Here is a 122,737-nt window from a genome sequence, read left to right as displayed (position 1 = left end):
TCCGAGGTCCTCAATGTTTTCTTCCTGCTGTATATTAGCTGTCTGTTGGTTATCAGTGTCCTTTGAATCCCACTTCTCCTTCAGAGCCTGTCCCTGGGTCTCATCATTCCAGGATTCTTCACAACCTTCTAAGACTGCAGGATGAGGTTCCCTTCCTGCAAGCTCATCGTTTTCACCCATCTCACAGAACTCTTGACCTACAACAAATCGTTCCTCAACCTCCCGTGTCTTATTGTTGAACCCAGACAACAATTCTGATCCAAGTTCAACATTTTGACATCTCTTTTCTGGAGAAGCCCATTGGTCATTTTCATTAAGCCACAAATCCTTTTGTACAAAACGGTGGCAGTCAAACTCTCCCTGAACCACAACACATCCTCCCCTAGTTTCTTCTTGTTCCAAAACACTCAGTAATTCTTTCGTTGATACATCCAGCCCCTCGGGTGAGTTCTCATCCAAACTGTAATCCATCCCTCTCTGGCCTTCTGCTGGAGCTTCTCTCACAGGTGACTTTTGCTTCATGGCATTACTCAGCTCTGCAGCAGCTAGTTGCTTTTCTCTTTCTGATGTCACCTCAGATTTCTTGTCTTCACCGCTTAAGTTTCTCAAACCCAATTCATTTTGGTCTGCGTGTAGGAGGTCCAGTCCTGAGCTCTCTTCAGGCTTTTCAACACCCTCTCCTGCCCAAATGGGACACGTCAGATTGCTTGCTTTGTCATCTCCCAACTTCTCATCTCTTGGCTTGGTTTCTGACACAGTATTGTCACAAAATGTGACATCACTGCTGTGAATGATGTAAACCTTAGCTAATTTGGACTCTCTGTCATCAACTTGGAATGGTGTTGTGGATTCCCCGGCATCATTTCCACAGCGAAGAGCATTTAGGGCAACAATATCCTTACTGGTCTCGCTAACAGTTGTATAGTCGTTGCTGCTGGGTCTCAACGTGCAATCCTTTGACTGTAATTCAGCTACAGATTCAATCAAAATATCTGTCTCAGCATGATTCTTGGAATTTAAATCCTGGAATTTGCAGTCAGCTATATGAGAGATGATGCCATCTGTGTAGTGGTTGTCTATGGGACACCCTCCACCATGTGGAAGCCCTTTCACTGGCTCACCATCTAAGTTTGAGAACAACTTATCAATTAATTGAGCACAGTCCTTGGCCTGAGGATCATCAGACAATAGTGTTGACTTGACTAACCCATTTTTGTCCTTTTCCTTGCTCTCATTGCAGAAAATACCAGAATCGTTTCTTTGTGCAGATTTTAGTCCTTTGATTAGAATATCTTTACCATCCTCTAAATGAGAGCTATCATTCTCAGAAGGATCCTGATATGGAATAATCTTTTCCTTGCACATCTCAATAACTTTTCTGTCTTCAGGCACCTGTATACTGTTTCTTATCAGGAGCTTGTCTCCAGGTTCTCCATCCTCTTCACTTTCAGTTTTTTCCTCTATGCCTGTCAGCGTTCCCCTATCACCTCCTCGACCGCTGTTTGGTCTGGATACACTTAATCCATCAATGGTCCTCCTGTTCATCCCTTCCCCCTCCAAGTCACTGTCTGAAAAATAGGCAGAATCTCGATGTGGAGTTTCATTTCCAAGAGCACGCCAAGGCCCGCCTCCTACTCCTCCCCTGTGAATGAATCACTGGGTGTGAGGCAGTCAGCTGAGCTGGAAGTCATCGGTGACAGGACGGAGTCAGTGGGGGTGATTAGTGAGATCTCAGAGGATGGGTCCCAGTCTGGAGTGGTTGGGGTTGCAGCAGGAATTGCTGCATTCTTGGCATTATGATTGTATTTTTCTTGGCTGATGTTAATGTGCTGCAGTAAAATTTCACTTTTTGTCTCTAAAAATGTTTCATCATGACACGAAACCACAGTTTTGGCGCTCTCTGGTTCACCTGTTGTGATGCTTTCTGAGTGCAATGCAGGAGCTTTATCTGCAAAGCAGTGCTCTTTCTCAAGATCACATGATGTCCTGTCAGTCTTTCCAAATGTTTGATCATCTCTCTCAGGGCTGCCAGCTTCAGCATCATCTTTAACTATCTCACCATTCCTTATAACAGCTCCATCACATTTGTTTTCATGCATTACCACAGTGTTGGATTCTTCACCACCTTCAGGGGACTCCATCAGTGAAGAATGTACTGAAAGATATCCATCTGCTTGCTCTCCTCTGGCAGGTAAAGCAGGTCCATCTGACCAGCCTTCTTCTTCTTTCTGGCATGCCAGTGTTTGGCTGTGTAATATGCCATTTTTGGGCATGATTTCTGAAAACACAATCTCACCAGATTGGCAGTGGGAAGCTGAGTTGTCAGCAACATTTCCTTGGCTGACCAAATTAAGAGGATGTTTATTTGATCCTATATGAAAGACTGGAATCTCAGGTTTCATTAAGACCTTTATTTCACTCTTTTTTGCACGTTTAGTCACTTGAGCATATAAGCCTCTGTCTGTGTGTCATCTTTGCCTTTGTTGGATGCTTGTATGGAACTCATTTTCTGAAATCTGATGGTCTGAGCTGAAGTTGGGTCTATGCATATTGATTCATATTCAGGGGTCAGCGGAGTGGAGAATGAGAAGGTTCTCCTTCCTTTCTGGTTGCAGCAGCATTTTGTCTTGATATGATTTCAGTCAGAAAGGTCTCTGCTGACTGGATTTCCTTCATGAACTCCTCCCTGGTCATCTCCGCTTTCCTTGGCTCTTTCAGACTCTGCTGTGGTTCAGACTCCTGCTTATCCACAGTGACCTCAGAGAGGAGGGACTGGGACCTTCGTATGCCCTTTGAATAGACTTCGTCAGGCTCATTATATGACGGGGCGCTGACGTAGGGCCGCTGTCTGGATCCGGCAGGGTACAGGTATTTTACAGAGTCACTTACAGATCCACCATCCAAATCTGCATCTACCCTGCCTGTGTCAATTTCGGTAAGAAAAAGATCCCTCTGGAAAGATTCATCATTGTTTTCATTTGCCTCCTCTGACGGCGCTATTGATCCGAGCTCAGTGATGAGTGACTGGGAGCGGCGCATCCCTCTGTTTGGCTGGATAAAGTTCCCCCATTTTTCTCCATCTCTTTTCTCCTCACTTGGCTCCCACAAGGTTCCCGACTTGGACTCATTAGATTCGGCCACACTTGATATCTCTGTTAAAAATAGATGCATGGGGGATTTCATGGCATTAGCCACTCGCTCTGCCTGAAGTTCAGCATCTTCTTTCCAAATGGCAGGCAGGATGGTGTCGAGACGGGACTGCGTCCTTCTCATTCCCCTGGAAAATAGCTCTGCCGCAGCTGGATCTGCATCTTCAGACAAGCTAGAATGAGCGACATTAGTTCCACAACTATGCCTCTCAGGAGACATGAAGGGATAGTCATCCTCATCGGAATACGTGGGACTGGACGATGATTGCCTTTCAATCTCTGTGTCGGGCTGGGAGTAGGGTACATTGCGGTAGATCGGTCGCAAGGGGTTTTCTCGACGCACAGGTGATTCAAAGTCTTTTCTACGTGAATGAGACATTTCTTTGGAGGTTTGCATTGTAGCCCCTTGGTTGGTCCCACTTGCTGTGTCACAGGATAACGAGTCTCTATTGGATTGCTGCATCTTACTGTGTTTTGAGTAGGTGTCATTTGTTTTATAGGTGGCGCAGGTTTTCTGAGGTTTGGAGTGGGGAGGGCACATTTGCGGTAGAGGGTAAATGGGATGGCTTGCTGGGGGCAAGGAGGGGGAGAGTGATGGGGATGGGGGAAGAGTCTGTCGGGATCGATGGAGTCCCAGATGATTAAAGGTTGAGGGTGGGCAGCTGCTCATATGATGGGGGTCTGTCTCAACTTTTCCCGACACGGTGTAGTGAGGCAGTCCTCTGTGATATCCTAATGGAGGGGCGGGGAGAGGCGGGAGTGAAGGTGGTTGGTTGATGACATGGACATAGAACAAGGTTTCGGAGGGAGGACTGGGGCTTCGGAATTTGTGCAGGATTTTGTATCTGCTTCACTACTTCTCTTCTTCTCCTCTTCATCATCATCACCTAAATCAACCACTGAGAAAACAGTCATTCTGCTCGATGTATCTCTGAATTCTGCCACACCAATGTTGGGCACCTGGAGCCGAACCTCACTTGATCGGACGGTCCGAATGCCCTTCCCACCTGTACCTCCACACCCTTCAGAGCAATAAGGGACACGTTCTTTTCCCAACATTCCACTGCGAATCTCCACCAACTCCATATCGCCAGGACAAACTGAATCTGAACAAAAAGATGTCTGTGCCTTCCCTTTAAGAGTTGGCGACTTATCCTGGGGAGTGTGCTCCTCTAACCTGATGTAATACTCACTGGCAAGAGAGGGGCTGCGTGCACTTATCACCGGCACCACAGTGGGAGTATCCAAGGACTGTCTGGTTATTGTTCACTGTTGGGATTTGCTGGGGAGGAGGAAGAGGTTTGTAGCCTCGTCGTGCATGGGCCTTCTCCCAAAAATACTCAAAGTTCAAGCCTTTGCTAGTTTCAGTAACTGTCAAAATGTCATCCAGCTCAGAAGAGGACGGAGTGATACAGTTTCCCACAGAGTCCAGTAGGGGATAAGAGTTGTCTCTGTCCTCTCTTCCACGCTCGATCTCTCTGTGCCGCTCATTTGCTGGCCTGGAAGGCAGGTGGACGGAGTAAGTCCCAACGTCTTTCAAATGACTCCTCGCTCTCCCCTCTCCTTCCTCTACCTTCTTTGTACACTTCATCCTCTTCATCTCTTCGCCAACACTCCCCCTTGCCATTGCCTGCTCAGCAGCCAAGAGGGAGGAGAGGAGAAGGAAGACGTCAGCGACAGAAGGACGTTGAGAGGAAGGGAGCCAGCAGGACTGCATGATCTCATACCTAAAGAGAAGAAAGGAGGGAGGACAGGAGGGACATAACTGTAGCATTATCCCTTCTCGTTAACATAACGATGGACTTCATGCATGTATTTCATGTACTTGAGAGAAGTTACTGACCAATAGTCTGCATGGGAGAGTTTGAGTCTCGGCTGAGCCAGTGTGATCCGTCTCTCTCTAATGACGAAAGTGAGCACCTCTTCATCACTCAGGTGTCTGTGGGGATGAGAGCCAAACTCAAACAGCTCCCAGATAACCACACCCAAGGACCTGCAAGAGGAAAACCATGGAAAGATCATGGTGTCATCTTCCATGCAAACAATAAGCACCAAACAAACAAACAATAATAATAATGAATTGTGCGACCATTATTTCTCTGAGATAAATTATTCTTCTTTTGTCATGTTCCCAGAATGCTCTTGTTGACACCAACACCACACCACACACACCACCACTTCTTAAATGTGTGTTTGTGTTTCTAAGCTACCAAATGTATATAATAGATATCACACAGCCCCCAAATTTTGCATAAAGACAGCTGATAGGTTCATTTTTGCCTCTAAGAATTATGGCTTTTTTTCAAGGAATACTGCTAAATTTAAGTACCTACTTTTGATTTTACCTAAATATTACCATACTACATTATGTTTTGTGCCATAAATTAGACCCATTTTCAGTCTTGCAGATGCACAAGATTCATCACTGAGTGCAGCCATCTTTATTTTTATTACTGGGGTTTCCTGTGATATCATTGAGAATTCTCTGACCATTACCTTACTCCCTGCACAGGGAACAGGTGAACACGGCAAAAACAAACAAACAAATAAAACAAAAAGCTCAAAAGGAATACTGTTTTCTTTCTCTAATACTAAAACAAATCATCTTAAAGGCGCAATTTTCCATCACATAGTGCAAGGTGTCAGGATGCTTGTATCTAATATTTTTAAAGAAATGCAATAATAATAATAATAATAACAATATAGTAAGTAAGTCCCTTCGGCTGCTCCCTTGTTTGCACTCGGAGTCGCCACAGCAAATCCAAGGTGGATCTGCATGTTGAATTGGCACAGGTTTTACGCCGGATGCCCTTCCTGACGCATCTCCACATTACATGGAGAAATGTGGCATGGGTGGGATTTGAACCCGGAACCTTCTGCACTGAAATCAAGCGTATTAACTACTTGGCCACCACCCCTGCAATATTAATAATAATAATAATAATAAATTTCTAAAATTAAAACAATTGTTTTTCACCTTTTAAAACATAATTTCTTTTAGATGGTCTCTTGCATTTTTAAAGAAAATCAGACTCTAAATTCAGATGTCATTATCAGTGAGCCCGTTTACATGTGTACTAAACACCTGTTCATTATCTGATCACTGGTTATTTGATTGTTCAAGTGGTCACGTAAACAGCAAAATGTGATATGCTTTATCGGATAACAACCTTTATCTGATTATGAGAAATCGGATTAATGCCTCTAGATTTCTCTCCAGTATTTAAATTTCTTTGGTACATGTATAGCATTTATCACATTTCCAGAGGTACAGTGGGACACACTGTTGTCTCGTTGGGGTTCATGACATCCTTCATCAGATCACAAAGTTCAGAGAGTCTGTTGTGCGTCCAAACAATTTGCCAGGATGCACAAGGGTGCTTGAATGTCCCTTGTGCGTTGTTTCAGTGTTCTAAAGAGCAAATTTCTTGGTGATCTATGCGGTTTATAGACATATACTGGATTTGAGCAGAGTTTGCCGTTGTCTAAAAGCATGACGTCATATTTCGTCACTCTTTGTGCACCAGGACATCAAACAACTCTGCTGCACCTCCTCGTTGAGAGAGAGAAAAGAGAGAGAGAGAGATAGAAAAGAGAGAGAGAGAGAGAGACCACTGTTTTTCTTCAAGACATGGGGCTGGCCTCCATGATGTTGCGCTGTCGGGCCTTTCTCCTTTTTCCGCTTTGAAAGAAATCCCTTTGACTGAATTGATTTACATCATGTCAACCAGGTTTTTCTGATTATTGCATTACTGAAGTGCGTGCAAATGCGTTGGATTAGATTATTACCATTATCTAATTACTCCCAGTTTTCGGATTATGATGATAATGTAAACGGGGCCAGCGGCAATTGTGCTAACCCTAACTAATTCTTTCTTTCTTTCTTTTCAAATTATTGTAAGATGTATATACTGTTTATGTGTCCATATATAGATCACATGTGTATGTACTCAGATTAAAACATACCACACATTGCTAGTCTTGGTTTGATCAGTAAACATAAGAGATCCTTTGTACTCCTCCAGGAGCTCAGGAGCGATCCAACGTAGTGGGATCCATAGCTTGTCTGGCGTGAGATAATAGTCCTCCTTCACATAAACATATGAACAATTATTTGCATACAACAGTGACTTTGCTTATGTACCATTTCAGACAATAGAAAAAAATAAGCATAATGTAAACTTAGGTTTAATAAAATAGCATATTTGTGCTTTTAAAGGCCTTAATGTTTCAGTTCTCAAAGGATAAATCCTCATACCTTATAATGGTTGTGTGAAAGGCCATAGTCTCCTATCCTAACAGTGAGGTCGGAGGTCAGCAGACAATTTCGTAATGCTAAATCACTGCAGAGAAGATAATGATCAGAGGGTCACAACCAAAATGACAAAAGCCTTCAAGGACAAAATCTGCTTTTTTAAAAATAACCTAACACATTAGTAATCAGGCATCTGAGTGTTCTGCTGTCCTTTGATGACTGTGTGTAGACACGTGGATGACTTGTGCCTTGAGATGATCCATTTTCTTTCTCTAAAATCCATCTAATTTCCACTCAACCACAAGCTGGGATGAGTGATGCAACAGACAAAAACTACACAATCCCCAGTTTTCTTCGATTACAGCCACAGAAGCCTCTAACTCCTTCAGAGTTGTTATGGGTGTCTTGGTTTTTGATAACCGCCCACTCCAGACATACAGTAACACACTGTTTGTACTTCTTAATAATTTATGTAATTACGTCCAAGACATATTCATTGACTTGGAAATGTTCATGTGTCCATCCTCTGATTTGTCTAAATAAAAATGTCCAAATACACATGAACCTAACGGGTGTGACTAGATTTCCAAAAGGAAATGGACATAACTACAGATATGACGATGTATCGAAAATGATAGTGGCTATGTGGTGTACTTTTTTTTCCAAAGACAAGTGATGTCTTAACAACAAACATGATGATATGCAAATGCCAGAAGATGATTACTATGTTGTGTATTACTGATAACATTTAGCATGTTGTGTGGGCCGCTGAAGAGGAGGTACTGCTGGCCCCCACCAGATGGCGCCCTGCCATGCGGGCACCTTTTTGCCCTGAAGAGGGCGCACTGGCGTGTTGGCCTCTTTTGGCACCACCAGGTGCGCACCGGTTAGGCTGTCAGCTGTTTTTCATCATCATCATCCACACCATAAAGCCTGAGAGAGACACCATAACTCTGCCGAGTTATCATCTTACCTCACAGGTAAACCACTCAGCCTTTTGTGCCGTACGCACATTCATTGTTACTGTGTATACTTGCAGCTTGTAGCTGGGTTTGTGGAAGTTTGGAGGAGCTGGCGTCTCCACTCCTCACTTCTTATTTACTAAGTATAACAATTGACACTGCACATTTTCAAGTTTTCCTATGCACTGTGGGAGTTACTGGACTTTTCCCGCAGGAGGATTACTGTGTTGCTGACTGTTTGCTGGGTGTACACACACCCACGTTAATCTGTTTTGCTCCTGCCAGCAGTACCGGTCCGGCAGCCTTGAACGGTGGCCACCTGGAGTTTCAGGTCTTGGCGGTTCTGGTGGATTGCGGACCTCCGGCTGGCGGTGGGACTAAGTGGGTCCCGGCTCTTCTCTGGATAGGCGTCTCCTACCCTCGGGCCTGCCCATGTGTCACCATTTAGTACTAAATTGGACTTTGCATATTTGAAACCTTGTTTGCACCTTTGCATAATAAATTGTGATTTATTCATATCCTATTGACCGCTCCTTTACGCCCCCTAACGTGGGTCCGTGCATTCACTTTCCCAACAGGATAACTCGGCCACGTCATGGATTCCGGGGGGCGTTTACCACCAGATGACCGATCGATGGAAGCGCAAGGTGCCGCAGAATCTACCGGGAGGATCGCTGGGTGAGCTGCAGCACATTTTGTCTAACCTTTCTGCTCAATTGGATTTGTTAACCGAGCAGAACGCTCTCACCGTGCAGGTAGACACGAGCGCGTCAGGTGCGGCTGCAGCCACTCTCCCTCCAGTAGATCTGCAGCCTAACAGAGGTAATCCAGCGGTCGTTCAGAGGTCTCCCCCCTCGTCGCACGAAGCTTACATTAGTCCCCCGGAACCGTATGGTGGTTGTGTTGAAACGTGCGCTGACTTTTGATGCAGTGCGTGCTCGTTTTTCACAACGGCCCGTTATGTATGCGTCGGAGTACAGCCGGGTGGCTTATGTGATTAATTTGCTTTGGGGCGAGGCACGCGCCTGGGCTACGGCGCTCTGGGAACAAGATTTACGGATCCTCTCGACTTACACTGGGTTCATAAGGGAATTTCGACAGGTGTTCAATCATCCCAATAGAGGCAAGTCTGCTTCAAATATGCTGCTGTCCAATGAGACAGGGATGCCGGAGTGCAGCTGGTTATGCAATCGACTTCCTCGTTGCGGCAGCGAGGTCCGGTTAGAATGTCCGGTTGGGTGTTTTACTGTGGCTCAAGCGAGCATGTGCAGAAGAACTGCCCCAAACAGTTTAAACTTAGAGACTGGGCTAAGGGTGAGCCATACAAACCACACGAGCGTTTCACGCAAATGTGCACGACTCCGGTCACAATTCTCTGTGGGGATTTAACCCTTACCGCTCCAGCACTGATTGACACAGGATCGGAAGGGAACCTACTGGACAGTAGGTGGGCTAAGGCTGTGGGGCTCCCTCTGGTGGCCATTCCTTCGCCATTGAAGGTGCGGGCACTAGATGGCACCCTACTACCAGAAATCACACATCAGACACGGCCTTTAACCTTGGTCATCTCTGGTAATCACAGGGAGGCGATTGTGTTTTTTGTAACACCTTCTACCTCCAGGGTTAGTTTGGGCTACCCATGGATGATAAAACACAATCCCCGGATTGATTGGCCGTCTGGGGTTGTGGCTCAGTGGAGCGAACCTGCCACCGGGAATGTTTAAGATCCTCGAGCCACCTGGCAATGAAGTAAAAGAGGAGGTCAGAGTTCCCCCCAATCTTACGGAGGTGCCGGCTGAGTATCATGACCTTGCTGACGTCTTCAGCAAGGATCTGGCCCTCATCCTGCCCCCACATTGACCGTATGATTGTGCCGTTGATTTGATTCCAGGTGCTGAGTATCCGTCCAGCAGGCTGTACATGTACAACCTCTCACGTCCTGAGCACAAATCAATGGAGACCTACATCCGGGACTCTTTAGCTGCCGCGCTAATCCGGAATTCTTCATCTCTGTTAGGTGCAGGTTTCTTTTTTGTGGGCAAGAAGGATGGCAGTCTCTGTCCATGCATTGATTATAGAGGGCTGAATGAGATTACGGTTCGCAACCGATACCCATTACCTCTCTTAGATTCAGTGTTCACGCCCCTGCATGGAGCCAAAATATTTACAAAGTTGGATTGGTAGTAGGAAGTAGTAGGAAGTAGGAATGCTTGCCATCTGGTTTGGATAAGGAAGGGAGACGAATGGAAGACGGAATTTAACACCCCCTTAGGGAACTTTGAGTACCTGGTCATGCTGTTCGGCCTCACCAACGCCCCCGCGATGTTCCAGGCTTTGGTTAACGACGTTCTGCGGGATTTCCTGCACCGATTCGTCTTTGTATACCTAGATGATATCCTCATCTTCTCCCAGGACTCTGAGTCTCATGTTAGGCATGTCCGTCATGTCCTTCAGCGGTTATTGGAGAACCAGCTGTTTGTGAAGGCCGAGAAGTGCGAGTTCCATCGCACCTCTCTGTCCTTCCTGGGGTTCATTATCTCCTCCAACTCCGTCGCAACTGATCCAGCTAAGGTAGCTGCGGTAAGAGACTGGCCCCAACCGGTAAACCGTAGGAAGCTTCAACAGTTCCTAGGGTTCGCCAATTTTTACAGGAGGTTTATTAAGGGCTACAGTCAGGTAGTTTAGCCCCCTTACAGCCCTGACCTCCACCAAAGTCCCCTTCACCTGGTCGGATCGGTGCGAAGCCGCGTTTAGGGAGTTGAAACACCGGTTCTCAACTGCGCCAGTTCTGGTGCAGCCCGATCCTAGCTGCCAGTTCATTGTTGAAGTGGATGCCTCTGACTCAGGGATAGACACCGTGTTGTCCCAGAGCAGGGAGTCCGATAGTGCTCTCCACCCTTGTGCTTACTTCTCCCGCAGGTTAACCCCCGCCGAACGGAACTATGACATTGGCAATCAGGAACTCCTGGCTGTGAAAGAGGCCCTTGACGAATGGACACATCTGTTGGAGAGAGCTGTGGTCCCATTGTGGTCCTTACTGACCACTGGAACCTGGAATACATTCAGACCGCTAGCGGCTGAACCCCATGCAAGCTTCGGTGGTCATTGTTTTTTTGGTCACTTTAATTTCAAGATCACCTACCGCCCCGGGACCAAGAATGTCAGGTCAGATGCCCTGTCCAGGGTGCACGAAGAGGAAACTAAAACTAGGCTGTTGGACCCACCTGACACCATTGTGCCAGAATCCACTATCGTCGCAACCCTGACGTGGAGGGAGCGTCAGGGAGGCCCTGACCCGACACCCGATCCGGGAGGTGACCACCCAACAGACTGTATGTGCCACCACATGCTCGGACTGCCGTGTTGGACTTCTGTCACGGTTCCAAGCTCTCCTGCATCCAGGGGGTGCGAAGGACTGTGGCAGTGGTTCGGCAGCAGTTCTGGTGGACGTCAGTCGAGAGCCGAACAAAGGACTATATCAAGGCTTGACCACCTGCGCCAGGGCAAGGCATCCCATCAGCCGTAGAAAGGGCTCTCCAGCCACTGCCTGTGCCTCGTCGCCCCTGGTCGCATATCGGACTGGACTTCGTCACGGGCTCCCTTCGTCCCAGGGGAAGGACTGTCATCCTGACGATAGTGGACCGGTCTCAAAGCAGCCCACTTCGTGGCCCCCCAAAGCTCCCGACAGCCCAGGAGACTGCAGACCTCCTGGTCTACCACGTCGTGTGTCTGCATGGTATCCCGACAGACATAGTGTCAGACCGTGGTTCTTAGTTCTCCTCGCAGGTCTGGAGGAGTTTCTGTAAGGAGCTGGGGGCCACGGTGAGCCTGTCATCCGGGTATCACCCTCAAACCAACGGTCAAGCAGAGCGGGCCAATCAAGACCTTGAACAAGCCTTAAGATGCGTAACATCTACGCACCCGACGGCCTGGAGTCAACATCTGGCCTGGATTGAGTATGCACACAGTAGTCAGGTGTCATCCTCAACGGCCTCTCCCCGTTCAAAGTCTGCTTGGGATATCAACCACCACTCTTTCCAGCTGTCGAGGGAGAGGTCGAGGTGCCCTCAGTCCAGGCCCACCTCAGGAGATGCCGTCGGGTGTGGAAGAAAGCCCGCTCTGCTCTCTTGAAGGCCCAGACGTGGGCTAAGGACCATGCGGACCGCCGACAAGCCCCAGCCCCAACATATCAGCCCAGGAAGGAGGTTTGGCTGTCCACAAAAAACATCCCTCTTCAGACGGACTCACTGAAACTGACCGACCGTTTCATCGGACCATTCAAGATCATCAAGGTGATCAGCCCAGCCGCGGTGAAACTCCAACTCCCGGCCTCTCTGCGGATTCACCCGGTCTTTCATGTGTCTCGAATCAAGCCCTATCACACATCGGACCTCTGTTCCCCTGGACTGGCGCCACCTCCTGCCCGGATCATCAATGGAGAACCGGCCTGGACGGTCAAGAAACTCCTGGATGTTCGTCAGAGGGGCCGGGGGTATCAATATCTGGTAGACTGGGAGGGGTATGGCCCAGAAGAGCGCTCCTGGGTGAAGAGGAGTTTCATTCTGGATCCCGCCCTCCTGGCGGATTCTACCGGGAGCACCCAGACAAGCGGGGCGGGTGCCAGGAGGCACCCCTTGAGGGGGGGGGGTCCTGTTGTGTGGGCCGCTGAAGAGGAGGTACTGCTGGCCCACCACCGATGGTGCCCTGCCATGCGGGCACCTTTTTGCCCTGAAGAGGGCGCACGAGCCTGTTGGCCTCTTTGGCACCACCAGGTGCGCACCGTTAGGCTGTCAGCTGTTTTTCATCATCATCATCCACACCATAAAAGCCCTGAGAGAGACACCATAACTCTGCCGAGTTATCAGCTTACCTCACAGGTAAACCAACTCAGCCTTTTGGGCCGTACGCACATTCATTGTTACTGAAGTCTTTGCAGTTGTGATTTGTATACTTGCAGCTTATAGCTGGGTTTGTTGGAAGTTTGGAGGAGCTGGCAATCTCCACTCCCACTTCTTATTTACTAAGTATAACAACTGGACACTGCACGTTTTCAAAGTTTTCCTATGCACTCTGGGAGTTATTGGACATTTCCCGCAGGAGGATTACTGTGTTTGCTGACTGTTGGCCTGTTTTTGCTCCTGCCAGCAGTACCGGTCCGACAGCCTTGAACGGTGGCCACCTGGGGTTTCAGGTCTTGGCGGTTCTGGTGGATTGCGGGACCTCCGGCTGGCGGTGGGACTACGTGGGTCCCAACTCTTCTCTGGATAGGCGTCTCCTACCCTCGGGCCAGCCCACGTGTCACCATTTATTACTAAATTGGACTTTGCATATTTGAAACCTTGTTTGCACCTTTGCATAATAAATTGTGATTTATTCATATCCTATTGACCGCTCATTTACGCCCCCTAACGTGGATCCGTGCATTCACTTTCCCAACATAACAGCTGTTTAGAAGGATAAGTATATACTCTTTTTGCACAGACTAGTTGATAGCATTTAGAAAAACACACCTGATATATTCAAATGTTGTATGCAAAAACATATGCTGTGTGAAAAGTGGGTTACTGTTTTTTTAAAATGCTGTGAGACAAGAAATTGAATTAAGGGTGAAAATTCAAGTAAAGAATAGAATATTATTTACTTAAATTTTCATTTAGGAATTACAGCCAATTCTACAGCTATCAGAACCTATTTTTTTTAAAGGAAAATTGAATTAAATCAAACGAACCAATGGAAAATTATGATGATTTGGGTTTTCATTTTCTTTTCTTTTAGTTTTTTAAAGACTGGATCAAAGAAAGCTCTGACAGAAGGCTGAATAGGAAGAAAAAAATAGAACAAGACCTGCACCTGCGAAGCCCTGTGTGTATGTGTAAATTTCCATTAACCAGAGTTGAACTCACAAGACCTGTGTACTTTCCAGGAAAGTGATCTCACCAAACCTGGATGCTTCTCAAAAAATGGTATCATCTACAGGTGTTTCTATTGGTGTAAGACTTGCGATATTTAGAAAAGACCACCCTTTGAGGAGGAGAACTTGCCCTCTTCACAGTATTTCAAATGAATGCAAACCAGTGTGATTCGAAGCTGTTCCAGTGTTCTTGATGACTGTGAATTTTGCTTCCTTTGCCTGCAAATAAAACTGTTGCTTTGAGACTTTGATCTTTTTCTGACTTTTCTGAACACCTTTAAGGAGATCTTTTTAAACAAGTGAGAACAGCTAAAATACTTAAGAGTCCCATCTGGTGATCAAGGACTCTGTCCACGACATTCATTAGCACCCCAGACCGGGACGGGTCACTATGTTTCCTCTTTTTAGGAGACACTTCCCAGCATGGCCAGAGGTAGTACTGAGTAGCACTCCAACACTCTGAGCAGCCATGAGACAACTCAGGAGTTTTATTGCACTGAATTATCTTTTTCCAGCACCTGCAGTGTTCAAGAAGTTAAAGATAAACTTGCAGCAACAGCTGAGTCCAACTAATACTGCGAGTAAGATGTGCTCATTAAGTTTGACTACATGAGAAAATGTTGAGGTAAAAAAAAGAGGTTTTATTTGAGCAAAGCATAAAGTAGTGACTATCCTAGTGTGACCACCAAAATTTATGCCTACCCTCATTTACAGTGCTCCTTGCCTCTAGTAATAAAATACTGCAATACATTGTTAGCAAAACAGCTGGGTTCTGTCATAGCCACACTGAGCGTCAGTGCACTACTTACTACTGCTGGCCGTGAAAATGGACTACATGTTGTGTGGGCCGCTGAAGAGGAGGTACTGCTGGCTCACCACCACCAGAGGGCGCCCTGCCTGGACGTGCGGGCTCCAGGCACCAGAGGGCGCTGCCGCCTTATGGGAGTAGCGTGGTGACAGCTGTCACCCATCACCAGACACAGCTGTTCCACTCAGCACAGAGGTATATCAGGAGGACGGCGTCTCCACCTCAGTGCCGAGATATCGCCTAAGACTGAGGTAATATTCTCTGCATTTACATTCTGAACAACCAGCTAAACTTGTTAAACCTTTTCAGGACTGTTGACTACTGGTAGCTTCATTGCTTGGATAAGTACTCACCTTCCTGTGTACATTGACAAGAGGTGGAGGCGGCTTCTCCCCTCTCCGTTACTGGGTGCGGTCGCATCCACACCTGTGTGTTGTTGCTCTCTCCCGCCAGCAGTACCGGACGCGACGAGCGGAGGCAGTGGCCACCTGGGAATTCGGGACTTGGCGGTTCCAGTATTTCCAGGGTTCGGTGGCAGAGGAGATCTGGGTGGTTCCGGTTCGACTGAGACGGACGTCTCCTACCTTCGAGCCTGCCCACACGACACCAGCGGATTCGACCCCAAATTGTGATTGTTGTATTTATTGTGCTCGTTTCACAATAGTAAACCTTGTTATTCACCTTCCTCCATTGTCCGTTCATTGCGCCCCCTGTTGTGGGTCCGTGTTCCTACACTTTCACAACACTACATTTATATTGCGCTTTTCCATCTGCATCAGACGCTCAAAGCGCTTTACAATGATGCCTCACATTCACCCGATGTCAGTGTGCTGCCATACAAGGCACTCACTACACACCAGGAGCAACTAAGGGACTAAGGCCCTTACCCAAGGGCCCTTAGTAATTTTCCACTCAAGCTGGGATTTGAACCAAGGATCCTCTGGTCTCAAGCCCAACGCTTAACCACTAGACCATCACCTCCCAGTGCACGTAAATGTCTCGCTCATACTTGTAGCCACTATCACTTGGGATACGATTTTTGTACCTGTAACCGCATTTACTGCAAAAAAGTGAGCCTATCCATGAATGAAACCAGAGGGTGCGGCTTTGCTGACCTGTGGATGTAGTTGTTTTCGTGAAGATGCAAAGGCCTGAGTGATCTCAAAAGCCATTCGCTGTAGCGTCAGTAGATCGCTGGTTGGCAGGTCAGGTGTCATCCCATCTGCCTTTCTTTGGGCGCGCAGGTATCTCTTGAGGTCGCCCTAGTTATCACAAACACCAGCGTAGAGTGAGTGCCACAGAGGACTGATTTATGTGTGTGCCAAGTATTTGTACCTCTGTCATAAAACACTTATTATACGTTACACTGTAGCAGTGGTGGGCACAGTTCAGCTAAACAGCTAACTGCTAATTAGAAAAGCTAACTTTTTTGTTAGTGGAATAGCTTTTCAGCTAACTTTAAAAACCATCAAAGGACATTAGCTTCGACAAAAAACTTTTGTAAACCCCAAAATCATGTGTTTGTTCCTGTTGGAGCAAATACACTAACACACTGAGTAAAATCAACACATCGCACAAAGACAATAAGCATCACCTCAAGGACACAAATGCGTTAGATTATTAAAATTATTTCGTATGTGTTTCTTAATATTTCTTATTCATTGAATACCTTCTGTACTGTGAAAGCTGCATGTTTAATTTCATTTGTTTGTTTAATTATTTATTTACAGCTTGATCATCATCTGATGTTAGCATGCTAAACATTTTTGGGAAAACTCCACGTTTACGCTACAACATATTAAAATTTCAGCTTGTTAGGTCAATTTTTCAGGATTTTAAAGACAAAAAAAACATAAGGATAAATTCATAAAATAAAAGTTCATAGTTATCAGGAGCTTCATCTAAATATTTTAGTGGTTTGTTGTTATCATGCAACCAGTCTGCTCTGTCTAAGCCTGATCAGGTCAGATTTCAGAAGCTAAGCAGTGCAGGACCTGGTTAGTACTTGGATGGGAGACCTCTTTGGAACACCAGCGGCTGTGTGTGTTTCTCCAAGTGAAACAAGAATTATGTCAGGAAGGGCATCCCGGTGTAAAACTTGTGCCAAATATCAATGCTGATCTGTGTGTATACGCTGTGGCGACCCTGAACAAAAATGGGAGCAGCCGAAAGGACAACAACAAAATTGGTTTATTGTTATCACGATAACTTTTCAGTTAGCGGATTAGCAGTTAGCAAAGCTAAATTTTAGGGGTTATTATTCAATATTCCGAAGGCCCACTGGTAAACTCAACTCCACATCAGGCTAAATGTGGAGATGGTGTAATGCCTGACCGAGAAGCCCCTGAGCGGAGGAGGAGTGTGGAGGCAGACGCCCGGTGGAAGATTTGAGAACAGACAGATGTCGCTACTGTTTAGAACACTTTTTTTTCCTAGCACTGCTGTTAGCCTGCTAGCTAACTGGCCTTCTCTCGGGACCTTCAGAATAATGATCCATCCCCACCTTTAGGTTACGTTTTCCCAATTCTGTGCTGTAAGCAGAGAATATCTGTAAGTTCTGTCATCCTTTTTAGACCTTTTTCACTATACTGACTTAAAAATAGTGTGCTGACAGATCATGCAGTCTGCAGTGTCCTCAGGTTTGAATCTAGGCCTGAGTGACCTCTGCCGTGTCTTTACACTGTTTCACATCTGTCTTCACAATCAAAATAATAAACGTCTGAATAAGCCCCCTAAAAAAGCAGCATGCGATTAGCAATCAGCTGTGGCCTTTATGTTTGTTATTTGTGTGTCAAGAAAGTCAAGGGAATAAAATAAGAATTATTTAAAGGCATGAAGAACAACAGGGAGATGTCATAAACAGGGCAACCGGAGAAGGACTCCAGCGTCATATTGCTTCTCTCGCTCTGTTGCTGCATATGGGTGCTGTAAGTGCTTTGAGTTTTGGCTTGGTGTGGGACTGGTGTATGGGGTCAGTGAGTGTAATGTAGTTTCCACTGTCTTCACGTCACTAGCTACAGTGACAGCAAGCAAACAGAGACAAAAACGGTGGCGTGTCATTCATTTCAGAGATTAGATTAGATTAGATTAGATAGAACTTTGTTGATCCCTTGGGAAGACTCCCTCAGGGAAATTGAGGTTCCATCAGCCTTGTATAGCAGCACACAGGGTAAGAAGCACACAGAGTATCAAAGGTGAAAGTAAAAAAGAAAAACAGCAAATGTGGCAAACTGTTTTTAGGTTAGGTTTTTACTGCCAATATAAATATAAATACGACATACTGATCAATACTGGATGTGTGGACATTTTGCAGCGGTAAGAGACAACGGACGCTGTGCCACCAGCTAGGTGAAGCCAAAATAGATCAGATGTCTAACAAAACAAACAAGCAAAAAAGGACAATGGCCAAAATGCATAGGCGCAGGTGATTTCAATCTTTCTGGGATGTTTGATTAAAGGCTTCTTTTTTTTTCCTTAACATAGTGCCTTTGTTCTTTTTTTGTTGTTGTTGATAGTTTCCTGTTTACACCCACTACAAAACAGCATCTATGTGAAGTTTTATAGGATTGAAGTCTCCCAGTAGTGCTCTCACAATTTTTGTTGTTGCTGTTGTTGTTGTTTCTAGACCAGAAGTCTATTTTATGCAAATACTGAGCGACGCAACATGGCGACTACCAATCCAAGTGAATAAGTGGCGTAACGTCTGCTGGCTGCTCACTCAAACAAACTAGACCAAGATGGCGGAAAATATTCAGAAACAGCTTATTTCTGTATAAATCTAATATGTTCCTCATATATGTTGTAAAAGGTAGCGGGGAAAAAAAAGCACTTATAAATTTAACAATGCTGTTTAACACTTCTGAAGTAATTTATGAGACATCTTACAGAGATATTATGGTGCATGCCCCTGGAACGCCCATCAAGCGACTGTCAGGGCAGGTGATGGTTTGATACAAGAAGTAGTAGGAGACCAATGCAAACTCGCCGACATGGTTGGTTGTGGAGAATAAGTAGCTTTATCTGAAGACCAGGCAGTGGATTCGGTACACATGAAGTCAGACATACAGGCAGAGGTATCAGACTGGAAAGGCAGAGTCGTGGCCAAGAAACGGCAGGGTTCGTACCAACAGCATCAAGGAGTATAGCAGGCAGAGCAAAGGCAGAGTCAAAAAACAGGCGGAGTTCAGGGCTACGGTGAGACGGAGGAGGACGGAGTACACAAGCAAGGTCAAAATACTAGAGCAGAAACTGGACAAGACGAGAGGCCAGAAAGTGATCAAAGTCAACAATCGGGCAGTGAGCTGTGGAACTGTGAGGGTTTTAACGGGAGCAGACTAATCAGGTGGATGTGGACCCAGGTGTGTGGAAGGAGGTTGTGGTTTAGTGAATAAAAAAGAGGGAAGAAAGGCAAGAAAGTGCAGGAGGCAAAAGAAAACGGTGCAAAGCAAGATAAGTAGGTGACAGAAAAACTAACTGAATAACGTAAAGTTGTTCTATGCAAACAATAATGCGTGAGCGAAACCAAAAGGGGCAGAACTAAGAAATATGGTGACAAGTCTTAAAGAGAGAAAAATCAAGGAACTTTAAATTAAACCAAACTAGGATGAAACAGATACTGGCTGAGACAAGAGAATACAATAACTGACAAGGCAAAACGACTATGGATTAAACTGCAAATAACCAAACCCGGAGAATACAGAATAATGCAATAATAAACAAGATAACTGATGAACAGAAAATGCCATGAATAACAATGGAACATAATCTGATGAGCAACAGCAAAGTTAAAAAATAATAACGTGACTAAGCATATACAATAAATGTGATGAAACTCATGTTAAAAATAAAAACAAACTGACAGCACAAAACTAGAATGGAACTGAATCATGACAAAGAAATACAAAGTGACCAAAGAGACCAAGTGACAAAGCAAAATGGAACACAGAATAAAACACATGATGAAATAATCCACTAATAAACAAAGCAGGAGCTGAAGGCGAGGAAAAGAAGAAGGAATCAAAGCCTTGAACAGGGCCAAACATGACAGCGACAAAGCCAACTGGTTTTCATCAGCATTTGTAGCTAATGTGAGCGTAGCTTTACTCTCTTGTTCTGCACCTGTACTTCAGTTCCCATTGTCCATTGTGTCGTCTCCTCACATGTCCAAGGTTTCTCAGCTCACTTTCCTACATAGTTGTCCTACTTTTGCTGTACCACTGAGTCTCTCGTTCTTACTCTGTTCTGTTTTGTGACTCTATAGAATAGCGAAGTGTTGCACAGACTTGAGTAGAGTACTTTGACGCAGTGCTCTACGCTGAATGTCTGCATCCATTTCGCGGACCCCTTTACCCCTCTACTTTGGACCGGTGTGAGAGGGGTTTAACTCTTGCCCTAGTTCTTCAGTCACACGTGCCCCCTGACACCATCTTCTACACTCAACAAAATATAAACGCAACACTTTGTTTTGCTCCCATTTTGTATGAGATGAACTCAAAGATCTAAAACTTTTTCCACAGACCACAATATCACCATTTCCCTCAAATATTGTTCACAAACCAGTCTAAATCTGTGATAGTGAGCACTTCTCCTTTGCTGAGATAATCCATCCCACCTCACAGGTGTGCCATATCAAGATGCTGATTAGACACCATGATTAGTGCACAGGTGTGCCATAGACTGCCCACAATAAAAGGCCACTCTGAAAGGTGCAGTTTTGTTTTATTGGGGGGGATACCAGTCAGTATCTGGTGTGACCACCATTTGCCTCATGCAGTGCAACACATCTCCTAATATACGTATGTTCAATGTCACATATCTTCATTCTTTTAGCTTCCTCTTTACGTTCTCCCTTCTGGTGCTGCAAAGCACAATGTTGCCTGTGAAAACACCTGATGCACTGTGCCTTTTGATCCAAAGTCAGCCATAAAGCTTCAAAGACATCACATCATTGAGGTCAAAGCTGATGTTTTCCGTTTGCATAATTGTACTTATTCATGTGAAAAACGACTCATTTCTACTTACCAGCTGACAGAACTCCATAACCAGGAGGAAAGGGAGGCTCTCGCTGCACTGTCCCAGACACTGAAGGATGTTGGGATGTTTAAGGCTCCTAAAAGAAGATGGCAGGTAGTCACAATAAATAAAAAAAATCTGCAGGTATTCAGAGGTATTCTGTTATATTTATCTCACATACATGTGAAAACACAAACACTGAGTTGTTGACCTATTACAAATATACAGAGGGGTCATTCAGTAGGAATTTTCTTCCGTCAATCTTGCTAAAAATATTCAGTGGAATCAAACTGAATGTTACGGTCCCCGGGAAAGTGAAAGTAAAAATCTGCTCTCTAATTTCAGTTCCTTACAACGGTACTGTAAGAAGGTACTGTACAAAGGTACAGTGAGGAAACATTTCTTTAGGGTTAAGAGCAAAAACCACACAATTATGAGCCTTTTCATGCATTGTTGAATTAAATGTAATCAAAACTTGGAGTCAGTGAATAATTTAAAATCTAAATCTCCTCGCTAGTCTCTGTGCTGACTCTATGCTGAGACAAAGCAAGGGTCCTTCATCAGGGCCAAAGGTCACAACTGGAATTTCTCATCATTTTCAAGAAGAAATATTTGACTGGATCAAATAGAAACTTGGGTTCCCTGAGTAATATAGGCCCACATTCTGCTCTATAGCCTAGTTGTTCCTAGGACACAGAGAGGTGCCATTTAATTGAGTACAAGTGAAAATAGATTTAGAAAGACATTGGAATAGACATTTCAAAAACAGAAACATGGTATTGTTGGGTAATTTGAGTCTAAAAATCTGTTCTGTGACCTCAGTGGGTATGAGGACTGAGTAATGGTCACATTTTGTTGTTTTTTGTTTTTGAATTATTTATTTTCAGTATGCAGGTTGTGCATTTGGTAGTTTATGTGGTTAGCTGTCTTGACACTAATGCCCCCATCACACATAGCAAGAATGTGCAGAAACAAGCCCAACACAGCAAATATGGCCATAATCCGGATGCAGTCGGGAGGGAAAGAAGCGTGTAGACTGTGGGCGGATCCCATCCAGACTACCTCGACCACACCTGCACGATCGCATCGAAAGCGTATTTAGACGACAATTTAGATGACACAGACTGCTGTCAGATGACCATAAAAGGCGCTGAAGACTGCCCGATGTCCAAACGTCTGGATGGCAAACACGAGACTGGAGTGGGAGGCAGTGCTGTGTCCTTCCTTTGCACAGGACCTGATGGTACTGGACATTGGAGAACAACCAACGTATGGACCAGACTCACGCCATATGTGTCAAAGGCAGCACCAGTGCGGTCACTCACACAATCACATCTGCGCTCGTCCTCCACCTTCCCAGCACTACTGACCTCACATGCGTGCTAGAACAGATGCTGAATGATCACTCTGCTGTGTATGTGTTCATAACGGTTGAATGAGCCATTAAGCGTGTGCGCGGGGCACATGTGCATGCCGCTGCCAGCCACTGGACACCTTTGCTGAAAGTCTGCTGGCAGTGGGCCAAGCAGCCACACCATTCAGCAGACGCAGCCTTTTCAGTGAATTTTAATTACTTTTTCTTTTTTGCTCACTTCAGCAGCACAGCGCAACTCTGTACACCGTGATGTCGGTTGGATTATCACATGCGATTTATTTTTGCTGTGGTTGTTTGCAGCACACAGCAGCAGGGTGAGAGGCTTTTTTTTTTTTTTTGGATCCTACGCTGTGAAACAATCCTGGTTTCATGCTGGAGGTGAGTTTCATGTTTAATAATGTTGTCATGGCCTGGCGATACAGTTCCACGTCATACCTCCTACAGAGTTTAGATGTTGATCAAGTAATAATATGTATATTACAGCGGTGAGATCCATTCAGCTCTGACATGTGCAATGACACATTACTGTGCATGAGACCATGGGGAGGTGCAGTAGCACACGATACTTTCAGTTTGATTGTTCACACCCACTACACATGACGTATGTGTGCCACATACATGTTATTACATATTAACATTTCCTTTGCCCTCCCTGGCTGGAGTCCAGTGTAGGTGGACATCCCACAACATGCTGGCAGGCTCTGCTGTGACTGATCGATCTCAGAGCTCAATCAACCGCAATCAGATCATTTCAAATTATGATGCCATCAGAATATGTAGAATGAGATCAGATGATGCAGAAACTGCACATAGACCGCCGTCAGATGTGCGTCCCATCTTGATGGCGCCAACAGTGTTTTGAACATGACATGTGCAACACACTCGGGACAGCTGAGCAAATGGGACCAAATACGTAGATGCTCACAGACTGCCGTCCATTGGTCTTCAGACCGCACCTCAATACTTCCCAATTGTGGGCAGATGTGTCATTCTGACACCATTCGGCCTCAATTGGCATATGTGTGACGAGGTTATAAATAGGTACATTCAAATTTTTTCTTCTTTTATGCGTATTTAAGGCTGGGGCAGGCCAGGTCTGGGAGCATGCACTGGCATCCCCAAGCCCTTTTCCAGTTGCTGGGGTCCTCAGCACTAAGACACTTGCATGCTTGATTACACCCAGGAAAATACAGAACATGGCCAAAATGTTGTAGCTAATATTCCAACATAATTTAAGAAGCATATCCCATCTGAGTTTCCTTAAGTAATCATCTGTTTGAAACAAAGTCATTCAAGCAGTACCGGAGGAGCCTCCAAAACACAGAGTACCAAAGTCAGTCTAGCCTGGGGTAGGTCACCAGGTAGCATCCAAGTTTCACAACCGGACAGTAAAACAGGAAGCACTAGGACCCTACAGACATGGACCTCGATTCACCTGCAAAAGTACTGGCATCACCAAACGCCTCTATCCAGCAACCTCCAAACTCCAACAACCCTAAACACAGGAGTGTCACTGCTGCTATAAGTGAAGCTCTCTACAAGTTTGACACTTTCACTCCACCATGTGATTGAAGTCATTCAATTTAATTTATTTATACAGCAGCAAATCACAACATAAGCCACCCTAAGGTGCTACACACGCTACACCCTCTGAGCAAGCACATTGGCAACAGCAGAAACACTGCCTCAGGCATTTTTTTTTTAATTATAGGAAGAAACATCAAGCAGACCAGACTCAGTGGGGTGACCATCTGCTTTGGCCATGCCTAACAATAAAAAAATAAAACAAAAGCACAACATCAAGTTGTCAAACATGCAGAGACAGACATGTTTCAGTTAAGCCACTATAGAGTGAGCCAAAATGACCCACCAGTCACTGTATTAAAGGACATGTTAATAATTCAAGGCCATAATATGGCTACATGAGCCTGTTGTTTTTCCCACCTGTATGGTTCCGACTCTGCCAAAAACTTTCTCTGCTCCAGAGGGCTGGCACTGACACGCAGCTCCTTCACCACGGCCTGAGCGGAGCTACAGTCACACAACACCTCAGCCAGGATCACCTGGGAGAGAGACGGGATCACATCAGCAGTAAAAACATGATATGGATCAAGTACGCTTGAGCTGGTCGTGAATAACAGTTATTTCAAGTTTAAATATCTGTGCATGTGAGAGACTTATCACACCTTTCCAAACCACCCATTTCCTATCTCTTGAAGGTAGTTTAGAGCGTGCCTTTTGAAACAGTGGGACTTGGAATCTGTTATCAAAAAGAGAGAAACTTTTAAAAGATGGGGTCATATAGACGGTTACATCTGATGTTTTGTTAAGAAACATCTCACAGCAGGACAGGGTTATAAATTCACCTCCTGACACCTTACGCTCAGCAAAAACAAGACTTTTTAGGGATGACAGTGCTTACAGACACACTCAATATTTCCAGTAAAGCATCAATCAACAACATAGTGTTGTTGCCGACAGAGAGAGAGGGAAAAAATATGCTAAATTTTCAGGACACAAACCCCTCACTCCATCACTGAAAGCCCAAAATACCAGAATATTATAACTCTGCGGTTTCCACTTAAGGAAGTTCAGCGGGGAGCCTGAGGTTTGAGGGTGAGTCATTTAATGGCCTCACAGCTGACAACAAACCGTCTCAGAGGCTCCCAAAGCCAAAGCTGCGACACAGACAACAGCAGGAGAGTTGTTTCAGATGGAAAAACCAGCATTTACCTGCTCCGTCCTGCAGGGCGGGGCAGTTGGGGCGCTCTCTGACGGGCAGTGTATAGACCTCTGGGAGGGAGGGACATGAGGAAAGACTGTCCTCCTGGATGGGACTGGAGCCTCCAGAACAATCCTCCCCATCTGCATTGTCAAACTCCTGGAATGGCCGATGGGAAAATTAGGAAAATCAGATCACTGGGGTGAATTAATTTTTTTTTTTTAAAGAAGCTCAACTTGTGATGCTGTACTTAAAATTAGCATTCATCATCAAGGGCAAATAATGAGAAAGCAGCTTTTCTCATTACAAGGACACCCGGTCAAAGCAACATCGTTTTACATGTCATAAGGGGTTTAATGCCTTCACACCAGAGGCCCCCTCGTGATGGCGAGTGCTTACCCATGTGGAGCGCTCAGAGTGAGCTCTGTGATTCTGGCATATTTTCACATTATGGAATTGATATGGACTATCATATCAACTCTAAATTAAAGATACTGTTGGTTTGTATGAATACATTTTGAATTATACTACATTTCAAAGTCAGTGTAATTTGTGCAGTATTTTGAAACTAAAACAAAATAATGAAATATTCACTCATAATCCTAGGTTAATTAACAGCAGACTCTTTGCACATGAGTGTAGCTACAAGGTTAAGCCTTCTATAAGGGCTAAGGCTATGTCCTGGTGCATATCTCCAATTCCATGGTGTGAAGCTCCTGCTGGATGGGAAGTCAGTCTATCACATGTTACTACCCCAGCCAAGGCCAGTACCCATTTAGAGCTGGGTGGACTGACACACTGCAGATGCAGTGTCTTGTCCACGGACACAGGCAGGTAGGGTGACTGGGAATTGGACCCAGTCACTCAGCTTGTGATGCTGTCCTTAAATTTAGCATTCATCATCAAGGGCAAATAATGAGAAAGTGGCTTGTCTCATTACAAGGACACCCAGTCAAAACAGCACCATCAGACCATCACATCAGTGAGACCAGGAGCCCAACTCTGGTCTTACTCAGCTACCTGTTCTACTGCAGGTCTGAACCACTCATAAGTTTTGTTCATACCTAAAAAAAAACAAAAAACACTCAAAATATGAGAAAAGTGATGAATGCGGGAAGTTCTCTTAAATCGCTCATACAAACCATTTACAAACTCGTCTGCTAGTATGACTGGTTTTTACGTGAAGCCCTCTGTTTCTCACACAATATACATAATAATCCTCACACATACACATATTCTTCCTCACACATGCATCCACTCAGCAGCCACTTTATTAGGTACACCTGTTCAATTGCTTGTTAACACAAATTGTGAATCAGCCAATCATGCAATGCATTTAGGCATCTATACGTGGTGAAGTTCAAACCGAGCATCAGAATGGAAAAGAAAGGGGATTTAAGTGACTTTGAATGTTGCATGGTTGCTGGAGCCAGAAGGGCTGGACAGAGTATTTCAGAACCTACTGATCTATGGGGATTTTCACACACAACCATCTCTAGGGTTTACAGAGAATGGTCTGGAAAAGAGAAGATATCCAGTGAGCAGCAGTTATGTGGACAAAAAAGCCTCATTGATTGATGTCAGAGGTTAGAGGAGAATGGACAGACTGGTTGAATGGGTGACTGCGTGATGCCATCATGTCAATATGGACCAACATCTCTGAGGAATGTTTCCAGCACCTTGTTGAATCTATGACACAAAGAATTAAGGCAGTTCTGAAGGCAAAAGGGGGTCCAAACCTGGTACTAGCAAAGTGTACCTAATAAAGGGAGTGTATGTTCCTCAGGCATACATATATTCTTCCTCGCACACTGTTTCTCACGTGTACATATGTTCTTCAAACTTACAGTACATATGTGCTCCCTCATACACACAATGTATACGTGAGGATAAATAATATACTCGTGAGTGAGAATACATGTATGTGTGAGTGTTAAGCCCCTTTCACACCAGGCCAACATAGAGTTGCATAATGCGGCATATCGACTACGCTGAGCTTATGCAGCCCAACGTGGCAATACGCTGACAGAGACAAAGCGATGCAAAGAGGTCCACGAAATGGACGCAAAAATTAAACGTTTAATTTTTTGCAGACTTTCGGTGTAGAGCACCGGATACAGTGCTCAACATTTCGCTACTGTAAGTTATGCAACACTGTGTTACTGTACACCTTCGCAATTGTACACAACCGTACGCCAGTCCTGCAAAAAATCCTTTTAGGTTTTTTTTTTTATCAGTAAATACCTGTATTTCTAGATTTTATTCCTCCCGCTGGACTCTGCTGGCAGTGAAGCTTCAAAACCACAGAAGGCGGCGGGCAAAGCACGTCCATTATTAGAAGAAGTGAAACATCGACGTTCACACGCACACACACAATAATCCGCCAGGTTTAACCTCCTCACAGATGAACTGCCAGCGAGAGGACATGTCCACGTCCACTCTAACTCCTCACAGATGGATTGCGTGATTGTCGGTTGCACCTCCTAAAGTTCTTTCATGATTGTGGCACATTAAATAAAGTCAATTAACTGCTGAAAATAATGTATTCTGACTTTTTCCAATGTATCAAATCCATCTACCTGTCCAGGCAGTCTGAAAAAACAGCGTCATGGGGCCAAGCTTCTCCCCCCTGCGCGCATTCCTGCCAACCCCCCCCCCCCCGCACAACTTTGCAGCCATTCCTGCGTACTATACATACACAGCACAATGCAACTCTACGCAGCTCTGGTGTGAAAGGGGCTTTAGGCTGACCTGTGTTTCGTGCAGTCCCTCAAATTAGGCACTAAACAGTCTTACTAAACAGAAGCAAAGAGAAATGAAATAATCTCTTACATGTTGAAGACTTACATTGAATCCCACTCCTCCTCTCTTACAGCACAGGCAGGTGAGGAGCAGCAGAACAAAGGAGACAAGCCCCGAACAAGAGATGAGAATGACGACGTAGGGTGGAGGAGAGAGGGACGCCACCCTGGACTGAGACACTGGAAGGACGACATACAGAGGAAGAAAGGCTTTAATGCTGCCGCCGGCGGTTGTGCGTCTATCAGGGGACATATTGTTAGGTCTGAGTCAGTGAGAAAGAAAAGAGAACTGATTGATTCAGATTAAAATCTAGTCAAATAGATGTTTTTGTTTAGCGGGAAACCAGTGAGAGTTTTCATAGCGGCAGGTTTGGGACACAGTGGGAAACCCCAATGGACAGCTTGGATCTGGGATTTGGGAAAAGCACACAAACAGTTCAAGATAAATTTAAATAAAATTGCCTGGATCAGAAAAATAAATTGAGATTTGAATTGAAGAATTAAAGTTTGAAAGTGGGAGTGTATACCATTCCAGTCAGGAAAGAAGCATACGTAGGGAGGGGGGAGTATCAGAAATGGCATTCCACTCAGGAAACACAGTTAAGAAGCAGGGGAGGGGGGAAGCTGTCGCTTAGGTAAGAGGAGCGCTAAGTGGGAAGGGTTAAGAGAAGTATTCAAATCAGGAAGGTTGACTACTCAGGTGAGAGAGGGAGGAATCGGGACATTTGATATTTGTACCTCAAAGAAGTCGTTTGTGAGAAGTGAACCATCTGTAGAAAAACAGGGGCAGGGAGGGTGGTTAAATCCCCATCAACTATAGCTTTCAATTAGTGTAGCCAAAATCTTTAGCCCAAAAATGTCAAACATTTATGAGAAGATGACAAGAAGTACACCTGGAAACAGATGCAGTTGACCTCATGTGGGCAACATATGAAAGCCACAAATCTCTGATTAGTGACTTCACTTTTCTACATCATGAACATCATCACACTGTGTATTTCATAGAGATTCAACATTTCACTTATTCACAAGGTGGTGATTTCAAAGTAAACTTTTCGTTAGTATAAAAGGACTGAGAATACTAAAAAGATAAACGCAAAGCTACACTTCAAATGGTTGTATTATATCAGATGTATGGTAATTTTTCTCCTCCCATAATCTTCTAATGACGGCATCTTTGCCCCTCCTGTGGAAAAAACCTTGATTTCCTGCATTAGAAATTGAACAGGCCAATCACAGCCCAGCTCAAATGATGATTAGGACTAGTTACACCACTGCCTTTTTCAGGAATTTAATCAATAATTTGTGTGCAAAATGCTATAGAAAACAAATTGGTACTTATGAACAACAATGTATGGTGTATATGCTTTAAAATAACACTGATCTACATCTTTAAATTTAAATAACAACTGATCTATTTCCCAGAGTGCACAACAGAGAGAGGAGAACAGAATGTGCATTGGTAAAAGCTAAACAATTAATTATGGACTAAATATTGAGGTAAATGTGTAGTTTGTTATTAGGCTCAGTATATGTGTAAATATTTTGATAGATGAACCTAAACATTTAGATAAATGTATAATCAATATTTTAGTTAAATATGTAGTAAAACATTTCATTAATGTAAAATTTTTCATTAATGTGTAAGGACTCATTTCTCAAATGTTTAGTTAAATATTTACTTTAATAATTAACTAAACATTTAGCTAAATAATTTATTACTTAGCTCATTATTTAGATAATTTTCATTAGATCAACCTAAATATTTAGATGAATGTGTAACAAAACATTTAGTGAAATGCTTCTGAAAAAATTTTAATGAAATATTTAGTTAATATTTTTTGTAAATGTGTGGTATCTACGACTGATGTTTAGCTACATATTAACTTATAAAAAAATGACTAAACATTTAGCTAAATGTTTAGCTAAACATATAGACATAGCTACATACATTCATTTTAAATACAATTATTAAATTGTGTTTATTTCATTAAAAATGTTAGCATGAAGGAGTCTTTCTCACCAAAAAGTCAAGGAAAAGTGAGATACAAAATTGTTTTACTAATCAGTGAATCAACAGAAAATCAAAATTTAAATATCCAAATGTGCTGTATTGTGACAAAAATTAAATGCATGTATTTTTCACACACACACAAAAAATGTTTGGGTACAAACCTATTTTTAACAAATGTTTGAATAAATTTAATAACAATAATAATAATATGGTGTCATTAAATGTGAGTACATTTGAACATGTATTTGTTTACAAACAGAGCAGTGAGACAAATGCAGTTGTGTGAGATGTAGCACATGACGGAGAGCAATGCACCAAATTGTTGATGATCATAACTGCAAAGCCTGATTCTAGTGTTCGGTCTCCTAAAAACACTTTGCCACCCTAAAGTAGTGTGTCCACCCTTGATGCCCACCTCCTGTGCCCAGCTATTCTTTCTTTCATCTTTGCCCAGACAGATGTCCAGACAGACACTGCATATAAATAGGAAGCTGACACAGGGCCCGAGTGCCAACAGCTCCAATCAAAACAACACACACACACACACACACACACACACACACACACACACACACACACACACACACACACACACACACACACAGCACAATGACTGCACACAAACACACTGCCGTGCCAAACGTCACGCCACATTCAAGAACCTCCACCGGCAATCCGAGACTATTTATAGGCTCAGTGTGTCTCTGACCGTGTGGAGGAGGCGGCCTGATCGAAACGGACACACAAATATCTTCATGCACACAATAATCCGCGTTACGTTTCAGGCCCTTTCATAAGACCCCCCCCCCCCGCGCGTCCCCCGTCTCATCCTTTTCTCCGGAGCATCTCTGACAGCTTTTCAAAGCCTCCTCCTCCTGCTCACCTTCCCTCTGCGGGGCTCCGAGCGCTCTCTCCGGGCTGAAGTACGACACGATCCCCGCCAGCGCCACCATCACCCAGCAGTGTGGCCGCATCGTGGCGTCCGGAGCAGCATCCGAGCGACGGCCTCCTCCTCCTCCTCTCTCGCCCCCCCCCCCCTCTCTCTTTCTTTCTCACCCCCTCCGCGGTCCTCCTAATAATAAAGTGTCTCCTTCTCTTCCTTGTTATGCTCCCCTCCTCCTCCTCCTCGTGCTGCTGATCTAATCCGCTATTAAACGCGGCGCATGAGACGCTCCATTGTGCACCTCCTCCTCCTCCTCTCTGCACGCGCTTCGATCCGCATCACTGAAAACAACCGTCCGCTGTTTCTACGCGCACACATGCACGTGTGTTCCTCTCCTCCTCCCCCTGAGCCGGAGGACGTCTGTTTTTCTCCTCCAACAGTCTACGTCAGACGGCGCGCGCACTGCCATGGTGCGGCCCCAGAGTCGCGCCGCGCGCGCTCAAAAATAAAACCACATTATCCCTGTAATAGTCCCACGGGGAACGCGTGATACGTGCACATGGTGCGAAAGGCTGCCTTTCTATTGATCTCTTATTGGATTCTTTAATCTCCCGCGGCGTCACCTCAGCAGGTCAGTCATAAATGGACTTCTGGGTATTTACTATGAAATGACACACAAACCCTCGTTACGTTATTCCTGGGTGAGCGCTTAAAAACAAAACGAGCGGAAACCTTTTGTCACAGTTTCATAATAAGTCCAGTTTTAAAACAGTGGCAGCAATGTACAAATTTTGGCACCCGAAAACTTGTTTGAAAAATGATCTGTCTTATTAATCAATGGCTCAACAGTAAATCAAATTCTAAGTGTCCAAATGTATTCTAACAAAAATGAAATGCAGTTTGTTTGAGCATTCCTCCATCGGAGGTGACCATTGGGTTCTTGGTCACATCCCTGACTAAGGCCCTTCTCCCCAGATTGTTCAGTTTAGACAGGTGGCCAGCTCTGGGAAGAGTCCTGATGGATCTGAACTTCTTTCATTTACAGATAATGGAGGCCACTATGTTCATTGGGACCTTCAAATAAGCAGAAATTTTTCTGTACCCTTTGCCAGATTTGAGCCTCGAGACAATCCTGTCTCAGAGGTCTACAGACAATTCCTTTGACTTCATGTTTGGTTTGTGCTCTGACATGCACTAACAGTAGGACCTTATATGTAGACAGGTGTATGTCTTTCCACATCATGTCCAATCAACTCAATTTACCCCAGGTGTACTCCAATTAAGCTGTAGAAACATCTCAAGGATGATCAGTGGGAAAAGGATGCACCTGAACTCAATTCTGAGGTTCATGGCAAAGGCTGTGAATACTTACATGTGGTTTCTTAGTTTTTTGTTTTTAATAAATTTGCAAAATTCTTTTTCACATTGTCATTATGGGGTATTGTGTGTATAATTTTGAGGGAAAAAAATGAATTTCATTAATTTTGGAATAAGGCTGTAACAAAACAAAATGTGGAAAAAGTGAAGAGCTGTGAATATTTAGATGCGCTGTATATTACTAGAAGATATATCTGGAAAAAGACCCAAAGCTCAGTCTTAACTGATAGGAAATTGGTTTGGATGATCAGGAACAACCCCAGCCACCAAGGCATAAAACATTCTGGAGGAAAGTTTTTTGGCCAGATGAGATAAAAACAAAGCTGTTCGGCCACAATGATCAGAATTATGTTTGGAGCAATAAAGATGCAGCACTCAAACCCAAGAACACTGCCAGTGGAAGTGGTAAAATGCATAAAATGGATTTATCAATGAAGAAAAAGGACTCAGACATCTTCAGCAAAATCGCACAGATGAATCTTGGACAAAAAAGGGTATTCCAACAGGACAATGACCACACATACATATCAAAGCTGATTGTTGATGGTTCCTACAAGCATCTGGTCAAAATGAACCTGTATTGATTTCAGAAAAATCAAAGTGAATTAAATCTTGTTCCCCCACATTGTTTTTCCCTATTAAAGACTGATGCTATACAACCATTTTACTCCAGGAAGAAAAAGAAATAAGAAAGAAAGACGAAAAAAAAAAAAAAATCCAAAGAAATATTTAAATGCCAGTATTGCAGTGACATTCATGCCCATTAGTATTTGGACACTGACACAATTTTTGTTCATCTTGCCTTAATAACGATGAAATAAAACAATTAATGTGAGCTTGTAGTGAGGCTTAGTTTTAATTCTAGGGATTGGACAAAAATATTGAGATCCAAGTTTTGTTAATAAGGGGAGAAGACTAGTAAACTGTTGGCTCATCAGCGAGGACAAATATCAGCTTCCCAGCTGATCCCTCAAATTTCAGCTGGTGCAAGAGTAACATTGGATCCATTGGAAATTAATAAAACATTTATGGAATTTAAAAAGCTGCTGTACTCAACCAGTTGCTTTCATGGCCCTGCAGACCAGGGGCCTCAGGTATAAAGGTTACGTCCTCCAAAACGTTCAGATATATCAAAGGTGAAATGACTGTGGAAATGTGTGGTACCTCGTGCCAAGTACCACACATTTCTGCAGCTATTGTTCCTCTGGTGACATGGAGAGGTGGTGCTGTGAAATTGTTAACAGCGTGAAAAAAAGAAGTCATTAGAGTGATGTGCACATCAGAGACACACTTATGAACAATTAACACACCCACGTGTTTGCAGTTATGTGAGTGGATATAAAAGTGATGAAGAAAATGGTATTAACAATGGCTTTTCAGCAGCATAAATTTTCATTTCCTAAAATTTATTTTTTCAGGTATCTTCAAGATCGACATTATGTTCAAAGCTTATTTGTGGAATTTCCAGCCCTTCCTAACCCCTATGATTTTGAGATGTTTCTGAGGCCTCTCCCCTCAATGGAAAGGGCGACCGCTTCTATATATTTAAGTATTTCTAACCTTTCGGGTTCTACTGTGCTTAAAACTGTATGGGAGACAGATTTGGGAGCGTTGATCCCAGATGATGTTTTGGAGGGAGATCTTCAAGAGGGTAGACAGGTCTTAAATCTGTGCTAGGCAGTTTCATAGCTTAATTGCTTTTATATTTGTAGCAGTTGTCACTGGCTGTAAAAAAAATTGTCATTACAGAAGAGTTTAATTATATATATATATATATATATATATATATATATATATATATATATAAAACATTCACCATATAGCAATTACAGCCATTTATGCTGCCATTTTCAGAGCCAATAATAATATATCAGGATTATTTAAATGGAGATCACATTTAGTGTTTGTTCCCCCCTTTCTGTTGTATGGGCCGCCGAAGAGGAGGTACTGCTGGCCCACCACCACAAGATGGCGCCCTGCTTGAAGTGCGGGCTTCAAGCACGAGAGGGCGTCGGAGCGACCAGGAGTGACAGCTGTCACACATCATCCGTACCAGCTGTCACTCATCCACTACTCATCACCACCACCAGGACTGCAACTCCACCTCCCCGCCGAGAAATCAGCTACCATTCAGGTAATTTTCTCTGCTGACTCAAAACATTGAGTATTAATCTGAACTTCTTTGCAGCCGTTTTCCTGTGGTGTGTCCTTATCTGTGGGATTGGTGTGATCAGCGACGGCTTCGCCTCACACCCCAAACCAGATAAGTGGTTAAACAGGAGCTGCACGAGTGTGTGATTGGAGGTGCTCCCTCCTAACTAAACACTGACTGTGGGATTACTGAGTGTGCGACCTCACACTCATCTGGACTGTCTCTGTTTTCTGCCAGCAGTATCGGGTCTGACTGCTGAAGACAGGGGCCACCTGGGGCGCAGGGCTTGGCGGCTCCGGTGTTCTTCAGCTCCGTTGGTGGTGGAAGCTGTGTGGGAATCCGGCTCTTCTCTCGCCAGGCGTCTTCTATCGTCGAGCCTGCCCACACGTCACCTGGTGTATGATTGACAGTCCACCATATTGTTATTGTCTGTACGTCGTTGTGCGATTCACAACATTAAATTGTTACTTTTGGCTTATCCATTGTCTGTTCATTAACGCCCCCTGTTGTGGGTCCGTGTCACGACACTTTCACAACACTTTCTTCTTCTTTAAACAAGTTGGGTGATGAATATGTGAATATTTCGACATCACTGAATGCCTTGGGCTTCATTTCCAGCAAACATTAAGAAATATAAACTGTATGCATGGTAAATCTATCTAGACAGTTCTAAAAACTGAGCGGCCTTACTTATTTAGGGTCTGCTCCTGACCAAGGTGGAGTTCCTGCATCTGGAGTTGGTCCCTAGGGGCCCCAAGCCACACTTTTCAGGAATGTATGAACTTTTGACTCACTGGGTACAATGTTGAGAAATGTTTGTTTCTCAGGATGCAAAAGAGAAAAACATCATACTTTTTTCTGGGTCAGGCTCAAAACTTCTCAATCACCACTCATAAAACACCAATGCAGCTGTGAATGCTGCATCCTAATATACTCATGTACTGAAACATGAAAGACAAAAATGTGTAACACAGTGGACCTCAAAGAAGTCAAAAGGAGCAGTCTGACCGTGACTGTCAATAACATTTATGTGGGAAATTTATTTACAACAAAAAAACTATTTTGTTAACTGAAAAAAAGTTTCTGAAACAGTAAAAATTTGTACAATGCAATCTTTGTTTTCTATAAGATTCCACAGCATACATGTTTCCTAAAGGGCAATTTCTTTACTGAAATATTACTGATCAATCATCCTGCACTTTATTTATTTTTTTGACATTGACTTTTTTGCAGTTGAAGATAAAAAAACTTCACTTTTTGGTCACAAAGAAATGAGTCATGAATACGATGCTCGAGATCTACAAGCTTCCTGTGTTACAGGAGGCTATCGTGGCTCTTTGAACAGTGTTCCTCACGTGGCTCCGCCTCTACTTGTGCACGTTTCATTTTATGAGATAAATCCTGTGAGAACCAAGCTGATCACAGCATTTGTCCATGAACAGCTTATCACAGGTCACCTTTTTAATCATTTCTCAGAAAGTCACAGCTTCATGTGTAACAAGCCAGGATCGCTCACGATTTTAAGATTTCATCCCTCCAGCTCTCTCGATCCCGTCTTTGGCGCTTTCGGGCGAGTTCTGGAAAGAAAGTGTTGTTGTAGGGTCTGTCTCTGTCGTTCACTTCCCTCCCTGCCTCCTTTTCCTTGCCTTTGCCGCTCCTCTGGTCAAGCAGTGCCTGAGCTCGCCTTTTTTCTTCGGCCTCCCTCTGTAATCGCTCAGCGCGTAACCTCTCTATAGAGCTGTGAAGAAAAACAGAGCCCATCGTCATTCTTTTTATTTTGTCACATTTACACCACTGATGCCCCACTGGTCAATTACAAAAGTTACAGACAACAACTGCACACAAAATATCAAAGTTAGAGAAAAAGGTGGCAGAAAATTGAAAAAATGATGTGAGAAACATCTACAAGTAATTATTCTAAGATGTTAAACTGACAATCAACAGCCACATCTTCAAGTTTATACATACATAAAATTATCCTTAACTCAATAAATATCATGGTTGATACGTACTACCCAGTCAAGTCAGAGATGCTGTTACCTTTCTCCACTGCTACTCTTTTCACCTTTGTCTCTTCTTTCTTTCTTCTTGCTCTTGTGCTCCTTTCTGTCCTTTATACCCAGCGCTTTCTTCATATCCTTCAATGGGTCCAAACTGTCCTTCAACCTACGATCCTTCTCTCTCTCCTCTTCACTGATTCCCTTTTTTATTTCTTTGTCTTTCTTATCGTCTTTGTCGCTTTTCATGTACCACGGTGTGACCTCAGTCCCCGGTTGGGGTCCGAGAGAAACCAGTAATCCAATAGCACGTTCCTGCCTCTCCTGGGAAAGAAGAAGACAGATGAAAAAGACAGCGGTGCCAAAACGCTGTTTAAATCAGCAACAGATAAACAAATCACTTTCTGTGACCTACAGTGACACTTCTAGAAACAGATCTCATTCTAAGTATTTGATTACAGTCTCTTTTTCACACTGTACTGCAGTAGAGTTTATGTTTCCTGTGGTTGTACTTAACTAAATCTGTCTGCTTTTACTTTCTGACCACAAGAAACTGAAGGCCTCCATTGATTTAAAGCATCTGATGTAACAGCATGAGCAAAATGAATTCAGTTACATAATGCGCCTTGGCATGATGACTGAATGCTTTAAATGAAAACTCAACTATATCTGCAGCCTGAAGCTGGGAGATGGATAAATGAGTTCCATCAGGAACAGTTTAGTGTTTCTGAGCCCCACTCACTGTACATAACACTTCTGCCACTGCGAAAATCACTCAAAGTAGTATCATTTCAGATTGCTAATTACACACAAAACCAAAAAAACACACCCAGCACTAAGCTAATAGACATTTAAAAAAAAAAAAGAAAAAAAGAATGTTTTCACTGTCACATTAAAGTGTTTGAAAATGTCCGACTACATGTTTTACATGGTCGATAACTCTGACAGCAGTAGTCATAAAGCCTACACCTTTTCATCTTGCTTTTCTTTAAGATACTCGTCATTTCCCTTCTTCTCCGACGAGTCTTCCAAAGGAAACAGATTGAGATGTTCCAGAGCTCTGCCCTGTTCATCGTCATCACCATCCCTCTGCTCTGCAGATGACTGGAGAGCTTCTCGAGCTTTCTTTCTCAGATGCTCTGTGCGTGCCTGCAGAAACAGAAGGTACAATAACACAGGCAATTACACAAAAGGACCTCGGTGGACTTGGACTGTGGACCAGAGACTCTGTGGGTTTACACAGATATGTGTAAGTGAGCATTCGGGATGAATAATATTGGGAAAAGTTCATTTTGACAAATGGGATCTGATCATTTTTAGTGTAAACATAACTGCTTGAGATCTTCATGAGTGCAAAACTTTGAAAATTATACAAAATAGAAAACAGTGCTAATTTTGACCATGAAAAAGCAATATGGTTATTAGGAGAAATTTTGTCATGTTCCATTTCAGTAGTCACACTGCGCTTGTGCACTGACTGGCCAGGTATGCAGCAGGATGAGTAGGCCAGGTGACTGTTTAAAATGACAGGCCTTTCACTTTCACTTTATTTATTCAGTGTCTCCAAAGGAGCAACGAGCTGTACAGCAATGGGAATACAAAAAAAAAAAAACACAGAATAAAAGAAAGGAAAAAAAAAAAAAAAAAAAAAAAAGAAAGAAAGAAAAAAACAGACCCAAACATTCAGTACACAAGGGGGGCACAGTACAGACCTGGATCGGTGGAAAAAGAACCGAGTTACCTAACAAGATTTGCCATCAACCCTATGAATCTACTTCTCTCCTCCGATCAGCATTCAGAACAGAGATAGCCACAGGTACAAAGGAATGCTTATATCTGTTACTCCTCACTGTAGGAAACCTAAGCCTCACTCCAGATGGCAAAAAACAAAATTCACCATGGAGAGGGTGGGCCAGATCAGATAAAATTCTCTGAGCCTTCCTCCTCACCTGTCTAGAAAACAAGTCAGACAGTGAGGTCTGTTGGGCCCCCAAAAGCTTGCTGCACAATTCTACAATATTGTGAAGTGGCTTCCTTGCTTTAATGCTGAGATTTCCGTACCAGCACATCATTGAAAAATTAAAAACCGATTCAATACAAGATTTATAAAATAGGGTCATTATTGTCCTGTCCACTTGAAAATATGACAACTTACGAAGACAAAACAGATGCTGCTGCCCCTTCTTATACAGCAGGTCTGCATTGTCATTAAAGTTCAACTTGCTATCGATCAGCGTTCCCAAGTATTTATAGTTGTCCACATACTCCACCTGTTGGCCTTTAATTGTAGTGGCTTTGGGTCTGTTGTGAACTTTAAGAATACACATTTCTTCTGTGAACACCAACACAAAATGACAAATGGATCATAATAACATTAAACTGGACAAGACTTTTCTGTGCCCACAGGTTATTTTGTGCCACCACAGAGTGCAGGAAGCCTAAAGACTGGTTTTGACTTCAGACTGATGTGCACAGCTCTAACATGGACCATGGGGATGCGCACTTCTTGAGTTCTCTTCTGATATTGAGTCTCATCCTCATAGCTGTTACCATTTTAGACAGCTCAATGATCTCACCTTGGGGGTACCTGCAAGGGATTGTGGGCATATTTATCATCTTTAATCTTTCTTGATAATTTAACTTGGCCATTTACTACACGATGATACAATTGAAATGCACGTTTTGCCATGACTGCACAGAAATACAAGTCCTATTGCAAGATGTATGGAACAACTGCATCACAAGTGTGCGTATTGGTGAGATCAGACCGCAACGCAGGACTTCAAACATGTTCAGAATTTCTATGATGTGACTGCTGTCATATTTCCTGTATTACATAATAAAGTGCATTATGTGGCAATACACTGATGCTGTTCCAAGCAGAGAGACACAAAGGGCTGCACAGGTGTGCACACAGTCAGACAGATTTGCACTTGCAAAACAGGAGCACCCAAAAATAATGTTGCGCTCACCTGTGGTCTATCAAATTTCCATAAAGATTTTGTATGAAGAGGACATGCACGTTTCTGTTGTCAAAACTCCAAATAACAGTAGCCAAAAGAATGTTTTAAAATAAAAACTAAAGGTGCACTCCTGTAATGAACCAGACTTCCAAGATGTGCACAGAGCAGCTGTAGAGATGCAAAAATTGAAGCATCGTGTACCATGCGCAGAGGCACATACCATAATTACCTCTTTGGCGTAGGTAATTACAATGATTACACTGGGTTTCACCAGTGATGTCTGTTTGTTTCTATGTTAGCAGGACAACTCAAAAAGTCATGAAGAGCTTTCAGTGAAATTTGGTGAGGACATAGATAGTGTTCCAGGAAATAAAGTTTTTCAATTGTGGACGTGATGCTGATTATATTCTGGAACCGAGATCCAGAAGAATGTTTGGCACATAGCAACATTTAACTCAAAAAGTTGTGAAAGGATGTTGATGAAATTTGGTGAGCATATCGATAATGTTCTAGATTCTAATGTTCTAGAGAAGGATTTTATTTTGAAACTGATCAGAACATATTTTGGATCCAGAGGCTTTAAGCAATGTGTAGACTTGGTGGAGGTATGCCCTCTGTGGAGGTACGCAGAGGGCATACCTCCACAGAGGGCATACCTCCACCAAGTCTACACATTGCTTTGCCTGATCATAAAGATTCCAAAAAGGTATAGTTTGGACAATCTGTGACTGAATGTTATGGAGTTATGAGCTAGAAGCAGCAAGAATGGTGACAAAGGTCAGTTTCAGTTTGTACAGGGGTCAAAGTTAAAGTTGCTCCAATTTTGGTAAAAAATGATGCAAATTATTGGTTGACTTAATCGGGTTTTAAAAAGTAACAGTTTGCATCATGTGTCATGATTAGTTCATGTTACGGGGTAACATATGTCACATGTCATAGAATCCAATGCACACTGACCTTGTTTGACCTTTACTTTGGAGACCAAGCATTCAGCAGTCAAAACTATTCCATTTATTAATCCTATTCTAATTTGCATCACTTTTTTTTTTTTTTTTTTTTACCAAAATTACAGCCAACTCTTTACCTTTTGACCCCTATACAAACTGAAACTGACCATCACCATTCTTGTCATTTTTACCCCATAACAATTCAGTCACAGATATCCCAAACTATACCCTTTTGGAATCTTTATAATCAGACAAGTAACATGATGAAGTTTTCAATTTGATTAGAGCATTTTTAAATTTTGACCCCTGTGTAATTCTTCAACTGACCCCTACCTGGCCGCCTATTGAAAATTCAAGCGACTAGTCGGATTTTTTTTTTTTTAAGTGTAGTGTCTAAGCTGTATTTGTGCTGAATTTGATGCTTGTATCACCATTTGAAGGATTGTTTCAGTTATATGTTGCGTTAAGGCAACAGAGCATGAACCAGCTGCTGTCTGTTAGCTTAAATTTGTAAACCCCTGGCAATAATTATGGAATCACCGGCCCTCGGAGGATGTTCATTCAGTTGTTTAATTTTTGTAGAAAAAAAGCAGATCACAGACATGACACAAAACTAAAGTCATTTCAACTTTCTGGCTTTAAGAAACACTATAAGAAGCAAGGAAAAATAATTGTGGCAGTCAGTAACAGTTACTTTTTTAGACCAAGCAGAGGGAAAAAAATATGGACTCACTCAATTCTGAGGAAAAAATTATGGAATCACCATGTAAATTTTCATCCCCAAAACTAACACCTGTATCAAATCAGATCTGCTCGTTAGTCTGCATCTAAAAAGGAGTGATCACACCTTGGAGAGCTGTTGCACCAAGTGGACTGACATGAATCATGGCTCCAACACAAGAGATGTCAATTGAAACAAAGGAGAGGATTATCAAACTCTTAAAATAGGGTAAATCATCACGCAATGTTGCAAAAGATGGTAGACCAAGGAAGACATCAAAGCGTCAAGACAGAAAACTTAAAGCAATATGTCTCAAAAATCGAAAATGCACAACAAAACAAATGAGGAACGAATGGGAGGAAACTGGAGGCAACGTCTGTGACCGAACTGTAAGAAACCGCCTAAAGGAAATGGGATTTGCATACAGAAAAGCTAAACAAAAACCATCATTAACACCTAAACAGAAAAAACAAGGTTACAATGGGCTAAGGAAAAGCAATCGTGGACTGTGGATGACTGGACGAAAGTCATATTCAGTGCTGAATCTCGAATCTGCATTGGGCAAGGTGATGATGCTGGAACTTTTGTGTGGTGCCGTTCCAATGAGATTTATAAAGATGACTGCCTGAAGAGAACATGTAAATTTCCACAGTCATTGATGATATGGGGCTGCATGTCAGGTAAAGGCACTGGGGAGATGGCTGTCATTACATCATCAATAAATGCACAAGTTTATGTTGATATTTTGGACACTTTTCTTATCCCATCAATTGAAAGGATGTTTGGGGATGATGAAATCATTTTTCAAGATGATAATGCATCTTGCCATAGAGCAAAAACTGTGAAAACATTCCTTGCAAAAAGACACATAGGGTCAATGTCATGGCCTGCAAATAGTCCGGATCTTAATAAAACTGAAAATCTTTGGTGGAAGTTGAAGAAAACGGTCCATGACAAGGCTCCAACCTGCAAAGCTGATCTGGCAACAGCAATCAAAGAAAGTTGGAGCCAGATTGATGAAGAGTACTGTTTGTCACTCATTAAGTCCATGCCTCAGAAACTGCAAGCTGTTATAAAAGCCAGAGGTGGTGCAACAAAATACTAGTGATGTGTTGGAGCGTTCTTTTGTTTTTCATGATTCCATAATTTTTTCGTCAGAATTGAGCGATTCCATATTTTTTCCCTCTGCTTGGTCTAAAAAAGTAACTGTTACTGACTGCCACAATTTTTTTTCCTGATTTCTTAAAGCCAGAAAGTTGCCATTTGAAATGACTTTAGTTTTGTGTCATGTCTGTGATCTGCTTTTTTTCTACAAAATTAAACAACTGAATAAACATCCTCCAAGGCCGGTGATTCCATAATTTTTGCCAGGGGTTGTATATAAGGCAACCCGAATTAAAGGAGAAATGCTGCTTTTAACAACCTGGACCTCATTTCTGTCATAAAATACGGGCGTTTACTCACCAATATAAGTTTGGTGTCATTAGAAATCCATAGTTCAAACGACGTGCTCAGTTCAAATTTGAGGCAAACATTTTTCTGTGGTACATAGCACCAACTACTGGACAGGAGGAACTTAGCAGTCAATGTGACTCACTAATTTCAAAATGCAGCTCTTTCAACCAGATGTGTGGTGCCGTGATATGTCAATCATCTGTGTCCAATCAGATTTCACGGGAGTCCAGTGAAACCCCGGCCTCCACTCTAGCTCCACCGATGCCAGGAACTGTTCAACATTTGACATTTCCTGTTTCACTGTGACTGAAAATTTGGCACTTCCTGTTTGAGTGTGAGCTTGCCACTGAGTTCCCGCAAGATTCCATGGGATCTCGTCTGCCATCCGGGAAGTGTTTCGGACATTTCCTGTTTTACTGCAGATTCAAAATTTGGCACTTCTTGTTTAGGACTCCCTGTAGCGAGCTTCGCGATGCTTCACTCGTATTATACATTAAACTTGTGTACAAATAGGAGTGTACTAAATCCTGATGTACACGTCAGTGGTGTACATAGCCTTTGCCCAGTACTCAGGTATAATCATTAAGGTTCTGGACCATGTTCCTGGACCCAACTCACCTCCTGCTCCGCGCGCTCAACGCGGCGCTTGGCCTCGCGCTCCTCTTCTGCCGCTTGAGCCTCGTCCTTCCGCACGCGCGCGATGTTGTCCTTGTTGCGGACATGCCAGCTTTTTTTCGGAAGGATGTTCATCGTGCCCACAATCCGATCGGAATCCTGGTGACCGGTGGCGCTAGCAGTTAGCTGGATAGGCTAGCATCGACTGAAGAGGGAACACAGCAATACTATTAAAAATAAGAAAAGCAAGCAAAATATCATTATCTGCAAGAAGAGAAGGTGACACAAAAACCTGGCAAGTATAAATAAAAACAAAAAACAAAACTTATTTTGTTCTGTCACTGATGCGTTAATGTTAGCTACCCAGCTAAGTTGGCTAACTAGGATTTTCACTTTCTACTTATTGGTTAATAACACAGCAGCACAGTTACTCCGTCTTGTTCCGTCGAAGCAAACTCAGGAATCTAATACTCCAGTTGTAAAAAAAAATAATAATAATAATACCATAAATTAACTGAGGTGGTGGGAGATGAGCTGCTCATGTAGCTGCTAAATAATCACAAAACAAGATGTCTAAACAGTTGCAACAACACAAATTAGGCACTAGATGGTGCCACAGTTCCTTCGTCATATAAAAGAGGAAAGATAACATGTTTTTGTCAGAGGTGTGAGCTTTTTTCTTGACTATGAGAACATTTGTACGTTTAAATTGTATACAGTGATGCATCCATGCTATGCTAAAAGCACCTTTGCCTGCATGAACACAAATCCCAAATTTAATTACATAAATATTCCCTGTGCTGGTAACACTGCAGGGTTTAGACAGCCAAAATGGACAGTGAGTCAACAATCAATGCCACACACCAAATTAAAATAACATAATGAAGTTAATCCCTGTTACATCTGGTGAACTTTGATACACCAGACAGACCCCCAAAAAACAAACAAAAAACCTTTGCTTTGCATATGGTGTATATCCCATAGACATGTCTGCAACCTGCTGGATGGTTAGTGGACATTGGAAAATTATCAGAAAGGTAGTGGCTATTTTTACAGGACGAATATCATAGAGTAGGACATATTGCACCAGGATAGGGTTAGGGTCCCTGAGGAGAATCACTTGCATTGTGAGGAAGTGTCAGCTTTGACATTTTGGCCATGTGGCAGTTTCTCTGTGTATGACCAGTGTGCAGGTGCCTGAGTGTTGAGAGCCAAAGTGCCTGGAAAAGGCCAAGGTGATGCCCAAGTTTGCCCACCTGGCTGTGGCAAACACATGGTTATTTTAGAGAGGGTTTATTGCCTGGGTGGTTGCCATCTAGGACCCAAGGTGGTTCTGTGGTGTCGTGGATGTGGTGAGGCATGGTACCAGTGCATGGGGTCCTAGACCCGACTTGACACAAACTACAGAGTGCAGTGACAAGTATGTGAAATGGCCAGTGTTCAGGATGCCATGTGTTTTGACCACAGCTGTGTGTAATTTTCGATAATCTGTGGCTATTTTTACAGGACTTCCTTTCAGGCATGGGTATTTCCAAGAATTTCCAACTTGCTATTTTTTTCTAGTTGTTCTGCAGTAAAAACATTCCAAATTGAATATTCTCCAGATGCACAGTGTGACTGCAACTTAAGTCACTTAATAGCCTGTAGGCGTTTGTTTACAGTTGTGTAAAAATAGCCACAGTCTGTTGCAAATTACACACAGCTGTGGTCAAAACACATGGCATCCTGAACACTGGACATTTTACATGCTTGTTGTGGCACTCTGCCCAGCTAACAAGCTATGGGGAGAAACATGATGGGATGGCAAAGTAAAACTGGATAGGTAGAATGTGTGGCTGGGGCTGGTCCCAAAGTTTTTCATCAGGACTGCAAATTATTGATGGCTAAATCCAGTCACTGCTTCAAAATATTTCAAAACTTAGAAACAGCCTCTAAGATTGCAACTTTTTTGAATTTCATGTTTAAAGTCTACAATCATCACAGGATCTGTACGTGCACTTGCATGTGCATAACTTGTTTTGACAAAAATACCCTCGAAACATATTCATAGACCAGGGGTTCCCAAATTAGGGGAGAAAGTGTCATTACAAAAGATGACAAACAACTGGACAATAAAATATTGAAGTACAATATTTGAATGAATGTGGAAGCAAGAAACAAAGCTAGACAAGTTTATTTCTTTGGTCTCTGTCAAACACAGTGGTATATGAAGGTGTTTTGGGCAAAATAAATAAACATTTACGAGATCAAAACAGTACATGAAACTTGGAGTTTGATACAAATGATTTAAATTTTAAAAATCTGTTATTTCTACCTGGTTCTTTTTATGTAAAATTCTGCCCCTTACCAAAAACCAAACCATTGTATTCCTCATTTTGAGTTTATTCAAGGTCACGTTAGAAACCAGGCCTGGGACCCTCACAGACAGTGTCCATCTTGTGAAAGGCCCCTAAAATGAGTCAAACAACACTTTTTATACCTTGTGGGTGTTAACATGGGTGTGGTTTAGTCTCATATTTCTAATGTTACTGGCTCTCACCAACAGGGGAGTTCTCCCTGTATCTGAAACTTGGACAGATGATAGAGTAAAACAACATATTTCTCAGAACTTCCAAACAAATAACACAAATACTTAATAGCTAACATAAAACAAAGAATTAGCACAGATATTATCTAACATATCAAAAGTTAATAAACTGTTTATGCAGTTAAAAAGGTAAAAATGACATTTTGGGAGGTGAGAAACTTATGCTAAATCCCAATGCAGGTCTGTCCTGGATATGCTGTGGGGACCCTGAACAACCAGGAGCAACGGAACACAAAACACTGAAGTAGGTTAATGAAACTAGCCGTCTAGCTTGTTTAATAAACTACGTCCTCAGCTTCAGATACTCTGGAATCAATTGTATCAAGTGTCTATATGGATGAATGCTAACATTAGCTAGTTTCTAACTTTTGCCTCTCCAGTTTAAGTACTAACTAACATTATCTAGCTAACATCTGCCTTACCTAGCATTAGATAATATTAGGCTCCCCCAGATTGTCAGTTTATAATTTATTGCATGCTGTAGGACACATGCTACATACTGTAATATTGCAGCGCAGTCTCGTTTGAACCCTGCGTGATATCGCAGGATTTGACCACTTATGGGGACAGCCACTGCCGTTGTGCAATATATACGTATATACACAGCATAACTTCACGCAGGAAAATGGTGTATTGTTTTGTTTTCGGCTACAATCACCAAAGCAGTCAAAAACTGATTTTTTTTCCCGCAGTGGAGAAGGGAAGACGAGGCAAATTTGAGAGGTGTCGGTAAGTGTTAGCCAACACAGCTAACCAGAGTAGCTACGTTCTCTTGGCTACACAACCGCCTCAACATGTTTGAGCTCCGGGTCATAAATAAACCGCTACACATGTCCACTTTCCACAGCGTCATCACTTTTTCTTTGTATTTTCACTTTGTTTGCGTGTAATATGCCCAAAATCTCAAAGAAAATGCTGTGTTTCTGTCCCCGGAAGTAGAGAAATTACATCATATGCATCATATTTTACCCCTTTAGCGCCCGCCCTCCAACGAGACTGCGGTGCCCAATTAAAGTCATCTATTAATGGTGGATTAAAACTTGTTAACTGAAGAGGGACAAGCTAATGAAGGTACATGACATTGTCTTTCAAAGTAAAGAAACAGGAGAAGAGATTTAGCAACAGCCGCATTGAACTGGTACCAATGAAGTCCTTATAAATGGTGGTAAAGCTTCATTTATTGCAGATCAGCAGCGTGATCCTGAGTGGTGTATGGAGATCTGATGCTGCCGACTCAACTTCTCAATCTGTTTCACCAGAAACTGCTTGTCACGGCCCTCCTATTGTCAAAAGACCACCACCACTACATTAGTACTAATGAATGCCAACCAAAGTAGGCCATGATCACATTTACTGTAAATGCTAAAACTAAATAATAGATAATAAATAGTAAGAGTGTCGTTAGACAGCATAGGATGGTTGTTTGTAGGATGACTTTAGAGGTAAAGAAGAAGAAGAGAATGAGAGCTCAACAAAGGATCGGATGGTGGAAGCTGAAGGAGGAAGATTGTTGTGTGAAATTTAGCGAGCAGGTGAGAGAAGCACTGGTTGGAGGGGAAGCAATTTTGGACAATTGGAAAAGTACTGCAGATGTGGTGAGGGAGACAGCTAGGACAGTACTGGGTATGACATCTGGACAGTGGAAGGAAGACAAGGAGACTTGGTGGTGGAATGAAGAGGTCCAGGAAAGCATAAGGAGAAAGAGATTGGCAAATAAGTTTTGGGATAGTTGGAGAGTTGAAGAAAGTAGACAGGAGTACAAGGAGATGCGGCGTAAGGCGAAAACAGAAGTGGCAAAAGCAAAGGAAAAGGCATATTGCAAGCTGTACAAGAAGTTGAATAGTAAGGAAGGAGAAAAGGACTTGTACCGATTGGCCAGACAAAGGGACAGAGCTGGAAAGGATGTGCAGCAGGTTAGGGTGGTAAAAGATGCATATGGTAATGTGCTGACAAGTGAGGAGTGTGTGCTGAGAAGGTGGAGGGAATATTTTGAGGAGCTGATGAATGAAGAAAATGAGCGAGAGAAAAGGCTGGATGATGTGGTGAGAGTAATTCAGGAAGTACAAGAGATTAGTAAGGAAGAAGTGAGGGCTGCTATGAAGAGGATGAAGAGTGAAAAGGCAGTTGGTCCAGATGACATTCCAGTGGAGCCATGGAAATGTCTAGGAGAGATGGCAGTGGAGTTTCTAACCAGATTGTTTAATAAAATCTTGGAAAGTGAAAGGATGCCTGAGGAGTGGAGACGAAGTGTGCTGGTTCCTATTTTTAAGAATAAGGGTGATGTGCAGAGCTGCAGTAACTACAGAGGCATAAAGTTGATCAGCCACAGCAAGAAGTTATGGGAAAGAGTAGTAGAAGCTAGGCTTAGAAAACAGGTGATCTGTGAGCAGCAATATGGTTTCATGCAAAGAGCACTACAGATGCAATGTTTGCTCTGAGAATACTGTTGGAGAAGTACAGAGAAGGCCAGAAAGAGTTACACTGTGTGTTTGTGGACTTAGAAAAAGCTTATGACAGGGTGCCAAGAGACGAGCTGTGGTATTGTATGAGGAAGTCTGGAGTGGCAGAGAAGTATGTTAGGGTAGTGCAGGACATGTACAAGAATAGCGTGACAGCGGTGAGATGCGCAGTAGGAATGACAGACTCATTCAAGGTGGAGGTGGGATTACACCAAGGATCAGCTTTGAGTCCTTTCTTGTTCACAGTGGTGAAGGACAGGTTGACGGATGAGATCAGACAGGAGTCCCCATGGACTGTGATGTTTGCAGATGACATTGTGATCTGCAGTGAGAGTAGAGAGCAAGTTGAGTCTAGTCTGGAGAGGTGGAGATATGCTCTGGAGAGCAGGGGAATGAAAGTCAGTAGAAGCAAGACAGAGTATATGTGTGTGAATGTGAGGGAGCCCAGTGGAATAGCGTAGTTACAAGGAGTAGAAGTGGTGAAAGTGGATGAGTTTAATATTTGGGGTCAACTGTTCAAAGTAATGGAGAGTGTGGTAGAGAGGTGAAGAAGAGAGTGCAGGCAGGGTGGAGTGGGTAGAGAAAGGTGGCAGGAGAGATTTGTGACCAAAGAATATCAGCAAGAGTAAAGGGGAAGTTTACAAGACAGTAGTGAGCCCAGCTATGTTGTACGGTTTAGAGACGGTGGCACTAACAAAAAGACAGGAGGCAGAGCTAGAGGTGGCAGAGCTGAAGATGTTGAGGTTCTCTTTGGGAGTGACGAGAATGAACAAGATTAGGAATGAACATATCAGAGGGACAGCTCAGGTGGGACGGTTTGGAGACAAAGTCAGAGAGGACATATGCAGAGGAGGGACCCAGGGTATATAGGGAGAAGGATGCTGAGGATGGAGCCACCAGGCAGGAGAAGAGGGAGGCCAAAGAGGAGGTTTATGGATGTGCTGAGGGAGGACATGCAGGTGGTTGGTGTGACAGAGGACAGGGTGAGATGGAAACAAATGATCTGCTGTGGCAACCCCTAATGGGAAGAGCCAAAAAAACAAAGAAGAAGAAGAAGCCAAAACTAAATAATAGCTTACCGATTTAAGCTGAGCTCTTAGCAGGTCAACACTGTTCCCGTAGACAGATGCTAAGGCTATGAAGTAACACATCACCACGCTACCAGGTAGAAATGAGTAGTGATTATACATCATACATACAACATAAATCGAGTGTATAACAGAATTTGTATATTTAGGTTTGTTATATCAGAGTTATGGACACATTTCCTCACCAAGATAAAATGAACAGAGGTATGGAAAATGCCTGGGAGCCAATGAAGAAAAGGAACTCCTGTGAGACTTTAGAAAGGTTGTAGAAGGACTTTGGAACAATCGTCCACATGGTGGGGAGGAAGCGGAATGGCCCACACCCCATAGAGGGCTGGATTCTAGGACACAGACGGAAAACAGATTTCACCAATTCAACACAACGTTACAGGCGTGTTTTCTTCAGAATCTACAGAATATCACTGCCTGTCAAAAAACCAATGCAGAACTACAAATCATGTGTCACTGCAGATGTGTCGTTTCACACTCACTCAGCCATACTGTAAATCATAACTACTAAGGCCAGGCCCCAGCCGAACAGAAGTACCATGAGGAAAAAGAAAGCAGAGGTGGTGGAGCGAAATGTCTTCAGTGCTGGCTGGCAGTTCTGAAACAGTGTGATCTGGAGAGAAAAAAAAACAGTATGGACAATAAAGACCATGATAGGGTGATAAACCTGGACAAGGGCTGTGTTTCAGCCACATCGGCACCTTCTTGCAGTAGAAGAGGATCACAAACTTGAAGGTGTTGATGAGTGGCAGTAGAGGACAAAAAAGAGTCCCCGCCCAAACCACTGTCTGTCCATAAACAAGGGCAAGCACATTGGAGGGAACCAAGAACTCCTGCCGACCAAACCATTGAACCAGCTTGCACGCCCAGTTGTCCACCAGCATCCTGCCACATGCAACCACATCAAATTCAGGTTGACAATTTCATAAGAGCCTCCCTATTTAGTAAAACACTTCTTGAGGAGGTTGTCACCTTTCAAAAAGTACATTTTGTACCTGCGTGGAAACTCCACCAGGACGAGCACAGCAATGTTGATGAGGAGGTCAAACAGTGTTAGCTTGTACATCTCCTGCCCGACACGTGTTTCCCAGCACTAATCAATAAGATAGACAAAGTCAACAAAAATATACATGCAACAGTTTAAGTTGATAGCATGTCTACTCCAAAAAAGTAGCAAAAGTAGAGATGCACTGCAAAGCTCCACAACACAACAGAAGCACAAGCAATACAAAAAGAGGTTTCTGCCTGGAGAACTTTCATTGATGGACCACTCAGTGCACTACGGCGCTCTGCTATGTCTGGGCTGTCGCACATTCTAACCTCTTCAGCAGAGCTAATTTACTTAACTGATTATTTTACTCTTAAGGTAGCTACATATTTGTGTTGTATTATTTTGTGACACATTGAAGAGTCACGCAGGAAAAGTCCGATATTTGTGTTGCTTGTACCGTATGGTTGTTGTGTTGTGGCTGTTTGTAGCGCTCATGACCATAGGTGAGGATGGGTGTAAATCAACTGGTAAATCAAGTTTCGCCTTCTGGCTCATCTTTTTCTTCATCATGATGGCCCGCATCTGGTACAGCGTCTGCTGGAAGTCAGATGCAGCCCAGTCCGTGTGTTGATCTCATGCTTATCTCCACTCGTGAACAAGACCTTGAGGTACTTTGATGGTATATTACTTGTTTCAAGAAATCTTGTCAAGCCACATATGTTTGTTCTGTTGGCCCCTTTTTTGGACTTGCTTCTGGTCATTGACTTGTGACATGTGTGGATGTTGTTTTTGGTCCTGTCCATTCATCTATGTGAGAGCAAAATAACTGGAAAGGTTTTCATCCAATTTGGACCAAACTTGGCAGAATGATTAAAGGTCAACCAAGGACAAAATAATTTGATTTTGAGACCAATTCAAGGGCACAGGTGAAGTTAAAAATACACTTATACACAGGAGACATTTAGAATGTCTATTTAAACGAGTTGCTGAAGTACCTATGATACTATTACACGCTAAGATGAAGCTATACATCACATTTCTGTTGGACACATGATCTTTGACCTTGAGTGATCTTGAAAGGTCAAACTCATTTAGACTGACTGTTTTGAGGAATTGTTTAAAGATATACCTGTGATTCCTATGAAGTTACACATCACCTTTCTATTGATGACATGGCCTTCAACCTTTGTTGACCTTGAAAGGTCAAAGTCAAGGTCCTAACTGTTTAACTCAAACTGTTTGGAGCTAATATGAATTACAAATGGTGAAAAAGTTGTGTCCTAGTCAAGGATAAAGTGGTTCATTTTTGGACAGAGTTGAACAAACATCAAGTTCGCACAGAACCACATTTTATGTTCTCAGTCAATAACAGAGCAGATGACTCTGTGGGATAGGAGGTGGACAACCATGATATACATCTGGCTTTAATTCCAGATTTGTATTTCAGGTTACTTGTCTGTCTGTGGACAAGACATTTCATTGGTATTGTCCCAGTCCAACCAATAAGACCAGTGAACAGACGGAGTCCTGCACCAAAGGACCAACTCCTTATACAGATATAGATGATTTAGTAAATTCAATGTATTTAGCAAGCTCAATGTAAGTACTTAAAACTAGCGGAGTTACCCGTTCTACGCACTGGTAATAGAGAGGAATTTTAGCCATGTCATTGTATATTTCATGCAACTTTAGTTAAGGTGTAGTAAGTTGTATTGCATTGTGTGTATGTTGTCATCATTCATTTTCATACAACCCCTAGCAAAAATTATGGAATCACCGGCCTCGGAGGATGTTCATTCAGTTGTTTAATTTTGTAGAAAAAAAGCAGATCACAGACATGACACAAAACTAAAGTCATTTCAAATGGCAACTTTCTGGCTTTAAGAAACACTATAAGAAATCAGGAAAAGAAACTGTGGCAGTCAGTAACGGTTATTTTTTTAGACCAAGCAGAGGGAAAAAAATATGGAATCATTCAATTCTGAGGAAAAAATTATTTTAATCATGAAAAACAAAAGAATGCTCCAACACATCACTAGTATTTTGTTGCACCACCTCTGGCTTTTATAACAGCTTGCAGTCTCTGAGGCATGGACTTAATGAGTGACAAACAGTACTCTTCATCAATCTGGCTCCAACTTTCTCTGATTGCTGTTGCCAGATCAGCTTTGCAGGTTGAAGTCTTATCGTGGACCATTTTCTTCAACTTCCACCAAAGATTTTCAATTGGATTAGATCCGGACTATTTGCAGGCCATGACATTGACCCTATGTGTCTTTTTGCAAGGAATGTTTTCACAGTTTTTGCTCTATGGCAAGATGCATTATCATCTTGAAAAATGATTTCATCATCCCCAAACATCCTTTCAATTGATGGGATAAGAAAAGTGTCCAAAATATCAACGTAAACTTGTGCATTTATTGATGATGTAATGACAGCCATCTCCCCAGTGCCTTTACCTGACATGCAGCCCCATATCATCAATGACTGTGGAAATTTAGATGTTCTCTTCAGGCAGTCATCTTTATAAATCTCATTGGAACGGCACCAAACAAAAGTTCCAGCATCATCACCTTGCCCAATGCAGATTCGAGATTCATCACTGAATATGACTTTAATCCAGTCATCCACAGTCCACAATTGCTTTTCCTTAGCCCGTTGTAACCTTGTTTTTTTCTGTTTAGGTGTTAATGATGGCTTTCGTTTAGCTTTTCTGTATGTAAATCCCATTTCCTTTAGGCGGTTTCTTACAGTTCGGTCACAGACGTTGACTCCAGTTTCCTCCCATTCGTTCCTCATTTGTTTTGTTGTGCATTTTCAATTTTGAGACATATTGCTTTAAGTTTTCTGTCTTGACGCTTTGATGTCTTCCTTGGTCTACCAGTATGTTTGCCTTTAACAACCTTCTCATGTTGTTTGTATTTGGTCCAGAGTTTAGACACAGCTGACTGTGAACAACCAACATCTTTTGCAACATTACGTGATGATTTACCCTCTTTTAAGAGTTTGATAATCCTCTCCTTTGTTTCAATTGACATCTCTCGTGTTGGAGCCATGATTCATGTCAGTCCACTTGGTGCAACAGCTCTCCAAGGTGTGATCTCTCCTTTTTAGAAGCAGACTAACGAGCAGATCGGATTTGGTGCAGGTGTTAGTTTTGGGGATGAAAATTTACAGGGTGATTCCATAATTTATTCCTCAGAATTGAGTGAGTCCATATTTTTTTTCCCTCTGCTTGGTCTAAAAAAGTTACCATTACTGACTGCCACAATTTTTTTTCCTGATTTCTTATAGTGTTTCTTAAAGCCAGAAAGTTGCCATTTGAAATGACTTTAGTTTTGTGTCATGTCTGTGATCTGCTTTTTTTTCTACAAAATTAAACAACTGAATGAACATCCTCCGAGGCCGGTGATTCCATAATTATTGCCAGGGGTTGTATGTGGGATTACATCAAGGATCTGGCTCTGAGCCATTGTTTGCAATGATGATGGACAGGTTGACAGACGAAGTCAAAGAAAAGCGTCCATGGACTGTCATCTGTAAGAAGAGTAGAGAGCAGGCCGAGATGAGCCTGGAGAAGGTGGAGATATATTCTGGAGAAAAGAGGAATGAGTCAGTCATAGCAAGACTGAGGACATGTGTGTGAATGGGAGGGAGCCTGGTGGAATAGTGCAGTTGGAGGAGTAAGAGGTGGTTATGGTAAATTAATTTAAATACTTGGGGTCAAATATGTAAAGTAGCAGAAAGTGTGGAAGAGAGATGAAGAACAGAGTGCAGGCAGGGTGGAGAAAGGTGGTAGGATGGATTTATGATAGAAACAGTAACACGAACACAAAAGACAGGAGGCAGAGCTGAAGATGCTCTGAAGAGGAGGTCTATGTCATCAGGGAGGACATGCAGGCAGTTGGTGTGACAGAGGATACAGAGGACAGGGTGAGATGGAACAACTGATCTGTTATGGCAACCTCTAACAGGAGCAGTGGTTTGAATCATATTTGTCTAATAGATTACAGTTTGTTCATGTAAATGGGGAATCTTCTTCACAGACTAAAGTTAATTATGGAGTTCCACAAGGTTCTGTGCTAGGACCAATTTATTCACTTTATACATGCTTCCCTTAGGCAGTATTATTAGACGGTATTGCTTAAATTTTCATTGTTACGCAGATGATACCCAGCTTTATCTATCCATGAAGCCAGAGGACACACACCAATTAGCTAAACTGCAGGATTGTCTTACAGACATAAAGACATGGATGACCTCTAATTTCCTGCTTTTTAAACTCAGATAAAACTGAAGTTATTGTACTTGGCCCCACAAATCTTAGAAGCATGGTGTCTAACCAGATCTTTACTCTGGATGGCATTTCCCTGACCTCTAGTAATACTGTGAGAAATCTTGGAGTCATTCTTGATCAGGATATGTCATTCAAAGCGCATATTAAACAAATATGTAGGACTGCCTTTTTGCATTTACGCAATATCTCTAAAATCAGAAAGGTCTTGTCTCAGAGTGATGCTGAAAAACTAATTCATGCATTTATTTCCTCTAGGCTGGACTATTGTAATTCTTTATTATCAGGTTGTCCTAAAAGTTCCCTAAAAAGCCTTCAGTTAATTCAAATGCTGCAGCTAGAGTACTGACGGGGACTAGCAGGAGAGAGCATATCTCACCCGTGTTGGCCTCTCTTCATTGGCTTCTGTTAATTCTAGAATAGAATTTAAAATTCTTCTTCTTACTTATAAGGTTTTGAATAATCAGGTCCCATCTTATCTTAGGGACCTCGTAGTACCATATCACCCTAATAGAGCGCTTCGCTCTCAGACTGCAGGCTTACTTGTAGTTCCTAGGGTTTGTAAGAGTAGAATGGGAGGCAGAGCCTTCAGCTTTCAGGCTCCTCTCCTGTGGAACCAGCTCCCCAATTCAGATCAGGGAGACAGATACCCTCTCTACTTTTAAGATTAGGCTTAAAACTTTCCTTTTCGCTAAGGCTTATAGTTAGGGCTGGATCGGGTGACCCTGTACTATCCCTTGGTTATGCTGCTTTAGACGTAGACTGTGGGGGGGTTCCCATGATGCACTGTTTCTTTCTCTTTTTGCTCTGTATGCATCACTCCGCATTTAATCATAGTGATCGATCTCTGCCCCCCTCCACAGCATGTCTTTTTCCTGGTTCTTTCCCTCAGCCCCAACCAGTCTCAGCAGAAGACTGCCCCTCCCTGAGCCTGGTTCTGCTGGAGGTTTCTTCCTGTTAAGAGGGAGTTTTTCCTTCCCACTGTTGCCAAGTGCTTGCTCACAGGGGGTCGTTTTGACCGTTGGGGTTTTTCATAATTATTGTATGGCCTTGCCTTACAATATAAAGCGCCTTGGGGCAACTGTTTGTTGTGATTTGGCGCTATATAAAAAAAAAGTTGAAAGTTGAGTTGAGATAATTGCAAATACGTTAAAAATACATGGATGACGCAAGAGAGTGAAAACACTTATTTCCACTGTGGTTCATTTAAACATCAATTGACAAAATGGAAGTAAAAAAATAAAAAATAAATAATAATAATAATCATAGTGTGTATAAGATAACAAGAACCTAAATAATTTCTAAATACATCAAGACAGTAAATTAACATTAAAAATTACATAATTAACAGGAAATAAAAGGGTTGAGTTCTTGTTCTAAAAACTGTTGAGGTCTAAGGTTCTAAAAACATTCTGGACTTACACACCATTCCAACTCATTATAGAAACTTTGCACAGTTTATTACCACCCTTGAAAAATGTCAGCGACCTATTTATAAACACAACCCAATGTAGAGCCTGTGGATCCCCATGGGCAATGTGTTATTTGTTATCTTCTTCGTCTTTCGGCTGTTCCCGTTAGGGGTCGCCACAGCAGATCAATCGTTTCCATCTCACCCTGTCCTCTGTATCGTCCTCTGTCACACCAACCACCTGCATGTCCTCCCTCAGCACATCCATAAACCTCCTCTTTGGCCTCTCTCTTCTCCTCCTGCCTGGTGGCTCCATCCTCAGCATCCTTCTCCCTATATACCCTGGGTCCCTCCTCTGCACATGTCCAAACCATCTCAATCTCGCCTCTCTGACTTTGTCTCCAAACAATCCCACCTGAGCTGTCCCTCTGATATGTTCATTCCTAATCTTGTCCATTCTTGTCACTCCCAAAGAGAATCTCAACATCTTCAGCTCTGCCTCCTGTCTTTTGTTAGTGCCACCGTCTCTAAGCCGTACAACATAGCTGGTCTCACTACTGTCTTGTAAACTTTCCCCTTCACTCTTGTTGATATTCTTCGGTCACAAATCACTCCTGCCACCTTTCTCCACCCACTCCACCCTGCCTTCACTCTCTTCTTCACCTCTCTACTACACTCTCCATTACTTTGAACAGTTGACCCCAAATATTTAAACTCATCTACTTTTGCCACTTCTACTCTTTGTAACTGCACTATTCCACTGGGCTCTCTCCCATTCACACTCGTGTACTCAGTCTTGCTTCTACTGACTTTCATTCCCCTTTTCTCCAAAGCATATCTCTACCTCTCCAGAGTAGACTCAACTTGCTCTCTACTCTCACTACAGATCACAATATCATCTGCAAACATCATGGTCCATGGAGACTCCTGTCTGATCTCATCCATCAACCTGTCCATCACCACTGCAAACAAGAAAGGGCTCAGAGCCGATCCTTGGTGTAATCCCACCTCCACCTTGAATGAGTCTGTCATTCCAACTGCGCATCTCGCCGCTGTCACGCTATTCTTGTACATGTCCTGCACTACCCTAACATACTTTTCTGCCACTCCAGACTTCCTCATACAATACCACAGCTCTTCTCTTGGCACCCTATCATAAGCTTTTTCTAAATCCCCATGACACAATGTAAGTCTTTCTGGCCTTTTCTGTACTTCTTCAACAGTATTCTCAGAGCAAACATTGCATCTGTAGTGCTCTTTCTCTGCATGAAACCATATTGCTGCTCACAGATCTGCATCTGTTTTCTAAGCCTAGCTTCTACTACTCTTTCCCATAACTTCATGCTGTGGCTGATCAACTTTATGCCTCTGTAGTTACTGCAGCTCTGCACATCACCCTTGTTCTTGAAAATAGGAACCAGCACACTTCGTCTCCACTCCTCAGGCATCCTCTCACTTTCCAAGATTTTATTAAACAATCTGGTTAGAAACTCTACTGTCATCTCTCCTAGACATTTCCATGCCTCCACTGGAATGTCATCTGACCAACTGCCTTTCCACTCTTCATCCTCTTCATAGCAGCCCTCACTTCTTCCTTACTAATCTCTTGTACTTCCTGATTTACTCTCACCACATCATCCAGCCTTTTCTCTCACTCATTTTCTTTATTCATCGGCTCTTCAAAATATTCCCTCCACCTTCTCAGCACACACTCCTCACTTGTCAGCACATTACCATGTGCATCTTTTACCACTCTAACCTGCTGCACATCCTTTCCAGCTCTGTCCCTATGTCTGGCCAATCGGTACAAGTCCTTTTCTCCTTCCTTACTATTTAACTTCTTGTACAGCTTGCAATATGCCTTTTCCTTCGCTTTTGCCACTTCTCTTTTCGCCTTACGCCACATCTCCTTGTACTCCAGTCTACTTTCTTCATCTCTCCGACTATCCCAAAACTTTTTCGCCAACCTCTTTCTCCTTATGCTTTCCTGGATCTCTTCAGTCCACCACCAAGTCTCCTTGTCTTCCTTCCACTGTCCAGATGTCATATCCAGTACTGTCCTAGCTGTCTCCCTCACCACATCTGCAGTACTTTTCCAGTTGACCAAAATTGCTTCCCCTCCAACCAGTGCTTCTCTCACAAATCCAACAAGACCAAGCATTCATGATATGCACACTCTTAAGGCTATGAAATTGGGCTATTGGTAAAAAAAAGTAGAAAAGGGGGTGTTCACAATAATAGTAGCATCTGCTGTTGACGCTACAAACTCAAAACTATTATGTTCATACTGTTTTTAGCAATCCTGTGAATCACTAAACTAGTATTTAGTTGTATAACCACAGTTTTCATGATTTCTTCACATCTGCGAGGCATTAATTTTGTTGGCTTGGAACCAAGATTGTGTTCATTTACTAGTGTGCTTGGGGTCATTGTCTTGTTGAAACACCCATTTCAAGGGCATGTCCTCTTCAACATAAGGCAACATGACCTCTTCAAGTATTCTGACATATCCAAACTGATCCGTGATACCTGGTATGTGATATATAGGCCCAGCACCATAGTAGGAGAAACATGCCCATATCATGATGCTTGCACCACCATGCTTCACTGTCTTTACTGTGAACTGTGGCTTGAATTCAGAGTTTGTGGGTCGTCTCACAAACTCTGCGGCCCTTGGACCCAAAAAGAACAATTTTACTCTCATCAGTCCACAAAATATTCCTCCATTTCTCTTTAGGCCAGTTGATGTGTTCTTTGGCAAATTGTAACCTCTTCTGCACATCTTTTATTTAACAGAGGGACTTTGCGGGGGATTCTTGCAAATAAATTAGCTTCACACAGGCGTCTTCTAACTGTCACAGCACTTACAGGTAACTCCAGACTGTCTTTGATCATCCTGGAGCTGATCAATGGGTGAGCCTTTGCCATTCTGGTTATTCTTCTATCCATTTTGATGGTTGTTTTCCATTTTCTTCCACACGTCTCTGTTTTTTTGTCCATTTTAAAGCACTGGAGATCATTTTAGGTGAACAGCCTATAATTTTTTGCACCTGCGTATAAGTTGTCCCCTCTCCAATCAACTTTTTAATCAAACTACGCTGTTCTTCTGAACAGTGTCTTGAACGTCCCATTTTCTTCAGGCTTTCAAAGAGAAAAGCATGTTCAACAGGTGCTGGCTTCATCCTTAAATAGGGGACACCTGATTCACACCTGTTTGTTCCACAAAATTGACCAACTCACTGACTGAATGCCACACTACTATTATTGTGAACACCCCCTTTTCTACTTTTCTTACTAATAGCCCAATTTCATAGCCTTAAGAGTGTGCATATCATGAATGCTTGGTCTTGTTGGATTTGTGAGAATCTGCTGAATCTACTGGTACCTTGTTTCCCATGTAACAATAAGAAATATACTCAAACCTGGATTAATCTTTTAGTCACATAGCACAACTATTATTTTGAACACTACTGTATATGTTACCCTGTGCTCCTCCCTTTTCTTAAAGTAGGTATTCACCACAGCCATTCCATCCTTTTTACAAAATCAACTACCATCTGTCCTTCCCCATTCCTATCCTTGATACCATATCTACCTATTACTTCCTCATCACCTCTGTTCCCTTCACCAACATGCCAATTGAAGTCCGCTCCTATCACCACTCTTTCATGCTTGGGCACACTCTCCACCACCTAACACACTCCAGAAATCTTTCTCCTTCATCTCACAACCTACCTGTGGGGCATATGCACTGATGATATTCATCATCACCCCTTCAATTTCCAACTTCACACTCATCACCCTGTCAGACACTTGTTTAACCTCCAACACACTTTTAACATACTCTTCCTTTAAAATGACCCCAACACCATTTCTCTTCCTGTCCTCACCATTGTACAACAACTTGTACCCACTGCCAATGCTCCTGCTCTTACTTCCCTTCCACTTTGTCTCTTGCACACACAATGTCTATCTTTCTCCTCTCCATCATATCAGCCAGCTCTCTCCCTTTACCAGTCATACTGCCAATATTCAAAGTCCCCACTCTCATTTCCACCCTTCTAGTTTTCTTCTTCTCCCACTGTTTGTGGGAATGTTCTCCTCCTCTTCTTCGTCGTCTTCGCCCAGCAGTAGCCCAATTTCCACCGGCACCCTGTTGGGCAGCAGCACCGGTGGCGGACATTGTTAACCCGCCGCTCTGCATTTCAGAGCGGCGTTTCAAATTATCTGAATTTTCTGGTGACTGTGTTTGTCTGTCTGTCTATTTGTGTCTCTGACTCATTCTTGTCTGGCAGTCATTATTCACACTTACGTACACAACATCTCCGCAATGTCTTGTGCAAGACCAAAGTGCAAACAGAATTGTTTGTGTGTGTGCAGTACAATTATTGTGCACAGACATGCAACAGCAAGTATTTATAGATGAGCAGCACTGAGCCTTTGTATGCAGAGGTGCTGCCACCAACATCGAAAGGCTGAAAGTACAAACAGGACAGTCACACAATTTTTGTAATTTTGTCTGTACAAAGTCTACAAGCACATCTCAACTGTTTCATTACAACTTCATCATTATGGTGTACAGAGGCAAAATTACAATAATTTTTATAAGCCTGTGGAATAAATTTTGTGCCTCCATCTCTTTTTGGAGGTCCTTCATGGAACAGAATCATTCCAGTCAAGACCAGATCCAACATTTTAAGCACACTGTACAAAAAGTATCATTTACACAACACCATGTTTTTAAAGTTGCTCGCTCTGCTCCTTCATGCATATCTGCCCTCTTCATATCCAGGACAGGCCTAATTTTTTTCTTCCATGACATTTCATTATAATCTGTGATATCAACATATGTGGTCTCACTTTTAAAGTATCTTTTTTATTTCCTGGCTGTGGGTTTTATGCAGCCTCTCTTCTACAATTTAACAGATTTTGAGTTAACTTACTAACATGCCAACAAAACAGACACAGATGGAAACATTATCTCTTTTGCAAATGTTTAAAAATGAACATTGTTTTACAGACACAAGGTTCACATAATTACCGGGTAGCTGTCATGGTTGTACTGGCACAATTTACATTCTTCTTTATTTTTGTCCCCGTCACAGGTGATCTCACTCCACAAAGTAAAGAAGAGACCAGCCAGACTCATCAGACGCAGGAGCACCGCTCTAAACACAGAGATTATGAAATCATTCAGCTGTGAACACGGCATTCACGCTTCATACCCCGAACTGGTAAAAGAGATTAGACACGACTTGATTTCAAGGTGTAAGGTGTGTTTGAGGATTGTCTCGTTTTGCTTGACGTGCCATGCAACAGCTACTTAAACTTCTCAATCGGCGAATCAGCAAGTACATTTCCGGAAAAAGTCGAACTGGGCATTTAACCACATTTGTCGGATGGTGATGTCACTCTGAGAAAACACAATAGCAAAAGGATGAATGAGCAGAGTGAAAAGAATGTTGCAACATCAGATCATGAACCTACTGACCATTCATTCGAAAGTGATGGTTCAGTATTCATTCAGATCAGTGGACCTGCCGAGCAGACGCTTGGAAAAGTCAGGAGCTATGGAATTTCTATGAAATTAGCTGTGAATGCGCATTGTGCACAACATTTGGTTCAGTGAACTCTGCACCGGGAGGAGACGATGGGCACTTCGCCCTGAACTCTATAAATCTTTTGAGAGAGTCTGTCGCATTTTGGATCCAGACGTGTGTGGAGTCTGCTGTCTGTACAGGAGCACAACCCTGTTTTAACCTGGTTATAAGGTGCACCTCAACTCTCCATGATGCTGTTTTAACCTGGTTATAACGTGCACCTGGAACTCTCCATGACGCTGTTTTAAGCTGGCTGTGCGAATGTGCAGCTGAAACTCCCCACAACACTGTTTGTACAGGCTACCTGAACACGCAGCTGTATTTCTTACACTCAGAATTTTCACCATTACTGCACTGATGGTGGACACTTAGGAGCGTGCACCAAGCTGTTTCTCGAGCTGTTTTTAGCAAGTTGTGTTCATGACTGATTGACGTGCATGTGCAGCAGCAGCTGCCATTCTCACAGTGAAGAAGGGCTGCTCTCCTACTGTGACTAATTAAAATTTAACACAGTTATCACATTAAAAACAACTTATTACGTGAAATCACACTTATGTTACCACAGCTCCATTACAGCACTAATTATAATGGATAAGGGACAGTATATTATTATTGAAATATAGCATATGGCTTCTCTTTTGCCAACATAGAATCACTGTAGGAGTTGTCACAGCCTCTTACAATGCATCACTGTATCATTATGAATGTGTATAAACTGATCTAAATGTTGGAGATATTGTGACTGAGATTTTCTTTCTGAGGGAAATGTACATGAGTGCATTTCAAAAATTTATTTTCTGTTGTTGGGTGGAGTTTCAAAGCCAAATCTGCATAAATCAAGGGAGCGATGGGAGTCAAACTTGAATATATATTAATAGATGCAGAGCTTTGGTCAGACTTGAGCTGCAGGAGCGTGTCAGCCACTATCAATGCAAGATATGGACTGATCCATATATTTTTCTGTTCTTTATTCATTGATTTATTTTTCTCCCCTTTTAATCCTTTTTAGTTTAATGGGCAGTTAACTAGCCTCCTTTTTATTGAGGCTCTTTTGGTTTGTATGTGGGTGGGACGGGAGTGAATTTAAGTTGCTGTATTCTGCTTGCATTTTGTGTTTTGTATGTTCTATATGTATAAAATTTAAAAAAATAAAATATTCCCCCCAAAAAAGAAGAAATTTTCATTCTTACATTAGTAGCTGTTTGTCAACATTCCATTCAACAGGGTGTGTTAGATGTTTGCTGAGAGTGACATAGGCAGACTGTTGGAAACAGCCAAAAAACAAGCGCATTGTTTTCCAACAGTCTCTGTAGCTGTATGTTTTGATTAGCATTTTCTTAGAGATGGATCACAGAAGTGCACAAAGTAATACCGGGATAGCATCACATGGTCTCTAACAGCCAAAACCTGAGTTCTTATGAATTATGTGCAACATTCTGGTATTTTTTCCATCTGGCGCTGGTCTCCACTGAGTCATTTCAAGTCAGCAGTCGATGAGGGGCTCATTCTGTAAGATCAAATTCCTCATAGACAGTAACTGCGTAAATGGTCATCTTAAAAAGTTTCTTTACATTTATTGAGGTACACATGGACACATTAACCTCCACAGGGATCCTCTCCATGCTACCAGACACTAATAATCACATTTTCACCACTTTAACTCATCCCATACAATTACATTATGCAGCCACTTATACTGCAACAGTATGTACATTTTATATTATAATTGTTTTTGTCCCAAGGGAAAAGAGGAACTCAAAAACATCTAAAAACAAGAGCAATCCAAGATTTCTGACTTCCGCCAAGTGTTGACAAGGACTCAAAATAAAAGATATGCGATTCACATCGTGACCCGGACTTCACCTGGATCCAGATTCCACAAAACAATGCAATAATTGCATACTGATCCAGAATGGTCCAACTGATCAAGATGTTGCAATGTGATATTTAATTCACAAAATGGTAAACCACGAGTTTTCCATAAACTAATATATATCTGTGGTGCAAATCTGGTGAGAATCTGTGAAGTAGTTTCGATGTAATCCTTAAAAAGCCTATAAAGTGAAACCCTGAGCCAGGATCCGGATCCGGATCCGGATCACCTCCAAAATTCAGTGGAGTCTTCCATGGCCTCATATATATCTGTGGTGCAAATTAGGTGAGAATCTGTGGAGTAGTTTTTTTTTTTTTGTTTTTTTTTTTTTACGTAATCCTTCAAAGCCAATGTAAAGTGAACACTTGATCCAGAATCCAGATTTGGATCACCTCCAAAATTTAATGGAGTCTTCCATGGCCTAGTATTTATCTGTGGTTAAAATTACGTCAAAATCCGTGCAGTAGTTTTGACATAATCCTGCTAATAGACAGACAGACAAATAAATAAACATGGATGATTTTATTATGCCCTAAATTGGCAGACTTTAAAAAGTCCAGGTTGAAAAATTCCAGAGTTCCCCTTTAAGGTCAGTTTAGAGAAGAGGAAGTTTTTTATTATTAGTATTTGTTTTTGGTTACATAAATTACTTTGTCCTTCAGGGTTTTTTTCTTCAGTTCTTTAAATGTTTATTTATGCATATAAATGAACACAAACCAAAATGCACTGACAAACTGTCCACTCAGAAACACCTGTACAAACCTTAATAGAGCCATTATAACAGTGGTACTGGGGAATATCGCTCAAGCAAAGCGATCTGGTCGCACAGCAGAGGCACCACAAAGTTTCCGGTGGTGATGACAATGGAAGGCAGGTACTCATAAATTAAACCCAGGATCCCTTCTTTATCAGAATTATTCTATTAACAGAGAACAGAGCTGAAGGTCCACATTCAGTGACGAGCTGAACAGTCTGACGTCAGCAGTTTTATGTCAGTGCTCACCTGACTGAAGGTGGTGGCCAAAGAAATGGCGTAAAAAGATCCTCCAATGAATCCCAAACAAAGAACAGCCATAAAACTGCGCAGTGAATATGAAGCTATTTTTTGACCCAGTGTCAGAGAGGCTGCCTTTTTCTTAATCCTCTCCTCCTCCAGGTCCACCTGACAAACAGAAAAGGTGAAAGGTCAGTCATCAGGAGTAAATGCACAAAAATTTTAAATAACGCAAAAGAACACATTTTCACGAGCCACCTTTTGACTTATATTGTGATGAGTGTAGAGTTTTCTTTTTCTCTCTTTTTAATAAAGGTCATGATTAAACATCTGTTTTACAGAAGCTTAATCTGGAGTTAAATGTACTTACTATATGTGAGCGACCACACAGACCCTAAACCGTAACCTAATCTGTGCTTTTAAAATATTTCTGAAAAATAACAGCAAATTTGTTACAAAATGGACAAAACACGAGGTGTGTGTGTTGTGCTTTAAAACAATATATTGTTAATTGACAGTAAGATGGAGAAAAGTGGGAAACCTTAAAAAAGTTGGAATGATATATTACTTTATATGATAATTAACTTCTAATGACTCAGTACAACAATTTTTGTTAAAAGATGAATTGTGAAAGTACATCCAAAGGTCTCGCAAGTTATCTGTCTGACCTTTTGAAAGAAACGTACCTGTAACCTGTAGTGAATGTTTTTCTGCTTCAGTTTTGTAGCTTGGTCTCCCAGGCAACCGTAGTCCCAGCCCGTGAACACTATCATGCTATAGTTGCCCACAGCACTGCCTCCGGTTGCCACAGCAACCCGAGTGGTGGTCCCCATGCTGTGCAAGAAATCACGATGCAGATCAATACGAACGAAGTTGCACACAGATACACAGAAATGGACGAGATAAGGCTGACACCAAAAATATTTGTTGTGAGACTGACCGCACGATGATACAGAGGAGACAGAAGGCAAAGTAGAATGTGGCAGTAAAGAGGTAAGCCAGAGAGATGTTGTAGGAGATGTTATTGTCCTCCACCACCGTGTTGTTGTAGTAGCCATAAAACAGATATGAATACTCCATGAAACCCTGAGATATTAAACACATCTGATGAGTAATAAATTTGTATTTACAGTCAACTAGCAAAGAAAAGTACAAACGCGTGGGAGAGTTATAACACAAATAACATATCTCTAAAAAAGACCATTAAAGGTGTTGTTCCTATCTTGTCATTATAATGTACCTTTATTTCTGCAGTATTTGCAAAATTACATCTAATTTTATTACTTGTAAAATACTAATTTTGGGGGTATTCCATGGAAACTACAGTGAGTTTGCTCTGTGAGATCTTGCAGATGACATGAAGGAAGAACATACGTAATGCCACATGTCGTAAAGTCAGAAATTACAAGATCTATCTTGGACAAAACGCTTTGAACGCGTGGTCGGGTTGGATTTTTCGCTTGGAATCTCATGCAGAAATTCAGTCTTAATCCAACTTACGAGTATCTGACTTGACATTAAAAAACTACAGTCGTGCTCCGTCATGACTACCAACAGAATATTACAATTGCCGTTTAATTACTTTTAACAAATCATTTATTCTACGTGATTGCATTTTTTTACATTAGTGAAGTTGACAGCAATACCATTTTTTCAGAAATGTCTGCAACATCTGTCACTGAGTTAAGACTACAAACAGGAATAAACCCGTGAGATATTTTCCATCTTACTTACTTATTTGTGTGTTCCTTGTGAAAACAACAAAATAAAAAATATATATATATTACTGCGCTCATCCATCTTGTTTTCTAAGTTGATCAAGTGAACACATGCTTTTCACAAGTTGGAAGTTCCCAACTTGGGTTTTCTGAGTTTACAATGGTCTTAAATCCAACATAAGGTTTGAAGTTCATATTGCATTCAGTGTAAACTTTGAACTTGGTATTTGTGAGTTACAACTAGGAAAAATGCATAATCTAATAAAGTCTAATAAAACTACACTGAACAAAAATAGAAATGCAATACTTTTGTTTTTGCTCCCATATTTTCATGAGCTGAATTCAAAGAACTGAAACATTTTCTATATACACAAATAACCTGTTTCTCTCAAATATGTTTACAAATCTGTCTAAATCTGTGTTAGTGAGCACTTTTCCTTTGCCAGATAATCCATCCCACCTCACCTCCCACAGTGTGGTATATCAAGATGCTGATTAGACAGCATGATTATTGCACAGGTGTGCCTTAGGCTGGCCACAGTAAAAGATCACTCTGTTTAAATCTGTGACATACATATTATTCTTTATCTTTCAATCAAAACTGAAGGTTTAACACATTTCTTTAACTCCATAATGCTGACTAAGTCTGCCAATCGAGTCATTAAAAAAGTATCATCTGTGACGTTGCCACATAAAGTGTGTCATGGCTGCTTGTCACTGTATTTTAACCCATGTGTGTCAAAATTCTAAACTGTTTCCACAAAATATAATTTTGAATTATATTGGTCATATAAGACTGTGCTTCTTTCATCTGAATATGAAATAATAAAATTATAGTGGTTCCAAAAAACATACTTTTTCTATCTTAAATGGCGAGAAGAATCAAATGGGACTACACCTTTAAGTATGACTGTACAAGTAGCTAAAGTGTAATATGTTTGTGTATTTTGTGGTTTGCGTTTTCTCACCGTTCCAGAAAGTAAGTTAATGAAGTAATAGTAGAACACCACTAAGCCTTGAGGACTGGGGTCATAAGCCATGCACTTCTCTGGACCTATGGGGAAAGGTTAAAGGTCAGTATTTAGGTGAAGACAGTACACATTCTCTTGCAATTCTCTGAATATTAAAATCAGGCTGTTGTCCCGATGTTGGGCATAAGTGGTATGACAAATTACAGAAAAGCAGAAAGACTGGGGAATGAAACTGTGACAAAACACAGTTCTGCCACTTACACAAACCCCTAAAGAGACATGTCATGGAAATTTCTTGTTTTTAAAATGGGGTTTGGTTAAAAGGGAGAATTTGTTGTCAGAAGTTTACATGTTCTTGTCATGAACGTGAATGTCATGACAATATTGGTCTTTCGGCTATTTCTTTTAACTGTTTTTGTACCCAAAATGGTGCACAAGTTTGAATTAATTTTGGATTTTCTGAATTCAACACTGTCATAATTATACATACATCACATCTAATGTTTGGTTGAATGTCACTTTGACCAGGTGCTTATGGTAACTACCAACAAACTTTAGGAAGAATTCTGGTTGTTGGATACTGGATCAGCGTGCTGAAGAAGGAGTCAAACTTGTCTTTGTTGGTAAGTGGGACCCTGGAGGCAACTGATACGTACTGGCAGGTCAAGCGTGCTGCAGCCCGTGCAGTCGCAGAGGTAAAAACTCGGGTCTGGGAGAAGTTCGGAGACGCCATGGAGGACGACTATCGGTCGGCCTCGAAGAAATTCTGGCAAACCGTCCGACGCCTCAGGAGGCGGAAGCAGCTCTCCACCGGCACTGTCTACGGTGCGGGTGGGGAGCTGTTGACCCTGATGTTGTTGGGTGGTGGAAGGAATACTTTGAGGATCTCCTCAATCCCATCGTCACGTCTTCCGAAGAGGAAGCAGAGACTGGGGACTCAGAGGCGGACTCATCCATTACCCAGGCCAAAGTCACCGAGGTGGTCAGAAAGCTCCTCGGTGGCAAGGCTCCTGGGGTGGATGAAATCCATCCTGAGTACCTTAAGTCTCTGGATGTTGTGGGACTGTCTTGGTTGACACGCCTCTGCAACATCGTGTGGCGGTCGGGGACAGTGCCTCTGGATTGGCAGATCGGGGTGGTGGTCCCTCTGGTTAAGAAGGGGGACCGGAAGGTGTGTTCCAACTACATGGGGATCACACTCCTCAGCCTCCCCGGTAAGGTCTATTCCAGAGTGCTGGAGAGGAAAATTGGACCGATAGTCGAACCTCAAGATTCAGGTGGAGCAATGTGGTTTTTGTCCTGGTCGCGGCACACTGGACCAGCTCTACACCCTCCATCGGGTGCTCAAGGGTTCATGGGAGTTCGCCCAACCAGTCCACAGGTGCTTTGTGGATCTGGAGAAGGCGTTCGACCCTGTCCCTCGGGGCACCCTGTGGGGGGTGCTCCAGGAGTAAGGGGTCCAGGGTCCTTTGCTAAGGGCTATCCGGTCACTGTACGACCGCAGCAGGAGCTTGGTTCGCATTGCCAGTAGTAAGTCAAACCTGTTTCCAGTGCACGTTGGCCTCCGCCAGGGCTGCCCTTTGTCGCCGGTTCTGTTCATTACCTTTATGGACAGAATTTCTAGGCGCAGTCAGGATGTAGAGGGGGTCCGGCTTGGGAACCACAGAATCTCATCTCTGCTGTTTGTGGACGATGTGGTTCTGTTGGCTTTGTTAAATCAGGACCTTCAATGTGCACTGGAGCGGTTTGCAGCCGAGTGTGAAGCATCCGGAATGAAAATCAGCACCTCCAAATCTGAGGCCAAGGTTCTCGACCGGAAAAAGGTGCCTTGCCCTCTTCAGGTCGGTGGAGTGTCCTTGCCCCAAGTGGAGGAGTTTAAGTATCTTGGGGTCTTCTTCACGAGCGAGGGATGGATGGAGCGTGAGATCGACAGACGGATCGGTGCAGTGTCTGCAGTGATGCGGTCGCTGTATCGGATCGTCATGATGAAGAGAGAGCTGAGCAGGGGGGCAAAGCTCTTGATTTACAGATCGATCTACGCTCTAACCCTCACCTATGGTCATGAGATTTGGCTCATGACCGAAAGAACGAGGTCGCGAGTACAAGCGGCCGAGATGAGTTTCCTCCGCAGGGTGGGTGGGCGCTCCCTTAGAGATAGGGTGAGGAGCTCGGTCACTTGGGAGGAGCTCGGAGTCGAGCCGCTGCTCCTCCACATCGAAAAGAGCCAGCTGAGGTGGCTCGGGCATCTTTTCCGGATGCCCCCCTGGACGCCTCGCTGGAGAGGTGTTCTGGGCACGTCCCATTGGGAGGAGGCCCTGGGGAAGACCTGGGACATGCTGGAGGAACTACATCTCTCGGCTGTCTTGGGAACGCCTCGGGGTTCCCCCGGAGGAGCTGGGGGAGGTGCGTGTGGATCGGGAGGTCTGGGCGGCTATGCTGTCCCCACGACCCAACTCGGATAAAGCGGAAGAAAATGGAATGGATACTTGATCACTTTTCTTGGCAGAACTGGCAGAGTTTAATTAAATCTGTTGGTTTCCTGGCACACACCAGACTTTGAAGCACAGCAGGACATTCCAAAATCTTAATGTGAGCCTGTTTTAGACACTCCACAACCACTGTTGAAGTGTGTTTGGGGTCATCGTCCTGTTGGAACACCCAGTTGTGTCCATGTTTCCACAATCTATTCTAAGTAATGATTTGAGGGTTTTTGTGAGTCTACCTCAGCATTCTGAGGTAGACAAACTTCTTCTTTGTTGCATCCACATTGCCATGACGTTAGCATGTATGCGAACGTCCGCTAACGCAAAGCTAACTTCCTGTCGAGTTCAATTTTTCTCATTAATCTGCAAATGCAGGTGATCTACAAATATTCCTTGATTTGCACAACCTCCGCTCTTGTCAAAAGCTCATGTGCACACACACACACAGGCAAGGCCTCCTGCAGATGCTGTTAAAATGTAATTATTGTTTTTGATTGATTGCTTAATTGATCGAGGAGCTTTATTGAACATCTACACATTTTACATAAGACAATAGGATGAATAATTCATTAAACAACTGCAAATAATAAAGAACACATATTGCTCATATGGCCGAGGGTATTTTACCATTGCTTTCTATTTTTTTTATTTTTGAAGAGAAATCAAAAGCAGTGTTTTCCTTTGCTCCTGTGAACACATTGTTCTTTGAGGTAGGGCTGTTGCTAGACAACTGAAGCACCAAACTGTACAAAGGCCTCTTGTTTGGAGTAGAAACAACAACGCTGAAATGAAAGAGAATTATAAGTAAAGGAAATAGGAGTGTATGGTGAACTGTGGCACCATGTCATCCTCAATTTCAGCTGAAATGGAATCAGACTAAATGTGATAAAAGTTACCGGTGCTGTTGAGAGAGCTGGTGCCAACAGATCTGAACACAATGCTCGGAATGAGGACGAATCCAGCAATCAACAAGAAAGAAACAAAGTTCAGCACCACCAAGAATCGCAGGAACACGAAGTAAGACAGAACACCACCTCCAAAGTTTCCTGTTTGAGTAAACAGACACGAGATGTGCATGAACCAAAACTACATTTGGAAAATATTCACTAAAACAAAGACTTGTCAAAAGACGTGAACTGTCCAGGCTTTTATCTTTTAATCTCCCAGAGGATTTATTTTGTGCTTGTGCAAACCTACCTCCAATCTTTTGCAGGGACTTGTTCCACAGTATGAAAAAGGAGAAAAATCCAAAGGCACCGTCTTTCAGTTTCTGCAAAGATTTGGACTTTTTCCGTTTCCATGACTCTGTGCTGGACACCATGGGTATGTTCATCTGCTGCACCTGCCTGCAACCCACAAAAACAATATTCGAAAACACAAAAAGTGCAAAAAAAAAAAATAACAACAACAACAAACCCTGTGCTGTTTCTCTGAAACAGATCAGTAAGTTATTTAAAAAGTTGGACATTTTTTAAATTCACAGTCATTTTTTTTTTTAAAAGAGACTGTTCCACAATCCCATATATCCATCAATTTTCTAAACCTGCTTATGAATTTTCATAATTATGCATAATTTAAGTCACTATTACTAGGTGTTTCCAAACCTAAATGCCCAAGAGTAGCATAATCTATGTGTGCACAGTGAGAATAAAGACGTCTCAGAAATGAAAGTGCGTAGTTCTCAAAAATTCTCTGTTCCAGTTTAAATGCTGACTCACAGATTACTATAAAGTTAATAGGTTGAACACCCGCACCTTACATGTCCAACGCAGATATTCAATGCAAATTATTTCTTTGCGTTTCAGTGATATCAAAATAGATATTTCTGTGTGACCTTGACATTTGATCAACTCTTTTCAAAACTGAACCACTTTCCTTGTGAGTAACACACAGCCCTGCATAATCATGCTAAACTGTTTTGTGTTGAGGACCCCAGCAGCTGGAGAAAGCCAAGGGGATGCCCATGTCTCACCTGGCTGCTGCAAACAAATGGTTACATTCCACAGGTGGGAATGGACCATTTGTCTGCCTGGGTGGTTGCCATCCAGGCCTGAAGGCAGTTCCATGGTGAGGTGAATGCAGCAGTGCCTGGCACCAGTGTATGTTCATTTACCTGACTAATACATACGCACTCAGCCAAAATCCCCCCCCCCCCCCCAATCGACTGCAACCTTGAATTTTAATGTAGTTTTCTCAAAATCAAGTAAATTTGTGCTTGGGTAACCCTCTAGTATTCCACTAAGTTTAGTCCAAATTGGAATCTGATCTCTTGAATTATTTGGTTCATACATTAACACAAAGGATCAAAACAAATACTCCAGCATATAAGTTTTATACTGTACCTCACAGCGCGTTTCAGTGCCATGGAAAAGGGAGTGTTCCTGAGATCCCGAGGCGATTCAGTGGTGCCCCCTTCATCCCGGTCTGCAGCAGTCGAGCTCCAGCTGAACTGAGGATGATTCGTATTGGACACTGGTCGTAACCTCACTGATCGCTGGTCACTGTGGTATCCATACTCTACTACAGGTTAAGTTAAAGAGAAAACAGAGCAAGCAAAAACTGATTCAATGCAAACTAAATTTTCTTCTCATTGGATGACAAATAAAGATGTAAGAAAAGACTTTCAGCAAAACAGCTTACCTGAACTTTCTCTCTGTGTTTCACTGCCCATTTTTCTGAGGCACAGCCTGTCCTCTGTAATCACATCTAATAGATTAGCACCATTTCATTTAGAAGACAAAGAGTGAACAAGCCTGTCATGAGGAAATGGTGCCGAAACTGGAATCTCTTCTCTCATGGACTTTAATCCTTTTGTAAATGACCACTCACTCACTTCCTTGTATGCTTAATCCATTAAGTGCAAGGAAATAACTATCATTCATGTGCAGGTTCAGGTGCAGTCACATGAAAAACTTCACATTTATATCAACTTGTAATGTCAATGAATAGAAAGAAATGTCTGATAGTGCTGAAATGTTTAAAATGATCATAAGGACATAATTGTGGCTACTAATGGAGCTAAAATTTTGGAACTAGGCAGGCATATTGGCAGTGTTAATGATTTTCTGATCAGACAACTTCAGGTCACAGGTGCATTTGAGCATTTTCTGTGACTACCCACATCTTGCCGACAACGCCAATTGTGGCCGGGATGGCGGTGGGATTGAACCCCAGACTGCTCGAACTAAGGACCAAAACTCAACCAGATCAGCCAACGGGGAATTCCCCGTTAGCCAAGCTAGTGGGAACATCTTTTCAATCCGTACTTCACCTTGCTACATGTACGTATTTTGGTTTTCTAACCTGCATCTAATTCAAGTCACTACAAAGCCACTACAATGGCAGCCTACAAAGTGACTAATGGTTCGATCTGCACACATGTACTTAACTGCGCTCATAAAAGATTATGCTACCCCTCAGCTGCACTCCAATGAGCAGCGTCTGGACTGCCATCCCTACACACACAGCAATCCAGACCATTCTATTTTTGGTCCCTCAATGAGGGAAAGCGCTACCAAAAACTAAGAGCAAGGACGTCCTGCCCTAGTTTCAAAAAGAATTTTAAAAATAAGTTCTTCCTAGAGTACCTCCTCTTCAAACAACCCTAACATTTACCATAACAATGTTTGTTATGTACATATGACATTTACTATTAATGTATTTACTGACATAGTGGGCACCATGCTTCTCTTTGCAGTTGCTAGGTGGAGCAGTGATGAGTACAACATGGGTTCACTATTAAGGAGGCAGACAAACTGAAGTCAGCCATGGGTGTTATTGTCTACTCAAGCTGGTGGGGGATGAACTAAACCCACTCATCTACATTCTTACTGACTCAGCCCTGCGCTACTGCCAGTGTAGACAAATAAATGTTTTGTCTTTATGCATTATACCCTTAATCATATCTAGCAAATTTAAAAAAAAGCACATAATATCTGCAAGGAAATCATATGTATTATATATGTATCAATATACCAGAAACATTACAGTCATGATACATGAAAACATGTGAATACAAATGTAAACAGAGAAGTGGTGTGACAGATGATAATTCACACTCCTCTCTGTGCAATAAACTGAATGCATTTCCCATCCATGTTGCCCTGTGCAGTTAGGGGATTGAACCTATGACACCGTGGTCTCTTGAATTTTTCAGCCACCATTTCTCAATCAAGTTCAATTATTTGCTTGGGGGGGGGGGGGGGGGGGGGGTACAGAAGATGTAAACAAACAGCAAAACATTGAGGCAATTTGCAGTTGAAGGATCTCAAAGGTTTCACATTTTCATTCTGGCATCAGTCATAACGGGAAACAGCTACAGGTTTTGGGCTTTGACAACATAGGGTAAACCGCAGATTTTCCAGCTGTGCATAGTTTGTTGTGCTGTGTTTAAGGCAGCAACTAACAGACAATGTAAAACTTGTGACTTTTTGGATGAACGTTTGGTCCAAACTGAATGGGCCATGATGGCAGTAGACATTTTGGCAGTGAGCAGACCATAACCAACTATCACACTGTGCACAGTTCACTAAACCGTAAACTACTGGACAGCTGTTAGTGCAGACAGAAGTTATACAGGTGAGATAAAAGACAGCTAATGCTAGTTACAAAAAAAGAAGAAAAAAAAAAGGACAAATTGAAAACATTTGACTAATTGGATCAAGTGTTCCAAACAAATATTACAACACAAAATTCAAAACAAACACACACACACACACACACACACACACACACACACACACACACACTTGTGCATTTAGAGACAAGTGTTATGTGGAGCTTGACTGTTTAGCGCCACCTATGTAGGTATTTCACCTATGAAAGAAATATTCAACAAGTGGTGCATATTTTTTTCTCTATAGTTCTACAAGTTTCACAGTAATAATTCTGATTTGAAATAGGCATTGCAGCTGAAAAGGGGCAGGATGCTGATTGAATCGTGGTTAATAGTGCCATAGACGATGTGGAGAAACATCAGTCAATAAGATGGAAAGAGGTTAATAATAATAATAATAAAAAATCCATTTCCCCCACCTCCTCCTTGTTGAAATGTTTAGTTTTGACAACATGTCCTACAGTCATTATGTCTTCTTTTATCATGCATACACCAACTGTAAGACTAATATCAGTTGCTTGTAATTTCACTTGTTTCTATGGCAACATCATCAATAACCCCATTCAAACCTGCAAATTGATAAGACAATCAGCATTGAGAAACTGAAAGTAGAATTCAGACATCGTAGCAGCAGCAACATTCATCAAACTAACATTCTCCACATCACCTTCTGCAGTTTTTTTTTTTGCACATGTACAAAATATTTTCAGTGGCAACCTCTGACTGGGTTTTACAGTTCACACCAACTCCTGCTGTTAATCTGAATTTCAAATATAATGTAAAAAGGAAACATCATGTAAACATGTACATATGTGTCTAATCAGTTTTTTTTCCCTCCATTCAGTCCATCTTTTCTCCAGCTCTCCCTTTCATGTTATTCTGCTTCTCTGCTCTTTTCTCCTGTGTCTTTCCATCACTTTTCCCTCCCTTTAAGGCTCTGCCCAGCACTATGCAGCAAAGAGCAATGACGTGCATGATGAAATAGATAGACGACCAGTAGTTGATGGTATCGGAGGCCTGCAGCAGCACAAAGCCCATGCACATGTAGTCGTAGGCCCTCATCTTCAAGAACCAGTGAATCCAGTCAAACACATTCTGGCCCAGAGGGCCCAGTTTTGCACGGACAGATCCCTCCATAGCAGTCTCAGCTGCAATGCACAGGGGAATGGTGAGGAAGGAAAGGTAATAACCAGCATGTAGACCGTGCCAGTAGGCACTGATGAACATTGTCCAGGCAGCCCTGTTACACACACAAAAGAAATACTTAAAATGACTTAAAGATAATACAAAACAATGTATGTCTACTATCATGTAATCCCTACTCATAGCAATTAGTTATTTAAATGGAGTGTTTTAAAAAAAAAAGTCTTTAATGGAATGGAAGAAGCATATTTAGTCTCTCTCATATATCTTTATGAAGATATTTCTTTGCCTTAAAGCTACCATATGTAGGATTTAGTGTCATACAGACTGCATTATGGCATCACCAGCCAATTCTGAATCCCTTCATATTTTTGCTTCTTTGGTGATGAGGATTCATGTTCCTTTGCCTTGTCACATAAGCAATAAGTATCATCCTCCATTTCACAAAAACAAGGGTTCTCAAATTTGTTAGCATGCATAAGCAACTAGTAGACAGTGTACAAGGAAGTAACTATGGAATCTTCAGTCTTCTGGCTGCACTGCAACATGCGAAAAGCAGACTATGCATGTCCTTTTCGGGCTACTGTCGGAACATGGTGTTGCAACCATACAGATTAGTACAGAGCAGACATAGTCATGCACTGAGGCAGACCGTAACGAGCTGCGATCTTGGTCCAGGGACCAAATGATGTTCCACAATGTAAACATAAAGCAACATACTCACTGTTTACAACTCAAAAGTAGCAGAACATGTTCAGAGAGGGGGATCTTGTCTAGAACATTTTGTTGTCATTTATTATGTGAATCTTTTTATGCTAATAAAACGGGGGGGGTAATTTGAGATCAACTATAACTGGTACAAAGTTAGCCTAGTGTCAGTTCTGTCAGTCAATGTGTCTGTGATAATTCTGTTACAATGCATCCGGCAAGTATGCATAGTGCTTCGCTTTTTCCACATTTTATGTTACAGCCTTATTCCCAAATGGGGTAAATTAATTTTTCTCCACTTCAAACCTCTACTCACAACACCCCATAATGACAACATTATTAGTATGATTATTATTGCCATTATTAAAAATAAAAATACAGTAAAACTCACGTAAACAGTCATCGTATAAACTGGATATTCACACTTAGCAGAAAAGAAAAAGTCCTAATGCTTTTAAATGGTTTTCCATGTAATAAGCACTGTATATGCCAGATGCTGTATAACAGATTGTCGCTCACGTTGGACAAAACGCCTTATCCGATCGCAGTGTATTTCCATTAAAATACCCTTGTATATACTAGACAGAGCAGTCTAGACGTGCCCAGTAACAGAGGTATGAAATAAAATTCAGCACTGACACTCGCTGACGCTGATTCAAGGAAAGTGGGTACCGTGTTTCCTTGATTAAAAGCCTGTGCGATTATTTTTTTCATACCATGGTCAGACACGGGACCTAAATGAGGCAGGGTGTAATTCAAGGCCGGTGATTATTAACAAAATGCTGTCTTCACTGTAATATGGTTTTAAGTCTCACTCACATCCCTAAGTGTGACGAACCAAACCGCTTTAGATCAGAGCCTTCTGCCTGGCTTTCCAGAGCCCGACACGCAACTGCTAAATGACAGAGACCACAAAAGGCTGCGATTTGTCACTATTCTGGTTTCACTCCTTCCTCTCCAGTTATATTTTAATAGTTTTGCAGTGTGCACGCTGATAACACTTCAATCGTGGATCAAATACACTTGGCAGAAAAGTCCACAACTATGACCAAATTCACAACACGAAGTCAGAAAAAGACACTCAAATGACCCGTAATTCATGGAGGGAAATTACACATACCATTAGTTTGGAGGTTGATGATTGTATAAAGAAGTGGAGCTTGTTGCGAGACTAATTAATCCATAAAAAGCCACTGTTCCTGTTGTAAATTGCATAAAGACATGATGGAGAACTTTAAAGGCAATCTTGTATCAAGTATCTCAAAGTGATACTTGAGTAAAAGTACAAGTATCTCACCATAAAATTACTCTGGTAAAAGTTAGTCTCCTTTAAAAATATTACTTCAGTAAAAGTCTTAAAGTATTGGACATTTACTGTACTTAAGTATCAAAAGTAAATTTCTCATATAAATGTACTTTAAGTAAAAGTAAAATCCAAAAAGAGTGGAGAGTGAAACAGCGACACAAAAAGAAAGTCAGTGTGGTGTCTGGAGACACCAGGAGGGGGTCTCAGCCCCTATAAAAGTCTGGATCCGCTACTCTGGTGGAGCAGTTGGTGTTGGTGAGAGAGGTCTGTAATTTTCAACATAGGTACACTTCAACTATGAGACACAAAATGAGAGAAAAAAAAAAAATCCAGGAAATCACATTGTAGGATTTTTAAAGAATTTATTTGTAAATTATGGTGAAATAAGTATTTGGTCACCCACAAACAAGCAAGATTTGTGGCTCTCACAGACCTGTAACAACTTCTTTAAGAAGCTCTTCTGTCCTCCACCTGTTACCTGTATTAATGGCACCTGCTGAAACTCGGTATCTGTATAAAAGACACCTGTCCACAGCCTCAAACAGTCAGACTCCAAACTCAACCATGACCAAGACCAAAGAGCTGTCGAAGGACACAGGAAGAACATTGGAGATGTGCAACAGGCTGGGAAGAGTGAATCTACAATAATCAAGCAGGTTGGTGTGAATAAATCAACTGTAAGAAAATGGAAGACATACAAGACCATTGACAATCTCCCTCGATCTGGGGCTCCACGCGAGATCTCATGCCGTGGGGTCAAAATGATCATGAGAACGGTGAACAAAAATCCCTGAACTACACGGAGAGACCTGATGAATGACCTGCAGAGAGCTGGGACCAAAGTAACAAAGGCTACACACTACGCAGAGAGGGACTCAAATCCTGCAGTGCCAGGCGTGTCCCCCTGCTTAAGCCAGTACATGTCCAGGCCTGTCTGAAGTTTGCCAGAGAGCATATGGATGATCCAGAAGAGGATTGGGAGAATATCATGTGGTCAGATGAAACCAAAATAGAACATTTTGGTAAAAACTCAGCTCGTCGTGTTTGGAGAAAGAAGAATGCTGAGTTGCATTCCAAGAACACCATACCTACTGTGAAGCTTGGGGGTAGAAACATTATGCTTTGGGGCTGTTTATCTGCAAAGGTGACAGGACAACTGATCCGTGTTAAGGGAACAATGAACGGGGCCATGTATTGTGAGATTTTAAGCCAAAACCTCCTTCCGTCAGTGAGAGCATTGAAGATGCAACGTGGCTGGGTCTTCCAGCATGACAATGATCCCAAACACACCACTCAGGCAACAAAGGAGTGGCTCCATAAAAAGCATTTCAAGAAATTGGTGTGGCCAAACCAGTCTCCAGACCTCAACCCCATAGAAAATTGGTGGAGGGAGTTGAAAGTTCGTGTTGCCCAGCGACAGCCACAAAACATCACTGCTCTAGAGGAGATCTGCATGGAGGAATGGGCCAAAATACCAACTACAGTGTGTGCAAACCTGGTGAAGACTTACAGGAAATGTTTGACCTCTGTCATTGCCAACAAAGATTATGTTACAAAGTACTGAGTTGAATTTTTGTTATTGTCCAAATACTTATTTTCCACCATAATTTACAAATAAATTCTTTAAAAATCCTACAATGTGATTTCCTGGATTTTTTTTTCCTCATTTTGTCTCTCATAGTTGAAGTGTACCTATGTTGAAAATTACAGACCTCTCTCACCTTTCTAAGTAGGACAACTTGCACATTCAAGGACTGACAAAATACTTTTTGGCCCACTGTACATACTTATGGGACACATCAAATTAAAACTCAATAAAAAGTTTCTGATCTCCCCAAAATATAGAACAAGCTAAATTATAGTGCATTTTTCCCTCATTCAGTGTATGGGGAATATATTATTATCCATCAATCACACAATGTATTTGATCACTTACACGTTTCACAGAGTAAAATAACTGTTTATGTTTATTAATTTGATTTCGCATACAATTAGATGTGATACTTTCTTTATATTATGAGGTTGAGAACAGTTTACAAAAATCTTAGTTATTGTTACTGAAATTGTAACTGCAGCCCAAAAAGCAAAGGACTTTGAAAAAATATTTACACTTAAATATCATCTCACTTGTGTAAAATGGTTTCTGTACTGTACTAGTACACTATGCTTGTAAACAACTTTATAGAACCTATCTATACTAATGAACAGATTGTTATGAATGTGATATTCCATTTCTGCTAATAAGTGGCTGAAATTTTTAAGATTTTTATTACATTGCGTACATCCCACTAAAACCTTCTGAGACTCCTACACAGGGATTCATGCTTGAACAACAGTAAATAGAAGCTGCTGCACACACCCCCTGTAAAAGATATACCTGAGAGTGTAGGCTTTGAAGGGGGCATTGGAGTAGATGTACTGATGTAGCCACCACTGCACTGTCATGTTCCAGTAATGCATGCCATGTCGAACCTTCACACAGAAGTCGGTCTTGTAGCAATCAATGTTCTGAATGGTTCTAAAGTTGTACATCTCTTCAGCTGAAGAATCAGGGCTGGCCATGAAGAAAATTACAGAGAACTAAATTCAATTTTTACAAACATTCAACAATAACACACAAAAAACTAAACTAAAAACAACATGGTTTCACACTGAGAAAAAGCACTACAGATGCAATGTTTGCTCTGTGAGTGTTAATGGACAAGTGTAGAGAAGGCCAGAAGGTGTTGCATTGTGTGTCTGTGAAGTTAGAGAAAGTTTATGACAGGTTGCCAAGAGAAGAGTTGTGGTATTGTACGAGGATATCTGGAGTGGCAGAGAAGTATGTGAGGGTGGTGCAGGATAAGTACAAGTACAGTGTGACAACAGTGAGACACTCAGTATGAATGACAGACTCATCCAAGGTCTACAACCCCTGGCAAAAATTATGGAATCACCGGCCTCGGAGGATGTTCTTTCAGTTGTTTAATTTTGTAGAAAAAAAAGCAGATCACAGACATGACACAAAACTAAAGTCATTTCAAATGGCAACTTTCTGGCTTTAAGAAACACTATAAGAAATCAGGAAATAAAATTGTGGCAGTCAGTAACGGTTACTTTTTTAGACCAAGCAGAGGAAAAAAATATGGAATCACTCAATTCTGAGGAAACAATTACGGAATCATGAAAAACAAAAGAACGCTCCAACACATCACTAGTATTTTGTTGCACCACCTCTGGCTTTTATAACAGCTTGCAGTCTCTGAGGCATGGACGTAATGAGTGACAAACAGTACTCTTCATCAATCTGGCTCCAACTTTCTCTGATTGCTGTTGCCAGATCAGCTTTGCAGGTTGGAGACTTGTCATGGACCATTTTCTTCAACTTCCACCAAAGATTTTCAACTGGATTAAGATCCGGACTATTTGCAGGCCATGACATTGACCCTATGTGTCTTTTTGCAAGGAATGTTTTCACAGCTTTTGCTCTATGGCAAGATGCATTATCATCTTGAAAAATGATTTCATCATCCCCAAACATCCTTTCAATTGATGGGATAAGAAAAGTGTCCAAAATATCAACGTAAACTTGTAAATTTATTGATGATGTAATGACAGCCATCTCCCCAGTGCCTTTACCTGACATGCAGCCCCATATCGTCAATGACTGTGGAAATTTAGATGTTCTCTTCAGGCAGTCATCTTTATAAATCTCATTGGAACGGCACCAAACAAAAGTTCCAGCATCATCACCTTGCCCAATGCAGAGTCGAGATACATCACTGAATATGACTTTCATCCAGTCATCCACAGTCCACAATTGCTTTTCCTTAGCCCATTGTAACCTTGTTTTTTTCTGTTTAGGTGTTAATGATGGCTTTCGTTTAGCTTTTCTGTATGTAAATCCCATTTCCTTTAGGCGGTTTCTTACAGTTCGGTCACAGACGTTGACTCCAGTTTCCTCCCATTCGTTCCTCATTTGTTTTGTTGTGCATTTTTGATTTTTGAGACATATTGCTTTAAGTTTTCTGTCTTGACACTTTAATGTCTTCCTTGGTCTACCAGTATGTTTGCCTTTAACAACCTTCCCATGTTGTTTGTATTTGGTCCAGAGTTTAGACACAGCCGACTGAACAACCAACATCTTTTGTAACATTACGTGATGATTTACCCTCTTAAGAGTTTGATAATCCTCTCCTTTGTTTCAATTGACATCTCTTGTGTTGAAGCCATGATTCATGTCAGTCCACTTGGTGCAACAGCTCTCCAAGGTGTGATCACTCCTTTTTAGATGCAGACTAACGAGCAGATCTGATTTGATGCAGGTGTTAGTTTTGGGGATGAAAATTTACAGGGTGATTCCATAATTTATTCCTCAGAATTGAGTGAGTCCATATTTTTTCCCTCTGCTTGGTCTAAAAAAGTAACCGTTACTGACTACCACAATTATTTTTCCTGATTTCTTATAGTGTTTCTTAAAGCCAGAAAGTTGCCATTTGAAATGACTTTAGTTTTGTGTCATGTCTGTGATCTGCTTTTTTTTCTACAAAATTAAACAACTGAATGAACATCCTCCGAGGCCGGTGATTCCATAATTATTGCCAGGGGTTGTATGTGGGATTACATCAAGGATCTGGCTCTGAGCCATTGTTTGCAATGATGATGGACAGGTTGACAGACGAAGTCAAAGAAAAGCGTCCATGGACTGTCATCTGTAAGAAGAGTAGAGAGCAGGCCGAGATGAGCCTGGAGAAGGTGGAGATATATTCTGGAGAAAAGAGGAATGAGTCAGTCATAGCAAGACTGAGGACATGTGTGTGAATGGGAGGGAGCCTGGTGGAATAGTGCAGTTGGAGGAGTAAGAGGTGGTTATGGTAAATTAATTTAAATACTTGGGGTCAAATATGTAAAGTAGCAGAAAGTGTGGAAGAGAGATGAAGAACAGAGTGCAGGCAGGGTGGAGAAAGGTGGTAGGATGGATTTATGATAGAAACAGTAACACGAACAAAAAGACAGGAGGCAGAGCTGAAGATGCTCTGAAGAGGAGGTCTATGTCATCAGGGAGGACATGCAGGCAGTTGGTGTGACAGAGGATACAGAGGACAGGGTGAGATGGAAACAACTGATCTGTTATGGCAACCTCTAACAGGAGCAGCTGAAAGAGGAAGATAAAAAAAAAAGCAATATGCAAGATAATAAGAACATAAGATTCAGTACTTAATACTGCTCATTTTCCAAATGATTATAAAGGGCGATGATTAACGTACCTGTATTTTACAGTGGGCCCACCACCAGGTTTGGCTTGTGCCTTTTCAGGATAACAACCCAGACCTGCACTAATACAACCAGCCTCAGCTCCACACCATGCCGCATAGAAACGCATCCTAAACACAAAGAACACCGCCACCATGTAGAAAAACCTAGTGACAGACACATACAAAGAGAACATAAGCACATGATTCACTCACTTACAAATTACTGCAAGAACATTACATCAACTCTGCTGGTTCTTTGAACTCACCTTCAAACTGATGGAACCATTAGCGCTTTAATATTTTCAAATCACGTCATCATTGCTTAAAGCCAACTGGCAATGCTGACAAGTTTGATTTAAATTGTTCTTCATTTCATTCGTCTTCCAGCACAAATACTTTAACAGACTAAAAGGCACTCAGAATGCATAACTTTGTGAAGGCCACATATTGCTTATCACCTTTTCTGGATCCAAAATATGTGTCGGACCAAATGCAAAATAAAACGGCTCATATTTTAGGAAGATTATCCATCTGCTCATCAAATTTCATGATTGGATGAAGTTCATTTTTTTCCTCAAAATTCTACTCACATTCTACTCACCCTTTAATGACGACAATTTTTTTTTTTTAAAGATATTTGCAAAATTATCTCATCTCATCTCTTCTTCAACCGCTTTCCAGGTTCGGGTCGTGGGGGCAACAGCTCCAGCAGGGGACCCCAAACTTCCCTTTCCCGTGCCACATAGACCACCTCTGACTGGGGGATCCCGAGGTGTTCCCAGGCCAGTGTGGAGATATAATCTCTCCACCTAGCCCTGGGTCATCCCCGGGGTCTCCTCCCAGATGGACGTGCCTGGAACACCTCCCTAGGGAGGTGCCCAGGAGGAAGGAGCAGCGACTCTACTCCGAGCTCCCCACGGATGACCGAACTTCTCACCCTATCGCTCAGGGAGACACCAGCCACCCTTCTGAGGAAGCCCATTTCGGCTGCTTGTACCCGCGATCTAGTTCTTTCGGTCATGACTCAACCCTCATGACCATAGGTGAGAGTAGGAACAAAGACTGACCAGTAGACCAGGAGCTTCGCCTTTTGGCTCAGCTCCCTTTTCGTCACAACAGTACGGCAGAGCGAATGCAATACCGCCCCTGCTGCACCGATTCTCCGTCCAATTTCACGCTCCATTGTCCCCTCACTCGTGAACAAGACCCCGAGGTACTTGAACTCCTTCACTTCGAGCAAGGCTGTATTCCCTACCTGGAGTAAGCAATCTATCAGTTTCCTGCTGAGAACCATGGCCTCAGATTTAGAAGTGCTGATCCTCATCCCAGCTGCTTCACACTCGGCTGTGAACTGATCCAGTGAGTGTTAGAGGTCACCGGTCGATGAAGCCAACAGGACCACATCATCTGCAAAAAGCAGTGATGAGACCCTGAGCCCACCAAGCCGGAAACCCTCCTCCCCCCGACTACGGCTCAATATCCTGTCCATGAATATCACAAACAGGATTGGTGACAAGGCACAGCCCTGGCGGAGGCCAACCTCCACCGGAAACGAGTCCGACTTACTGCCAAGCACCCGAACACAGCTCTCGCTTTGCGAGTACAGAGATTGGATGGCCCTGAGAAGGGACTCCCTCACTCTATACTCCCACAGTATCTCCTGGGGTACCCGATCATACGCCTTCTCCAAGTCCACAAAACACATGTAGACTGGGTGGGCATACTCCCAGGCACCCTCCATGATCCTTGTGCGGTCCTTGTGCGAGTAAAGAGCTGGTCGGTTGTTCCACGAACAGGATGGAACCTGTATTCGACTACTGGCCGAACCCTCCTTTCCAGCACCCTGGAGTAGACTTTACCAGGAAGGCTGAGTAATGTGATACCCCTGTAGTTGGCACATACTCTGTGGTCCCCCTTTTTAAATATGGGGACCCCAGTTTGCCACTCCTTAGGCACTGTCCCAGACCTCAACGCAATGTTGAAGAGACGTCTCATCCAAGACAATGCCTCCACACCCAGAGCCTTCAGCATTTCTGGATGGATCTCATCAACCCCTGGGGCCTTGCCACTGCGGAGAGAGGAGTGTTTGACAATCTCAATGACTTCCACCAGGGATATTGATGAAAATCCTCTATCAGCTTCCAGCTCTACCCCTACTATAGAGGGTGCTCTGGTCTGATGCAGGAGTTCCTCAAAGTGTTCCTTCCAGTGCCGGATTACATCTTCAGTTGAGGTCAACAGAGTCCCATCCTTACTATAGAAAGCTTGGATGGGTCCCCGTTTTCCCCTCCTGAGTTGCCTCACAGTCCACCAGAAGCATCTTGGTGCCAACCGAAAGTCCTTCTCCATGGTTGCTCCGAACTCCTCCCACACCCGCTGCTTTGCCTCCTCCACAGCAGAGGATGCTGCCCTTCGGGCCTGTTGGTACCTTGCAACTGCCTCTGGAGTCGTCCGAGATAACATGTCCCGGAAAGACTCCTCCTTCAGTCGGATGGCTTCCCTGATCACCGGTGTCCACCACGGTGTTCGAGTGTTGCCACCCCTTGAGGCACCTAAGACCTTCGGGCCACAGCTCCCTGCTGAAGCTTCACCAGTGTAGGCTTTGAACATTGCCCGTTCTGGTTAAATGCCCCCAACCTCCACAGGGATGTTGAAGAAGTTCTGCCTGAGGTGTGAGTTGAAGATCTGTCAGACAGTGGGCTCCTCCAGACATTCCCAGTTCACCCACACTATCCGTTTGGGCTAACCAGGTCTGTCCAAAGTCCTCCCCCACCCTCTGATCCAACTCACCACCAGATGGTGATCAGTTGACAGCTCTGCCCCTCTCTTCACCCGAGTGTCCAGAACATGCGGCCTCAAATCAGATGATACGATCACAAAATCGATCATCGATCTTCAGCCTAGGGTGCTCTGGTACCGTGTACACTTATGAGCATCCTTTTGTTTGAACATGGTGTTCGTTATGGACAGTGCGTGACTAGCACAGAAGTCCAATAATAAACGACATTCAGGTTTAGATCAGGGAGGCCGTTCCTCCCAATCACACCTCTCCAGGTGTCTCTGTCATTGCCCACGTGTGTGTTGAAGTCCCCCAGCAGAACAATGGAGTCCCCCACCGGAGCCCAATACAGGACTCCATTCAGGGACTCCAAGAAGGCTGAATACTCCAAAATGCTGTTTGGTGCATACACACAAACAACTGTCAGAGTTTTCCCCCCTGCCCCCCGAAGATGCAGGGAGGCAACCCTCTCGTCTACTGGAGCAAACTCCAACGTAGCGGCACTCAGCTGGGGACTTGTGAGTATCCCCACACCTGCCCGGCGCCTCACCCCCTGGGCAACTCAAGAGAAGAATAAGGTTCAACCCCTATCAAGAAGAGTGGTTCCAGAGCCAGCAGTTCCTCCTGCGGGTGGTGAGCCCACAGGGTAGAGATGGACGGTCCATGTTGTCTTTTCAGGCTGTGCCCGACTGGGCTCCGTGGCAAACCCAGCCACCAGGCACTCGCTGACAGGCCCTACATCCAGGCCTGGGTCCAGATGAGGGCCCCAGGCTTCCTCCGAGCCAGGTCACATTTCATCTAACTCGTTCTATCATGGTGTCTTGTGACACCATGATAGGTGCAAAATTATAAAAAAAAAATAAAAATAAGAAATCACACGTACATAAGTATTCACAGCATTTGCCACAAAGCACAAAACGGAGCTCAGGTGCATACTGTTTCCACTGATCATCCTTAAGATGTTACTACAAGTTAATTGGAGTCCACCTGGGGTAAATTCAGTTAATTGGACATGATTTGGGAAGACACACACCTGTCACAAAAAACTGTATATAAACCTCTGAGACAGGATTGTCTGGAGGCACAAATCTGGGGAAGGCTACAGAAACATTTCTGCTGCTTTGAAGGTCCCAATGAGTACAGTGGCCTGCATAATCTGTAAATGGAACAAGATGGGATACACCAAGACTCTTCTGAGAGCTGGCTGCTCATCTAAACTGAGCGATCAGGGGATAAGGGCTTTAGTCAGGGAAGTGACCAAGAACCCAATGGTCACTCTGTCAGAGCTCCACTCTTCCTCTGTAGAGAGAGGACAACCTTCCAGAAGGACAACCATCTCTGCAGCAATTCACCAATCAGGCCTGTATGGTAGAGTAGCCAGATATAAGCCACTCCTTAGTAAAAGGCACATGGCAGCCCACCTGGAGTTTTGCAAAAAGCACCTAACGACTCTCAAACCATGAGAAACAATATTCTCTGGTCTGATGAGACAAAGATTGAACTATATGGTGTAAATGCCAGGCGTCATATTTAGAGGAAACCAGGCACCATCCCTACAGTGAAGCATGGTGGTGGCAGCATCATGCTTTGGGGATGTTTTTCAGCGACAGGAACTGGGAGACTAGTCAGGATTGAGGGAAAGATGAATGCAGAAATGTACAGACACATCCTGGATGAAAACCTGCTCCAGAGTGCTCTTGACCTCAGACTGGGGTGACAGTCCATCTTTCAGTAGGACAATGACCCTAAGCACACAGCCAAGATATCAAAGGAGTGACTTCAGGACAACTCTAAATGTTCTTGAGTGGCCCAGCCAGAGCCCAGACCTAAATCCGATTGAACATCTCTCGAGAGATCTGAAAATGGCTGTGCACTAATGCTCCTCATCCAACCTGATGGAGCTTGAGAGGTGCTGCAAAGAGGAATGGGCAAAACTTCCCAAAGAAAGGTGCACCAAGCTTGTGGTATCATAATCAAGAAGACATGAGGCTATAACTGCTGCCAAAACTGCATCAACAAAGTACTGACTAAAGGGTGTTTTCTTATGTACATGAGATTTCTTTTCTTTTCTTTTTTTTAATGAAATTGCAATAATAATAAAAAAAAAAAAAAAAATTTCATGTCATTATAGGGCATTGTGAGTAGAATTTTGAGGGGGGGGGGGGGGGAGAAATTGCTTCATTTTGGAATAAGACTGTAACATAAATGTGAAAAAAGTGGAGCGCTGTGAATACTTTCTGGATGCATGGTACCACTGTCAGGATACATAAACACTCTCTCAAGTGTGCAAAGCACCCAGCAAACGTTGGATACAGTCATTTTGCTTTCAGTGCCTTTTAGCCACTCTAGCATGCAGCACTAGTGTGGCAATAAAGCGTCATCTCACGGGAATGTGACAAGTGACAGGCTATTACAGTGCAATCAAGTCAAAATGATGACTATCTTCCGAAGTATAAGTAAACACTTTTAAACACTAGTTTGAGAGCCCCTGTGACTTATACACTGAAAAATCACAACTTTATTATTTACAATGGCAGCTACAACCCCAATTCCAATGAAGTTGGGATGTTGTGTAAAATGTGAATAAAAACAATACAATTTGCAAATCCTCTTCAACCTATATTCAATTGAATACACGAAAAATACATGATATTTTATGCTCAAACTGATAAACTTTATTGTTTTTGTGCAAATATTTGCTCATTTTGAAATGGATGTCTGCAACACGTTTCAAAAAAGCTGGGACAGTGGTATGTTTACCACTGTGTTACGTCACCTTTCCTTCTAACAACACTCAATAAGCGTTTGGGAACTGAGGACACTAATTGGTGAAGCTTTGTAGGTGGAATTCTTTCCCATTCTTGCTTGATGTACGACTTCAGTTGTTCAACAGTCCGGGGTCTCCGTTTTCATATTTTGCACTTCATAATGCGGCACACATTTTCAATGGGTGACAGGTCTGGACTGCAGGCAGACCTGTTTAGTACCTGCACTCTTACTACGAAGCCACACTGTTGTAACACGTGCAGAATGTGGCTTGGCATTGTCTTGCTGAAATAGGCAGGGACGTTCCAGAAAAAGACGTTGCTTGGATGGCAGCATGTGTTGCTAAAAAATCTGGATGTACCGTTGAGCATTGATGGTGCCATCACACGTGTAAGATGTCCATGCCATGAGCACTAACTCAACCCCATACCATCACAGATGCTGGCTTATGAACTTTGCACTGGTAACAATCTGGATGGTCTTTTTCCTCTTTTGTCCGGAGGACATGCCGTCCATGATTTCCAAAAACAATTTTAAATGTGGACTCATCAGACCACAGCACACTTTTCCACTCTGTCCATTTCAAATGAGCTCGGGCCCAGAGAAGGCGACGGTGTTTCTGGATGTTATTGATGTATGGCTTTCACTTTGCATGGTAGAGTTTTAACTTGCACTTGTAGATGTAGCGATAAACTGTGTTAACTGACAATGGTTTTCTGAAGTGTTCCTGAGCCCACACGGTAAGATCCTTTAAACAATGACGCTGGTTTTTAATGCAGTGCTACCTGAGGGATCAAAGGTCAGGGGCATTAAATGTTGCTTTTCGGCCTTGCCGCTTACGTGTAGAAAGTTCTCCAGATTCTCTGAATCTTCTGATTATGGACTGTAGATGATGGAATTCCTAAATTCCTTGCAATTGAACATTGAGAAACATTGTTCTTAAACTGTTGAACTATTTTTTCCACGCAGTTATTCACAAAGTGGTGATCCTTGCCCCATCTTTGCTTGTGAACGGCAGTCTTTTGGGGATGCTCTTTTTATACCCAATCATGACACTGTCCTGTTTCCAATTATTAAATTAATTCACCTGTCCCAGATTTTTTGAAATGTGTTGCAGGCATCCGTTTCAAAATGAACAAAAATTTGCACAAAAACAAAAAAGTCTCAGTTTGAACATTAAATGTCTTGTCTTTGTGGTGTATTCAATTGAATATAGATTGAAGAGGATTTGCAAATCATTGTATTCTGTTTTTATTTATATTTAACACAACGTCCCAACTTCATTGGAATTGGGGTTGTATAATAACTATTTATATTATTATTTCTCAAGAATCAAAGCACTAAACAAAATAAACTACAATAATAAAACAATAAATGGCAATTGTAAGAGTACACAACAACAATGCACAAAATTCTGAATTAAAGAGATGATAAGACATAAATAGGTGCGATTTGTACTCCGGTGCAACTTATGTAAGTTAATATTTTAAAAGGATAATGGCACCTGTGCACAGCGCTCTGCTTTGCATAACTCTGAGCCTGTTGGGTCTCAGATGCTAAGCAGAGTAGCTCTGATTAGTACTTTGATGGAAGACCTCTTAAGAAGAGCAGAGGCTGTACGAGTATATGTTTCTCCAGGTAAAACAATAGGTCAGGAAAGACATCTGGTGTAAAACTTGTACCAAATTTCAGTGTGGAGCATGGGAGCAGCCAAAAGACAAACAACTGTGTGTGCAATTTCTGGAATGTTGTGCAGTCTTAAAAAAAAAATAACCAGTCATCACATTACAATCCATACATGGGACACATCCTTCAAAGGCTGCATTTATTGACCACATCAGTCACAGTGGAGCGACTAGGCTAACAATACCTGAATAAGATGTTTTCCTCCAAGAACTCCTCCGTGCGAACATAAACCAGAGGAAAGACATTTTGAACAGCCAGAAAGAGAGCGCCATAGACCGGGACCAGCTTCAAACGCTGCAGACACGGCAACCAGCCAGGCAAGTCCAGAGGGCGAGGCTGCCTCAGCCAGTCGACATACGTTTGGAACCGAAAGAATGGACCTTTAGAGATGAACGGATAAGGTGGAAGGATGAAAACAGTATTAAGAAAATGATGGGTAAACATGAAGTCAAGGTTTGGCAAAATAAACACAAAAGGAAAATAGAAAAGGTTAATGTGGTTTAAAGAAAAAAAAAAATTCAAGTGATGGTTAAAAACAACAGGGTGGGTGGGTGTGGGGGGGACATGAAAATTTTATTTCACATAATACTTTAAATGAGATGAACTCACAATATTAGACAAGTAGCAGCAGACTGAGACAAAGAGAAAAGATATTAAGGCATGCAAAAGCAAATTAATATAAAAAAAAAAAAAAATCACACACCAACAGCTCAAACATAAAACAAACTTATTTAACTGCCACAACTCTATCCTCTCACAATTATCTACTTCAGGATATGAGGAGACCAAGAAAGAAATGCCAGACACCTTCGCTTACCAGTCATTATACCAATATAACAGTAGCTATAGCAAAGAACATCAAAGAGAGAAGGCTCCTGAGACAGACCACCACCGACAACGGATTCTGCAGAAGAGCTCAGTTCCTTTTTCTTCTCTGCGTGGAAGCTGTGCACCTCATTGGCAATGCTGACCATCTGGTTTGAAAATAAAAAGCGACATAAAATTCAACAGATGCTCATAGACAGCATGTATGCAGGTATAATTGTTTCCCCCACCAATGTTTTATCTCACCACTTCTCTACCTTGAGCGTGAGAAGCAGCTGGATGGCATTGGCAAAGGGTGTTGGTGATGGGAGATTGAACCAAGCGATCAGTCGGAAGAAGAGAAGGTAGAGAAAGGTCCAGCTCAGGCTCAGTACAGGGGCGTGTCTGATAAAGATGATACTCATGTTAATGAGTTTTCATGCTACAGCTAAATAATACTTACAATGCTGTACCCTGAATGAGTGCGTTGTGCAGAAAAAAATAATTTGTAGTGAACTCGCACCTCCAGCTGTTCTTTATGATCACCCATGTTCCAATCACAGTCACCAGAGAGTGAAGTGTGTGGATCTGACAGGTGACAATGGTAACAGAGAGGCCAGTGACCAGGGCAGCAACCTGCTTCACACGAGGACCTGAAGGGAACAAAACAAAAGTTACACACTAAACCTAACACATATCTGATCCATTGCCATGCAATTTGTTTTCAGTTGTAATAACAGACTGACAACAAAGCTAATCAGTGACATTAACAAGAATATACATAAAAAAAAAGTAAAATTGTAAAAAAAAAAAAAAAAAAAAAAAAAAAAAAAAATTGCAAGCAATTTGTCAAAAGACAGTAGCTAAAAATCAATCTGAACAATATAGATTCGGGGATCCCCCCCCACTACTATAATATAGCTAGAACCATAACTCTAGTGAATAAATAAGTTCGTTAACACCTACGGTCTCCTCAAGCACTATTTTAAATGAGAATTATTTAGAGTAGTTTGTGGTGTGCAGACTCCTAAATAGAATTTCTCATTCTTTCTCTGGCTGAAAAAGAAGTATTCAATGTATGAAGAAATAGTCCAATAACCCTCTAGAACCATTACAGAATTACAGTGCATCTGGAAAGTATTCACAGCGCTTCACATTTTATTCCGTTACAGCCATATTCCAAAATGAAGTAAATTCAATGTTTCCTTCAAAATTGTACTCACAACACCCCATAATAATGACATGACAAAAGGTTGTTTTTTTTGTTTTGTTTTGTTTTTGCAATATTAAAAAAAATAATCACATGTATTGAAGTATTCACACCCTCAACCTCCATCAGCTCGGATGAGGAGCATCGGTGCACAGCCATTTTCAGATCTCTCCAGAGATGTTTAATCGGATTCAGGTCTGGGCTCTGGCTGGGCAAAGACATTCAGAGTTGTCCTGAAGCCACTCCTTTGATATCTTGGCTGTGTGCTTAGGGTCACTGTCATGCTGAAAGATGAACTATCGCACCAGTCTGAGGTCAAGAACCATCTGGACCAGGTTTTCATCCAGGATGTCTCTATACATTGCTGCATTCATATTTCCCTCAATCCTGACTAGTCTCCCAGTTCCTGCTGCTGAAAAATGTCCCCATAGCATGATTCTGCCACCACCATGCTTCACTGTAGGGATGGTGCCTGGTTTCCTCCAAATATAATGCTTGGCATTTATGCCAAAGAGCTCAATCTTTGTCTCATCAGACCAGAGAATGTTATTGCTCATGGTCTGAGAGTCCTTCAGGTGCTTTTGGCAAGCTCCAGGTGGGCTGCCATGTGCCGTTTACTAAAGAGTGGGTTCCGTCTGGCCACTCTACTATACAGGCCTGATTGGTGGATTGCTGCAGAGATGGTTGTCCTTCTGGAAGGTTCTCCTCTCTCCACAGAAGAATGCTGGAGCTCTGACAGAGTGACCATTGGGTTCTTGGTCAAATCCCTGACTAAGGCCCTTCTCCTGCTCAGTTTAGATGGGTGGCCATCTCTAGGAAGAGTCCTGGTGGATCTGAACTTCTTCCAGTTACAGATGATGTAGGCCATTATGTTCATTGGGACCTTCAAAGCAGCAGAAATGTTTCTGTACTCTTCCCCAGATTTGTGCCTCGAGACAATGCTGCCTCAGAGGTCTCCAGACAATTCCTCTGACTTCAGGCTTGGTTTGTGCGGTTTGTGCTCTGACATGCACTGTCAACTGTGGAATTTTATGTAGACAGATGTGTGTCTTTCCAAATAATGTCCAATCAACTCAATTGACCCTGGGTGGACTCCAATTAAGCTGTAGAAATAATTCAAGAATGATCAGTGGAAACAGGATGCACCAGCTCAATTTTGAACTTCGTGGCAAAGGCTGTGAATACTTATGTACATGTGATTTCTTAGTTTTGTTTTAAAATAAATGTGCAAAAATCTTTAAAAAATAAATAATAAATAATAATAATAATAATAATAAAGTAAAAATCACTGTCACGGGGTATTGTGTATAGAATTTTGAGGGAAAAAATGAATTTTATCTATTTTGGGAAAAAGGGTATAACACAAAATGTGGAAAAAATGAAGCGCTGTGAATACTTTCTGAGCTGCACCGTAATGCAATCACAGTAGGACAAAGCTAGGGGGTTGCATGACTTAAGTATGTGCTTGGACCAAAACTTTGGAACACCCTGTTTCAGTTAGTGTTTCAATCATTTCTGAAATGTATGTATATGAATGCCTCTTGAGACTGAAAGCCTAACTTGGCCACAACACTCACTGAGGTAACGGAACAGGAAGCCGACAGGGATGGAGGCAGCGATAACTCCAGAATATACCAGCTCATCAGAAGCCATCACTCTGCTTGTACAGAAAAACAGTCTGATTTTGCAATAACACACATGGCGGATTAAACATTCAGTTACTACCTGTGCTAAGACATGGGTGGGGATATGTGATCATCCTCTTTTTTTTTTTGGAGGATCTCTGAAACACTAATGGTGCAGCTTAGCTAAAATTTCCATTAAAATTGCTCATTTTGTGATAAAAGCATAGAATTTGGCACAGATATTCTAAATTAACTAATGTTTATTTTCAGATATGGAGCCATCCTAGAGCTGACATCTAATGAGCTATAGGGGTCAATAAAGAATTACACAGGGGTCAAAATTTCAAAATGCTCCAATCATGTTGAAAACTATACCACATTATTTGTCTGTTTGTAGTGATTCCAAAAAGGTATAGTTTGGACTATCTATGTCTGACTTCCATGGAGTTATGGGGTAAAAATAGCAAAAATGGTGACAAAGGTCAGTGTCACTTTGTCAAAAGTTAAAGATGGTCTGGTAAAAAAAACAATGCAAATTATTGGGTGGGTTAATAGCATTTTTATAAGGAATAGTATGCACCATCTGTCATGCTTAGTTATCATGTTACGGGGTAACATATGTCATACGTCACAGAATCCAATGGACACTGACCTTGTTTGACCTTTACTTTGGCGACCAAGCATTCAACACAGTCAAAGCTATTCTATTTATTAATCCTTTTATTTCAACCAATAATTTGCATCACTTTTTACCAAAATTGGAGCACCTTTAACTTTTCACCCCTGTACTTTTTAACTTTTTACCCCTTAACGCTAGAACATTCAGTCATAGATAGTCCAAACTATACCTTTTTGGAATCGTTATGATCAGACAAATAATGTGGTATACTTTTCAACATGATTGGAGCATTTTTAAATTTTGACCCCTGTGTAGTTTTTTTATTGACCCCTGTAGCTCATTAGGGGTCAGCTCCAGGATGGCTCTATAGCTGAAAATAAACAGTTAATTTAGAATGTGTGCCAAACTCCATGCTTTTATCACAAAACGAACAATTGTTTTACTATGCCGCCCCATTAATAGCCAATGTTGTGCATCTCTTCCAAATATTGGGGGTGTTTTTGGAGTATAACAATAAAACGGCAATCACTACCTCTATCAACAGATCAAGAGATTATGTAATCACCTTACCCTTATTTAGATTTGTGTAAATCTTAAAAAGTGACGTCAGGTTTTGACAAACTGCTGGCTGGCTGAGGTATATGTTCCACCGTGTTCTGTGTGCTTTACGACTGTATAAAAGTTCATGTATGCAGCACATTCTACAATTCTAAATGCTCAATTTTTTTTTACACTACAGAAGCGCTAAACTAATTCTACACCAAGTGTGAAGGCTAGTTTATTTGGAGAACTGATATTTCCCCACAAATAACAGTATGAGTAGTAACATCAAATGCCAAAGCGAAAAGATGTTTAAACATCTTCACAAAGGGTGTGTCGGAATCGTATTTGAATATCACGTTTCCTGGAATGTAACCACTCCAACAGAACACACGCTAAACCTTATTTATGAGTTTATGTTGAAAACCGACGTTAAATCTAAGTGTTTGTTTAACGTAGCATTGAAAATAAAGGAGCATCCGAGTTGTCAAACCCAAGTTCCCCCCAAATACGGATGTTAAATTCAGGGTGACGCAAGTCATTTACCATCTTACCCGGAAAATCAGAGTTCGTTTAACGTTTACCTTTCACCGTAAAATTGACATCTCTTTGGGATAATCTTCAGTCAAAAAACAAAGCTTTTTGTTTAAAAACTAGATTGTGCACTATGCTAACGTTATCGCTGCTAACTACTGCGTAAATTACCACTCGGCACCTACCGTGTTACCAAATGAAGTTTCAGGTGTAGCCGAACGTTATTTCACTTACATGTTTATAACGTACTCACTACTTTGATGAGCTCAAGATCACGGACAGGTTTCGAACCAGTTGCCGTTCGCACGCATTCGGCTAACATTGGTTTTCCCGGTTTACTTCCGTATTAATAAACCCGCCCACTGGTTGGACGATACCATCGCTGAGGGGCGTGGACCTATTTTCGCTCGTGTCGTGACAGTGCACATACGGCTGGGCGTCCTCACAAGTTCCAACATCTTCAGGTGAATAAATTAGTATTTATCTTTACAATTAGTACTGTGAGCTAGTGATGGGATGAACAGCACTGGTGCGTCAACACTGTGCCGAGCACACAAGAGTGAAACCCCATATTGGTGCGTGTATCGCTTTAAGAAAAAAAAAAAATCACGTGACCGATACAGGAACTGTCGTTCGGCTGTGCCGAAAAAAGCTATATCGACATGTTGCGGATTTGTTGGGAGTTTTGCTGGATTTTTGCTTGCCCTCACCTTGTTCCACTGATTTCATGGATCGTTCAGAGACGTTTCCCCAGTCTCGAATAATTTTGATCTTTTGACGCCAAATAAGATGTTTGTACTCCTTTATAATACTGGAAGAATAACCAGAAAACATATCCACACCTTTATCAACTCGCACTGAAATTTTTATGCTCACCATCTTCATCTGTTCCCTGTGAAAGTTTTTTTTTTTTTTTCTAAGGCAGGGGAACTGGTAAGAGAAATCGCCTTGGCGCAGACACTTCATAAACCTTTGTTCAATAAAAATGCATAAATGAATCTTTGTCTTTTATTTCGTATGCTTTAACACTTGTTAACAAATTTCCATACAAAAGTTACAAATTTTAACTCTGAATTTTATTACAAATTTGCTATATTTTACAAACCAACTCAGTTTAGCATTTACACAAACAAGGTTTTAAGCAAATTTTAAACTCTTCTCAGAAGAGCTTAATTTGACACAAAGCATATGAAATTATGCAATGATATTTTAAGTAGACTGGCGATTAACTATTTCACAGGCTGATGTTGCATTTGCAGCACGTTAGCTTTTCCATCTTATTTTCATATTATTTACCTGCAATGATTTTATAACTACTGCAGGGGTCACTATTGAGCGACCAACACTGTCAATACAGTGTCGACAGTTTGTGTAGTGTCAATACACTCCTTGAAGTATCATCATCCCATCACTACTGTGAGCATGACATATTTTAAAGTATTTACAAAGAAGAAGAAACATGTCTGTTTAGAAAGAGATACTTTTATTGAATTTTTACAGGAGAAAACATCACTCCTTCAGAGGACACACTTAATCCTCCTCCTCATCATCCGCTCCTCCTGCTCCACCCTGACCCTTCTTGGCGTTCTTTCTCTTGACGCGACCTGGGCGGCCACCACCATACGGAGACCTCAGAGAGAAGTCGATGTGCTTCTGGCTGTCCAGACGAACCACAAAGGACGGGATATTCACCACTTGCTTGCGAACCCTATAAGATAGCGATAGAAGGCTGCTTCAGGAAATTGATTTACATAGTCTACTTTGTGTCTTCATTTTGAGACTCAAAGGAAAATTTAACTAAGCCTGAACAATTGATACAGCTTCCTATGGTGTCCATAAAATATCTTTATGCACCAACACAAGTGTACTAATTAAACAAAAATATATGCCTCCAGTGGTTAATTTGCAGCTTGTAGCCAAGCCAGCCAGCCAGCTGACAGGTATCACCTTAAGGAGCATTCTGCAATTCAACATTCTAAATGTATTTGTTCTTGTGCAATATCAAAACATTTTTCCCCTTCTGCACATGGACATAGGCCATATTGGAATTACAGTACTCCACAGGTCTTTAAAAAAAATTGGGCAAAGCCAATGCACAATTAAGTGGCAGCACAATTTCAAAAGTAGATCATAAGTGCTCAAATTTCACTGAGTTTTTACCAAAGACTTTTTTTGGTGCAATTCAGAGAAAATAAACCCAGACCCCAACCTATTTAAGAAAATTTGATTTTGAAGTTTGTTAAGCTGCTGACACATCATCTTAAAGCCTCACCAATTCAAGTGCACAATGCACCTCTGGAAGTGGCAACCAGTTTTGGCAGCACAAAAACCTAATACTGGGTCAAACAGCAAACCCTTGCATGACCTTATCCTCATTAGCCTGCAGAAGATGGGTGAGTTAACTCAGTTTAAATCAGGCCTCATTGACGAGGAATTCTTAACACCACAGCGAATCTGAATATGTACTTTTAATCATTGGCCTGAGTATTTGGTAAGAGTTGGGAATACTACAACTGCCTTAAGCGCAAACCCCAAAATCTTACCTGGCAGCAACACCACGATATGGGCAGAATCCAAGCCCTCAGTGGCGGGATTGGCTCTGGGCATTATCGGACAAGGTATACGGTTTTCAAACCGAATTGACCTTGTTGAAATGTTTAACTGATCTCAGCAGAGATGTTACAAGTCGGTACTCTTCTGATGGAAGAGGAAGGCAGTGACCCATTAATCCTTAGGTTTATGAACCTAACATTTTATATTCAAGTTTAAGAAGAATCTTACCGAATGTGCCTCTGGCGGATCAGGACACGGGCATGGTGGATACTTTTGGCAAGTCCAAGTTTAAAGACCTGTGTTTGCAACCTTCTCTCCAAGAAATCCTCAACTTTCAGGCCAAGGATGTAATCCAGCTTCATTTTTCCTTCATCCAGCACACCAATCCTCACAAGACGCCTCAGCAAAGCATTACCTGTAAAACCACACAAAGCCATTTACATACAATTGTTAACTATCAATAAGAAGGCACACTGGTGTGCCAATCATCATACTGTCGGTAATTCATATCACAGCATTCAGCTGGTTTAATTTTTGGCTGATCACTTTGATAGTATTTACAGAGAGGGTCTCTTGGTAATTCCCAATTGTTCTCAAATTCAAACTTGTCCTTATTTGAGCTGTGTAGTTCAAACTTGGTGATCTTGTTTAAGTAATCATGTGCACAATGACTGACATGAACACTCAAATCAAGATTTAGTCTTTACACAGAATTATGTCTGTTCAGTGAGTCTAATATCATTGGCCTCATTGACGAGGAATTCATAACACCACAGAATTGTCTGTTAACTAATTAAATCATTGGCCAATACATCAATTACTGCCCTAAACTGACCCGCTATTGTATACCTTCAAAGAGACGCTTGGGGTCCTTCTCATCCAGAGTGAGCAGCTCTCTGGCAGCTTTACGAATCTTGGCCAGGGTGAATTTCACTCTCCACACCTCACGCTTGTTTCTCAGTCCATACTCGCCTTAAAAGAGAAAAAGGACAAAAATCAATCACAGCAATTTTAAGTCCAATATAAACATAGCTCATGCCTTTTATTACATGCAGGGGCACACTAACACCAAACCACTGTCACACTGAGTTTGATTGGTGCATACCAATAAGTTTTAACTCCTGGTCGAGACGAGACTTCTCAAAGGGGCGGCGGGGGGTGACGTACGTCTTCCGACAAACCCAACTCCTGGCAACGGGCATGGCGGCTTAGAAGTGCCTGCAATATCAAATAATGTTTCGGAAATCAATGAAAAAAAAAAAGTCATAGCACATTAAGATTCTGTCTCATCCATAGTAAGAAGAATCCATCCCAACCAACACAAATGTTCCACTTCACATTCATTCAAAAACTCAGAGCAGTTACAGTGTTGACTATTTCACTGGTCTCAGCTTGACCACCATCAGATGCATATTTTGGCAACATATTTCTTATAAACTGAAGCTTCAGAAGTGGAATGACTTTCAAAGTGAATATGGTACTGCTGACAATGCCTTGAGGTTTCATTCTGCAGTAATTTTTTATTAGCAGAATCAACATCACCGTTCTTGCATTTCTGGTCACAAAATAAAAAACATGTCTGCAGTTTATCCAGTAATATTAAGTTTACAAAATGAATGTTAAGGCAATCACAATAATAGCTAAAATCATTTCTAGACTTGTTAAAAAGTAAACTGCACTGAAGTGTCACCCCAGCCTACACACAGTATTAGATCTACATTGTAGACTAGTCTTAGATTTCACAAGAAATATAAAACTTCATGCACACATTGCTCTTGTGATGTCAGGATACCTTGTAAATACAGAATAGCCAACCCCGACATCGGGGTGAATGTGAGGCATAATTGTAAAGCGCTTTGAGCGTCTGATGCATATGGAAAAGCGCTATATAAATGCAGTCCATTTTACCATTTACCAACCCACCTATAATACCTTTTTTTTTCAAAATCTCTTGAACTGAATAAAATAAAATCGTGGGCCATAGGTTGCATTTGTTTGAGGCTTAAAAAAAAAAAAAAGGAAAAAAGGCACAGACTCCGGCTACGGCAGGGGTGGCCAAGTTTGGTCCTCAAGAGCCACCTTCCTGACACTCTTAGTTGTCTCCCTGCTCCAACACACCTGAATCCAATGAAAGGCTCATTAAAAGTCTGCTAACGAATCTTTCATTGGATTCAGGTGTGTTGGAGCAGGGAGACAACTAAGAGTGTCAGGAAGGTGGCTCTCGAGGACAGAACTTGGCCACCCCTGGGCTACGGAAAGCAACACTGTCCGTAGCCGGCAATCAATTCACCCTATTGAGGTTTCAAATCTTGCAAGATCTCAGAGAGGTGGCTGTCACTGCAAGATGTGCATATAATATATATGCACACACACAGCATTATATACATATTATAATGTTTTGATTTTATTCGGCAATAGAATGATGTAAGAATACATAAAAATACTGCAGAGGATAACAAGAAAGCTTCCAATACGGATGCTTATTTACACTGTGGTCCAATAATGGTTTAATGGCTACAGAATCAATCACTAAAAAAAAAGGTGCCAATATCACACATTATTAGTGTAACATTAATAGTGCTAGCACTATAGTACAATTTCCCCTCCCCAAAAACCACATCGAATTGCCAAGTACACCTATAAGGTGAACAATTAGTTTTTTTTATATTTTAGCGTATTACTCTGATTACATGTAAAGTAGTTACACATGTGGCTTTTGAATCCTAAAGTGCTCCTGTCTTCGTCTCCTTAATCTTTCCTCAATCTGTTCACGCCACTACAAACATTTCACGTTTTTGTAGTAACGGTTATTTATCTCATGATATCCGGCAACACTGCGCGAGTAGTTGTTACTCTTGCATTCTGAAATTCAAGCGTTCGGTTAGTCACTGAAAGATTAAAATGACAGTCTAATGTAAATCCTAAGACAATAAAATGGACGGAACGGCTGTGGAATACATTCGAAATGTGAGTTAAATCATGTGAAATGTAAATTTTTATTATTTCTTCCAATGATTCCGAGGCCGCGCAAGCCCCGCGTGGCTCACAGTGACAAGCTAGTATTAGCTTAGCCGACTTAGCACTGCCCCACCACTGACACATCAGTGTACTTTAAAACGCAGCTCATTCTTACAAAGACTTTATTCCCTTCACTTCCCGTGCACTTTTGCAAATTTGAAAACCCTCAGACTGAGTTTATGTACGGAAGTGCCACGCCACGAAATTAGTGAGCATACCTGCCTCTCTCAGGCTCACGCAGAAAAGAGGAAGTTGAATGCCGCTCTCGTGAATTTATACGGCTCAGAAACGCACTACATATCCCAACCTGCCTTTCGTCGCTTAGGCGGAAGTGATGTCGCACTCGGTTATGTCGTGGTTGTAAACGGAAACTGGCTCAGTTTTGAAAAACATTATTTATTATACACTCAAAGTGCTGACTTTCATCATAAATTTCAGCAAGTATTTATTCTGAAAATGCCTATGCTCGTACGGTGTGTACCTCTGTTTTCGAATATTTTAGATGATTTTGTAATTATACTTTTCAGTGTCAAACTGACATGCCATATAATATTTTATCATATACCTATAAATGATACGCCAATATGACTGGATAAAACACTAAAGAATAAATAGCAATACACCCTTGTGATATTTTTCGTGGACCGATAATATTTTTCATACCACACGAGTGAAACCCACAAAATGAATGTCGCCTTTGTAATCAGCCAAGCCATACATATGTTGGGACGTCACCACACATGATGGCTTTTTACACCCTTCAGAAAACCATACAACATTTATCATTTATAGGTATATGATAAAATCGTTATCAAGTTGTTCACCAATGAATATGGCTTTTTACACCCTGAAGAAAACACCCTGAGGCCGTTGGCTGAAGGGTGTATATGTTTTATATGCATATATCCAAATGGTGAACAGTCTAGGAATTACAGCACTTCTTTGTTTGTGGGCCAAGATTTTAAAGCGCCTAACTGGACAGATTAAGACCTTATATTATTGTTTCTCTGCATCTTTTTCTCATATTCCCTTGGGGTCAGTGTGCTCCGATGTTGAGCAGTTTTGGGGTTCATTGTTTTGCCCAAAGACACATTAACAGAAGGAGTGAGTTTGAAATCTGGAAACTACATCGCCAGAGGCTGGGTTTCCTGACAGAAGTCTGTCACTACTTTGCGTTTCCTTTCAGCCCTTTTGTCTCCACTGCATTTACCTTCAATAATGTCTATATTGTCGATCTGCACTGTGAAGCCATTTAGCAGTATTTGGCTGAAGGTGAGCAAATAATACAGGTCTTTACATTTCAGAATTAATCTGCTGTTGTTGTCATCAGCAGTCATATCATGAATAAATAAAAGAGAGCCAGTCCCATTGGCAGCCAAACTTGCTGACGCCAGAACAATATCTATGCTTCACAGCTGAGATGGTTTATCTTGGCTCATAATGGTTTATCTTGGCCCATCCCATATTTTGGGAACAAGTTTATCTGGCCATAAATTAGAGTTCCAGAACTGGGCAACTTTTTCCCCCTTGGAGATTTTGAGATCTTCTCACAGTCCCACCTCATGTTTCTGATATCTGTCTGACAGATTGTTTTGGGATTATCACTCTAATGATGACTTGTTTCTCCATCAGTGACAGTCTCCATCTGGACTTTATGTTGAAACACTGTAAATTCTAAGATGTTGCGTTTACTTGAAAAAAGTTGAGAAACTGATTGCTTCACTTTTCAAAAGAAAACCCAAGTACTGTTCTGAAGTAAAATACATGTCATTTATTTGACTATATTCACTTAACATTGGTTTTACTACTATTGGGGAAAGTGACACAGACTCCCCCCCAAATTTACAGTACAGCAGATTCCAAATGCAGATGCAACACTTGTAATCAGCTCTTGAGCTTTATTCATATTATTTCTAAATACAGTTATAGAATAACCCACCCGCCCATGAAACAATCAACAATGTTTTAGCAGTTTATCGGTTTTGCGTTATCAGTTAACTTTTCAGTTAGCAGAATAATGGCTATTAAAGCTAACTTTTAGGTTAGCTGTGCCCACCACTGATGGTTAGGATAGGCATGATGTAGTTTAAGTTAAGATAAATTTAAGTCTATCAGCAGTCAATAGAATTAATGCAATGTCCCCTGAAGTACCAAAAACAAAGTGTGTGCATCTGTGAGTGTGTGCATGTGTGTTTGAATGTAATGTTGTTTGTTACCGTTGGTTATGTTGGTAGAAGATGGCAGTCTCTGAATCGGATCATATGGAATACTGTGAGGGTGGGATAAGTGAAGTAAACAATGATTAAAAGTAATTGCTTGACAAACTATATGACAGCGGGAGTGGTAAGGTGGTAAACTCTGAGAGAAGGACATGGGTGACTATTTATACATGTCTGTGAAATGGGACCCTCAGCATGTGTTTCTGTCCGTCAGACTGATCAACACAGGAGCTTGCTTGCTTTCTCTTTCGCTGCTCAAAGTCCTGTCTTTCACCTGACAAGATTTTTTTTTAGGGTTTCTTTGTTTTCACACCACAAGGTTCATAGTCTTATCTGTATTTTCCTCACCCGTCTTGGATCTTCACTTGTTGGGACTTTTTTTTTTTCTTTCAACTTAACTTCTGCATGCAGTCAAACCATTATTGCTAAGCTGCTGCTCTTCTCCTTTTTTCCCCACCACCTGCTCCCTTTGTCCTTGTACGTGGTTTTTGGGCTATGCTGTCCTCACCCACTGTGATTCTCCAGCCTTATGGATTGCCCATCTACCCACAGACAACCGCATGCTACCCCAGCATAGTTCAGGTAAACTCTCCAGAATGTTATCACGTAACACTGTCATTTAAATAACTGACTAACCTATGTCTATTAAAAAAAAACACCAAATCAAATCTACAGTTATTATTATTATTATTATTATTATTATTATTATTATTATTATTATTATTTTAATTACTCTATGTGGAGGGAGTCAGCAAATATAGAAGAAGAAAGTTCCCATTTTAAATTAGTGATGCGTTGTGTAATTGTGATGAAATATCTGAGGCAAAATGGTTAGAAGCTCTACAATGAACCTGGAACTAGCTGAGGAACATTTTGAAATATTTATTTAACATTAAGGAAGTGGTTGAGGTTATCTATAGTGCATCGTTGCCATGCCAACAAGCTGTCCAAGTATCTCCAAGTGTCCCTGACATACTAGTAATACCACAGTGCATCTGGTATCCGTCCACCTTGTCTCTATGCTTCACACCAGTGGTATTTTTAACTCATGCACAGATAATCACAGGACACACTGCCTCCTGTCTAATATGTACTCAGCCACACTTAAAACGGACGTGAAATCTTGCTGTTGCAGTGTTATCTTTGGTTTAGCTTGAACATAATATTCACACAACAGCGGCATCACTAACAGAATATTTTGTGACCACAACAAGTATTGTAGGAAAAGAGGGGTCAATGCACTTTTTATTTGTAAGGGTTAATTGCTTCAAGGCACATCTTGTCAAAAGAATCAAGCTTTCACTAGGTGGTTAGGTCATACTCGATCAGTAGTATTAAAAAATAAATAAAAATATAGAATATATTCAGCTCAGAAGAGCAAAATTTTTATTTTTGCCAAATGCAAGGATTTAAAAATATTTCCTTTAGTGCAAATGTCAGTTATGAATCCAGTTCAACAAAATACAACATCAATACAAAAAACCCTGACATGACCGTTTTTAGAGATTTCAAACAAGGATAGCCACTTTACAATTTTGTTAAAATGCTGACTTTGATGGGTATTTTGTTGTTGTTGTTGTTTTTATTTTAATGTGCAGCCCTTAAACATTCCAACAAAAATCAAATGTGAGATTTTTTTTTTCTTCTCTTTTTTAACTAAAGAAACAAATCAATTATGGAGCTGTGCTGGACAGAAGAACACAAAGAGGCTGCTGATGATCACTCAGATCTAAAATTATTTTAAAACCTGATTAAACTCAAACCGTTTTAAATATAAACTGCAGAGACCACATAAGAGAACACATAAAATAAGTTATATAGTTTTATTACTTAAAATATATTATGTATTTCAGATATGTGTAACTTGACCACACCTTTATTTATTAAAACTTACATACATGTGACATTTAATCATATTTTGATATTCATTAATAATAATATTAGTAATAATTGAAGTTTTCAAGAAATTGCCACAGTATCCATTCATCAGGATATTTATGTTGTCTTAAATTAATGTAATATAAATGTGATGCTTTTGGAGTTCTATGAGCATGTCTGTTGCAAATTAGTAATTCATCTAATCTTATAAAGGCCAGGCAGTGTCAATAAAATATTTGTAAGGCATTTGAAAAGGAGAAGCAGGATATGAAAAGTGGATGGATGAAAAAGGAATATACTGTTAAACTGAATTTGGTCCATATAATTTGGTGGAGGGGCCTTTTTTTTTTTTTTTAAAGGCTAACAGGAAAAGATCTACACATCGTGTAGTAATCCTCTGGCAGCTGTCCCAGTATGCACCTGGCTCCAAGCAGCTGAACCTTGACCACAAGCTGACAGTTGAGGAGCTTAAGCAAAGAAAATATGGAGCAAAAGACAATCACATAAAAAAAAACAAAAACTGCGAGAATCATCTGTGCATTTTCTGACACAACGATAGTGAATAAGGCAAGTGTGTGAGAACGCAACGCACACGGCGAGCTGTCGGTGGTAAAAAAAAAGATAGTCTTGTCTTCTGTCATGTGTCTGTATCTTTGAGAGGGATAGGAGAGGCGGATACCAGTTGAACTACCATAAATGTGCTCAGAGAGCACAGTGACACCATGATCACACTCGAACAAGTAAAATTCTATAATTACTTAATCGAATCTCACATAGCTTGATTTTTTTCAAACATACAAGTTAATTGGAACAACTTGTGAACTTATTTGTGCATTTTGCTTGTAGTAGTACATTTAGATGTAAGATTAATCACCAGGCATTGGCTGAATAGCTACTCGAAATTAAAGAAAATGGGGAAAATACACAATGTGATATCTATCCCATGTATTGGTTAGTAGAGATCAATCAAAATGCATAAGGACGTTATAGGAAGAAACCCAGAAGTGGTTAATCCTCTGTATGGCTGTGTGCTTACTGTGTATGGAAAAAGTAAATAACTCACTATTGTGATACCAGAAAATTATTTTGACAATTTTCATAACTTTTTGATAAATTCTGAAGTGGTCTTCGTCTGTGAATCAGCTCAATGTTATGCCCATTAGTCACACATCTACTGTTGTTTCCTCTTGTAGTTGTGAGACTAAAGATCTGTTTGTCCGTTCTTGTCAGCTGACATCCTTCAAGATTTGATTGATTGTAGGAATGTGTGTCAGACACAGGAAGGATCCAAACATGACATGGTGAATAAAGGTAGGAGATGAGAAACTGAAGCAGATGGGAAACACAAAGACTGACAAAAGAAATAGAAAATAAGGATTCTGTTGGTTCTCTATCATTGTGCTAAGAATATCACAATGATAGAGTCAGTGACTCACAGCTGCTTATTATCACTGACAGCAAGATAACAGCTCCTCTGTGTTTGTTTTCCACACTTCTGTGGGGTTAATGTACCTCAAAGTCAAGTAGTTTTTAGGGTTCAGTATATGGCTGTGAGCAATAATCAATGATCAAATATAACTCTGGAGGTGGTGTGTCAGTGTGTGTGTGTGTGTGTATGTTTGTGTATGTGTAAAGTGGAGGTGGTGTGTCAGTGTGTGTCTGTTCGTAAAGTGGAGGTGTGTGTGTGTGTGTGTGTGTGTGTCTGTGTGTTTTAAAGGGTGTAATTTTAGAAATTTTTACATAAAAAACATTAACATGTTCTATAAAATTCAAACATGTATAAGTTCAAGAATGCACAAACTTTTTCACAGCACTGTATGTGTGCACTTCTGTAAAGTGTGCACATGTGTAAAGTGGAGGTGGTGTGTGTGTGCACGTGTATAAAGTGGAGGTGGTGTGTGTGTGTGCATGTGAAAAGTGGAGGTGGTGTGTGTGTGTACATGTGTAAAGTGGAGGTGGTGTGTGTGTGTGTGTGTACATGTGTAAAGTGGAGGTGGTGTGTGTGCATGTGTGTAAAGTGGACGTGGTGTGTGTGCACATGTGTAAAGTGGAGATTGTGTGTGTGTGTGTGTACACACATGTGTAAAGTGGAGATTGTGTGTGTGTGTGTGTGTGTGTGTGTGTGTGTGTGTGTGTGTGTGTGTGTGTGTGCGTGTGTGTGAAGTGGAGATTGTGTGTGTGTGTGCGCACACATGAGTAAAGTGGACGTGGTGTGTGTGCAGGTGTGTAAAGGGGAAGTGGTGTGTGTATACATCTGTAAAGTGGAGGTGGTGTCTGTGCATGTGTGTAAAGGGGAAGTGGTGTGTGTATACATCTGTAAAGTGGAGGTGGTGTCTGTGCATGTGTGTAAAGTGGAGGTGGTGTGTGTGCATGTGTGTAAGGGCCCTGGGGAGAGGATTAATTGCGCATGAACTGAGTATACAAAGTATGGGCGTTCATTGTCATCCGCAACAAAAATGGCCAAAAAATGACAAATGTCTCATTATGAATTACGGCTATATTAATAATATATAGTGAATATATGATGAACAATCACGGTTGTATAACGCATGTAGTGAGGAAACTGATCAGACGCACTGCGATTATCACGGCAGTATTACGGGTGTATTATGATGCATCGTGCATGAAGTTAAATCTGTTATAAACACAGGAATAAATAGTGGAACAGCTGCAGACAAGAAGGAAAAACACACAACTGTTTTATTAAGCCTTGACAATGTAAACAAGTCAAATAATTACCTTTTTAGACGGCTCAAAATGCTTTCTGCAGCTTGTTAGCGCGCGCGAACGGCCCAGCTGCAGCTTCCTCTGTGATTCAGGAGGGGATTAGAGCCGTTTTCAACAGGCAATTTGCAGAATAAAATGATTAATCCGCCACAAAATAATTATTTTATATACTCAACATCCAGCGCAGAGCGCGTGGCAGCCGGTAAAACAAAGAACGGCATCCAGCTGTGAGCACAGTGCATCTGATTTGCATCCGCCGCAAATCACATGCAAAGCAGACGTAATAAAAATGCTTTATTCGTGGCCAGTCTGTATGCACACGCTACAACTTATTTTAGTCCGTGATGTGGACATGATGGGTACGCAAAATATCCGTTTTACACACCATCCCAGTCTGCTGCCAAGCCGCAAATCCCTGTTAGTTGCGGATATCAGAAGATGACGGCAAATATACAGCGCATAGATTGAGTATGTATGGAGTATGTAAGTCGGATGTCATCCGCAGCCAAAATTTTGTGCAGCTCAAAAATCCTGGTAACGGAAAAACGTGCCTCTGCGGATAAATGCGGACGTGTGCGGGTGTCGGCCGACTCATACAAGCATATTTCACGCATATTGCAGATGTTATGCGAATATGAGCGAATTTTGTGCGCAATCCATACGCAAATCCTCCTAAATGACAGTGGGACAGTGCCCTAAAGAGGAGTTTTCAATTTCAATTTATTTTCATTTAGCGCCATATCACAACAGAGTTTCCTCAAGGCGCTTCACACAAGTAAGGTCTAACCTTACCAACCCCCAGAGCAACAGTGGTAAGGAAAAGCTCCCTCTGAGGAAGAAACCTCAAGCAGACCAGACTCAAAGGGGTGACCCTCTGCTTGGGCCACCTCTGCTTGGAGGTAGTGTGCGTGCACGTGTGTAAAGAGGAGGTGGTGTGTGTGCATGTGTGTAAAGTGGAGGTGGTGTGTGTGCATGTGTGTAAAGAGGAGGTGGTGTGTGTGTGTGTGTGTGTGTGTGTGTGTGTGTGTGTGTGTGTGTGTGTGTGTGTGTGTGTGTGTGTGTGTGTAAAGTGGAGGTGGTGTGTGTGCATGTGTGTAAAGAGGAGGTGGTGTGTGTGCATGTGTGTAAAGTGGAGGTGGTGTGTGTGCATGTGTGTAAAGTGGAGGTGGTCTGTGTGTGTGTGTGTGTGTGTGTGTGTGTGTGTGTGTGTGTGTGTGTGTGTGTGTGTGTGTGTGTGTGTGTGTAAAGAGGAGGTGGTGTGTGTGTGTGTGTGTGTGTGTGTGTGTGTGTGTGTGTGTGTGTGTGTGTGGTGTGTGTGGGTGTGTGCGTGTGTGTAAAGAGGAGGTGGTGGTGTGTGTGTAACAGGATGGTATGACATGACTGAATCACCACAGCTGGTGTCCTGCCTGCTCCCTTTTGCTCCGGCAGTAATTTGATTTGATTGGTGGATGTGTGGAACTTCTTGTGCGGGGGGGCAGCTGGCATTAAAACATGCAACAGTTGTTGCATAACACATCAGAGGGAGAGGAATGCAGTAGAAAGGTAAGAACATCCTCACTTCTCAGCTTGCTAATTACTGGTTCATTGTTCATATCGGTTTTGATGATTTTTTTTTTTTTTTTTTTAGATCCAATTGTAGTTCTGCTGCTTAAAAGCCAAAGTGAACATGTGCTCAGTTTGAAGCAGAAATTTACTCCTTGAATTTACTCTTTTGTTTTGTATTAAATTTGTCCTTGCAGGATTTCTCTCAGTTGCTCAAGCCTCCCTTGAAGCTCTGAGATGTTTTTATTTAAATGTTTGTGCAAAAAATAAAAGCGAGAATGAAGGTTTTGCCTTAAACAAGCACACATGTGCCTCTAAAATTCATTCACGTCAGACATGATGGCTGTACTAACTCTCTGCACTTTCGTATCATTAGAAGACCTGCAACAAAACACCACGTGATGATCTGATGATATTTTGTATGTTTACATCACTGACATCACATATGCTCTCTGTTCATCAGGGAGGCCCTACGCAGGAGGCCGGGCCAGGCGGCGGTGACCCCACTCTGTCACAAGTCTACGCCCCGCCTCCCTCCTACCCCCCCGGAGGTCAAGGTCCACCAACATCTGCAGCCAGACTCCCAGCGCTGGATTTTAGCTCTGCCCATCCCAGTTCAGAGTACCCCGAACATCCCCAGCTCAGAGTCTATCAGGGCCCGCAGCACGACGGGGCCGACACGCTGGCATCCAACAGCACGGTGAGCGCAGTAAAGCATGACCTGCACCCACTCAGTCAGATAATGTGACTGGAAGGCCTTCTGTTGCAGCTTCAGACAGAATGTCCTTGTACGTCTATATTTAGAGCCTCACTTCCGCTGTTAAGTCCATGTACGGATGGGAATGACGGTGTGCAAAATGGGAAGACAGCTGAGATGGAAAATGAAGCTGGCTTCACACCTGTGTCTTACTTAGCTGGCTACAATATGTCAGCTTTAAGTTTGACTTTTTTCTTTTTTTTTTTTACAGATGAAGGTTTACAGCCAGAATGTACACGTTAAGTTTTAACTGTGAGTTCAAACCACAAAAAAAAGGTGTTTGACAAAGGTGAAGTAATACACATGTATTTATTTAACTGCAAAGACAGAGAACTGTCCTGTAATGCTGATGATTTTACTGTGCAAATTCCACAAGTTTTATCAGTAAACACAGTGATGAATCTATGAGCCCTCAAGCTTTATGTTATTATATCATGTTGTTATATTTTTATCACATCAAATAAAAAAAAACAGGCTTTGTTACATACAGCAAATCTTTACAACAACATCTAAATTAAATAAAAATGTAAAAACTTTAACAATGGGATGAACAAGTGTGCAGCACTTTGGCATTAGACAAGTCAGATTATAGCTACAAGGACATTTACAAGTCACTCTTCTCATTTATTTTAAACCACTAAACAGTGTTGTACTTTATGGTAAATCCACTTAGAAAAAGTGAGACACGCCAACTCTAACATTGTTCCATGATTTAGTGGCTATGATTACAGCAACTATGCACAGAACAACTAAATCTCTTCTTGCAAATTGTAGCATAAATGCTTTTATTTTTTATTTTTGACATCATCGTTCTCTATGTCACTGCAACTGACTGGTGAAGCAACATCCAAAAGTGATTCTTTGCACAGTCTCTCCAGTCACACAGCCACTACATCTTTTGTATCTTAGATTTTTTTATTTATTGTGTTGCAGAGATTGGTTTGGACTTTTTAAAAAAATGTCAAAGATTTCTCACACGCTTTTATACAAAGACAAATATCCGCTCCAGTCTGATCTGTGTGGCAGGTCGGCTGCAGCACGTCTCTCTTCCTCTTCTCATACATGGTGTTTTGTGGCCCCATCTATATATCTTACGACTGTAGAGTCCCTGACAAACATGGGTCCGTGATGATTTTCGGGGATAAAGTTGAGACGCCGCCATGGATTGGGGGTCAAAGGGGGAAGCTGGCCGGACGACTCCCCTTCCCCCCTCTGAAATATCGCTCAGGTCCAGAACACAATTCTGCATTGTGACGTTGACTCCACCTCCCCACTGAACCCCCTCCTGTGCAGCCTGTGTGTGCGTTGTGTGTGTGTGTGGATGTGATGGTGTAGTGCAGTACAGTTGCCTGTCAGCGCGTCTCCACGTCCCTTCTTCTGTCTGTCCCTTGCTATTAATTATGTCCCTTGAGAAATGACCATTTAACCTTTGGCAGAAATGCACCTTGACCCCTACACTGACCCGTTTGGATCGTTCAGTCTTGACCTCTGCCCCCCACCCCATCCTCTTGCCTTTTTTTTTTTTTTGCGCACAGTCTCTGCCTGATTGAATTTATACTTCACGGCTGCACTGGGGCCTTTTTCACCTTTATCTGCCTCGTGGTACTAGAATGCTAATACTCAAGTCTTCACCTCTGCATAAAGACAGCACTTAATTCTGTTTATTCATATCAGTTATTTTTCTTTGCTTTTCACTCCCTGTTCTCTGCACCTCTTTCCATTCGCTGCTGAAGCTCATTCTATTTTTTTTTCATTTGCCTTTCTTGCAGAAATGTTTTTTTTTATTTTGTTTTTGGACTTGAGTCATCTTAAACAGTTTGACTTTTTTGCAATAATTATGCTGATTGACTATCACACATGCACATACATGTGCACATATTAGCATCGTGGTGCATTGTGGGACAGTGAATGTTTGTTTTGGCACAGTAGTTCTTTTACTCTTCTGCATGAGGCAGTCAGATGGCAGTCAGTCACAGTTCTGTATGCATTATGTCTAATATTATGTGTATTTATTCAGATTTAACTGTGACCTTGATTGACCATTATTGCACATATTTACAGGAAAGTTTGTCATGATATTCCCTGAGGAAGATTTGTAGTATTACTATGTGTATGCACAGTATAACTGAAGTAAAATTATTGATTACGCTCTCCTGTGGGCATGTATTCAAAGACGCCTCACTAAAAGGGTGTCGTTTCACACCTCCTCACATTTGCCTGAGAAGGATCACATGTTGCTGAATGCCCTTTGAGCTGGTTTGGATCACCTGACCTCATGAAAATGATTTGTGTTTTGCATAATAGAATCTCATGCTTATGCAACTGAACTTTGACATCAACACAGAAATGTTGTGAATAATGCTTTCTAATTTGTTGAGCTGACTTGTCTTTCCTTCATTGCTTTTCTGCTGATGTCCTTTCCCCCATCTCCTCCATACCCTTCTTTTTCCACTTTTTCCATCATTTCTTCTTTGCCATCTGTTTTTGTTCTTTCATGTCTTTGTTTTTTGCATCTTGTGTTGGCTTCCTCTCTTCCTTCCTGTTTCACACCTGCTCCGTATCAGGAGGATGCTTTGACTCCTGTGACCTCTGACCCCCAGTCTCTGAGTGTGTCAGTGTCATCGGCAGGCAGAGCAGGAAGCACCGGCGAAGAGGACGGATCTGGTAAGGCTCAACCAAAACGCCTGCATGTCTCCAACATCCCGTTCCGCTTCAGAGACCCGGACCTGCGGCAGATGTTTGGGGTAAAAATCCAGTTTTAATCCAAAGGATTGCACACACTGTATAAAAACAAACAAACAAACAAAAAAGTTTCAAAAATTTGTGTTCAGTCTGCCTGAAAGATTTGAGTTGGCTGAACTTGAAAAGACAAGTTGAGATAACATTTATGGTGATTCATCTACTGCAGCACAGGATGACATCATGATCTATGGATTCATGCTGAGCGATGTATTTCAGAAAAGAAACGTACTTTACAGAAACGTTTGCAGCATAAAATATTAGAGCTGCACAGGCGGCTTTGAACTGAGGACTTTCTTGTTGCAATGAAGGTGCGTTAGGGTGCTGTTAAAAATAAAAAAAGATATATTTTCTTTACCTGCACACAATAATAGATGCGTCCTCTCATCAAGCAACTGGGTTGCTTGATGCGAGGACATTTCGCTTCAAATCACAGAAGCTTCCTCAGCTAAAATTCTTGCTCTGTTAGTCTGACTTCTGTCTTGACCCTTGTAGAGAAGAACAATCAGAAGCCACAAAATCTGGAGTTTTAACCCTAACCAGACCCCTCCTACTGAGAGGCAGACTGCTGTTGGCTAGTGACTAAACAATTGCTTTAATTAGCACCTATTGTGCTCTAGTTAGCACCCTCCTAATGACAGGGTAGCTGTCCCTCCTAACGATGGGACTAAAACCCAGCCTTAACTGGGGAGGGGGTCTGAGACATGCTTTGTCCCCTATTTACAATGGGGTACTCAGGTTAAAGCAGTTTCAGTCTTTTGTTCATGGTAATGAGTCATTCACGTCATCAGAAGACTTGTCAGGAGAGCCGTCAGGAGAGGCGTCAGTCCCATCATTAGGAGGGACAGTTACCCCGTCGTTAGGAGGGTGCTAACTAGAGCACAATAGGTGCTAATTAAAGCAGTTGTTTAGTCACTAGCCAATAGCAGTCTGCCTCTCGGTAGGAGGGGTCTGGTTAGATATAAAACTCCAGCTTTTGTGGCTTCTGTTTGTTCTTCTCTACAAGGGTCAAGACAGAAGTCAGACTACCAGAACAAGAATTTTAGCTGAGGAAGCTTCTGTGATTTGAAGCGAAACGTCCTCGCATCAAGCAACCCAGTCCAGTCAAAGATTCAAGCTTCAGAGCCTTCACAGAAACATTGCACACAGTAATATTCAGATAACCTTGTCTTATTTGTAAATCTGACTTTATCAGTAACATCACAGTGGCGTGCTGGTAGTGCGCCTGTCTCACAACAAGTAAAATCTGCCATTCAAGGCCGTGTATGAAGGACACAACAGGAGAGTGATGCAAAATGATGTTTTTTTTTTTCAATTGTTGTTTGTTTTTGTAGTGTGGAATTATTTTTTCTCAAATATGTGTTGCTCAGCGAGATTCCAGAGGTCAGTCATTTGTGTTGATGCCATGATATTGTATTGCAATAGTTAAATCACGATAAAAGTTACAGTTCAGTATATTTATTCAGTAATTATTTATTTTTTTACAGAACTGCATCAAACAGTTATGGTCAGAAGATGACATACACATACACATACATGACAATATTTGACTAGCACATAATACTTTTCATTGTACATGTTCCGTGCACTGTATAATGACAATGAAGTTGAACTGAACTGAATCTGACCCTTGATCAGATCATTTTGTGCTTGAATTGTTGTACAACATACAGGGGAAAACACCAAGAATTTGGTGCACATGTTTCAAGTATTTTTTGGAAATCAAAACAGGGTCAAAAATATACATACAGTAGTGTTCAGAATAATAGTAGTGCTATGTGACTAAAAAGATTAATCCAGGTTTTGAGTATATTTCTTATTGTTATATGGGAAACAAGGTACCAGTAGATTCAGTAGATTCTCACAAATCCAACAAGACCAAGCATTCATGATATGCACACTCTTAAGGCTATGAAATTGGGCTATTATTTAAAAAAAAGTAGAAAAGGGGGTGTTCACAATAATAGTAGCATCTGCTGTTGACGCTACAAACTCAAAACTGTTATGTTCAAACTGCTTTTTTAGCAATCCTGTGAATCACTAAACTAGTATTTAGATGTATAACCACAGTTTTTCATGATTTCGTCACATCTGCGAGGCATTAATTTTGTTCGTTTGGAACCAAGATTTTCCTTGTTTACTAGTGTGCTTGGGGTCATTGTCTTGTTGAAACACCCATTTCAAGGGCATGTCCTCTTCAGCATAAGGCAACATGACCTCTTCAAGTATTTTGACATATCCAAACTGATCCATGATACCTGATATGCGATATATAGGCCAACACCATAGTAGGAGAAACATGCCCATATCATGATGTTTGCACCACCATGCTTCACTGTCTTCACTGTGAACTGAGGCTTGAATTCAGAGTTTGGGGGTCGTCTCACAAACTGTCTACGGCCCTTGGACCCAAAAAGAACAATTTTACTCTCATCAATCCACAAAATATTCCTCCATTTCTCTTTAGGCCAGTTGATGTGCTCTTTGGCAAATTGTAACCTCTTCTGCACGTCTTTTATTTAACAGAGGGACTTTGTGAGGGATTCTTGCAAATAAATTAGCTTCGCACAGGCATCTTCTAACTGTCACAGCACTTACAGGTAACTCCAGACTGTCTTTGATCATCCTGGAGCTGATCAATGGGTGAGCCTTTGCCATTCTGGTTATTCTTCTATCCATTTTGATGGTTGTTTTGTTTTCTTCCACACGTCTCTGTTTTTTTTGTCCATTTTAAAGCATTGGAGATCATTGTAGATGAACAGCCTATAATTTTTTGCACCTGCGTATAAGTTTTCCCCTCTCCAATCAACTTTTTAATCAAACTACGCTGTTCTTCTGAACAATGTCTTGAACGTCCCATTTTCCTCAGGCTTTCAAAGAGAAAAGCATGTTCAACAGGAGCTGGGTTCATCCTTAAATAGGAGACACCTGATTCACACCTGTTTGTTCCACAAAACTGACAAACTCACTGACTGAATGCCACACTACTATTATTGTGAACACCCCCTTTTCTACTTTTTTTTTCTAATAGCCCAATTTCGTAGCCTTAAGAGTGTGCATATCATGAATGCCTGGTCTTGTTGGATTTGTGAGAATCTACTGAATCTACTGGTACCTTGTTTCCCATGTAACAATAAGAAATATACTCAAAACCTGGATTAAACTTTTTAGTCACATAGCACTACTATTATTCTGAACACTACTGCATAATAACTTAAATTATTAATGTCAAAGTATCTTAACTTCCTATTAATGATTGTTATTACTGACCACAGCTGTTATGCCAATAAACCTTATTAGAAATGTAGTTATTTCTGTGAATAATTTAAATCCTATTTTGCCTACTAAAACAATTTATTTTGACACTTTCAGCAATTTGGCAAGATTCTTGATGTAGAAATTATCTTCAATGAGAGGGGGTCCAAAGTGAGTATCTTTTCACATCTGAAACTGATATGAATATTATATTAAATGAGAATGTGAAGAAGTCATTCCGTTCATGTAAATGTGTAGGGCTTTGGGTTCGTCACCTTTGAGAGCGCAACAGAGGCCGATCGAGCTCGAGAAAAGCTGAACGGGACGATTGTGGAAGGGAGAAAGATTGAAGTAAGTGCACAGTCCTGCTGCTGCAGAGTTTCATCTTCACTGTTCTGCAAACTGATCACTGTTGCTTTTTACGGTCTTCTTTGTGTGTGTAGGTTAACAATGCCACTGCAAGAGTAGTTACTAAGAAGCCTCAGGCACCTCTTGTCAATGGTGAAATTACAGGTAAGAAACAACTAACACATCAGATGCTCCATATTTCACTTTGATTTCTGAGGAATCAAGAGATTTTATTTCCCCCCATGCAGCATCTGGATGGAAGATCAACCCTGTTATGGGGGCCATGTATGCACCAGAGCTCTACACAGGTAGCTAAATGTGCTGTCTGTAACACGGCTGTAACATTCTGACAGGAAATATTGCACGTTGTATTTGTTTCTCTTTGTTCTTTCAGTTGCCAGTTTCCCTTACCCAGTAGCCACTCCGACTCTGGCATACCGTGGCTCTGCATTACGTGGCCGCGGTCGAGCTGTCTACAACACTATTCGCTCTGCTGCAGCCACGCCCACTGCTGTGCCCACGTACCCGGGGTAAGACTGCCTGCAACCAGCTCCCACTGCACCCGTCACTACAGAACATTTCAATATTGATTTTTTTCTCCACCTCCATCAGGGTTGTTTATCAAGATGGGCTATACAGCGCTGAAGTCTATGTAAGCGACTGCAAGTTTTTCCCGCACGTTTCATTTTAAAGTCATTCAGCTACTTGCTGTTAATGCATATTTGCTCTTTTTTTTGTCCATGTAGGGAGGCTACCCTACTGCTTACAGAGTGGCTCAATCCGCATCTGCAGCCACAGCGGCCTACAGTGATGGGTAGGCCGACAGTCACTGTACCTTATGAAAGTTTGGCTTTTATCCCTGATATAAACTTAAACAACATTTAGTTTCCAGATCAAATTTCTGCATTGATTTAATCCAGAATAAGTGATTAGAACTGATAATTACGTGGCGACTCTGTTTTGAGAAATGTGAAGTTAGCGACACCAGCAACCATTGTCAGTTGTCTTCCGGGGGCCAGAGCAGGCGACATCGAAGGACATTTGAAATTGCTGGCTAAGGCTAAGCGTAAATTTGGTAAGATTGTAATTCACGTCGGCAGTAATGACACTCGGTTACGCCAATCGGAGGTCACTAAAATTAACATTGAATCGGTGTGTAACTTTGCAAAAACAATGTCGGACTCTGTTGTTTTCTCTGGGCCCCTCCCCAATCAGACCGGGAGTGACATGTTTAGCCGCATGTTCTCCTTGAATTGCTGGCTGTCTGAAGTGTGGTCCAAAAAATGAGGTGGGCTTCATTGATAATTGGCAAAGCTTCTGGGGAAAACCTGGTCTTGTTAGGAGAGACGGCATCCATCCCACTTTAGAGGGAGCAGCTCTCATTTCTAGAAATCTGGCCAATTTTTTTGGGATCCTCCAAACTGTGACTGTCTAGCGTTGGGACCAGGAGGCAGAGCTGTGGTCTTATACACCTCTCTGCAGCTTCTCTCCCCCTGCCATCCCCTCATTACCCCATCCCCGTAGAGACGGTGCCTGCTCCCAGACCACCAATAACTAGCAAAAATCTATTTAAGCATAAAAATTCAAAAAGAAAAATAATATAGCACCTTCAATTGCACCACAGACTAAAACAGTTAAATGTGGTCTATTAAACATTAGGTCTCTTTCTTCTAAGTCCCTGTTGGTAAATGATATAATAATTGATCAACGTATGATTTATTCTGCCTAACAGAAACTTGGTTACAGCAGGATGAATATGTTAGTTTAAATGAGTCAACACCCCCGAGTCACACTACTGTCAGAATGCTCGTAGCACGGGCCGGGGCGGAGGATTAGCAGCAATCTTCCATTCCAGCTTATTAATTAATCAAAAACCTAGACAGAGCTTTAATTCATTTGAAAGCTTGTCTCTTAGTCTTGTCCATCCAAATTGGAAGTCCCAAAACCAGTTTTATTTGTTATTATCTATCGTCCACCTGGTCGTTACTGTGAGTTTCTCTGTGAATTTTCAGACCTTTGTCTGACTTAGTGCTTAGCTCAGATAAGATAATTATAGTGGGCGATTTAACATCCACACAGATGCTGAGAATGACAGCCTCAACACTGCATTTAATCTATTATTAGACTCTATCGGCTTTGCTCAAAAAGTAAATGAGTCCACCCACCACTTTAATCATATTTTAGATCTTGTTCTGACTTATGGTATGGAAATAGAAGACTTAACAGTATTCCCTGAAAACTCCCTTTTGTCTGATCATTTTTTAATAACATTTACATTTACCCTGATGGACTACCCTGCAGTGGGGAATAAGTTTCATTACACCTAGAAGTCTTTCAGAAAGCGCTGTAACTAGGTTTAAGGATATGATTCCTTCTTTATGTTCTCTAATGTCATATACCAACACAGAGCAGAGTAGCTACCTAACTCTGTAAGGGAGTTAGAGTATCTTGTCAATAGTTTACATCCTCATTGAAGACAACTTTGGATGCTGTAGCTCCTCTGAAAAAGAGAGCTTTAAATCAGAAGTGTCTGACTCCGTGGTATAACTCACAAACTCGTAGCTTAAAGCTGATAACCCGTAAGTTGGAGAGGAAATGGCGTCTCACTAATTTAGAAGATCTTCACTTAGCCTGGAAAAAGAGTTGTTGCTCTATAAGAAAGCCCTTCGTGAAGCTAGGACATCTTTCTACTCATCACTAATTGAAGAAAATAAGAACAACCCCAGGTTTCTTTTCAGCACTGTAGCCAGGCTGACAAAGAGTCAGAGCTCTATTGAGCTGAGTATTCCATTAACTTTAACTAGTAATGACTTTCATGACCTTTCTTTGCTAACAAAATTTTGACTATTAGAGAAAAAATTACTCATAACCATCCCAAAGATGTATCGTTATCTTTGGCTGCTTTCAGTGATGCCGGTATTTGGTTTAGACTCTTTCTCTCCGATTGTTCTGTCTGAGTTATTTTCATTAGTTACTTCATCCAAACCATCAACATGCTTATTAGACCCCATTCCTGCCAGGCTGCTCAAGGAAGTCCTACCATTATTTAATGCTTCAATCTTAAATATGATCAATCTATCTTTGTTAGTTGTGGTATGTACCACAGGCCTTTAAGGTGGCAGTAATTAAACCATTACTTAAAAAGCCATCACTTGACCCAGCTATCTTAGCTAATTATAGGCCAATCTCCAACCTTCCTTTTCTCTCAAAGATTCTTGAGAGGGTAGTTGTAAAACAGCTAACTGATCACCTGCAGAGGAATGGTCTATTTGAAGAGTTTCAGTCAGGTTTTAGAATTCATCATAGTACAGAAACAGCATTAGTGAAGGTTACAAATGATCTTCTTATGGCTTCGGACAGTGGACTTATCTCTGTGCTTGTTCTGTTGGACCTCAGTGCTGCTTTTGATACTGTTGACCATAAAATTTTATTACAGAGATTAGAGCATGTCATAGGTATTAAAGGCATTGCGCTGCGGTGGTTTGAATCATATTTGTCTAATAGATTACAGTTGTTCATGTAAATGGGGAATCTTCTTCACAGACTAAAGTTAATTATGGAGTTCCACAAGGTTCTGTGCTAGGACCAATTTTATTCACTTTATACATGCTTCCCTTGGGCAGTATTATTAGACGGTATTGCTTAAATTTCATTGTTACGCAGATGATACCCAGCTTTATCTATCCATGAAGCCAGAGGATACGCACCAATTAGCTAAACTGCAGGATTGTCTTACAGACATAAAGACATGGATGACCTCTAATTTCCTGCTTTTAAACTCAGATAAAACTGAAGTTATTGTACTTGGCCCCACAAATCTTAGAAGCATGGTGTCTAACCAGATCGTTACTCTGGGTGGCATTTCCCTGATCTCTAGTAATACTGTGAGAAATCTTGGAGTTATTTTTGATCAGGATATGTCATTCAAAGCGCATATTAAACAAATATGTAGGACTGCCTTTTTGCATTTACGCAATATCTCTAAAATCAGAAAGGTCTTGTCTCAGAGTGATGCTGAAAAACTAATTCATGCATTTATTTCCTCTAGGCTGGACTATTGTAATTCATTATTATCAGGTTGTCCTAAAAGTTCCCTAAAAAGCCTTCAGTTGGTTCAGAATGCTGCAGCTAGAGTACTGACGGGGACTAGCAGGAGAGAGCATATCTCACCCGTGTTGGCCTCCCTTCATTGGCTTCCTGTTAATGCTAGAATAGAATTTAAAATTCTTCTTCTACTTATAAGGTTTTGAATAATCAGGTCCCATCTTATCTAGGGACCTCGTAGTACCATATTACCCCATTAGAGCGCTTCGCTCTCAGACTGCGGGCTTACTTGTAGTTTCCTAGGGTTTGTAAGAGTAGAATGGGAGGCAGAGCCTTCAGCTTTCAGGCTCCTCTCCTGTGGAAACCAGCTCCCAATTCAGATCAGGGAGACAGATACCCTCTCTACTTTTAAGATTAGGGCTTAAAACTTTCCTTTTCGCTAAGGCTTATAGTTAGGGCTGGATCGGGTGACCCTGGACCATCCCTTGGTTATGTTGCTTTAGACGTAGACTGTGTTTCATAATTATTGTATGGCCTTGCCTTGCAATGTGGAGCGCCTTGGGGCAACTGTTTGTTGTGATTTGGCGCTATACAAGAAAAAAGTTGATTGATTGATTGATTGATAATGTGATGGTCTGAAGTGGGCTGGGCATAAGAATAATTCTCGACAAACATCTAGTGTTTCTCAAACTTTGTCAGACCGAGGACCACTTAGCCAACAAAAAAAAAATCTTACTGACCACCTACCTCCCCAAATCCAAAATCGGTAATAATTTACATGCAATTCGAGTTAATAATAAAAATAATACACATACACTACTACTTGTATCTATTAGACTCTCGGGTAGTTTGTAAATAGTTTGTGAATCACTTTTAAGTTACAATATGGTGTTAATTCAAAATGTGATATTTTACCAATATGCTCACAGACCACTAGGGGTCACCCACGGACCAGCAGTAGTCTGGAGACCACTATTTGAGAAACGCTGACTTGGTGTCATATGTTATATGTCTTCACTAGGTATGGACGGGTTTATGCCGCAGCTGCAGATCCCTACCATCACTCAGTTGGACCAACAACAACATATGGCGTTGGTACAGTGGTAAGTTAACCCAAAGCCTCCACAGATTTTACACAAATCTGTTTTAATTCCACAGCAGATGGCAGTAACACCTGTTCAAACGCTTCTGTCAACAGGCCAGTTTGTACAGAGGAGGATACAACCGCTTCACCCCCGTACTGAACAGCAGTTGGACAGAGTTCGTCAAACTGCACGAGCAGCTGATCTACTACAGGACAGGTGGGCATCTCCTTGGAAACGGTGTTACCTCCCAATTCCATGGCAACCTGTCCCTGAGATGTAACCAGGCTGAAGGTGTAAATACTGTAAGACTCACGAAATATTCACCTGCTGAATCAGACTGAAGAGGATGTTATGTATAAAGAAAGCTGCTTGAAATCTTGTCATTTTTGTTTTTCTGAAGATGAATAGTCTTCACGCTGGCAGATGGATGGCACTGTAGACGGTAACCGGTGATGGCTGATGTGCAAAATACTGTGAGAACTTTTTTAATAAAATGTGGGGTGTCTTTTTTTTCTCCTAAAGTTCACGGGTCAAACTAGAAAAAAAATCTTTTGTGCAGTGTTGTTGTCATGATGACCTCAATGTGTGTGTGTGTGTGAGTGTGCACTTGAGAGTATGAGTGTGGTTATTCAACAATGCTCAGTTTTTCATTACAGAAGTGTCACACTTGCAGATGTCTAGTTTGTCTGGATGTAGATGGAATTTCACTTTCTGACAATCTACCTCTCCTACATTTTTTACCATTTCATACAGCTTTCATTCTTAACACTTTATTGCCTTCTGTATCTGTGATTTTTGATTCAAAGGATTTATTTCTTCTTCATTTATCTGTTGATAAATGCTAGCATATCTGCGTCTATTGGCTTTGTGTTGCTGGAGGAGAGTAGTTATGTAGTTAGTTAGTTAGTTTTGTAGTTATTCCGTTGGAGACAGATAACGTAGTGTTTAGGGCGGTTTGGTTGTTCAGGCGATTTAAAGCTACAGTGTGTAGGATTTAGTGTCATGTAGTGGTGAGGTTGCACTGTATCAATAGCGGTGCAACATGGCGGCTCATTCCAAGCTTATGAAAACACAATAGGTAATTATATGCTGATGAGATGGTAATGAAGGCTATATTCCATTTCAGTTAATCAATGCCCCAAAATTCCACACACTGTGGCTTTAAACTTCAGCTTCACAGTTTACATTCACACCTGGGAAACGAAGCAGCTTGTTATTACCAAAACTCCTCAGTTTCATTGGGCCAGATGTGGAATCTCATCAAGAACCCAACTTTTTATCTAATGGCGCTTTATTGTATTTTCTGTCTTCAGTTTTCTTGACTAGCTTTTCTTGCACAGTCTTCGTTTCTCTTTGCTGTTGTGTTTGACGTTTACCTCTAAATAAAACTTTCACTCTCCTCTCTC

At 41.9% G+C, this 122,737-nt stretch overlaps 6 protein-coding genes and 1 long non-coding RNA gene across 10 annotated transcripts; 2 read left to right on the top strand and 5 right to left on the bottom strand.

The window, feature by feature from the left end:
* Positions 1 to 2,705: 2,705 nt before the first annotated feature.
* On the bottom strand, positions 2,706 to 31,231 carry LOC117514289 (serine/threonine-protein kinase LMTK3-like). The gene is given in 12 exon segments (XM_034174672.1): positions 2,706 to 4,876; positions 4,993 to 5,142; positions 7,116 to 7,237; positions 7,408 to 7,492; positions 16,201 to 16,230; positions 16,232 to 16,347; positions 21,107 to 21,194; positions 24,417 to 24,535; positions 24,659 to 24,732; positions 25,206 to 25,353; positions 28,042 to 28,175; positions 30,893 to 31,231. Coding segments are annotated over 12 exon segments (1,695 nt in total). The 5' UTR covers positions 30,984 to 31,231; the 3' UTR covers positions 2,706 to 4,338.
* A 4,666-nt stretch (positions 31,232 to 35,897) lies between these two features.
* Positions 35,898 to 43,342, bottom strand: leng1 (leukocyte receptor cluster (LRC) member 1). Its single transcript, XM_034174691.1, has 4 exons — positions 43,123 to 43,342; positions 37,388 to 37,567; positions 36,462 to 36,742; positions 35,898 to 36,159 (listed from the first exon to the last, which is right to left on the bottom strand). Exons 1-4 carry the CDS (start codon positions 43,252 to 43,254, stop codon positions 35,934 to 35,936), a joined length of 819 nt encoding a protein of 272 aa, XP_034030582.1. The 5' UTR covers positions 43,255 to 43,342; the 3' UTR covers positions 35,898 to 35,933.
* A 3,367-nt stretch (positions 43,343 to 46,709) lies between these two features.
* On the bottom strand, positions 46,710 to 72,658 carry tmc4 (transmembrane channel-like 4). Its single transcript, XM_034174696.1, has 16 exons — positions 72,238 to 72,658; positions 71,940 to 72,117; positions 70,795 to 70,943; positions 70,494 to 70,643; positions 67,112 to 67,197; positions 65,366 to 65,511; positions 65,112 to 65,259; positions 64,435 to 64,593; positions 64,222 to 64,350; positions 61,000 to 61,155; positions 50,258 to 50,355; positions 49,964 to 50,147; positions 49,745 to 49,875; positions 49,439 to 49,594; positions 49,245 to 49,323; positions 46,710 to 46,986 (listed from the first exon to the last, which is right to left on the bottom strand). The coding sequence occupies exons 1-16, from the start codon at positions 72,266 to 72,268 to the stop codon at positions 46,894 to 46,896; spliced, it is 2,073 nt and encodes a 690-aa protein (XP_034030587.1). The 5' UTR covers positions 72,269 to 72,658; the 3' UTR covers positions 46,710 to 46,893.
* On the top strand, positions 61,133 to 80,825 carry LOC117514313. The gene is made up of 3 exons (XR_004561854.1): positions 61,133 to 61,518; positions 78,352 to 78,359; positions 80,815 to 80,825. It is a non-coding gene; the product is annotated as an uncharacterized LOC117514313 (long non-coding RNA).
* On the bottom strand, positions 73,848 to 95,548 carry mboat7 (membrane bound O-acyltransferase domain containing 7). Of its 4 annotated transcripts, none has more exons than XM_034174677.1 (9): positions 95,420 to 95,548; positions 93,426 to 93,505; positions 91,162 to 91,291; positions 90,917 to 91,043; positions 90,652 to 90,808; positions 90,019 to 90,214; positions 82,616 to 82,768; positions 79,747 to 79,923; positions 73,848 to 75,452 (listed from the first exon to the last, which is right to left on the bottom strand). In XM_034174677.1, the coding sequence occupies exons 2-9, from the start codon at positions 93,499 to 93,501 to the stop codon at positions 75,053 to 75,055; spliced, it is 1,416 nt and encodes a 471-aa protein (XP_034030568.1). In that variant the 5' UTR covers positions 93,502 to 93,505; positions 95,420 to 95,548; the 3' UTR covers positions 73,848 to 75,052. The 4 variants fall into 4 exon arrangements, with proteins under 4 accessions (XP_034030568.1, XP_034030569.1, XP_034030570.1 ...); XM_034174678.1 differs by having other exon boundaries at positions 95,416 to 95,527; XM_034174679.1 differs by having other exon boundaries at positions 95,401 to 95,492.
* Positions 95,549 to 96,630: 1,082 nt separating this feature from the next.
* rps9 (ribosomal protein S9) lies at positions 96,631 to 100,983 on the bottom strand. The gene is made up of 5 exons (XM_034174648.1): positions 100,956 to 100,983; positions 98,825 to 98,937; positions 98,569 to 98,691; positions 97,948 to 98,134; positions 96,631 to 96,874 (listed from the first exon to the last, which is right to left on the bottom strand). The coding sequence occupies exons 2-5, from the start codon at positions 98,919 to 98,921 to the stop codon at positions 96,697 to 96,699; spliced, it is 585 nt and encodes a 194-aa protein (XP_034030539.1). The 5' UTR covers positions 98,922 to 98,937; positions 100,956 to 100,983; the 3' UTR covers positions 96,631 to 96,696.
* Positions 100,984 to 102,944: 1,961 nt separating this feature from the next.
* rbfox1l (RNA binding fox-1 homolog 1, like) lies at positions 102,945 to 122,299 on the top strand. The gene is made up of 12 exons (XM_034174647.1): positions 102,945 to 103,538; positions 109,567 to 109,803; positions 112,425 to 112,604; positions 115,972 to 116,025; positions 116,113 to 116,205; positions 116,298 to 116,367; positions 116,451 to 116,510; positions 116,597 to 116,732; positions 116,815 to 116,854; positions 116,949 to 117,016; positions 121,268 to 121,349; positions 121,445 to 122,299. Exons 1-12 carry the CDS (start codon positions 103,452 to 103,454, stop codon positions 121,670 to 121,672), a joined length of 1,335 nt encoding a protein of 444 aa, XP_034030538.1. The 5' UTR covers positions 102,945 to 103,451; the 3' UTR covers positions 121,673 to 122,299.
* Positions 122,300 to 122,737: the final 438 nt, after the last annotated feature.

The sequence above is a fragment of the Thalassophryne amazonica genome, chromosome 7, assembly GCF_902500255.1.
Source record: "Thalassophryne amazonica chromosome 7, fThaAma1.1, whole genome shotgun sequence".
Classification (NCBI taxonomy): domain Eukaryota; kingdom Metazoa; phylum Chordata; class Actinopteri; order Batrachoidiformes; family Batrachoididae; genus Thalassophryne; species Thalassophryne amazonica.
This window is presented reverse-complemented; position numbering and strand designations above follow the sequence as displayed.

Excerpts from the sequence above, each read along its gene's own strand:
- rps9 (XM_034174648.1), bottom strand. The coding sequence starts at position 98,921 with ATGCCCGTTGCCAGGAGTTGGGTTTGTCGGAAGACGTACGTCACCCCC. Across the intron at positions 98,692-98,824 it reads CCAGGAGTTAAAACTTATTG|GCGAGTATGGACTGAGAAAC; the intron begins GTATGCACCAAT and ends TTCTCTTTTAAG. Across the intron at positions 96,875-97,947 it reads ATCCGCCAGAGGCACATTCG|GGTTCGCAAGCAAGTGGTGA; the intron begins GTAAGATTCTTC and ends GCTATCTTATAG.
- mboat7 (XM_034174677.1), bottom strand. The coding sequence starts at position 93,501 with ATGGCTTCTGATGAGCTGGTATATTCTGGAGTTATCGCTGCCTCCATC. Across the intron at positions 91,292-93,425 it reads CTTCCTGTTCCGTTACCTCA|GTCCTCGTGTGAAGCAGGTT; the intron begins GTGAGTGTTGTG and ends TGTTCCCTTCAG. Across the intron at positions 79,924-82,615 it reads GGGCCCACTGTAAAATACAG|CCCTGATTCTTCAGCTGAAG; the intron begins GTACGTTAATCA and ends CTTCATGGCCAG.
- tmc4 (XM_034174696.1), bottom strand. The coding sequence starts at position 72,268 with ATGGGCAGTGAAACACAGAGAGAAAGTTCAG. Across the intron at positions 50,356-60,999 it reads ACAACCATGACAGCTACCCG|TGCTGGGAAACACGTGTCGG; the intron begins GTAATTATGTGA and ends CTTATTGATTAG. Across the intron at positions 49,876-49,963 it reads TCCTCTTCTACTGCAAGAAG|ATCACACTGTTTCAGAACTG; the intron begins GTGCCGATGTGG and ends TTTTCTCTCCAG.
- leng1 (XM_034174691.1), bottom strand. The coding sequence starts at position 43,254 with ATGAACATCCTTCCGAAAAAAAGCTGGCATGTCCGCAACAAGGACAAC. Across the intron at positions 36,743-37,387 it reads AAGAAAAGCAAGATGAAAAG|GAGAGGCAGGAACGTGCTAT; the intron begins GTGTAGGCTTTA and ends CTTCTTTCCCAG. Across the intron at positions 36,160-36,461 it reads AAGAGTAGCAGTGGAGAAAG|CTCTATAGAGAGGTTACGCG; the intron begins GTAACAGCATCT and ends TTTTCTTCACAG.
- rbfox1l (XM_034174647.1), top strand. The coding sequence starts at position 103,452 with ATGCTGTCCTCACCCACTGTGATTCTCCAGCCTTATGGATTGCCCATC. Across the intron at positions 116,733-116,814 it reads GCTGTGCCCACGTACCCGGG|GGTTGTTTATCAAGATGGGC; the intron begins GTAAGACTGCCT and ends CACCTCCATCAG. Across the intron at positions 117,017-121,267 it reads ACAGCGGCCTACAGTGATGG|GTATGGACGGGTTTATGCCG; the intron begins GTAGGCCGACAG and ends TGTCTTCACTAG.